Source organism: Rhynchophorus ferrugineus, unplaced genomic scaffold, assembly GCF_030347505.1.
Source record: "Rhynchophorus ferrugineus isolate W39M unplaced genomic scaffold, kcgeb_rfMv2 rfM3, whole genome shotgun sequence".
Classification (NCBI taxonomy): domain Eukaryota; kingdom Metazoa; phylum Arthropoda; class Insecta; order Coleoptera; family Curculionidae; genus Rhynchophorus; species Rhynchophorus ferrugineus.
In genome coordinates this window covers 44,976,804-45,098,699 of record NW_027472582.1, presented here as the reverse complement: position 1 = coordinate 45,098,699, position 121,896 = coordinate 44,976,804, and the positions used below count along the sequence as shown (strand labels likewise).

At 33.8% G+C, this 121,896-nt stretch overlaps 11 protein-coding genes and 2 long non-coding RNA genes across 21 annotated transcripts; 7 read left to right on the top strand and 6 right to left on the bottom strand.

Moving 5' to 3' along the window:
* Positions 1-816: 816 nt before the first annotated feature.
* LOC143193672 (uncharacterized) lies at positions 817-3,214 on the bottom strand. Its single transcript, XM_076399993.1, has 3 exons — positions 2,883-3,214; positions 1,121-1,407; positions 817-1,058 (listed from the first exon to the last, which is right to left on the bottom strand). The coding sequence occupies exons 1-3, from the start codon at positions 3,074-3,076 to the stop codon at positions 817-819; spliced, it is 723 nt and encodes a 240-aa protein (XP_076256108.1). The 5' UTR covers positions 3,077-3,214.
* On the bottom strand, positions 3,195-35,820 carry LOC143193671 (transient receptor potential cation channel subfamily A member 1-like). The gene is made up of 9 exons (XM_076399992.1): positions 35,381-35,820; positions 35,318-35,327; positions 27,630-27,814; positions 27,362-27,501; positions 25,487-25,635; positions 21,985-22,180; positions 19,248-19,485; positions 19,017-19,193; positions 3,195-5,154 (listed from the first exon to the last, which is right to left on the bottom strand). The coding sequence occupies exons 1-9, from the start codon at positions 35,818-35,820 to the stop codon at positions 3,528-3,530; spliced, it is 3,162 nt and encodes a 1,053-aa protein (XP_076256107.1). The 3' UTR covers positions 3,195-3,527.
* A 1,044-nt stretch (positions 35,821-36,864) lies between these two features.
* LOC143193334 (V-type proton ATPase subunit D) lies at positions 36,865-38,364 on the top strand. The gene is made up of 5 exons (XM_076399491.1): positions 36,865-37,024; positions 37,133-37,250; positions 37,317-37,464; positions 37,520-37,735; positions 37,811-38,364. Exons 1-5 carry the CDS (start codon positions 36,984-36,986, stop codon positions 38,029-38,031), a joined length of 744 nt encoding a protein of 247 aa, XP_076255606.1. The 5' UTR covers positions 36,865-36,983; the 3' UTR covers positions 38,032-38,364.
* A 188-nt stretch (positions 38,365-38,552) lies between these two features.
* CCT4 (Chaperonin containing TCP1 subunit 4) lies at positions 38,553-43,046 on the bottom strand. The gene is made up of 10 exons (XM_076399489.1): positions 40,720-43,046; positions 40,612-40,664; positions 40,469-40,558; positions 40,244-40,411; positions 40,022-40,175; positions 39,661-39,968; positions 39,380-39,611; positions 39,023-39,315; positions 38,790-38,969; positions 38,553-38,732 (listed from the first exon to the last, which is right to left on the bottom strand). The coding sequence occupies exons 1-10, from the start codon at positions 40,826-40,828 to the stop codon at positions 38,715-38,717; spliced, it is 1,605 nt and encodes a 534-aa protein (XP_076255604.1). The 5' UTR covers positions 40,829-43,046; the 3' UTR covers positions 38,553-38,714.
* Positions 43,047-43,237: 191 nt separating this feature from the next.
* RpL27A (Ribosomal protein L27A) lies at positions 43,238-44,240 on the top strand. Its single transcript, XM_076399492.1, has 5 exons — positions 43,238-43,328; positions 43,485-43,548; positions 43,722-43,819; positions 43,879-44,031; positions 44,088-44,240. Exons 1-5 carry the CDS (start codon positions 43,326-43,328, stop codon positions 44,214-44,216), a joined length of 447 nt encoding a protein of 148 aa, XP_076255607.1. The 5' UTR covers positions 43,238-43,325; the 3' UTR covers positions 44,217-44,240.
* Positions 44,241-44,521: 281 nt separating this feature from the next.
* On the bottom strand, positions 44,522-47,816 carry TBC1D23 (TBC1 domain family member 23). 2 transcript variants are annotated; one of them, XM_076399488.1, is made up of 9 exons: positions 47,680-47,816; positions 47,465-47,614; positions 47,270-47,378; positions 46,474-47,209; positions 46,313-46,421; positions 45,811-45,980; positions 45,394-45,657; positions 45,155-45,348; positions 44,522-45,099 (listed from the first exon to the last, which is right to left on the bottom strand). In XM_076399488.1, the coding sequence occupies exons 2-9, from the start codon at positions 47,491-47,493 to the stop codon at positions 44,698-44,700; spliced, it is 2,013 nt and encodes a 670-aa protein (XP_076255603.1). In that variant the 5' UTR covers positions 47,494-47,614; positions 47,680-47,816; the 3' UTR covers positions 44,522-44,697. The 2 variants fall into 2 exon arrangements, with proteins under 2 accessions (XP_076255603.1, XP_076255602.1); XM_076399487.1 differs by having other exon boundaries at positions 45,155-45,657.
* A 328-nt stretch (positions 47,817-48,144) lies between these two features.
* Sf3a2 (Splicing factor 3a subunit 2) lies at positions 48,145-49,298 on the top strand. Its single transcript, XM_076399490.1, has 4 exons — positions 48,145-48,492; positions 48,573-48,753; positions 48,813-48,940; positions 48,994-49,298. The coding sequence occupies exons 1-4, from the start codon at positions 48,256-48,258 to the stop codon at positions 49,255-49,257; spliced, it is 810 nt and encodes a 269-aa protein (XP_076255605.1). The 5' UTR covers positions 48,145-48,255; the 3' UTR covers positions 49,258-49,298.
* Positions 49,299-49,374: 76 nt separating this feature from the next.
* mus101 (mutagen-sensitive 101) lies at positions 49,375-55,049 on the bottom strand. 2 transcript variants are annotated; one of them, XM_076399486.1, is made up of 23 exons: positions 54,742-55,049; positions 54,551-54,690; positions 54,252-54,492; positions 53,991-54,198; positions 53,757-53,938; positions 53,546-53,699; positions 53,417-53,490; positions 53,059-53,361; positions 52,879-53,011; positions 52,638-52,810; positions 52,421-52,562; positions 52,236-52,365; positions 52,015-52,181; positions 51,812-51,964; positions 51,551-51,727; positions 51,336-51,497; positions 51,090-51,277; positions 50,453-50,657; positions 50,327-50,400; positions 50,024-50,272; positions 49,866-49,968; positions 49,710-49,812; positions 49,375-49,656 (listed from the first exon to the last, which is right to left on the bottom strand). In XM_076399486.1, the coding sequence occupies exons 1-23, from the start codon at positions 54,826-54,828 to the stop codon at positions 49,449-49,451; spliced, it is 3,756 nt and encodes a 1,251-aa protein (XP_076255601.1). In that variant the 5' UTR covers positions 54,829-55,049; the 3' UTR covers positions 49,375-49,448. The 2 variants fall into 2 exon arrangements, with proteins under 2 accessions (XP_076255601.1, XP_076255600.1); XM_076399485.1 differs by having other exon boundaries at positions 54,252-54,495; positions 54,742-55,048.
* Positions 55,050-55,953: 904 nt separating this feature from the next.
* LOC143194378 (uncharacterized) lies at positions 55,954-62,299 on the bottom strand. 3 transcript variants are annotated; one of them, XR_013005316.1, is made up of 5 exons: positions 61,636-62,299; positions 61,365-61,569; positions 56,985-57,124; positions 56,442-56,933; positions 55,954-56,257 (listed from the first exon to the last, which is right to left on the bottom strand). It is a non-coding gene; the product is annotated as an uncharacterized LOC143194378 (long non-coding RNA). The 3 variants fall into 3 exon arrangements; XR_013005315.1 differs by having other exon boundaries at positions 55,954-56,933; positions 61,636-61,846; positions 61,924-62,299; XR_013005314.1 differs by having other exon boundaries at positions 55,954-56,933.
* Positions 62,300-62,532: 233 nt separating this feature from the next.
* On the top strand, positions 62,533-63,927 carry LOC143194377 (uncharacterized). The gene is made up of 2 exons (XR_013005313.1): positions 62,533-62,672; positions 62,768-63,927. It is a non-coding gene; the product is annotated as an uncharacterized LOC143194377 (long non-coding RNA).
* Positions 63,928-71,596: 7,669 nt separating this feature from the next.
* Positions 71,597-94,909, top strand: LOC143194370 (cholinesterase 1). 5 transcript variants are annotated; one of them, XM_076401092.1, is made up of 12 exons: positions 71,597-71,742; positions 71,797-71,934; positions 79,935-80,066; positions 80,126-80,291; positions 80,344-80,529; positions 83,862-84,067; positions 84,127-84,307; positions 90,618-90,781; positions 92,627-92,759; positions 93,420-93,579; positions 93,664-93,922; positions 94,443-94,909. In XM_076401092.1, the coding sequence occupies exons 1-11, from the start codon at positions 71,704-71,706 to the stop codon at positions 93,839-93,841; spliced, it is 1,683 nt and encodes a 560-aa protein (XP_076257207.1). In that variant the 5' UTR covers positions 71,597-71,703; the 3' UTR covers positions 93,842-93,922; positions 94,443-94,909. The 5 variants fall into 5 exon arrangements, with proteins under 5 accessions (XP_076257207.1, XP_076257206.1, XP_076257204.1 ...); XM_076401091.1 differs by lacking the exons at positions 71,597-71,742; positions 71,797-71,934 and adding an exon at positions 75,277-75,766 and having other exon boundaries at positions 94,443-94,545; positions 94,598-94,909; XM_076401089.1 differs by lacking the exons at positions 71,597-71,742; positions 71,797-71,934 and adding an exon at positions 75,277-75,766.
* An 8,517-nt stretch (positions 94,910-103,426) lies between these two features.
* LOC143193669 (uncharacterized) lies at positions 103,427-117,261 on the top strand. Its single transcript, XM_076399991.1, has 10 exons — positions 103,427-104,027; positions 109,064-109,889; positions 110,036-113,198; positions 113,284-113,440; positions 114,128-114,327; positions 115,970-116,188; positions 116,345-116,447; positions 116,506-116,811; positions 116,867-116,983; positions 117,035-117,261. Exons 1-10 carry the CDS (start codon positions 103,427-103,429, stop codon positions 117,259-117,261), a joined length of 5,919 nt encoding a protein of 1,972 aa, XP_076256106.1.
* Positions 117,262-119,984: 2,723 nt separating this feature from the next.
* On the top strand, positions 119,985-121,685 carry LOC143193668 (uncharacterized). Its single transcript, XM_076399990.1, has 6 exons — positions 119,985-119,989; positions 120,031-120,310; positions 120,372-120,964; positions 121,056-121,279; positions 121,359-121,507; positions 121,563-121,685. Exons 1-6 carry the CDS (start codon positions 119,985-119,987, stop codon positions 121,683-121,685), a joined length of 1,374 nt encoding a protein of 457 aa, XP_076256105.1.
* The last annotated feature ends 211 nt before the right edge of the window (positions 121,686-121,896 follow it).

Here is a 121,896-nt window from a genome sequence, read left to right as displayed (position 1 = left end):
CTTGACGGTAGATTATATTGGAAACATTACGTTAGGCAAAAAGCAAAAACCAACAAAAATTTTGGACCTATGGGGTTCAAATATGGGGTTGCACTGAAAATTTCAAATCAACTAGTCATACAACGCTGTCAAAACAAGGTTCCTTGATTGATTAGCAATACCTATCGCTATGTAACTAACGAAGAACTGCACCTGGAAATCAAATTGACAAAAAGTTATCCAAGAATTCGCCTTGAAACACAAAAGAAGATTACTAAATCATACTAACGTGGAAGCAATACAACTGCTGGACAACGCGCAGGCTGTCAGGAGATTGAAGCGAACAAAACCATACGAACTTATATAAAGTGTTTATGTGTAACCTTTAGTGTAAACTATAGCTGTAAGTTATTATAATTTTATAATTGAGGAATACATACTGATGTATTTTCTCGCACTCGTCTTGCTTGTGAATTAATCCAGGTACAAATGAAAAGTAGTAATAAATTAACTGTAAATTAAGATTGTACTAAGCGTATCTAATAAAGATGTTATAAAAAAATTATTATCCTTGGTGGTTCAACAATCTGCCCAATGGACAATAAGCATTTTTCAATAATAATGCTTTTGAAATAAAATACAAACATAACAGCAGCCTTTTTCAATGCATATTTGTGCGATGAAAAAAAATCATGATGAAGAAAATCTAAAAGTTATTGGGCCCACAAGTCTGATCTCTTAAAATGATTAACTTCAAGCAATTGTAATGGTTCACCAATCATTACAATCGCCAATTATGTTTGATAGTTTACTATCAAACACAACAAAAAACGCTACTTACTTATTATTTCTTATATTTGGGTTTAGTCCGTACTCTAGAAGAATTTGCAGGCAATAAAATTGGTCTGATAATGCTGCCAAATGAAGGGCAGTGTTCCCGTCAAATTGTTTCTTCGCCATTGCAGCTATGTCTCTATTATAGCGTAGAATAATCTTTAAGCACTTCGTGCGTCCTAATTCTATAGCTAAAAATAATGGAGATAAATCAGACAATTTACCTCTTTCGTAAATAATTGCACCTGAAAAGGATTATCAAAATAAACACTTTTTTATTAATAAAAATAATAATTGCTGAGCTTACCCTGTTTTGCAAGTAATTCTACACAATTAAAAGCATTTGACCGTATAGCTAAATGTAATGGAGTTTCATATCCAGGTCCACAATTCAGCGAGTTAATTCTAGCACCATAATTCAACAAAACTTCAGCTACATCAGAATTATTTGTTAATGCAGCTAAATGCAATGGACTGTAATGTTTCTTAATAATATTAACATTCATTTTTTGGCATAAAAAATTAGCTCCATCAACACATCCGTTGAAAGCAACCAAGTGAAGTGCAGTAAATCCATAATTTGGTTCAGAATAGCTAAAATTATACATACAATTTGCAAAAAATCTAAAGAAACTTGTATTATTAGATATGAAATTTTAACTAAAAATTACGAGATTACAGAGCGAGATTATGTATAAAAATAATACAACCTTAATAAAATGTTTATTCCCTCAATTTTATAATCAATTATAATTACAATAGAAATTAACGCAATAGATTCTAATGGTCATTCAGTACCATCCTAGTTGTCAAGAATGAGTAGAAATGCTTAAGGTTTCATTCTCACGCTAGGCTGTTTTGTTGCTAATTCTGACATTTTTTTTACATAAAATAACGGTTTTACATTTAGTGCCATTGAGTTATTTGGAATACACAGATTCTAATCATGGGACATTCAAAATTGTGTTCATCTCAATCATTACTATTGTTGATTGATTTGAAGAAATTTGCTACTGAAGCGCATCAAATGCTTTTGAGAAATGGCGATACTTCTCCTTCATACCATTGTAGATTTTATTTACAGTAATTTAAAAGCGGCGATTTTGATGCCAACGACACAGAACGTTTCGGAGAACTATAAAAGTTTGAAAACAGTGAATTGAAAGGCTCATTGGATTAAAGTCGAGCTCAAACAAGCGAAAGAGCTATCAGATAGCTCAATAGTTGAAGAATCAACTATTCCCTGATGTTATGATTTGATCAAATATGATATGAATGATTGAATGAAAAGAGAATCTACTATAACTATCCCAAGTGCAAAAAATTATGGGTTAATCCAGGACAGGCATCCAAATCGACACTTCATCAAACACTAGTGTATTAGGACAAATACCTATCGATTTCAAGTCTACAAATTGAGCAACATATTCTTGAAAATAAAAAACCAGCAGTGAGTAACAAACGCAAGAGGGTATCCTCTTGCATGATAAATCCCGACCACGCGTTTCAAGAGTTATGAAGGATACATTATTACAGCTCGAATGGGAAGTTCTACCACAACCAGCGTACTGGCCAGACATAACGCCTCTTCATTACCACTTGTTCAGATCGCTACAACATGACTTGGGTAGGTTTACGCTTTCGAAATAACTACAAATATGGAGCAATGCTAAACCCACATCAGTCTTTCGACACGGAATCGCCAATTTACTAAAAATATGGCAGAAGTTGTAGAAAATTAAGGAAATTTTTGTCACCATTTCATTCTAAACTTACAAAACGGTGAAACATATTTTTTAACGCTAAAATAATTATTGCTAATTTTAAAATGTGTTTAAAAAATTGTGGTTAAAACCTCAAGACTCAGTAAATGGCAGCCAAAATTAATAAAAAAATATGGAAGCCCCATCAAAGATTGTGGCGATTTTTAATATGTATTCTAAACTAATTTTAGATATACTATTTTTATACAGCATCTCTTGACGGGCGTACTTTCAATGTTCTGCTTTCCCTTTGTAAGATGATGAAATATTGTATTTTAAGGGCTGTTATTGTTATTATGTACTTACGTTAGATCAGCTCCTTGTTTAATAAGTTCTTCAAACAATTCCCATTTCTTCATGAAAGCTGAGCACAAAAGAATCACGTTCAATTCATCTTCTGTTATATTATTTAAATTAATTTCCGACAAAAATCTCTGATGGTTTACTTCATTACGTAATATTTTATACAAGAGCTTTAAGTTTTTACCGTAATGCCCCATTAAACTTAACAAGTTGAACTTAAGTAAAGAAAAGTCGAAGTGCGAATTTTCACCACCGTATGAAATCGTTTTAAAACCCTTATTTTGATAGATTTGGCCAAACGACTCCAATTCCACATTTTTCAATTCTTTTTGTTTTCTCTTTCGATGGACTTGTTTATTACCAACAAGCAGATTTCGCGAACGACGATTTTTATTAGAGACTTTGAAAGTCGTCTTTGCAGATCTCACTACTTTCATTTCAATAGACCAAACTGAAAAAATATCAAGACGTTGCGTCGGAATTAAATCGGACCAGTTGCACCTGAAATAATAGTGACACATTTAGAGGACGTTTTTAGCTCTTGTATAAATAAAACAGTTTAGTTCTTTATAATTTATTTCGGATATATATAATTTCACTTAAAGTACATTCTTAGCATCCATTCATAAATATATCAATCATAAATATCTAAAAAATATTTGTCAGATTTCCTGAAGAGTTCGACTGTATTAATCTTTTCAAATCCTTCAAGTCGACTCGCATACTGTCAATTTGCGTGAAGTACCCTTCTAATTTATTAAACAATTGATTCATTGGATTTCGATTTTTCAGGTCATATTCAGTTCTTCTGAGCAGCTTTTTCCAATTAAGCGCCGCATCGCTCATTTGATTGGACAATGTTATTGGGGAATGACGCCTCTTTACTAATTTATACGCAGCCTGTAATATATCTTTAGGTAATTTATTTTCCAAAGGATCTAATGGTTTAACTTTTAAAATGCCAATGTAAGGTTTTGGAACAAATTTAAACATCTCCATGGGACATTTAATACACTTATTTTGATTGTAATGAGAAAGTTCAATATATGATGATAATTTAGTTTGGCGTATAAGTCTGTTGAGATCAGCGGTTTTTTGGAGGCCTTGGATATCGTGCACAGCAATTCCCATCAATAAATTCATAAGGACAATAGAAACAAATACCAGGAAAAAGGTATACATTATCTGCGCTCCCGGTTTAGCTAAATACGAAGAGCTTTGTTCGTTATTGTGATCTAATAATATATCAAAATTCATGTCACCAGTCATCATGACGAGGACAGTTAAAAAACCTATAATAGGATTTGCGAAGGCTGCGGTGTTTGGAAAGAAAATGCAAAAGCTGATAGTATATCCTACGAGCAGCGATGAATAAACCAGAAGCAGTTTAAAAAACTCGCTTAAAACCTTGTGAAACATTTCCACGTAGGGACCAAACATAGGTAATTGACCTACGAGGAACATCATGTTGGTCCAAGCAAACATCAATGCAAATGCACCTAAATGTATCTGCCATAATTCAACCTTACCTGTATACAGAAATGATATTAGAAAAACGCTGGCAATACTGATCCATTCAAAAATATTTCCTATATTAGCAAAATACTCTTTAAAGGACAGATATCCACGTAAGCCGTATATTTTTCTATACAACAAGCATACCGCAAAATACAGTAAAATATACCATTGAGTTTCCAAAGCAAGAGGGCTATTGGATAAAATATTGTTTAAGAAAGAGTCTTCATAACAAGGAGCAGTTTGATTTTTTAAGTGAGCGTCAACTGCTCTCCGGGCACAATCTTGTGCTAAAGCTGTTAATAAGTAAAATAGGAAAGAAAGACTGAACATAAATGTTACAAATATCATCCCGTAGTAGCATCTTCGGATTCTGCACCACGTGACGTAAAGAAACGCCATACAGAAAGGATGCAGCAATATATCTTGCTGTCCCTCTTCAATGAAAGTATTCAGCAAGCAGTACTCTTTGGGGTGATGCAATCCTAATTTAAAGTTGAACTGTATTTCGATATCATTCAGCGATTCTGGTTCGTGTACCAAAGTAATAAATTCAGACAACTTATCTTTAATGACTGACAGAGCTGCAGGAGTTTTACGAGCAACCAGACCAAATGCGGTGATGCCCAATTTAGACTTGATCGACATATCAGCACCATGGGATATTAAAATCAAGACGGATTGTGTTAACTCGTTAAGAGCGGCGGTGTGGAGAGGCGTAAAACCGTGTAGATCAGTAGCATTAACATCTGCTCCATATCTGTAAGAAAAAAAAAATGCTTTAAAAAACACCCTATAACAAATATATATCAAGTGTACCAGTAAATTATTACCGGTTTTCCTAATAGATGTCGCCAGGCTTAAGCGTGCAATGTTATGATTTGACACATATGTCATTTTACGCTGATGACATCAAGCTTCAGTGCTGTACACACAGAGAAATTCAAACTTATAAACTAAAACTATATATAATATCTATATATAAAATCTAGATACTATTCTAGCTTATTCTAAAGTCTATTCTAACTTATTCTAGCACTCTATGTGTCTATTAATCAGTTCGTATGGTAGTATACGTTTGAGCCGACGCATTTCACTGTCATCGCATACATTTAACTGTTTGGCCAGTACATTGGGATGCACTAACAGTCTTTCAGAGTACTTTGTACTGACACTTCGAATAACACTCGTTATTATTGGTTCTAAAGGGATATCGCGCTGAATTGGATTGAACATTTAGATATGGCTTTTAGATGGCTACTTTTATCTTATTACTTGTTTTATTCGCTTTTAAGAGCCGCGACGGGATAGAATTGGTTCATTTCATTTCTATGGTGTATTTTTGTTTATTTTTTTCGAGCTTCATTTTCCGTGTGCCTAATGTAAGGAATAGTGCGTTTAGATCTTTATAACGTTTAGAGATTAATTTATTAATTCATTAGTAATATAAATTGACACATTGGTGCAAAGCAATTAAGTCTTAAATAGTGCTTAATTTTTATTTCCCAAATAAGAATAAATTTGTTAAAGTGTCATCAATTAAATATTTAATAAATATCTTGGGGGTCATTTCAGTAATTATCTGAACAAATATATTGGATGTAAGGCTAGTTATCTACGATTGTTTGGATTTTTTTTTGGATCTATTAGAGTGTATAGTCTAATTAATATACATCCTTCGTCTAGTATGTTAGCATGAGAGTATGTTAGTATGTCTAGTATGAGAAATCATTTAAAGCGGTCATCCTAAGTTTTTTTCTGTCATTCACCTTTAGGAAATTGTGAATATGAGAGTCCTTTAGATAATTTACATTCCGTACTAAAGGGGGGTGTATTACCTGGAGTTGAGAAATTGCAACTTGACTCTATACCTTCAATTCCAGATGTTCATATACGAACAAACGAGGCAAGACAATATCTCATACCACAGAAAATTGTTTTATTATACTGCCAGTAGGGTTTTGAGCTATCTCTTTCATTTTATACCGCGATATTGCCACGTCGACAATACAACATATTTTTGTCAAATATTTTTTAAAAATGTAAATTTAAAACCTTTTAACTGTACACTATATAATGGTCTTCCAGATATAATATTAAATATATTAATATATATATATATATATATATATATATATATATATATATATATATATATATATATATATATATATATATATATATATATATTAAATTGTTTTTTATTTAAATTTTATTGGTCAATTAAACATGACGTCAAGGCTGTCAAGAGCTACTTTATTACTTGAAAGGCCGATTATAACGCCATCTGGGGCAAAGCAAAACATTTTCCAGAGACCAATATTGAGTTTTCTTTCTATTCATCTATTGCTATACATGAATATACTATGAAAATGTCAAGTTTCGTACCTGAAATAATACATTTGCGGTAAGCATTACTTTTCTTATTTAATCAAAAGAAGCTACCGAAAGACTTATTTCAAATATGGTTTCAATATCTGAAAAAGAAAACATTTAGGTAAATTGATTAAAAATATTTTACAGACATTCTGTGTTAACCTGTGTTATTAATAGAACTAAAAAATCGACGCTATTTTAATATTTAATCTTTAGTAAGAACATAACCTAAATTTCCTGGTATAACTTAATTTATTAAATTAGTGGTTAATTATTTTTTTAATTTTTAAAACAGAATGGATTTCTGCATTTGCGAAAATTTGAATAAAAACACGTACAAATGATACTTTTGATTTAAAACTGTTTTATGGATAGTTTCATCACTATGAATGAAGCTTCGGCTACCACCATGGTTCTATATGAAAACAAATTATTATTGTCATTATTGTAATTTTTTACTTAAATTTTTCTTAAAAGTGCCCAGTGCAAAAACTTACCAAATATGTGAAATGGGAGATTTTACTTATTTACTTGGAATTAATAATTATTTTAAACCAATCGAAACTATGAGACCATAAATAGACTTGGAGATTTTAAAGGATAACCGTAGTTGCATAAATTAAGTTTGTTTAATTAAAATGCATATTATGTGAATTATTGAACGAATGGTCGACCAATTAAAACCTGAAAAAATGTAAAAGACGGTTAATAAGCTAACCCAACAATTCGATGGTTTTGGTATGTTTATACATAAAATAACAATTTTCTGTCTAATAATATTCAGTTATTCATCATATATAGGCCCCCACCTGGGGGTGTAGAGCGAATCCCACAGGCCGGACGAACCCACCCATCACACCAGTACAGTTTCTCAAGGCGCAGCAAGAGTCCTTGACTTCTTTATTGTTCAAGACGTAAATCGCTCTTCCGACGTTCCAGTCTTTGACGAACTAGACTCTAATCATCGTCCGGTCCTTCTAAATTCGGAAACTGGGCCACCATTCAAGTCGCACTCACACGATTCTGGAAAAAGACCGACTGGAAAAACTACCAAACTCTTCTCCTGGAATCCGATCCAATTCTGAAAAATAACACACCAAAACAGCTCGAGGAAGCTATCTCGTGATATTCAGTTTGCTCATGAATCTGCCGCAGTCGAAATTTCTTTACAACTCCAACCATGGAGAAACAAACTTCCCACTTCTCTTAAACGTGAAATTCGCATCGGTTTATGCAGATTAGCTCGATTCACCCTTGATGCTGCAGACAAATGGGAGGCGAACAGAGCATGCAAGAGGGTAAGGGTGGTCTCGACTTGGCGAGCAATGAAATGGAACTCACTCCTTCTGGCGTGTATCCAAATACCTTGTGGAGAAGACGCACAATGTCATCCCCCCTAAAGTCAGCGGCTACAGGAAATTTCGCAGTCACTAACCAAGAAAAAGTCGAGCTACTCGGAAAGACCTACGAGGCTCAGATGAAATGCCTCTCACCCGCAGACAACACTAAAGCTAAAGACAATAACACTGTCTTCAACGAATCCAACTCCATCAAAAGACCAGTAACCTCAGCCTTTCTTCTCATCCATTTCGTGTCTCCAAAGTCTCTACAGACTATGATCGGCAAACCTCAAACCAAAAAATCTCCAGGTTTCAACGGAATATCGATTACCCAGTTAAAAAATCTGCCGCATAAGCAGCTCTCGGAATTGGCAAACATCATTAACTCTATCATGCCTCATGCATAAGAGGCTGCAACATTCCCTGACGTCTTGGAAACACGCACATATGGCGGTTAGTCCCAAGAAAGGAGCAAAATCATCTCCATCTGACTACAGGCCCATCAATCTTCTCAGTGTCATTTCGAAACTTCGAAACAATTCAAAAATTCAACAACAATTCGGCTTTCGCGCTCACCACTCATCCGTCCATCAGGCTACCCGTCTGGCCGCACACATCCATCACGCTCTTGACCAACGTAAAACGCTTGGATAGCCCTTCTGGACCTAACCAAAACATTCGACAAGGTCTGGCATGACGGATTGATCGCAAAATAAGTGCGGTTAGGCCTCCCAAAAGGTCTAATCGCTCTCATCAAGTCCTATCTCTCGAACAGATATTTCCAGGTCAAGATCAGGAAAACACTTCACAGTCGAAAACAAATCGATGCTGGCGTACCTCAAGGTTCCCCGCTAACCAAAGCCTTATTTAACCTCTTTATTTCAGATCAGCCGAGAAAAAAGCACATTGACGTCGCGTTTTACGCTGACGACACTGTTTTCTTCACGGCCGCCAGGTTCGAAGTTACAATTCATGAAGGTTTACAGAAGCTGCTCGATCATGCGGTCAAGTGGTTCAAATTCTGGAGGTTGCAAATCAACCCCCTCAAAACCCAGGCCATCATTTTCCATAAGAAGTGTTAAGCACTGCGCCTCTCGCAACTTAAGGTCGACATCGCAATAATTCCATGGCTGGAGAACGTCACATACCTATGTCTCCACTTCGACCGACGATTCGTTTGGCATTCCCAAATCCAGAAAGCAACCCAGATAGATTCGGGGATAGCAAATCTGCTATCTTCTCTGATCTGCCCTTCTAGCAGACTTCTCATCTCCATAAAATGCTTATTTTAGAAGATGTTAATTCGGTCTGTACTCCTCTAGGGATCTAATGTCTACTTCAATTTTGTTACACCCAGCCAGGTGAAACGGCTTCAAGTTTTCCAAAATAAGCTCCTCAGGAGAATCTTAAACGCTAAATGGTTTGTCAAAAATAATCAAATTCATAGGCAAACTGACCTCCAGAAATCAAGCACTTCATATCTCAATCATTCTACAAACAACAACTCAGCTCAAGTTCTTTTGAAAACGCGCTTGATCGCGAGCTGGTCGAAATGCTGGGAGCTTATCACCGCGTCATCGCTAAGCTCCCCCCTTTTCCATGCTGAAACGACCTCATCGGTCACTACAGCCATAACTTTTGCCCGCATACGACAGTAAGTAGTCGCGTGCTAACTCAGGTTCGCGAATCAATAAAATCGCCGGGTCCTCGTCCCCAATAACAGCTGCGTGATCAGCGGGTGCCATATCCCCAACATATATAGCCGTTAATGGTGCTCATTAGAATTACTAAGGCACAATCAATAGATATTATAATCCGAAACAAAATGGAGGGCATTTACTTATTCGTCGCCACAAGCGACGATTACCGAAAACTCACTACCCTACTCGAGGAAAGGAATTACCCTTACCATTCCTTCTGTCATCCGGAGGAGAGAGCATTCCGGGTAATAAAAAGAAACATCACAGAATCACTCTGCATTGACGAGGTACGTGAACTTCTCTTTGATCAAGGCTTCATCCCAAATTTGTGCAAAGATGGAAATTAAAATCCGGGATAGAACTACCAATTGTTCAGGTAGTTGTCCCTCGCGAAGAGCGACAGATCATATATATGACCAAACTCGGCGTCATCGCGAAGGTTGAGGTTCAGAGGGGAAACGGCCAGCCAGTGCAGTGCTTCAACTGGCAGCTTTTCGGGCATTCCAGCTCGTATTGCCGAGCTCAACCACGGTGCGTCAAATGTGCCGGGCATCACGACACTAGATCCTGTACCAAATTCCCAAAAGCACCTCCAAAGTGTAGCCATTGCGGTGAAATTCATACCGCAAACTTCACCGGTTGCCGCTGCCGTCCTGCTCCAAGAAAGCCAAATATTCCGACCGAATCCAGGCCTCCACAAGGTTCTGCATGGAGTAACCAAGGTGGCAGGAAGCTAGCCCAAAAATTAGCCAACGCCACCCAGCCTGCTCCAACTCAAACTCCTGCTCCAACCAATACACCGGACCTTAACTCTCCAATGCAGGCGTTTACTGACCCGCAGGCTTTCCTGCAAGTGATCGCCCTGGCTCACCAACTTGCTCGTCTTTTTCCAAATGTCGCCGCCTAAGCGGCAACATTTACCTGTTTCTTTAACTTCCAGCAACCTTTTAATCCTTCGAAATGGCTGTTTCGAAATCTCTTATACTGACGACATGGAATGCAAACAGTTTACGCGGAAAGCAAGACATTCTATGACGTCGATATCGTTCTCATCCAGGAATCTTTCCTGAAACCTTCGCATCGTCTCTCTTTCGAACACTTTTTTGTCTACAGAAATGATAGAACTCCGGGTCGAGACGGTGGAACCGCCATTCTCATCAGAAAATGAGTCAAACACGAGCTCCTTCCATCGTTATCAGTAAACAACTTCGAAACAACCTCCATTAAAATCGATATCCAAGAACGTCCCTTCGTGATTACATCCCTGTACAGGAAATCTTCTGCATTCAACTATGCCGAATATCGATCACTCGTCGAAGGAAAATTTCCAAAAATAATAGGTGACGAATTCAACGCCCACCACCCCACCTGGGGGTGTTCCAGAGCGAATCCCGTAGGTAACGCCTCTAAGTGCAGATCTGGGCTACGTTCCTGCCCTGCCAGATGAAACCACCCATCACCCTAGTACAGTTTCTCAAGGCTCAGCAAGAATCCTTGATTTCTTTATTCTTCAAGAAGTAAATCGCCATTCCGAAGTTCGAGTCCTTGACGAACTAGACTCTGATCATCCTCTGGTTCTTCTCAAACTCGGAAACTGCGCTACTACTCTAGTCCTACTACAAGATTCAGAAAAAAGACCGACTGGAAAAATTACCAATCTTTTCTCCTGAAATCCAATCCAATTCCAAAAATTAACATACCAGAACAGCCCGAGGAAGCCGTACTCAAGCTAACTCGTGATATTCAGTCTGCTCACGAATCTGCCAAAGTCAAAATTTCATCACAACCCCAGCCGTGGAAAAGCAACCTTCCCGCTTCTCTTAAACGTGAAATTCGCATCAAAAACGGTTTATGTAGATTAGCTCGATTCACCCTTGATGCTGCAGACAAAAGGGAGGCGAACAGAGCATGCAAGGGGGTAAGGGCGACAGTCTCGACTTGGCGAGCAATGAAATCGAACTCATTTCTCGCGGGCCAAAGACTGGATGGCCCCCCATCCTTCTGAGACACACGATGTCATCCCCCCCTGAAGCCAGCGGTTACAGGAAATTTCGCAGTCACTAACCAAGAAAAAGTCGAGCTCCTTGCAGAAACCTACGAAGCTCAAATGAAATGCCTCCCACCCGCAGAGAACACTAAAGCTAAAGACAATGACACTGTCATCAACGAATCCAACTCCATCAAAAGACCAGTAACCCCAGCCTTTCTTCTCAACCATTTCGTGTCTCCAAAGTCTCTGCAGATTATGATCGGCAAACTTCAAACCAAAAAATCTCCAGGTTTCGATGGAATATCGATTACCCAGTTAAAAAAACTCCCGCATAAGCAGCTCGGAACAACGCATAAGCAGAACGGATGGGATAGCAAACCTGCTATCTTCTCTGATCTACCCTTCTAGCAGACTTCCCATCTCCATCAAATGCTTATTTTACAAGATGTTAATTCGGTCCGTACTCCTCTACGGATCTAATGTCTACTTCAATTTTGTTACACCCAACCAGGTCAAACGGCTTCAAGTTTTCCAAAATAAGCTCCTCAGGAGAATATTAAACGCTTCATCGTTCGTCAGAAATAATCAAATTCATAGGGAAACTGACACTCCAAAAATCAAGACACTTCATATCTCAATCATTCCACAAACAACAACTCAGCTCAAATTCTTCTGAAAACGCGCTTGTTCGCGAGCTGGTCGACATGCTGGGAGCTTAGCACCGCGTCATCACTAAAGTCCCCCGCTTTTCCAGGCTGAAACGACCTCATCCGTCGCTACAGTCATAACTTTTGCCCCCATACAACAGTATCCAGTTGTGTGTTAACTCATGTTCGCGAATCAATAGAATCGCCGGGTCATCGTGCCCAATAACGGCTGCCCGATCAGCGGGTGCAATATCCCCAAATTTAATGCAGTAGCAGTAGTGATCCACAGGGGTCAACTGTGAGGCGGTTTCGGTTTAGTGTATTGGTAAGCCCAGAGGCAGTCCCACATAATCCGGTCCAATTTGTCACTCCAGGGCAAGTCTCCGCGACCAGGTATGCGTCATACATTCCACCGCCTGGTTTTTAGTCCAGAACAAAAAAAAAAGAAAGACGGAAAAAAGCTGTATCAAATTATGAAAAAAAAACTTTCTCAAAAAAGGTCTTCTTAATGTGAAAAAAAAGTGAGTATAGATTGATCTCTGATTTAAAATTTAGTCCTCATACATATTTACTCATAGTAACTAAACGCAATTATTATTCAGCAAGTGACCCATTGCGTAACGTGCAATAGAAATTTATAATGTTCCAGCCCCAAATGTTCAATGACCTTGGTCAGAATTATAAACGTAGTTTTAATGTATATTTATAGCTAATAAATCTAACTAATGGGGAATACTTAAATATTAGCAACTTTTTAGATTGCACACAAAAGTTACATATTTAGTTCTATATTTATATATAATTGAAATTAGGAAATATCTAGAGATAATGTTTGATTTATTAAAATTATTTAAAATATTCTATATAAGGGCACATAAATTTATATCATATCTTTTGGCATTATCCGTCTCTCAGTGGACGTAAAGTGTAGTGAATACGTGTTTACGTGACCAGACAAAAGGGCTGCATCTCATTTTTATTAGTGTTTTAAAATTATTTCATCTTATTTTACAACAGTCCTTTTGAAATTAATTTATAGTATTTCTGGTCAAAAACTAGTGCTAAAATAATGTAAGTGAAAAATGAAGTGCGTGAAATAAACAATGTATTTAATTTATTTTTTTATCTTCTGGAAGTAAATTAAATAAAGTATTAAAAATTAAAAAATGGCAAACCATAGCGATTCAACAAAATCACCTGCACACTTTGATATAAGATTAGAACAAACAGCAATAACGCAAACTCCACCATCAGAATGGACTACAGTCATTAACAAAAAACGATTGAGAAGTCCAGAAGAAGAAATCGCGAGGAAACAAACAAGAATCAGTGAGTATTGGTTACAGAAACCGATAGAGACAAAAAACAGTTTTAGCAACCTGTCAGAATAAATTGAAGAGAACATACAACCAAGCCCTGAAAAAGTTGTTCCTAGACCACCACCAATAACAGTCTATAAGGTAGGATTAATAAAAAACATCCATGACCTATTGAAAACCATTACTACGAACTACACAATTAAAACAGTGAGCTATGAAACAATTAAAATCCAATTGTTCGAAGCGGATCACTTTAAAGTTCTTCTAAAGAAAGAAACACCCAATACCATACATTCAGGCCAAAATCCGAGAGAACATTTAAATTCGTGTTAAAAGGATTACATCACGGGACGGACTTTAACACCATCAAGGTAGCACTAGCTGAAAAAGGTCACGAGGTCGTAAATATTCACAATATACGACATCACACGACAAAAAAACCTCTGCCTATGTTTTATATAGATATAAAACCTAATGGAAATAATAAGGCGGTGTATGAAATCACCAAATTGGAAAATAATATTATTAAATGTGAACCACCACATATAAAAAGAATTATACCACAATGCACGAGGTGTCAAGCGCACGGGCACACAAAGACTTACTGTCGCAAATCATATAGATGCGTAAAATGTGCAGGAGAACATAAGACAGGAGATTGTACTCGTAAAGTTCGCGATGAAAAAGTGAAATGTGTTAACTGTAACGGAAATCATCCAGCGAACTACAAGGGTTGCGCAGTTCACAAGCAACTACAGCAGAAACTCTATCCTGCCTTAAGGGAAAAAAGGCATCAACAAAAACAATCCACTACTACCAATCTACCACTACCAAACAGAACAAGTCAACCAGACATAACTTATGCCCAAATAGTTGAAAATTGTCCAGCACAAAAACGAGAGACAATATCTCAACCTACTGAAACTAGCAACATCTCAAGATTAGAAAATATGATGGCCAAACTAATGGACCAAATGAGTACGATGCTTGGTCTACTCACAACCGTCGTAAGCAAACTTGCCTAATGCCTCAAACCAATAGCTACAAAATCGCCATCTGGAATGCCAATGGGCTCCAACAACACGCCAGGGAACTAAAAATGTTCGTAATTGAACAAAATATTGACGTTATGATGGTTTCCGAAACACACTTTACGGACAAAAATTATTTGAAAGTTCCTAAATATAAGCTTTATCATACAAATCACCCTGATGATAAAGCACATGGAGGTACAGCGAGGTACAGCCATAATAATTCGAGATGATATAAAGCATTTCGAAAAAGAAAAATTCCGCAAAGACTACCTGCAAGCCACCAGTATAACCATAGAGGAAGCTCATGGACCATTAACAATTTCTGCGATTTATTGCCCACCCAAACATAACAACAAGGCAGAACAATTTCAAGAATTCTTCAGTACGCTAGGTAATAGATTTATAGTAGGAGGAGATTATAATGCAAAACATTTAATGTGGGGTTCAAGAATAATAACCTCAAAAGGTAGAGAACTGCTCAAAGCCATAAAAAAATCTGGTATTATTACAACAATTTTAATACGTTTAAATATTAGTTTTCAACTAGTTTTGATATTGCAGGTAGTAGCGAAATAGGCCTGTAAGATTCGACTTGTTCTGCAGGTTTGTGAGATTTTTTGAGCATAATTATTTGTGCCACCTTAAAGCATTCCGGAACATGCTTCAGTCTTAAACAGACATTAAATATATTTGTCAACATTATGATTGCTTTTCGTAGCAGTTCTTTCAATAATCCATGTGAAACGACATCTATACCAGGTGCCTTTTTAGGATTAAGGTTATCAATTTCAGTGGCAACTTCCAATTGAGAAATTAGATTTAGGTCTACATCGGGTTGATAAACAGGAGATGTATTCATGGTAGATTGTGCGAACAATTCAGCTTTTTCATCGTTGCGTCGAACCCATTAATTTCGATCATTTTTAATTGGCGGTACTCGAATAATTGGTGTTTTAAATCTTTGAGTTGCTTTCCATAGCGAATAATCTTTGTCTGCTTCTGGGCTTAATTCACTTACATGCTTTTGAAAGTAATTCTGTTTATATTCTTTGATCTTTTGATTCGTCTGATTACTAATTCTATTAAAAGTAGTTTTATCTGCAGCATTTCTGGTTCTGTGCCATACTCTTCTAGCTCTTCGCCTTTCTTTTAACATTTCTCTAATTTCGAGGGGTTAAATTACTTCATATTCTGATTTCCTTCTTGCTAATGGGGTAGCATATTTTGCAGCTGACCGAATTTGTTCAATTATATTTTTGGTTTGTGGCTCAATATCATCTAAACTTTTAAGTCTTACTTTTAAACTGATTTGTTCCTGCAGTATTAATCTGAATTTGTACCAGTTAGTATTTTTGTTGGTAAGATTAGGCTTTTTTGCTTTTCTTAGGATTGTCGCGCCCAGTGTTTACAATACTGGAGTGTGATCTGATGTTAAATCGCACAAACTTTCTGTACTAATTTCATTTAATGAGATACCTTTTGAAATACAAAAATCCAGCAGGTTTGAGACTTTATTATTGTCTGTGGACCAGCAAGTGGGTTCGCGCCCTGAATGATATTTACAATTTGTATGTTAATGGCTTTGAGTAATTCGTTTCCTTTTCCAAGTGTTATTATTCGTGAACCCCAAGCTGTATGTTTAACATAGTCTCCACCAATAATAAACTTTGGGTCTAATTTTGAAAATATATCTTTATATTGTTGTTGTGTCATTTTATGTCTTGGTGTACAATATATACCACCAATATTTATTTCAGCCCCGTTTTTTTCAATACTAATTATGGTAGCTTGTATTTCTTAATTTTTAATCTGTTCTTGTTCCAAATGTTGTATATTTTGTTTAATTATTAAAGCTGTTCCACCTCGAGCCCGTTCGCTGGAGTGTAGTGTCCAATAAGCATCATAACCTCGTATTTTAATGTAGTTTTTTTTTAGAAAAATATGTTTCCAATATGAGAGTTATTTAGTTCTATATTATTTGTTTTCAAGAATAATTCTAGTTCCCGGACTCTTTGATTTAGTCCCTTTGCGTTCCAAGTTATAATTCTTAAAAACGAATTACTCATTTTTGTTTTTCTTTAGCTTGTTTTCTACAGTTTTCTTCAATCCGGATTTCTCCAATTTGTCTGCTAACTGATTGAATTCCTGTCTTATTTCAATCTGGAATTCTTTGAGCAATTTCACCATGTCGACGATAGTTGGCTCGTTGGTCGCAGCTTCCTGCGGTTTCGTATCTATTGGTTTTTGCGCTTTTTTATTTTCAACGGTAGATGTTGTTTCAGAGATTTTGGCTTTGTCAATTTGTCTTAAGCGCTGTTCTGCTGTAATTTTCGTCAGGTGGAATCCATTTTTTTTTTTGATATACTGCACATCCTTTATAATTGGCAGGGTATGTTGCTACGCTATTGCGTTGTTTTCTGCACTAAGTTGTGTGATGTTTACCGGCACATTTCACACATCTTGGTTCCCTAGTGCAAACATTTTTAGTGTGTCCAAAATTTTGACAGTTTATGCATTGTGTTATATTATTATTTTTCTTCGGAGATTCCACTTTTATCCTACAGTCTACTAAATAATTTATGTCATATATATTTTTATTATTTTCGTTTTGTTTCATGTCTACGTAAAACAACGGAAAAGTTTTAATTTGTTTTTCACTATTTACATTAGTTGTCTTTTTCGCTATAGGCGTGACGGTCGCCACTTCACACACTTCGTGCCCGCAAGTCCGTAATTCCAATTTAATATCGTCTTGATTTGTTGTGGACGGTAAGCCTCTAATGACGACTCTATACCACTTATCACTTTTAATTGATAAGTGTGATATTCGAGTTTATTGAATGAATTGTTTTTCTTCATCTCAATGAGATGCTTTTTTACATTCCTGTAATCGATTTCATTACTAAAACTTACGTTAATATCATCGTTAGACAAAGTTTTAAACTGCACTCGGTCAGTAGCTAGTCAGTAAATGTTACTGGTTGATGCTAATTTTGGTCTAAAGGCTTCACTGAATCTTACGACTTCAAAAAGGCGACAGCTCGATATATAAACATTATAACCCAGTTCTTCCTGCTTAGTCTAGGATTCCAGAATTTTTCCAGAACTCTTGACTAGTATAAAAAGTTGATTACAATGACTTTGGCAGCAAAAACCATCATAAACAAACTTCATTTTTTAATTAGCTTATTATTATTGCTCTGTTATCCTTTTCAAAAATATGTTGAATAACGAGTACTTTTGGTAATTTCCATAGGAGTCTGATCTTTTCAGCTTTTTGTCTAATGTGATGCAGAGATATTTCGCTAATTCTGTTTACGGAATTGGGCAGTATTGGCGTAAGCATACTGTCCAATATAATGAAATTTAGTCTTTTATCTGTAACTCAAAATTGACATGGATAGATTTCAGCTGTATATTTCAATCGTCATATATTTCTAGGAAGAAATATGCCTTTTTCATATTTATGCAAGTTTATATTTCAATGTAAGTAATGTCTCTTATTGTTGAAATTTGAGCAATTTAGATCAGATACAGGAGTGATCCCAATACATTATCCAGCTAACTCCAGCCGAAATAGGTTTGTGCGTTGAGAATGCCTCTTCATGCAAAATTGGATTCTTCTTCTTTTAAAAAAATCGACTCCATCAAATTGTGCAGTAACAATGTACTCATCTTGTGGATTAGTCCCAAATGGCATACCCGATCAAATGCCTATATTATTGCAGAGCAGTATGTCAGTTTTCAATTTTAATTTTTTTTGAAAGTGTAAAATTGCTATAATAGTATTTTAACTATATATTTTTATACAATATTTATACTATATTTTATAATAGTAATTGTTTGTCAGTTTTTTAAGCTAAATGAAATTAATTAATCAAAAAAATTAATTATGTATGTGAACATGCATGCAATACTTTTAGTGGCAGTTCTCTTAGTAATTCATGTGAATATTTTATAGTGATTTTGCTCATCAAGTAGATGTTGTATCTATTGTAGATTTTATATCGTTTATATAACTAGATAATTAATAGTTTATACCTGTTATTATTATATTACTGTTATGTATTATATTATTCCTATCATATATATATATATATATATATATATATATATATATATATATATATATATATATATATATCTTTTCATCAATCAATACTAACAACACTTATTCTTTTAATAAGGATAAATTAAGCAGGTATCATAAAATTACCTTAATAAGACGTTGAGGATATCTCTCCGACTATCAGATACTAGTTCGACAGCAGCATGTAAGGCAGTTTTGGAATTGCTGTCTTTGAGATTTGGGTCTGCTTTTCCTTTGTGAAGTAACACTTCAACACATCGACTTGAATTGGTTTTGACTGCCAAATGTAGAGGTGTTTGACAACTGAAATATGTTACCTCGTTAAATAATGTTATAGCGCTGGATATTATCTCTTACTTGTTGTTAGTTAAATTTGGGTTTACATCCTCGCATAAAATTGTTTCTATACAATCTGAATTGCCATTTTCTGCCGCGACGTGAAGAACGGTATTGCCGCTGTCGCTTTTGCGAACTTTGGAACATGATATTTTTTTTGTTTTCAACATTACTTCAAGGCAGCGGGAGTGACCTAACTCTGCTGCTCTAAAAAATGGCGAGACATTGGAAAGTTTTCCTTCTTGATGTAATTCTGCTCCTATAAAAAATATACAATTTAAAAACTATTAGCAGTATGACTTAACTTTTCGAGATTTTTAACAAATTTGAATCAAAAAATGCATTACATTTTATTACTGTAAACACTTGAAAATAGCTGTTTGGATAATTGTATAAGTTGAGTAGCAAGAGTTTACTACATTAACTTCGCCATGAACGGTCCAAAGCCCGACTGTAAAAGGAGGGGGGGTGGTCACATTGCCACAGTGATCAAAACTAGAAAACCATGGAAACTAGATAAGATGCAGACAAATGCTACCGCATCCAGGGCAGCCTATGAGCCAATATTAGAGGATCCAGGATGCTGATAAGAAATAGACTATTGACCAATATCCACAAAAAATAATTTACATTAAATTGCCATTAAACTGTTACAGAGAAAACGCTACATTGGAGCATGGAATGTATCAATGGGGTATCATATTGAACAGAATGAGGTCATCACTTTAAAATTGATAAAATGTAAAATCACAGTCGCTGCTCTCTCCAATCTAGGCATGGTTGAATCCAGAGTTATTAGCTTGCCGACCATCTATGAAGTGTTCGCCTTGGTTCATTCTGGTGCTGACCAGCGATGGTCGAAAAGGCTTTAATTCGGTAGATATATAACATATGGAGCTATACATAATAAACCCACATATAAATTCAGCCAATACTGGCTGGGAAGAAATTCTAGAAAAATTTGCCTATGGAGCAGTGAATGACATCATTTTACATTTATTGTGATTTTTCCTCATTAAATAATTTTGTCTGGAGGATATTACTGTATTACACTCTCCAAAAAATTTAAAAACTATTGATTCAGCGATGTTGGGTTATGTTTTGGTTAACTCCCGATTTCATTCGACGCTTAACGTTGTAAGGAAGATGCTATGACCTTATTGTGAATCTGCACTATTTCATCTGTGTAACAATATAATTAAGACTTCATCGAGCAAGTAAAAGTGCAATGTAAAAAATCGCATCAAATCAATCGTGAGTGGAGCTACTTGTGGAGTCCAAAACATAAAGACTTTCAGATCATCTAAACGATACAATTATTGATGTAATAGAATAACAAATATCTGAAACAATTATTGAGTGTGTTACCAGCTCGGAATAAAACACAGATATTCGAGATCGATATTCGAGAAATTGTTCAAATGATATAAGAATGAAAACAAAACTAATCGATTTCGATAAAACAAAAAACCTAAAAAACTAAAAATATAAATCTATAGAAGTAAATCCAACTAGTAGAAGCCTACTGAAATTATGTGGCGGTATATTTGGAAGTTGCTGAATCTAAATCGAAACGTGAATATCGGACGGTCAGGCTAGCTCCTGAGTATCAAAACAAACACTTAGGAGCTAGTCGCCGAAGACAACATTCATGAAACAGATGGAACATTTGTAAAGTAACACTATGAGTGACGAAGGGAGTTTTTCATGCCGCTAGCTCTACGTTTCTGGCCCATCATAAGGTTTAGCAACTTGGCCAACAATTCCACAATTCCTCATGATGATCCAGCAATGAATGAATTGCGAGCATTAATAAAATCATTAAAGTGTGGTAAGATTGCTAAAGTCGGCCAACTGAAGTCAGAAAAAATGAATGCCGGTGAGGTTTTATTTCAACTGCTTCACGTACTGCTCACATAAATTTGGAGATCCAGACGAGTAATGTTAGCATGAAAGAAAGCGATCACTGTTCTTATACTGAATAAAGAAGATGAGAAATATTGAAAAAAATATATAAAATATATCAAGTATAACTCTCCTATCAATTGTCGAGAAAATGAGATTATGAATATTATACAAATGAGACTTCAAAGAGCTCAAAAAGTCAAACCGAAATAGCAGACGAGATTAGAATAAATCGCAGTTATGTAGATATGATTTTTGCACTCGCTCTTTTATGGAGGAATATATTAAATGAGGAAAGCTTGCGATCATCGTTTTTATTGATTTTCGCTTTTCTTCTTCTTTCGACTGTAAACACTGGATCCCGCTTTGGGCAGCTTAGTGTTCTCCTTAAAATTATTATGCTTCTTTAGGTACCTTCCGATGATTTCAATAGTAACGTTGGTTGAGAAGTAGCCACACTCCCCAAGTGCCGACAAGAGATTGATGATTCTTACTACACTTGCTTTGTCTTAGTCGCACAGAGATTGAAAATTTTGTATACTAGTATACCACCTCTAAAACGCTTACATCAATAATTACACATTCCATGAAATACAATGTCGACGCAAAAAAAGAGTGTCTACAAATGTATTCCATTGCTTTATAATTATAGTCGCAAACGTGTTGTGTATCATTTTTCATCGTATACTCTGTTTTGGTTAGATGCTTCCTAAAACTTATTTTATATTTTGAAATCTGAGTATCATTTTTCCAAAATCTCAAAGAGTCAAAATATTCCTATTTTAAATAAAAAATTTCTAAAAATCTCTAAAATCAAGTCAGACGTCTAAGTAGTAATTATTAGACGATCTACCTCTATTCACAAACAGTTGGACACAATCAACGGCATCAGCCTCCACTGCCATATAAAGAGGAGTTTCATAACTGGGTCCATTAGCCATGGAGTTCAATTTAGCTCCGTTGTCCAAGAGTAGCTTAGCAGTTTCAGTTTTTTTCCCAATAGCCGCACAATGCAGAGCACTATACCACTTATTAATAACGTTGACGTTCTTAACACATTTAATCATAAAATGAGTTCCAGGGACACATCCAACAAATGCACATACGTGTAAAGCAGATAGTCCATGAGCCTTCTCGAAGTAACTGAAACAAAATTAGTATCATACCAGTATAACTGTATCACTGAGATAATTTTGATATAAAAAAAATTAAATGAAAATTATCTGACCCGTAATTTATTTTCAAAAAATGAAAAATCACTTGCAGTACAATTACAGTACAATTTTTAACAATACGTGTTATTCTTTCAATAGGTGACAAAAAAAGCAAGAAAACATATTTTAATTTGGCTTGAGTCAGGAGGAAAATAGTTGATATATATCCAAAAGTTCTCCTCGATTATACGGGATTACTTCTAACGTTACCGCACTAAATACTTCCCACAGCGTCTCGGATCACAAAAAATAATATAATTGATGATAATTTATAGATTCTTTCTAGAGATGCTTGTTAACACAATAATAAATCGTGCAAAATTCCCGTTACATTTTAAACATACTTTGTATTAATGACTGTCTGGTTGCAACAATATCATTAACTTTTTTGTTAGGATCCCCGAATTTTTCAATCCCCGAATCATATTTTTACTGGGTGTTTTCAAATAAGTATCAGTTTTAATGCCAAACTAATCAGTCAACCAATGAAGCAATTAGTTATCATGCAAAATGATGATGTTATTTCAAAGAGTTAGAGGATTTACAGGAATAACTGGAAGTCTTTAACATTTAGGGTAAGGTGGAATAAGACTATATAATGTGAAGGGTCTTACAATACGTATCCAACTTTATTATTTATTTTGTGTTAGTTAACAGGAGGTGTTGTACAATAGTCGTGTGTAGCATTTTGAGATCAACTTTGTTATAAAACGGTTTGATTTGCAAGAAACTAACTTAAGCGTCACGGCGAAAGCTAGTTCAGTCAGTGTCAAAAAGTATAATTTTTGGACAGAATTCCATTCTTTTTAGAGGAATAGTGCCAGATGTTAGTTATACCAACAACGTTATACCAACTTTTTTATGGACGGTCTATCTCATACATATAAGATTTTAATTAATTTATTGTCGAGCTATCTACATTCATGCACTTACAATACCACCTAACCATAACTACTAAATTCAGCCAAATTCAAAGCAGTTACTCCGGCATATGCCATAAGAGTTTTTAGGTATAAGGGAATATAACCATTACATCCGAATATTTTTGGAAAATACTTCTTATCCAGTGTATTGGTAGAAAAGAAATTGCCGAAAATTTGTGCTAAACAAAATGACCACCCAGTTCGTGACAACGCATGAAACGCTATAATTACGACGGAAACACTAGATTTGCCGTAACTAGCATGTAGATTAGTGTAGTAGATTGCAGAAAAACTTCAACCTATCAGTTTTGGGTGAAATGCAAAGTTTGCCAATAAACAGAGCAGTTGTAGCTGCTCATGCTGACACGGGAATTTGAGGAATGTTCAGAATCTTGTCGGAATTCGTACTATCGGATCGGCAGAGATACATTGAGGAGAAGCGTTTGATTTAATTTGGGTCAATATATCGCCCGGCTCAGTCAGTGGTAGGGCCCCAAAACGCAATATTTTATGAAACGCAGTAATAACGTCACATTTACTGACCAATAGTTTTCAAATGAAAACCAAATTCAATTCTTAAAATTCATTTATTAAAATAAAATCCTATACAAATACAAATGAAAAATATAGATAAATGAAAATAACATAAGTATATACAACACACAAATATATAAGTACACAAATTTAACAAAAATAAAGAAATATATAAACAAATATTAAATAAAAAATTAAATATATAAGCATAAAATAATATAATACACCAGGCAATATAATCTTCTATAACGCCTTCTCCCTTTTACTTCAAATTTCTTTATATATATATATATATATATACATATATATATATATATATATATATATATATATATACATATATATATATATATATATATATATATATATATATATATATATACATATATATATATATATATATATATATATATATATATATATATATATATATATATATATATATATATATATATATATATATATATATATATATATATTCTTTGTCGGATTTTACACTCTTACCTAGAACAATCACAAATATTAAACAGTCACAAACATAAATTTACGACCATGTCCCAGCAGGATTCGAACCCGGGGCTATCACAACAGCAGGAGGACTGTCCTATCGCCTTTACCACTGCGCCACCAAGCCGGCTTTCATATTTTTTTAGTGCTATCAATTTTATTGGATCTATTAGAGTTCTATCTTCTAGTTTTGCTAATATCTAACAAATGAATAAGGTTTAAAATTGTATTTTGAAAGTCTTTGTAGATTGGATAATTAAAAAGCTAAAAATGTATGTGTTTTTTAAAATATCTTTCAAAATATGTTATTATTATTGCAAAATCCAAGAATGAAATATTTTTTTATCAATTACATTTTACACTCTATATGCTTAGTACTACTTTAATTCACAAATTAATCTGTTGTACTTGCATTAATACACAAAGAAGGCGGATACGGGATTAATGCATCAGTATGAATTTCTTAAATTAAAATAAAACTAATCTGCTTAAGCTAAACTTAAAAATACACTTATACACTAAACTAATTCGTGTGGTTTGTAGTAACCTAGTAACTGTGTCGTCAGCAAATGTCTCAAGTACTGTTTCCTTTGTTGTTAGGATATAAGCACTATAGGCAGATATAGAAATGGTCCCACGAAACTACCTTGTACTCCAGCCAAAATAGGTTTAAGTATTGAGAATTCCCTTTCATGCGAGACTCTAACGTTTCTTTCGAAAAGATATGATTCCAGCAATCGATAATAATTCCGCGGTAGCAATTTACTCATTTTTTAGATTAATCCCAAAAGCTTGTGAGACCCCCAGGAATATTGTAGGGTAATATTTACTTTCTTCGAATGCCTTTTCAACAACTGTTGTTACTCTGTGCACTTAGTCAATTGTGGAATGGTTACTCCGAAATACTAACTGGATATCTGGTATTTCTATAAATGGTTTAATGCGTTTTAACCACAGTTTCTCAAACAATTTTGATATTGCAGGTAGCAGCGAAATAGGCCTGTAAGATTCAACTTGTTCTGCCGGTTTGTCAAATATTTAAGCATAATTAGTCGAGCAATCTTAGGACATTCCATAACATGGTTCAGTCTCAAACAGGCATTGAATATATATGTTAATATAATTATTGGTTTTCGTGGCAGCTCTTTTAATAACCCAGGTGAAATATCATCAATACCAGGAGCCTTTTAGGATTGAGGTTGTTATCAACTTCTGTGGCAACTTCCATTAGATAAATCAGATTTCCAGCTGCATCGGGCTGATAAACAGGATTTATAACTATTCTAAATTCTATATCCTTCGGTTGAAATACGTTAGCTAAATGTTCTGTGAATAATTAAGCTTTTTCATCGTTACGTCGAACCCATTCATTATGATTATTTTTAATAGACAATACTCTAACAATTAGTATTTTATATATCCCAGTTGCTTTCCATAGCGAATAATCTTTGTCTGCTTCCAGGCTTAATTTACTTACTTATTTCTCGAAGCAACTCTGTTAATGTTCTTTAATCGTTCAATTTGTCCGATTACTAATTCTATTAACTATTGTTTTGTCTACAGCATTTATGGTTCTGTGCCATACTCCTCTATCATTTCGCCTTTCTTTTACGAAGTCCTTAATTTCAAGGTAGTAATTTACCTCATATTCTGATTTCTCTCTTGATGTTGGGGTAGTTTCTTTTACAGCAGACCGAATTTGTTCAATTATATTTCGGGTTTGCAGCTCAAGGCCGTCTATAGTTTTGAGTCTTATGTTTAAACTAGATTGTTCCTGCATTATAAGTCTAAACATGTCCCAGTTAGTAAATCTATTGGTAAGATTTGGCTTCTTTGTTTTTTTTTTCAGAATTGTCGTGTCTAGTTTTAACAATACTAGAGTGTGATAAGATAATAGTGCACACAAGCTCTCGGTTTATATTTGATTTGATGAGATGCCTTTCGAAATGTAAAAGTCCAGTAGGTCTGGTACTTTATTAATGTCGGTGGTCCAGTATGTGGGTTCGCGTCCTGAATGATAATTACAATTTATTACAATGAATTTTCCAGGTGTTATTAATCGTGAACCCCAGGCTGTATGTTTAACATTAAAGTCCCATCCAATAATAAACCTTGGGCCTAATTTAAAAAGTAAATATCTGTATGGTTTTTGTTTTATTTTATATCTTGTTGGACAACATATAGCTCCTATGTTTATTTTAGGGCCGTTCTATTCAATACTAACTACCGTAGCTTGTATTTGTTCTTGTCTTATCTCGTCTTAATGGAAATGAGTTTCCGATATGACAGCTATATCTATGTTATTTGTTTTCAGAACTAATTCTAGTTCCCGGATTCGCTGGTTTAGCCCTTTTACGTTCCATGTTATCATTTTTAAGAACGAATTACTCATTTTTATTTTTCTTTAACTTGTTTTGGGACTTTTCTAATTTTTCTACCTTGTTTTCTAACTAATAAATTTGGTCGCATTTCAGTCTGAAATTCACAACAGTTTCTTGCTTTTTTGCATTAATTTGTTTATTAGATTTTTTGTCGCATATATTTTTTGCAGTTGGAATTGCTATTTCCTCAAGTGTTTTGAGTGAGTTCTCTTAATCGTTGTACAGTTGTTTTATTTGGCTGAAATTCTTTTATTTTCTTTCTATACACTACACAGCCTTTATAACTGACAGGGTGTCCTTTTTCGTTACATAATGCACATGTTGCTATGCTATTGCGTTGCTTTCTGCATTGATTTGAGTGATGTTTACCAGCACCCTTCACACAAGTTCCCTACTGAAGGAAATTTTTAGTATGTCCAAGCTGTTGACAGTTTGTACATTGGGGAATACTATTATTTTTCTTCGGTGGTTGTACTTTTATTTTGTAATCTATTAGGCATTTTATGTCATAAAAGATTTTACATTTTTCATTTTGTACCAAATCGACGTAAAACAGCGGAAAGGCTTTAATAAGTTTTTCGCCATTTGAGTTTATTGTTTTTTTCACTATAGGCGTAACGGGCGCGATTTCATACCATGAGCCTCTAGTTCGCATTTAATATCATCCTAACTTGTTGTTGATGCTAGTCCCCTAATAACTACTCCGTACCACTTATCACTGTTTAATTGATTGTTTGACTCTTGTTTACTGAATGGATTGTCCGTCGTCTCTTTATTTTGTTTCATTTGATTCAGATGTTCCTTTATAGCTCTATATTCGATTTCGTTTTTACAAGTAACGTTAATATCGTTATTTGGCAGAGCTTTGAACTGTACTCGGTTAGTGGCCACTCCTTTTATTTGTGTTGTGAATAGAGTAAAATTACCAATATTGCTTACCTTAATCGGGGGAGGCAGGGTTTATCTTCTTGCTTCTTTTTCATATTCTGTGTGATATTTTCTTGCTGCTTTCTTACTAGCGGTGAAGGTGTCATCTCGGACTTCTTCCTCTTTTTAGTCTTCACATCTGTCCATTCGGATTGTTGCCCTACCTCTTGTACTAGTTCGTCCTCGTCGGTGAAATACTCTTAATGTTCTTGGTGCCCCTTAATATTTTGTGACGGACCTTGTATAAGCAATCGCAAAGCTGCAAGCTCGTTACTTAATTTTAACAGTTTTTGGTTTAACTGTTGATTCGTTGCTTTCAACTCATTGTATTCATTTATAAGTGCAGTTGGATCCATTCGTTTGGTATTTGCATGTAATTTTACACGAATTCTTGATTTCACTGTCCTACTATTATAAGGGCGAAACTTGAGCGTCCTTTTTTAGCGGCATGTATTCGGTTCACATTAGATTGACCGTGTGGCCGTAACGCGTGCCTGTGAACTTTTTGAGACCGTTCACTAAAAGTTGATCGTAATAAAATACAGACATTTTTTTTATTACTCCTCGTGATTCCACAATCTGCCCTATTGGGAATAAGTATTCCTTATGTCTATATTATATATACATGGCATGTAGAAAATCACTTCATTAAACAATCTTCTGTATAACATATTATCTTAATTAATTAGTCTTATTCTAAAACTTATTGTTGTTGTTAAACGTTTTAGTCTACGCACTTCACTATCACGTCGCATATTTAGCTGATTAGCGAGTACATTGGGATGCACTGACACTCCTTTGAAGTACTTCACACAAACACGTTGAATTACACACGTTATAGGTTCTAGAGGAATATTGCGTTGTATCACTTTATTTGAAATATAGTACGTAGACCTTATTTTGGAATCGTTGAATGATGGATATATTAGATTTGCTAGCGGTACCCCATAGTTGGATTCCATATGCCGAAATGGGCTTGAGTATAGACTCAAACAGCAATACCTTGTTATCTAATGATAACTTGGATTTGCGCCCAATGAGCCAATACATTTGATATAATTTTAGTCCAGATTGTTTCCGTTTAGAGAGTATGTGCTTCTTCCAGGTTAGGCGTCGATCTAAGTGCATACCAAGATATTTAACATGCTCTGCTTCGGGAAGTTGACGATGATTGATATTCACTGGTGGACATGTTCTTCTACGCCGGGTAAACGTTATATGCGTGGATTTTGTTTCATTGGCTTTAATGCGCCATGTCTTCAACCATAATTGTATTTGCTCCAAGAGGGTTTGTAGGTTTATTGATGCTGTGACTGGATCTTCATGGGATGCTGAGATTGCTGTGTCGTCTGCATATGTTGCCACAGTAGTTATTTTTGCGGTGGGCAGATCAGCCGTATAAAGAAGATACAGTACTGGACCCAGTACTGTATCTTGCGGAACTCCTGAATATATGGGATTTAATTCGGTTCATCGACTTGATTTACAATAAAATGTCTATCAGTGAGATAAGATTTTAGTAACTGATAGTCCGGATGAGGGAGAAGTTTCTTTAGTTTAACCTGCAAGCCCGTATGCCATACTTTGTCAAAAGCCTGAGATATGTCTAGAAAAGCAGCCGAACAATATCTTTTCGCATTTAGGTCAGCGTTTATTTTGTTTACAAGTCTATGCACTTGTTCTATAGTCCCATGCTTATTGCGAAAGCTAAACTGAATAATTTTTTTTTTCTATTAAATAGTTTAGCTGCTTTACGTATAATTTCTCGAAAAAATTTCGAGATTATCGGTAATAAACTTATAGGTCGGTAGGAGGTCACATCTTCTGGTATTTTTCCTGGTTTAAGAATAATTAATATTTTAGATACTTGCTACATTGTTTTAAAATTTTACCAGTAATTAAGTCATAACCAGGAGCTTTTTTAATATTAATCTCTCTCATTATTGTTTGTTTAACTTTTTTGACCGTTAATTTCTCGTGCGGTAAATCCATTTGAAATGGCAAATCTAGAAAGCTAGTGATTTTATTTTCCTCAAATTTATGTAGCTGAGACTGGAAAGGTTTAAAAACATTTTTTAAGTAATTTGAGAAAATGTCGGCCTTCCCTTTATTGCTTCTCGCCGAATTATTTTCGTTTGTTTTAATAGGTGGGTTATGCTGCTGGGATCTCCTAAGCTTTTTTGTTGCTTTCCACAACGAATAGTCTGTAGCCCCAGTTGATGTCAAGTTTTCTAGGTATTCTTGAATGCCTTGGTTTTGATCAATTTGGATTAGTTCTTTCAGCTCTTTTATTACCCTATTAAATTTTCTTTTATTTTCTTCAGTCCTTTGATTTTGCCAATTTCGTCGTAACTTTCTATTTTCTGCTATCTTTTTCTGTATTGTACATGATATATGTGTATTTTTTCTTGGAAAAATTGAAATGCTTTATATCATCTCGAATTATTATGGCTGTACCTCCATGTGCTTTATCATCAGGGTGATTTGTATGATAAAGTTTATATTTAGGAATTTTCAAATAATGTTTGTCCGCAAAATGTGTTTCGGAAACCATCATAACGTCAATATTTTGTTCAGTTACGAACAGTTTTAATTCCCTGACGTGTTGTAGGAGCCCATTGGCATTCCAGACGGCGATTTTGTAGCTATTGGTTTCAGGCATTAGGCAAGTTTGCTGACGACGGTTCTGAGTAGACCAAGCATCGTACTCATTTGATCCATTATCCATGATTTGGCCATCATGTTTTCTAATCTAAAAATGTTGCTAGTTTCAGTAGGTTGAGATGTCGTTTCTCGATTTTGTGCTGAACCATTTTCAACCATTTGGACATAAGTTATGTCTGGTTGACTTAGTCTGGTGGGTAAACTGGTAGGTGTGGATTGTTTTTGTTGCTTTTTTTTCCCTCAAGGCAATATAGAGTTTATGCTGTAGTTGCTTGTGAACTGCGCAACCCTTGTAGTTCGCTGAATGATTTCCGTTAGAGTTAGCACATTTCACTTTTTCATCGCGAACTTTACGAGTACAATCTCCTGTTTTGTGGTCTGCACATTTTACGCATCTATATGATTTGCGACAGTAAGCCTTTGTGTGCCCGTGCACTTAACACCTCGTGCTTTATTATGTTATTATGTTTATTATGTGTTTTAATATGTTTTATTACTCTTACCCTATAGACTGTTATTGGTGGTGGTTTGGGAACAACTTTTTCAGGGCTTGGTTTTATATTCTCTTCAATTTCTTCCGACAGGTTGCTAAAGCTGTTTTTTGTCTCTATTGGTTTCTGTAACCAATAGTCACTGATTCATGTTTGTTTTCTCGCGATTTCTTCTTCTGAGCTTCTCAATAGTTTTTTGTTAATGACTCTAGTCCATTCTGATGGTGGAGTTTGCGTTATTGCTGATTGTTCTAATCTTATATCAAAGTCTGCAGGTGATTTGGTTGAATCCCTGTAGTTTGCCATTTTTAGATTTTTAATATTTTATTTTATTTACTTAAAGAGGATAAAAAAATAAAATAAATACATTGTTTATTTCACGCATTTCTTTTTTCACTTACGTTATTTTTTGCACTAGTTTTTGACCAAAAATACTATAAATGAATTTCAAAAGGACTGTTGTAAAATAAGGGGTAATAATTTTAAAACACTAATAAAAATGAGATGCAGTCCTTTTGTCTGGTTACGTAAGCACGTATTCACTACACTTTAGGTCTGCTCAAAGAGGGATAGCCGCATCTGTTATACGTTTTTAACACTCAGTTAAACAACCGTAATACAATACTGGATTTTTTTAAAGGAAGATATCTTTCTAGAGCTTGGAGTGTATTGAAAATACGTCTTCACCCTACGAAGGTTCAAACCGAACTAAATACAGATATATTTTATGTTATATTTCTAGAGAGCTGTTTTCGAGAAGGGAAAAACACATCTTGACTTTACGAAGTTTGAGACCGAACTATATCAAGTAAATGATAGCTTAAAGATCTACAAAAAGTATAATAAAAGAACAGAAGATGATTGAAAAAAAATGCATCCAAATGCAGCACTTCAAAAGTGAAAATAGATTTGTTTAAGGAAGTTAATCCCCTTAAAGTAACAATTACATTTTCAAATGATGGCACTGCAAGAAATATTTTCTAATTATCTAAATCAATCCTAATTAACTATTAATTTTTACACATTAACTATCACATCTTTTGAAGAACTGGGTAGACTACTCAAATTAATATATTCATTTTTTGCTTATTTCTTAATAAATAGGGTGTTGACTTTCTATAAAAAAAATATAGACATGTAATAAGCATATAATAGATAGATAATTGCATATATACCTGGTAAAAACAATGTTTGATAGGCATTTACTCTAGCACCTGTTCGTGAAGGAAGGGTAACTCTAAATTTCTCACTAAAATAGCTGTGATACACACTGGATGATGATAATATATTTTTATTCTGTTTAATCCAGATAATATAATGTTTACTTTAAACGATGATGATGATCTGTGATAGCTTTAGGTACACAAAATTGACTATCGGGATGCATTGTAATCAATTCAGTAACAATTAATGTAACACAGGAAATATGCACAACGTAAAATGACGATTTCATTCTGTTTTATGGCGTCCAAAATGGCTCCAAACACTTAAAACAACATCACTTCCAACAGCAAGTTTAAAAATTATTGCGATTGCAAAGTTTATGTGAACTAATCAAATGCTTTTATTCTAACAATTTAAAATAGCCAATAAAATGCTGCGATCGCAGCGCTATCAACTCATTAAACTGAACAAAGATTTTTCTATGGCCTGGACTAAACGTCCGCCGAGCAATGTCTCTGTCCCGAAAGGAGATTTGTGTCATTGAGGGAATGTAGAGGGTTTTCAGGATAAGATATTTTTATGGCAGAATATTTTTTGATTTTTGGATATTTAGTATGAGGACGTTTTTAAACTGGGACATTTTTCATGCTAAAACACTATTTATACTGGGGAATTTTGTCATAAAATTCGAATTGCTATCCATGTGCTTCATTCGTTAGCTGCTAAAGGACCGTTTAGAAAAGTGTTTGAATGGTCCTATAACTTTATGAGAGTGTAGCACCGAAGACAGGGAGAGACCGAAAGTTGAATAGTTATTGATTTTATGTTAATATTGATTTTTACTGTCTGTCTATATCTGTCTGATCGGGGATATCGATAGACGAAATCATTTAAAAAATCCACAAAATGATTTTGAATGACCGTAAATTGAAATTGAATGAAATAGCAGACACTCTAAAGATATCAACTGAACGTGTACATCATATCATTTACAAATATTTGGATATGAGAAAGCTCTGTGCAAAGTGGGTGCCGCGCGAGTTCACTTTTGACTAAAAACAACGAGTTGATGATTCGGAGCAGTGTTTGAAGATGATCAAGCGTAATAAACCCGAGTTTTTGCGTCGATATGTGATAATGGATGAAACATGGCTCCAAATTTCATTCCGAAGTCCAATCGACAGTCATCCGAGTGGACTGTACACGATTAACCCGCTCCAAAGCGTAGGAAAAAGCAACAGTCGACTGGTAACTTATAATGTAACCTTATTATGGCGTCTGTATTTTGAGATGCGCATGTAATAGTTTTCATTGACTACCTTGAAAAAGGAAAGACCATCAACAGCGACTATTACATAGCGTTATTGGACCGTTTAAAAGATAAAATCGCCAAAAAATGGTCCCATTTGAAGAAAAAGAAAATGCTGCTTCACCAAGAGTGAAGTGCAAGCTTCACAATGCACTGTGTCACAAGTCAGTGAAAACGATGGCAAAAATCCATGAATTGGGCTTCGAATTGCTTCCTTATTCACCGTATTCTAAACATCTGGCCGCCAGCGACTATTTCCTGTTCTCAGATCTCAAAATAATACTTGCTGGGAAGAAATTTTCCTCGAACGAAGAAGTTATCGCTGAAACTGAGGCCTATTTTGAAGTCGAGGACAAATCGTACTACAAAAATTTTATCGAAAAGTTGGAGGGTCGCTATATATCAGTGTATCACCGTTGAAGGGAATTATATTAAATAAAAAAAATATTCCAAAAAAATGTGTTTTACTATGATAGGCCGGGAATATTTCAATTGACCTGTTACGATGCGCACTGTTATGACCTGTTACGCCGCCAGCCAGATGATCGAGAGAGTGAAAGAGATGATATGTTAAAAGATCAGTTTGCCTCAAATTATTTCTCAAAAACGTTGCTAGCTCTTATACTATAAGTTTTTCAATTAATTTTCTTCGAATGTCTTTAATCCTCCAGGCCGTTCTTTGCTAATGTCATCAAAATCACCACTTTTGAATCTTTGAAACCAAAACCGATAATTCGGATATAACGAAGCAGACTCCCCACACGCTTCTAAACATTTTTATATAGAATCTATATCAAATAATCTATATATTGAGCATCTATATTTGATTAATCTGTATAATTAAATTTTCTATATCTTAGCAAAAATTTTGCCTTTCTTTTTGAACAAATCGGGGCAACTAGAAGCGTGAAATTTACGGCTCTAGTCTAGTACGGTTGAAGCTTATATCGAGTAAGAATTAGGCCTAATATTTTTGTGTAATATGCGCTATAAAATATATATACCAATAAACCAAAACACTTAAAACCAAGAAACGGTTGTTAGCTGTGTGGGTTAAACACATATATCGGCGATAATAACATATTAGGATTAAATCTCGGTAGTGTTATGACTTTTTTTTAAGTTTGTAAAATAAAATGGAAGACGGTGTTCGTTAAAATTAAAGGATTGTCTGTTTTTTACATTCGAAACGAAATTAAAACCGAAAGTGAGAGATTAAAGCATTATTAAACGAAGTTATTTTATTTTAATCGGTGTTTTGTGTTATTCCTGTATTGTTATAATTATTAAAGAGTTATGGCAAGTTTGTAAAAAAAAAGATTAAGAATAATAATGGTCACGTAAAGTTATATTATACATTTTCTCGCGGAGAAAACTAATTAATATGCCCACATTATCGGAAGGTATATATGTTTCTTTGCTTACAAGATATTTAGATTTTCGAAATTACAATATTAATTTAATTTGATATCAGGCAAGAAAAAGAAAAAAGAAAATTTGTTCTTGCTTAACGACTGTTATTAATTAATATGGTTCTGGAGACATAATATTAACGATAATTCATTCTAAAGGTTGTTTTCCATTTAAATCCATTTTTCATTAGTAAATTTATTTCGTAAACAAGCACTAACCCAATATTGCAGGTAAAGAATACGTTAATTTGTGCATCAAGAATTAAAATGAATATTGCATAAAATATTAACAGTTATAAAATATTTTCATAGAATTTTAATTGGTTTACACGGGACATAAGACAAAGTAGGAAGCAATAGATACATTAGTCTTTTTACTCTATTATGACAGAAACATGATTAATTTAATATATCGTGGTCGAAATTGGGCCACAGGGCGATCACTAGTAGTAATAAATGTCAAAATGTAAATGCTAATCGTTCTATGCTTAGCGTCTGTCTATGTGCCCTGAATAAGTCAGTAATAGTAAATGGAAAACTGTTATTTTAGGTAGAGAACTGTCAAAACAATCAATACAACAGAGTTAGATACGGTTTGCTTAGCAGTTCTTTATATTGATATGTCCTGTTTTGCCTAATATATATCGTTGATCAAAATACATGCAAGCACCTAATATTATCACAATTGAATCGCATACATAAAGAAATATAAATTAAACTTACCAAGGATCTGAACCCAATGCAATTAATTGTTCAAACAAATACCATCCTTTATGCAAAGCGCACCATAACAATATAATGTTCTTTTCCGTCTGACTTGCTTCATTACATTTTGATTTGACATTATCTTTAGTGATATTTTTATCACCTAAAAGATTGGTTCTTCCTCCGCATAATCTCATTTCATTCCAGATACTTTTTTCAACAGAAATGTATGTAAGTGGATTGTCCCCTTCAATAGTTGACTTCTTTTTGAAACATTTGTTTTCATACGTTTTACCAGATAAATCACACTCGACCGATTCCAACTCATCGCCAGACTCACTTTCCCCTAGAGAATTCTTAAAATTCAATATTTTCGGTACATTGATTAAACTCGACATAAACCCTGTACGACGTGCACTCTTTTTTTTAACAACACCTGATGGTTTTGTTTTATTCATTATCGTATATATTTTTTAAAATTAGTATTCCTTTTGAATCGTTCAAGCGCTGAGTATCGACTGCATATTTTTAGGTAAATTATTATCACCATTGGACTGAGCTATTTTAACCTAATTTTAAATTTCTGAGAATATTCTATTTCAATTAAAATTTTATAATTAAATTTAAATCTGTTTTATGCTAATTAATCTAAAAAGAAAAGCAAAAATATTTCCATATATTTTTAATCGAACTTATTTTAAATCTTTCTACAATATTTATAATTTGTCAAGCTTTATAATTCAACTAACAGTAGAAATAACTATATAATTTTCATGCATAACATATTTTTTCCGCCATAAACATTATGCCTCAAAATACCGTTAATCACAAAAGTATATAGGCTGATTTATTTCCAAAATTGTGTTATTTAAAATAGATATATTCTTATATAAGGTTTGTTTTTGTAAGTTTAGTAAGTATGCTGAATATAAAGACAAATTTATTATCAGTTCTAGTCGCTCCATGAAAATGAACGAACCGGAATCAATGCTTAGTGAAAGTTCAAGCCAATCAAATTTTGGAAGAAATGTGATTCAGAGAACTCCAATATCTCACAATCTGTATTATCCAAGTGAAAATTTTATAAGGTATCAATAAAATACTTGATGTATATTATTCTGTATAGTAAAAATTATTCTTATTTTTTAGGTATCACAACCGTGGAAATAGTCAAAAAATTTACAAGAAAAAAAGCATATCCTTAACAGCTCTAACACTATTATCCTTTCTTTTTTTTCTCCATATATTGCAAAATTGTATCCAAGAAGATGACATGATTAGTCCAATGAACGTAATGCAATCACCTACGACATAAAGAAAAACTTTAATGATAGGTTGTGAATCTGTAAGATCAATTATTTTAAAAAGGATTATACAAAAATTTCCAACTGTAGATTAAAATTTTAACTAACTATGAAATAAAACATTAAAATTTAAATGTTTTTTTTTCCATATTTCTTTCTCTTTTAATGAAATGTTTATATTGAACATACTATAGATATATATGGTTTCTCATTGCGGAACGTACTGTACTGTACTTGATTATCTGACGTTTATCACGGGACAGCTGACTAGTCTCGTGAAAATTGGGAGAGTAGTTTTGTGAATTAAATAATTAAGTATGTCTTCAAGGGATAGGCTTCCAATTTTCCCTTCTAGAGGGTAAGTATATGTATTTTTTTGAATTATTAAATACATATTAATAGGTTATCAGAATAACCATTTATTTATACAGAATTGGGAGTGACCAAAATACATCTTTTATTTCAGAGCTCAGATGTTAATGAAAGGTCGTTTGAAGGGGGCACAGAAAGGACATAGTTTACTGAAAAAGAAGGCCGATGCTTTACAAATGCGTTTTCGCATGATCCTGAGCAAAATTATCGAGGTTTACTCTCAACATTTCTTGGTATATATATATATAGATATATAAATGCTATTTCTGTTATTTTAGACAAAAACTTTGATGGGTGATGTGATGAAAGAAGCGGCCTTTTCTCTGGCAGAAGCTAAGTTTACTACTGGCGATATTAACCAAGTTATTTTACAGAATGTCACCAAAGCACAATTAAAAATTCGTACAAAGAAAGACAATGTTGCTGGTATATTTTTTATACAAACATATTTATGTAAAATTAACCTATCTACTAATTATAGGTGTTACATTACCTGTATTTGAATGGTATCAAGATGGTACTGATAATTATGAATTAGCAGGTTTAGCAAAAGGTGGCCAACAATTGGCAAAGTTAAAAAAAAATTACCAAAGTGCTATTAAACTGTTGGTAGAATTAGCTTCACTTCAGACATCTTTTGTTACTTTGGATGATGTTATTAAGATTACCAATAGGAGAGTAAATGCTATTGAACATGGTATGTTTTTTCTTAAGTATTAAACTCGCCAATACTATATATTTAAACATATATATTGATTTTATTATTTTTTAGTAATCATACCCAAAATTGAGAATACACTTGCTTACATCATCTCAGAACTGGATGAAATTGAAAGAGAAGAGTTTTACCGCTTAAAGAAGATTCAAGATAAGAAAAAGATCAATAAGGCAAAGGCTGAAAAAGCTAAAGCTGAGTTAAAGGCAGCGGGTCTAATAACAGATTCCCAACCGGCTAACATCTTGGATGAAGGGGATGAAGATATCATGTTTTAACTTTTTTAAAAGTAACATGTATCAATCCCTCAATATAACTGAAATATTCAGATATTTAGCAAAGGTTTTATTCTACCAATTTTCAGTATTTACAAACATTAAACAAACTTTGTTTTAAAATTCATGTAAATTTTTTGATTGATGTAGTCATATTATGTATCTATGAATGAAATTTATGTACATATTGTATTGTTCAAATAATATATACTTATATATTATAAATGTTATACATTCCACTTGGGGATAAAAATGTTGCTTTAGAATATTTAATTCACATATAACTTTTTGTTTGAAATGTGTTAAATATATGCTTAAATGTTTAATTTCTTTCAATTAATTGTATTACAATTTCTTTTCATATTTTATTAACCTAAAACGTAGGCCCATAAATGGCTATTTTATATATAAGGTCTGTTAAAATCTATAGGATCTTAAAAAAAATAATTATCATTTTGTGGATTATTTCTTAGTTTAGTGAAATTTTAAATAACAAAGGTGTGAAAAGATAGAAATACCAGTTATTTTATTTTTACCATTTTATTTATACTTTTGTTAAAAATGTGAGACTACTGATCTGCATATTCAGTGTAAAACGAAAATTAGAATAGTTAAAAAGCTATGTTATTAGAAATAAGGCAAACTTAGGATCTGTAAACCTAGATACAGATTAAACCAACTTCCAGTTAAGTCATGGTGTTAACCTGTAAAAGTAATTTTTATATCAACTGTCTTCCTCATTAAAGTCATCTTATACTTACAATATCATCAATTTTCAAAATAGATCTTACAGTTTCAGTTGAGAAAGATAATGCTGAAGTAGTAACTAAAAGTGGTTGAATAACATTCTCTTCTAGAATGTCAGAAATGCAACCTTTTCTTACATTTATGCCTGCAGATATTTCACCCTTTGCATGTCTATTTCTCAACTCTGTAACGGTCTTAAAATCATAAAACATTATTAACGTTTTCACTAAAAAGTCATGGTATTTACCTGGATGGGGTTTAGACCAGCATTTTCTGCAAGAGTAAATGGAATAACTTCAAGCGCAGAAGCATATGCTCTTAGACATATGGCATCTACACCCTCAATTTTGTCTGCCAAAGCTGCCAATCGCAAAGCCAATTCTGTTTCAGGTGCACCTCCACCAGCTATAATAGCTCTTTTTCGAACAAGGCATCGAACAACACAAAGTGCGTCATGTAAAGACCTTTCAGCTTCTTCCAAAACTAATTTATTTGAACCACGTACCAGTAAAGTGACAGTGTGACCAGGATTCTGAATACCTAAAAATAGGAATTTACTATATTTAATCTGCATCTTACATAATCCCAATATAATGACACAAACCTGTTATTTTCACCATTCGATTTCCTCCAAATCCAACTTCTTCAGCTACCTCAGCAGTTACTAAATTTTCTGTTACAAAGTGGTCCAAAGAAGCAATAGGTCTACATCCTAAGGTTTTACAGACAAATTCAACATCATCTCTTTCAATATCCTTTACCACCATACATTTAATTTTATCCAAAAAATGTAATGCTAAGTCTGAGATTGCATCACGTAATATAGATTTTTGCACCTACAAAATGGTTATTTAGAGAAGTGTAATCAACAATAGACTAACTCACAAGTAGGACGTTACATCCTGATTTCTTTATCTGTTTAACTATGTTAAGTATATAAGCCCTTTCTTCCTTTAATACTCTATCCATAGCAGCATAATCAGAAACTATAACATTATGATCCATATCAGTTTTAGGTGGTGATATACAAAACTGAATTAATCCAATCTTAACATTTTCTAGCCTTTTAGGTCCAGCTACATTAGCTAATGTTCTTGGAAACACTAGCCCATTAATTAACTCTGTATCTTCTACAGTACCACCTAGTTGCCTCAGAACTTTAATGTCTGATAAATTGCAAGCACTTTCTCTACCTAAAATATAAATGCTGATATATGCTCATGCTCAATAAAAATATCTTTCTAACCTGGTTCCAATACTTTTAATACAGCATCAACAGCTAAGGGTGCTAACTGTGTAGACTGTTGAGATACTACTTTTGAATTCAATGATGTGGATGCACTTTTTATCAGTTGCTCTCTATTAATTAATTGTACTGGGGTGGAAATATTATTCAATATCTATAACAAAAAAATGCCATTCAATATCTATAACAGAAAAGTGTGAAATATTCTAATAATATAAATACCTCCAACGCATAAACTGCAGCCTTTTGAAATGAATCAGAAATAGCTGTTGGATGAATCCCACGATTCAAGAGCTTCTCTGCAGCATCTAAAAGAGCTCCTGCTATAACTACTACTGATGTAGTTCCATCGCCAGCTTCAACATCTTGTGCTCTCGATAACTCTACCAACTATAAATAAATGATTATTCCTCTTATGTACTTCTATAATATATCTCAGTAACAAACCATTTTAGCAGCAGGATGAATTACATTCATTTGTTTTAAGATAGTCGCACCATCATTGGTAATTGTGACTTCTCCATTGCCTGCTTGTATCTAAAATAAACATATATAACCAACATAATTGTAAGTTTAAATGAATTAATTACCATTTTATCCATACCCCTGGGTCCCAGACTTGTTCGGATCGCATCACAAACAGCTAAAAAAAGTATTGAATATCTGGTATATATATCTAAATACATCAATTAATTTACCTTTTGCGGCATTAATATTACTAGTTCTTACATCAGCCGGTTTGCTTTTATCCTTATAAGCAACATTCCTGTTGCGATTTGCATCTCCAGAGGCTTTGGGAGCCGTCATTTTTGAATTTTTATAATTTGTTTTAAGAATGTAGGCTGTATTCTTAAGATGATTATGGATTAACCCAAACGAATAATTCCCACCTAGCTAGTTAAACAACCCGTTCCGACAAAACCTAACAACTGACAGATAATACTGATATAACACTTAAATTACGTTTCGGATGACATATATTTGTCAACTAACAGGTTTTGATTATTGAAAATTATCTGAAACCCTAAACTTATTAAGACTATTATATATTTTCTTCAGATAATTTTATATTTTTAATTTTTTTACTCTATGTGTATTGACAATAATGACACTACAACATATATATATGCAACTATATATATTAACGTTGGGAACTATCGACTGAAAACAGTCGAAATAGTCGATAGTCAAAAAAATAGCTTTGAAAATAGTAAATACTATCAAAACACGATTTGAATGTTTAATCCCATTCGTAATGACAGACGAAGATCTACGAATTCTTGTCTGTATAAAATGTGAGATAGGAAAGGACGGAGTTAAATGTTTGGAGCAGTTAATTTTAAATGTCTTTATATTCTCCATTGGTAGTATAAGCGAGACAGAGATGTATATATATTCTTTTACTTGATAACTTTAAAAAAGGAAAGAAAAAGCAACTAATATCTATTATCAATAATAAATAATATAATTTTAAAGGAAGTAGGTTTACTTTTATACTGAATGTTCTGTGGATATGTTAAAAGGAATGGAATAATAACACCACAAATGTTTTATCGTGTTTTAACATATTAATTGCTATTTTTAAATAACATAGCATAATAAATATAAATAGTACTATATAACTTAAATAAAACCTAAGAAGTTATGTAAACGTATACCTAATCATTGAAAAGTCTAATCCATGATGAACCTAAAAATGATCACACAATAACTACCAGACCCTTTTTAAATAAAAGTTTTAATTATTTTTAACAGAAATATTTTTAAATTACTGTGAATATTATCATGTTCAAGTTTTCTCTCTTCTTCAATCGTTAATTATTTGCCCAGATGTTGAAAAAACTCGTTCCCAGGGGACAGATGTTGCCAGTATAGAGGAATATTTTACGTGTAACTGATATAATTCAGGTAGTTTCATTTTATGTGTTTGCTAAAAATCCAATGGGTTTTCAAAACGTCCAATAAAATGGAATTTCCAAATAATGCTAAATCTGTAAAGTTGCTGCAGTACTTGGAGTAATTACTTCTTTCATTCTAGCCGTTTTTTTTATCAAAATATCTCCAGATGTCAATACATCCTTGGTCAGTAGTTTTGTCTTGAATTTCGAATTGTGGAGCTATATTTGTATTTTTTGAAGTTAGAATGGAAGATACCTCTTTTGTGATAACTTTTTGTATCGCCTCAGCATTATTTGCAATACCAAATCCTGCTTTTTAGATTTAAAAAAGCAGGATCTAAAAAATGTGGATTTCCCGCATATTGTATTCATTTCTAAAATTGCCAGTCTTTTATTGAGGATATCTAATAGACAATTTTGTCAATTTTTCCCCATTCACTTGTTAAAATCCTGGATTTGATGGAATGTTGTAATCCTCTTATTAACCACATAATTAAAGACATCGTTGGGATATCTTTCATCAGATAACTCGGTGGTCATTATTTAAATGGGCTTTAAAAGCTGAACACATTCTGTTAAGATAGTCCATTCGTTAACAAATAAAAACTGTGGTGCTCTTCTTAACAGCCAACAAAATATCAAAGTAGAGTTTTCCTAACAGAAAATGTATTTATTACAAATATTTAATTTACTTTATTCACCTCTTTATCGTTAATATTTTTAAAAGAAATTTAACAACTGCTGTTGTAAAAAAATTTCAAATCTTTTGGATCTATGCATATTTTTGAAACCCTTGAAGTCTAATTTTAGTTTTCGATATTTTAGGAACAAAATTTCGACAAACAAGAGGCTTGGACAAAAATCGTGAATTTTTATCAAAGAAGTATTACCTATTATCCCAGTCCAAAGTATTACCTATTATGCCAATCAAAAGTATTTTACTATTTAACACTTACAATTTAATTTTTTTGCCCTCGAAAACTAGCGTTCCAAAATGCTGCTATATTAATTTACAATATATAGTTATTCACAAGCAAACTACAAAGAAAAAACAATACCACATATATTACATATAAGTCTATATAAGCATAAATTCAACGCATTACTTTTAAGGTCGCGACTAGGACAGAGGCCAGAACTTTAAAAATCAGTCGTATGAGCTAGTAGAACCGAAAATGTTAACTAAAAGTAAACGACAGAAACAGTCGATAGTTGATATCGGTCGATTGTTCCCAATACTAATAGCACATAATTTAAAATGCATTATATGTTGCCTATATCTTAAAAATTTCTTAAAGCTTGAAAATGAGTTTTATTGTAAGCGCCATCTATACAGCTTTAACTATTAGGGTTCTGTCAGTAACTCCATTCTGTCAAACACCTTCTTTTAGTATCACATATTTAACATGGTAGGTTGTTTAAACGAGTTTTATAAAATTCTGATATTTCCTAAGTCATCAGGTTATAAATATTATTCAAAATCTAAGATATTGTTTACTTATATATTATTTTTTATTATGTAAGTAGAATTTTTTCCATTATTTATATATTTTCAACTTTTTTAGTCTACCCATAGAAAGAAGACTAGGAAGCTTAGAGGTCATGTTTCCCATGGACATGGTCGTATAGGTATGTATTTTATTTATTCTTATTATACTCATAGTATTTTAAAGTGATGAATTAAGAACGGGCGGTATGAAAAATCGTGATTCATGTTCTTTTCTGATTTTTTAATGAACTTTTGATGTCAACATATTTCCTTTATTTAATATGTATTATATACTGCATTATTTTTTTTATAGGAAAGCACCGCAAGCATCCTGGAGGTAGAGGTAATGCTGGTGGCATGCATCACCATAGAATTAATTTTGATAAATACCATCCTGGATACTTCGGTAAGGTAAGGATTTTTCAACTTTAGAACTTTCAATAAAATTTACTAATTATAATTGTCTATAGTTGGGTATGAGAAATTACCATTTAAGAAAGAACAGTAAATGGGCACCAGCGATTAACTTAGACAAATTATGGACCTTGGTCAGTGAGCAGACGAGAGTCAAATACAAGGATCATCCTGAGGGCAAGGCTCCTGTGATTGATATTGTTAAAGCTGTATGTATTTGAACTAATTGTTCTGTACTTTAAACTACGTTTTTCTTGTATTGCAGGGTTATTACAAACTTTTAGGCAAAGGAAGGTTACCCCAACAGCCAGTAATTGTTAAGGCCAAATTCTTTTCAAAATCGGCTGAAGATAAAATTAAAGCTGTGGGTGGAGCTTGTGTATTGTCAGCTTAGTTTGTAATAAATTTTTAAACCTAATTTAGCTGTTTTAATGTTATGTGGTTAGATATTTCATATTCAATCTTTATACCTAATATTAAAAATATATTCTTCTAATTTCTTATTCTTCAGTGTGAGTTGAGGAAGAATGCGAGCCATCCATTATAGTCGTTTGCTTTGTTTGAAAAGTAGATCAGTGAGCTAATAGCATCTGAAACTTGTTTAGTCTGATTCAAGTTCAAAAAGTATTTGTAGTTGCTATTTTCAATTTATACAAAGTGAATCAGAACTTTTGGTGGTGAATTAGTAAAAGGGTGTAATGATAGTAAATATGTTTTGTTTTTATTACAAATAAATAAAAATAATATTAACAATATATACTGATTCTAAGTTACAGAAATTATATAATATTTTACTTTGCTTCTGTACAATTTCCATTTTAGTAAATCGGTGCTTGTAAAATGGTGCCTAATTAGATTTATATAAAGTTAGTTTCTTATGATGTTTCTTTTGTCTTCAATTGCCTCAAAATTTGATCAGATATTGCTTTGGTAGCTAACTCTGCATTGGGAATTAAGAACCGGTCCATATCTGATATCTTCAGCTGCTCGCCATCTGGTACACCATATTTAAAGGTAATAAGTTCAGGGTGTCTTTTTCTAGCTGTTATTTTTACAATTGCCGATAGCGGTCGCCTCACAATTACTTCTGCTGTTCCCTTTCCACCGCCACCAATCTCCCGTAAAACGATCAACTGGCTCTCTGTAAGTACTAAGTTACTTTTATACATAAATCCATTCAAATTCACCTCTTGGCATGAGAAATGCTGAAGTACATCAGGTCTATTTATATAAGAATTAATTTGCACAATCTCATGCTGTTCCTGATCTTCAATTTGCTAAAAACAGTGTAAGTAATTTTTTAAAGAAATGTTCTAAATGTGTAACTCATACCTGAAGTGTGGCTATATTATCATGATCATCATCTATACTAAATACCGGAGCAACATCTCTATACCTTTTTCCAATTTTATCACTGCTTGAAACATGCCTTTCTTGAATTGGGCTGTTGTTGGGATTTACAATATAATCAATTAATTTTCCAGTTACCTCTGCCGATTTTGATTTCATAGCAGCTGAAATTTTGCCTAAATTTTGGTTGATATATAGTCTCATATTATTTTTTTTCTTACCTAATAAATCTGTGGAATGACCAGACTTTAAATTAATTTGTCCTTGAGATTTTATGTAGTTTGGTGCACACACAATACAGTTTTTAGGATTGTGTTCTTGTAAAAAGTTTAGATTATCAGAAAAATAATCATGTAATGCCAAGTAACCTCCTGTTAATAAAGAGACATATTGTGTATGTTTCTGTAAAAATGAAGCAACAACCATATGTGTATATTGGTCTTCCTCATTGCGACCAGAACCCAAAAAACACAAGTGCTCTCCACCTTAAAATAATTAAATCTACATGAAAAATAACTATGTAACATGTTATTTAACATAATTAGTTTTTCAAATGAGCTTAAATAATGAATTATAAAAACGGCATGGTTCACCAATAATAACACTATCTAGTTGCTCAGAGTAATTTTGTAGAGTACCTGCATTAGAGTTGTGTGCTAGTGCTTGTTTTTGAGCACTCAACAGTCCTTGAACTGCAGTGGCAAATGATGTTGGTTCTTGTAACATAAGGTTACAATCTAAATGAAAAGCTGTTGGTAAATGGCCTGCATTATAGTGTTCAACAGGTCTGCAGTCGACTAAGAAGAATCTGAAAATTAACAATGGAAAGAAAAATAATGACGTATTTAGACTTCTACAGCACTTATAGTATTTTTGCATATATAAGTCAAAAACCCAAAGACCTTACAATGGTAAGTAAAATTTTGGCAAAATTTCATAAAAGCCATAATAAAGATATATGGATAGTTACCGATTTTTTCAATATATATCAATTTATGCATTTCCCCTTAATTAATTGAGAAGGCCTTTAATTTCTTGACAATATTAGGACAGAATCTCATCTAACATCTTCAGGTCTACTTATATGGAGGGATGATTTAACACTAAGGGTTTGAATGTTGTTGCTGGTAATTACCTTACCTTACTGCATCTATATTGCTGGTATCTTTGGCTATATTTTCAACTAACTCCTGAACTGAAACTGGTAGACATAATGCTTGGGAAACCAAAATTGATGATTCAATTTGACCTGCAAATAGAATAATATTAGTTGCATCATTTATAGAAAATGGTTATTTTACCATTATAAATTGTTTGCATTAGCTCATTTTTGAAAGAACTTGGTGTCTTCAAAGCATAATACTGTGCAAGTGAACAAAAATCTGGTACATCATTAGCTTCTAACCCAAGAGGCATATTGGAAAGACATTGAGTAATTTTCTCATTGTTTTCATTCTTCATAGAGATTATTTGATCTCTAGCATTTATAATCATTATAAGTGACAAAAAGAAAATAAAGAATGGATCAGATTGCTGAAAGTAGTAATCCCACATGTTTATTACTACTTCTAAATTACAAGTGGATGCGAAAAGTGATTGAAACCATTTTAAGCAATATGCTCCAGGTACAATTTTTTTGGTATCCAAAAATGAACATAATTCTGGATCATGATACAATAATAATAACCTTAAAATGTGAAATGCGTTATCATCTTTTCCACTGCTTTGAGGAATAAAGGTATCATGAATAGCTTCAAAGATGTTATAAGTTGTAGCCTTTGGCATTTTTAATGTCAAGATTGGCAAAAGCATTTCTATCCAACCATTATTTCTTGAATATGACTTGTTTCTGCTTTTACAGTAAAAAGTTACTATTGATTCTAGGTCAGATATTACTTGTATTTTATCCTCGTCATCATTTCCAAGCTTTGATACAAAATTAGTGCAATCTTCTCTCAAAATTGTTTGATTAGGTAAATCAAAAATTTCATTAAAGTGATCCAACTGGCTGCCTTTATCTCTTACATCTAAGCAGATCTACAATATATGATATACTTTTGGTTATTGCAATATCAGGTATTCAGAAACAATTATTACCTGCCAAACATCTGCCCGTAAATAATCGGGTAAAGGTTTTCCTTTACAAATACAATAAATATCTGTTGCTGAACATTCATCCAACAGTGCATTCTTTAAATCTGCAACCCTGTAAAACATTACCATATATATTGATACTGCACAAAACTACAAAAGGAAGTAAAAAATTACTTTCTATATTTAATAAATACATACCATAGATTATCCTCTTCCAAACCAGCCATTTTTGCATAATTTCTTATGAATGTTTGACCTGATTGTCAAATTTTGCAAAACTTTGACACTATTCAGATGATATCAACATATGTTTGGGGAATTATTATTTTATATTAAGCATGGAAAAAACTAAAAAAAAAGGTGTTGTTAAATCTACGTTTGCTTTATTCAAGAATAATTATTTTATATCTTACTCTCCTTTCATTTAACAATATATACGGTAGTTGGCTGATATATATGGCTGCAGGAAAGTGAACAAGACCCTCTATGTGATTGGCTTCTTCTGCGCATACACATTTCGATAATACATAACAAGTGTTTATTATTAGTTAATTCAATTATCTATTGCTACAAATTTGATTTTATCTCACACTAATCATTAGTGAATTAGATATTAATAATTGTAATTAATTGTTTTTCAAAGAGAAACAATATTAAATATTTGTCTCTATAAAATACAGACATGTAAACAATAATAACGTCAAACATAACCACAAAATTTTCAATGTTTTGTGAAGCTTACTTTTATCTAAGAACATAACCAAATTAAATTTGATTTGTTATTCATTTTTTTAATTGTCTTGCGTCGAACTAGCCAATCATATATCACATCATGTACAGTTTCCTATTGTCTGATATAGATTGGCAGCACTGAATAAATGTCAGTTTAAAAATTGTCGAATGGCTGTTAAGCCTATGTTTGGCTGATTCTCGTTTAAAATATATGTTACATACAATTTTATTTGAAATTGTGTTATATATAAAACCAAATGGATTTTCAAAATAGACCTGGTGGTAAAACCGGTGGTGGAGGTGTAGCATCATGGTCAGAATCAAACAGAGACAGAAGGGAAAGATTGAGGCAGCTTGCCTTAGAAACCATAGATTTACAAAAAGATCCTTATTTTATGAAAAATCATTTAGGTTCTTATGAATGTAAACTTTGTTTAACTCTGCATAATAATGAAGGAAGTTATTTAGCACATACACAAGGCAAAAAACATCAGGTAAATCATCTTTATACTATTTACATTTTGGTTTTTAAAAATTAGCAAAACATAAAATACATTTAAATATTAATTTGTAGGCTAATTTAGCCCGAAGAGCTGCAAAAGAAGCTAAGGATGCACCTAGCTTACTCCAACCAGAAAAACCAAGAGTAGAGCCAAAAAAGTTTGTGAAAATTGGTCGTCCCGGATATAGGGTAACTAAACAGCGTGATCCTGAGACAGGACAACAGAGTTTATTATTTCAGATTGATTATCCAGGTAGCATTAATACTGTAAATGTAATACACATGTATATACTTACATATATTTAATTCTAGAAATCAGTGATCATGTATTGCCAAGGCATAGATTTATGTCTGCATATGAGCAAAAGATTGAGCCCCCAGATCGCAAATGGCAATATCTCCTATTTGCAGCTGAACCATATGAAACAATAGCATTTAAAGTATGTTTTAAACTGATAAATAAATAATAAGTTAATTAATTTTGTTTAAACAGGTTCCAAGTAGGGAAGTTGAGAAAACTGATAATAAGTTTTGGACTCATTGGAATCGAGATACTAAGCAATTTTTTTTGCAATTTGCATTTAAAACTGAAAACAAGAAACAACCCACTATTGTGACAAGATCACCTATGATTACAGGAGTGCCACCACCACCAATGTTACCAGTACCACCTCCACCTAGACCCCCTATATTTAATCCAATTCCCCCTCCACCACCGATGATGAGAGCAGTAATGCCGGTGCCTCCCCCACATTAAGAGCTGTATTAAAGTTATTAAAAAATAAAAATTTTTGGATATCCAATTTTTTTAATATCATTTGATATGAATGTTACTTTTCCCAAATTTTTAATATATTTACAAAAAAAAACAGTCTGCAAGAAAAATTATTTTAATTTACATTACATAATTGCTACAGTTTTAATTATTTGATTATGTCTTATGTCAGTCTATTTTTCTTTTGAGTAGTAGGAACTGAAATAGGGTAGTACATAGCTAGTAACTTCCTTTCCACAATTTCGAAGAAATTCATTTATGTAAATCGTATTTACGCATTTAATTCCTTGTAAGGCTAATGGTGTATACTGTGATAAATCCTTAACGACTTTGGCTTCTAGCAAACAATGTGTAGCATGTACCGAATCTTCAAATGGTGGCCTAGAATAATTTGCATATTATATATTTCAAATATACATATATATTAATCGTACGATATATTTAAAATAACACCTTCTCCAGCTTCTATAACTTTAACAAGAGGATCCCTTCTTTCAGCTATTACTATAGCTCTCATACCATTAAAGGCACCATATCCTGAAAATAAAATTAATTTAACAGTATAAATATCCTTAGAGACTAATATTTACCCCTTTTTTTAATTTCTTTTCTCCAATAATTAATACAACAATCTTTCTCTTCATAATTAATATTTGATCGCGATAGAGGATTACCGAATTCAAAATGTTCTTCCTAAAATTTCTTAATTTAGAAATAAAAATAATATAGTAAAGTATATATTAATTACAAAGAGGAACCTGCCAGCTTCTTGAGATTTTTCAATATAGGATACGTGTAATATCCATTTCCCTGCGGCCATACAGGCTAATGTTTTTTCATTTCTTAAAGGCTTTGGGCAAATTAAATGAGTACATGAATCGTCGTAACTTGCTGATTCAGATACGATACCTCCCAATGTTTTTATAGTTTTGGAAAGACGCTCCCGTTGATTTAATTCAATACCCGATAAAAGAAATACTTTTGGTGCTTGACTTTCCTACAAAAAATAAATTATTGATTATTTAAGTACTCGGCATTATGCAGGTTTTACAGTTTCGCGCTGTCCATAATCCCAATCTACAGTATATACTTGAGAATTTGTTTCGGTATTTCTCGGAATTGTAGCTACAATATTACCAATATAAATATATTAAATCATATTACTGGTATATACTACCTTCAGCAGATGGGCTTTCACAATTTTGAACTATTTCAGATAAACGACTAGGACGTCTGCATCCGCTTCCACTGCCACTGGCCATTACCATATCTTGCAACTGTTGCAATTTTTGGCCCACTTTTAATTTCTCGCTTGTACTAATTTGATCTTCAGGTAGTAAACCAATACCATCTTCATGACTATCGTTAATCCCTCTGGAGACCTGTATATTTATATTCATATATGTATTCATTAAAAACATTTTAAAAATTTTTAATTTTGTAAGCAACATTAAAATACTGATAGTTGAAACCAAATTCAACAGACACGATAACGTAGACAGTTTTTCAATAAGGGCGGCCATGCTGTTTCCGTGTATTCCTTTATTATTCAATTATTTATCAAATCACCATGGATTACGATATAACGACAAAATTTTATCAACCAATTTTGACCGAAAAATCATATTAAGTATATTAATCCGCAACAGCAGGCAATGCATCTACAAAATGTTACTGTTTGGCGTGGAAAAAATGAATTCATTAATAGTTTAAATAAAGCTTGATTTGTTTCATTTCAACATCAATCTTATTGAAAAAACATATAGTCAAGAACCCATTCAGTGAAACAGTCACTTACTAATTGAAACACTTACATTTTGTTCATCTTGAGAATTCACATTGCATTCACCACCATACAGTACTTTATTTCTTAGTCTTTTCCGTAATTCGGATAGAGGTGTGCTTAATCTTCGTTTAGGTGGTACATATTCTGGAAAAGAATCAACATATTTTTGCATTTCCTTCCGCAATGCGGGAGAAGGATTGTCGCGAATGAACGCACCTAAAAAGTTAGAGTATTACTAGATGACTTAAAAAGGCGATATAATTTTTCACCATACCAATTGGGGTATCTGGAGTTTTTGGATCCCATGGGTAATATGTTTTTGGGCTGGGAGTTGGCAAAATTTTATTTGCTATAGCGTCTTGAAGTATTTTATTTAAAGGTGTTACTTGACTGTAGGTCTCTGGCGTTTGATAAATTTGATTCAAAGGTGTCTTCACTAAAAGTAATTTTTTATACAGATTATTACTACTATTAGTAAAATTATTATACCATTCTTATTATCTAATTGCTTAGTAGGTGTAGAAACATTATCAGTTATTTCTATATTTTTGAGAGGTGTTTCTTCAAATGTATTTTTCTGATTAGACTGATCCGCCTTAGATGAAGAACTGCTACCTTCACCACTACAGTTCTTGAATGTTGAATCTTTACCTTGATCATTTTTATCTATAGTGAAATTAAAAAACAAATTTTTATTTCTTTAACGTATTTTTCGCATTGAAATTAATCTTTGAAATGTAAATTACTAACCGACTAAAAAGTCATCAATGTGAACTTTACTTCCAGAACTAACACACTGCAGAAGCCATTCTTTATTAACAACGGGCAATTTCCACTTGATAGCGGCTTCGTATTTTTTTCCTTCAGCAGTTGGTAAAACAAGATGGGTTGAAGCTAATACATCTACAAAGGAATGCAAATAAAAAAATAAACTACACCATAAAATCTCTTACTCTTTGACGGAATGTTTCTTCGAGAGAATTGCTCTTGAAATACCCCTCCTAAACCTTCGATAACTGTTTTAAGAAAATGTCGCTCTTGTCCGGTGTAGGCGCTTATAGTTACCACGCAATCTTTTAATGGATTGTTACTTGGAATATCTATAGGTCTATGGTAATATCTACAATTAGTGTTAAGTAATAAAAATGTTATGACAATGAAGGTGTGACTTAACGATAAATTTACTAAATTTTCTTCTTCTATGCTTTCAATAATAAATAATTCATTAACTATTTCTCTGGCACAAATTTTATGTGGTGATTTGTTTTTTTTCAGAATTGGCACTACTAAATAATCAACAATACCTATAATTTAAGTAAAGATTAATATACAAATTATATAAAGATTTATTCAAATTACTGCCAGATATATTTTTAATTACAGTTCCGCCAGAAACTTCTATATGCTCCTCAATAACTTCAGTTGTTTCTTCATCAAAATTAGCAACAACAAACGTGTATGAACAAAAAATAGATACATTTGCAGAAACACCTGTAGTAACCTAAAATTAAGTATAATATTATAGTAGCTATACAGTTTGTTACAATTACCAACGTAAATGGAAAATCATGATTACCTGACTGGAGCTTTCATCGGCTTCAAAACGCACGGAAGATTCATTATTAGATTGCATAGATACTGGAGCAGTTTTTAATGTTCTTGTCTTTAATGTAAATTCTGGCTCAGCTAAAGTTTTATTTTCTGGGAAAACAACACCTTCCAATAACTTATTTAATGTGTCTTGTTTTTCTAAAATGAAGTAATAGGTTTTCAGATACCAATCAAAGAAAACAAAACCAAAAGAACATAATATTTACCTTGTTTTGAAATATTACCCAAATATTGTTGAGTTAAGGTATCATCCCCTAAGATCTCCTTATCAGTATCAGATGTACCCTGTTTTTCAACATTTTCAACAGCTAACTTACTTTTCCGTAGTATATTTAAGGCCTAAAATACCACAAATAAGCTTAATTTATAAATGATTAATTAATTACCTTTTTATTCACTGGTGAACTAATATTATGTTCATTCGACTGTTTCTCTATAATGTTATAAATTGCATAATCCTCTTCTTTTGCAGGTCGCTGCTGTTCTATAGAATCCAAAAGCCATTGAACAGATACAAAAGTACACACCAATTTCTTATTCAATGCTGTTTGTACTTCAGCACAACATGGATCACCAACTATTACATGAGTTACTCTATCTGACAAACTGTCATATCTAGTAGCTCCACTGAGATTAATTGCCTTATTGAGTTTATCACGCTGTTCAAAATTAAAACCGGCAACAAAAATCTACAAGACAATATAATATTTAAATGTTACATATAATACAAAAAGTTATACTAACTGAGCATCCATCTAAAAAACTTCCTGCTCCTTTGACACGTTTCATATCTATTTTATCTATTAAATCTTCAGAAGCTAAAAAATAAGATGTAATATACCACATAAAATTTTAATTCAATGTATAAATTACCCTTTCTTTTTTTTTCATTTGATATTGAACACCTCATAGTTTCATCTATCTGAGACTTCTGCATTCCTGATAAAATACCTATAGAACTTATACAAGAAAAATTCGGATTCACATTTTCACTATCTTTAGTTGGTGTTGATGTAGCAGCTTTGACCTCAAATATAATTTTTCAAGTTAAAGTATTTAAACTTTTAATGAATAAAGAACACACTTGATAATTTTTGTAGGGTAAAGAGTATCCTTTTTCAACACTATTGAATAACCAATCTGTTGTTACACACGGTATAGACCTAGATTTTGCAGCTTTGAACTTCTCACTGGTAGTTCCTTCTGTACCATGACAAATTAAAACATGAGTTTGATGCAAATTTAGTTTCCCAACCATTTCACCACCTTTAAATTAAGCAATTAAACTAATATCATGATATCCATTAAATTTAATTACCATTTGCAGTAATTAATTCTTGTAATTTAACTTTTTCTGAACGACTTGATATTCCTGTAGTACAAATTATTTGCTTATGAAAAATAGGACATTTAAATTTCTCTAAAAAATCTGAATCATTTGTACTAATGACTTTTTGTTGACTTTCTTGCCACAAGTAATCAATCCAATTAGGTAACATTAGTTTTATTCCTTTCTCAGCAGCAAACTATTAAATCATTGTTTTTATAGTTTTATTAGAGTAGTGTCTCATAGTCTTACCAAATACTTTTCTGATGTAGAGCCATCACATATCAAATGTGTTACATTACCCAAAAAATCACCTGTGTAGAAACCTCCCATAAGTTGTACCTTATTTTTAATTGACTCCTTTTGTATTTTTGATAAATGTGAACATGTAACAACACAATCATACATAGTAACATTTAAAATAGGCCACTGAAAACTGGGAATTGGCTTACTCTCTGATAAACATACACTAATAGCTTTTGGGCCAACAACTCTGCTTCAAAATAAAATATACGTTAAAAAAATATTTACTAAAATACTATTAAACCTACGCTGATTTTGTTTTTATTATATCACTGAAATCGCGTGTACCGAAATCTTCAAATACAATATAACTTAGTTTAGTTAAGTTTTGTAAATCAAGTTCAGATTCCTTCTGCCAACTAATATCATTTACTAATTCCATACATAACTAAAATAAATATGTTAATATTTGGCTAAATATAATTATACATAAACTTACATTAAATGCTTCTTTCATTATAGGAGATGCTTCAGATTCATCTTTACATTCTTCTGGTAATATGAATACTATATGAATATCTGACATGATTTGTTTTGGCTGTAATTCCAATATACAAAATTGATTTCTTAAAGTTAGGTTATAATTCGATTAATATTTCTGGTACTGTTATAATTTATTATATTATCCAATTCTAATATAACGGAAATTATGATAATATTCAGAAAACTATTTGACTGGCCATCACAACAATAATAGCAGTTGATACCAGTTGAATTTTAAACTTGACAGAATCTTGACAAAGTGTAATGTAGGAACGGAGACAGAAATCGATAGAAAATCAAAAAATATATCGATATTCTTGCGTTAATGTGTTATACTGATATTTCTTTAATAAATTTATATATTCTTCAAACTAATGATCTTTTTAATTTTTTGCTAGTCAGAATAATTAGTATAGAAAATAAATCAATATTTTTTAATTTGATACTTTCCGGACATATATATATATATATATATATAGATAGATTAAGGGTAGTATATATTTTTAGTTCTGAAAATTAGTGTTTTATTATAAATCCCATTATTGAAACATAGATTGATGGTAAAATATATTAATCACCATAATATATTGATTATATGACTGATATTTTTTGTGATATATCTTAAATTATTAAACCATAAATATTATTAGATATTAAACCAATAATTCTTGTATATGTTTATATGTTATTAATAAATTATGTGTCGAAAGTGTCGATTTTTATTTTCGAGATTAGGGATAGCGACCGTGTGGGAAAATAATAATCCATAATGTAGGTTTCGATATTTAAAAAAAATCGATTTATCGAATATCGGAATATACACTATTTTTTCGGCATTCTTATTATTGAAGTCATTTTACCGCTACAATTATCAATATTTTTCAGCTGGATTCTGTCTGAGGAATCGGGCAGCCGTCAAGTGATATAGTCCTAGAATAATAGAGAACGCAATAGGAGGCTCTGGAGAAAATTTTGCATTACCCAACATCCAGATGGCGTTAAATCGGCTATTAAAGTCATTTGATTGGTCATTTCAAATCTCCATTATAGGCACCTGTAAGGAAAACAATTTGTTGGGAAGCCATTTGATTGTATCTTTGATAAATTTTGGCACATTACTAACCTGACGTCACGTTTAATTGACCAATAAAATTTAAATAAAAAACAATTTAATTTCTCAAATAAATTTATTAAATAAAATTTAATTAATGGAATAAATATAACCTGTAAAACTACAAATTATGTGTAAAAATAAATATATTTATAAAATATAAATATTATCATAAACAAAAAACTTTAGAACAAACCAAATTATCTCTTCTGTTTTTCCCTTTTTCATATTTGGTTAGGGCCATCAATTTAATAGGAGCTATTAGAGTTCTGGCTTTTTGTTTTCTTATACTGATCTATTTCTCATACTGAAAGCTAACTTTGAGTCTCTCTCTGTTAAAATTCTGTTTATCTGTTTCTATCTGAAAGACCATTAAATAGTATACAACTAAAAGGTTTTAAACTTATATTTTTTAAAGATGTTTGACCAAAACATATGTTATTACAGCGGCGTGGCAATCTAGTGAGATAAAATATGTAAGATAGCTCAACTGCTGGAACTACTGACAGTATAATAAAATAATTTTCTGGGACATGTGACATTACCTTGCCCTATTTGTTCATGTAGGAACATCTGCAGTTGAAGGTATAAAGTGAAGTTGCAAATTCTCAACTCCTGATAATACATCCGTCGTTAGAATTGAATTAATGATCTTCACAATTTCCTAAAGGCAAATGAGATGAAAAAATTAACTTATTCCAAAAAAAATTCCAAATTATCTTGATTAAGTGGCCTTAAGCCAATATATTTATTCGGATAATTACACATTTTTTTCATTAATGAAATGAATCACCTCAAGGTGTTTATCAATTTTTTATTACTAATATGTTGTTACTTGGGCAATAAAAGTTAACCATTCTTTAATTCCTGAATCGCTTTGTACCAAAATTCCTAATATATTAAAGTTTGGCTAATTTCTCTTACAAGGTTTGGATTCAGGAGCTATTATTTTAGTGGAATTTCAACTATCAAATAATTGACCCAAGAATAAAAGTATATGGCCATTTGTGTAGCTTCTTTCGGAATGGGATTAATTTCTAAAATTAAAAAATTAATATTTGATATATCATATAATTACTTCAACTTACAGCAACACGACACGCTGTAATGATTATAAATTTCTTTGATGGTAAATCCAGTCAGTTTGGGATTTGTAACATTATCAACCATTTTTTAAAGACGGTCTAATACTTCTTCAAAGTAAAATGATTCTGCATTTCTTTACTATCTGTAAAATATAAACTTAATAACTTAATCTTTTAATCTTACAAAAGTCTAAATCATAGGTCTAAATGCATTGCTCCTTAGGTTAGGTAATATTTGTCTAATATATATTTTTTGTTATTTAATTAATACATTGTTACTAGTCGTTTCCGTCTAACCTACAATTTGTCTTTGTGCTAACTTAAATCTAGGTTTATAACTAGGAGGACCCATCGGCCCTATCTCAGTCTTTGGTATAATGTTTATACATGTCACTGCTGAATTTTTTAATATATGCACCTCACAACACAACACTACATAAGATCAGATGGTTTGTTTCTTTTGAGTCCGTGTCCTGTTCTGGTGGTATCCAAAAGTTGCAATATTTCAATATTAGTATGAGAATGGAGTCTTTCCTCGTGCCCCCTTGCAATTCTCTTGATTTTTTGACTGACTGTGGGTATCTGAAGATCTCGATGTAGGTAATCAGTCCTATAGTATTTGGGTGCACCCGTAATACCTCTCAGGACTTTGTTGTTCTGAAAAATTTATATTTTATTAATGTTACTCTTTGCAGAACATCCCCATAATTGAACTCCGTATGTCCATATAGGTTTCAATATTTGCTTATATAATAGCAATTTATTATGTACCTATAATTGTGATTTTCTTCCAATTAGCCAGTACATTTTCCTATATTTCAATTCCAGTTCTTTTCTTTTTTTCTTTATATGTTCCTTCCAGCGAAGTTTTGCATCGAGATTCATTCCGAGATATTTAGCGTTGTTGCTATATGGAATAATAGTATCTGTTTATGGTTGTTGTGTTAATACGGTCTGTTTATAGGTGAACTCCATATGTACAGATTTACTTTCATTAATTCTTATTTTCCAAGCTTGTGTCCAATTATTTATATTGTCATTTGCGTGTTGTAATTTTCGTGAGGCTTCTTCACTATTGTCTCCGACAGCTATAATCGCAGTATCATCAGCAAATGTAGTCATCGTGATATTTTCCATTTGTGGTATATCACAAGTGTAAAGTAGATAAAGCGTCCCAGTACACTTCCTTATGGTACACCTGCTTTAGCTTCTTTTATTGTAGAGTAAGCTTCTTCTTGCTTGACTCTAAAGATTCTGGTTGTAATGTATGATTTTAATAGTTTTAATAGTATTGTTTTGGTAGCATTTTCTGTAGTTTATGAACAAGGCCTTCATGCCAAATCTTATCGAAGGCTTGTGCTACATCTAAGAATATAGCTGAGCATACTTTTTGACTTCCGTAGGCTTTTTCAATAATATCTGTTATTCTGTGGACCTGGTTAATTGTTGAGTGTTTGTTAATAAAGCCAAACTGGTGTGTTGGTATTAGGTTTTTTCTCTCTATTGTTTAATATGATGTTTCCAATTTAACCTACATGTGATATACCACAAATAGAAAATATCATGATGGCTACATTTGCCGATCATACTACGATTCTTGCTTTAAGAGACAATAGCGAAAAAGCCACACGGAATAGGCAAGCGACAACATAAATAATTGAACCCAAAACTGGAAAATAAAAATTAAAAATAAAGCGAAAGCAAATCTGCGCTTGTGGCACAGACACCAATTATAATAAATAATACTATCATTCGATATTGTGTTAATACTAAATATGGGTATGGGTCTAATAGAAAACTTCACTTGAAGGAACATGTAAAAAGAAAGGAAGGAATTGGACTCGAACTATAGGAAAATGTATTGGTTAATTGGAAGAGTCACAATAATCGGAATATAATAAACTGCTATTATACAAGTAAGTTTTGAAACTTATATGTTCATACGGAATTCAATTATGGAGATGTCCCGCGGGAAGTAACATAAATACAATACAGATTTTCCAAAACAAAGTTCTGAGACGTATTGTAGGTACATCTAGACACTACAGGACTGATTACTTACACCAAGACCTTCAGATGATGATTGTTACTCAGGAACTGAAGAGAATCGCAAGGGGACATGAGGAGACATTTCATTCTCATGTCAATATTCAAGCATTGTAGCTCTTAGGCAGCACCGGAACAGCACACAAACTCAAATAAATCAAACCTGTTGATTTTGGCTAGTATAGTGAGGTGTAATTAATAGAAACATAAATATTATTATACCAAAGACTAAAATAGAGTCGATGCGTCTTTCTAGATATTTATATAGATTTAAATTATTGTAAAGAAAAATTGAAGGTTAGTCGACAACAACGCAATAAATAAATAATAAAAAAGGGTTGTATCCCTAATAATTTATTATATAATCAAAACGAATTATCGTTAAGATCTTCATTCTTATTTGCTGTAATGTAATCTAGATGTTTTAGTAAAGTTGATGGTGTTTTGTGTATTATATCATATTTCTGTCACAATCCGCAGATTTATCTCTGTACCTACGAATGTGTGTTACGAATGCCGTTTTAATTGCTTTCCTTGTTTTGAAGTTTTGGTAACTAATTTTATCGTTATAGTTATGTTTAAAAGTATTATTAATACTATTAATTGTTATTTATTTGTGGTCTTTTGCGACATGATATACTAGAAAGTATCTTTTGGGTCGAATAACGTAAGTTTCCTCCGATCAGTTTGTCGATCGAATTTTCCTTAACACGTTCGCTGCCAATAACAAGTTTTCATTGGACGCCAATTACGCTCCAGCATGTTATGTGTGCGGTGGTCTTTCTAAGCCTTGTATTTACTTCCGCACTAGCACTGTGCCCATACAGTTGTATCGGCATTATCTGCAGACTATATGTTAGGTGAGTGCATTTAGGTTCTTGGTTTCGATTTTTCCTTTTTGATTAGTGTGTATTACAGAATTGTATATGGCGGGAAAAAATATCGATATGTCAGGGCCCTCTCGTCCTAAAAGTGGAAAATAGATATGAAAGGTGCCCTAACATTACAATAAATATTTAGGCAATCGTATTCCAATTTATGACTTTCGTTTGTCTGCCATAAAAAGGTAACTAAGGGCTCCGTTTAAACCTACTTCCAGAGCGGTTATCCGCGAACATGTTTTGAAAATACGAGAGGAGAAGAAAGCAGGAAAGGTAATGAGAAAGCAAAAAACGACACTATATATGTATGTAGTCATTTTGTGAGTTTTAGTGAAAATTTGTATTAGCTTATGGTCGTTCATTTATTTCTATTGACTTCTCAATTTACTTGAATAGATATTTTGTTTGTTTGTAGTAACAATTAGTTAGTTATTTTTTTCTCGTTTTTCTGATTAATATTTTTTTTATTTTAATAGTTGATTCATTCCCATTTTATAGTTTTGTTATGGTATATTAAATTATATCTTCTAATCAGCAATGCATTTTTCTATTCTGCCCATTTTAATTCGCTCGCGCGTTGTGCGGCCATCGGCAATAAATTTTGACTTCAGTGCTTACACAAACAAAAAATTTGTAAAAAACATTAAAATCTAGACTGGACACACGTTAAAAAACGTTATTTGGAATATTTTAGAGTTGTAATCAGGAAAAACATAGTGGGCTTCTAGGGTAAGTATTTGATCCCAGATCGGCAGCGAACGTGTTAAGCACTTGATATTCGTCCATGCTTTACTCCAAGCCCCACATCATTTAACTATGTTTATGAGTTTTATTTTATTGACTGGATATATTTCTCTCCAATCGACTATTGGGAATACTCGGAATAATTTGTTGATATATCAGTGGTATAACCACTGATGTATCAACTTATGGATTATGTTATTATGGATTAATGGTTTACCCAAGTCGGTAAAAATCGAATATAGTCTATTCAAAGTTTTTTTAGTAATGCGTCATTTGTGACGTCGAAACATTGAAATGTTGCTGCATCAACTCTAGTGTGCGAGTTTTAGTTCAGTTTGGCTTTGACATATAAGAAAATTCTAATCTTAATAAAATAATTGAATAAAAATATTGTCAAATAATTTATTTTAATTTAGTTTAATTCTTGTTTCCTTCGATGGAGTGTTTACTTGTCAAGTCATCTTGATATCACGGGATATTTTATTTCTTCTGCTACTATCTCTGCATACCATTCTTCATAAAATTAATCACTGGATTCTGTCTAACACATTTACCATATCTACAAAACAGTTAGAATTCATTCTCTCCTCATACGTTCTAACCTAATGCTCATGTTTAATTTTGAACAGTTATAGTCACATCTGTGCACACAAATTTTTCACGCACTATAATACCATTTTCTACAGTTATATTGAATTAATTATGTGCATACCTTTAGTTGTTTCTACTCTCATCACTCTGTATCAGGAATTTCCAGCATTGCACAGCATTATCACATTTCCTTCATTCATTTTCACTTTCCAACTCACTGTCCAATTCATTCACTAAACTGTTAATTTATAATCTGTCTAAAACATGATCACGATTCCACCATTTCTCAATTACCGATGGAATATCCTTCTCGAGCAGCAATATATCTGCAATTAATTATTAATAAATGTAATGATAAACAAAAATTAATCGAATGCTCTTGTAACTATTACCTTTTTCCATCAATTTTTGTTGTCTTTACACTTTTTTTGTTACTGTCTTGACAAAAGTTGAACAATGAACCATTTTCAAATATTCAAGTTTCATCAACATACACAAATTCAAATAGTTTATCTTCCTTTTTCTTATTTTATTCCTTTAAAAATATTATTCATTTTGTAAGCGATTTTATTCATAGTACCCACACTAACATTTAGCAACCCGCTAAAAACATTTTCAATAAAATTGTAGGATTGTAGAATTTATATGTTAGAATATTATTTAATAACATCAATAATTACCTCTCTAACGGAATTTACCGGTAAAAGAGGGCTTCCATTATCTCGTTACTCTTCGAAATAACCTATTAAAGCTGCAATTAATTTGTGACCCTGAATATATATTGTTTTCGGCATTTTCAAAAAGTGATATGATATATTACGGAGCGACTTAAAATTTACGTATCAAAATAATCAAAGGACTAAAATAATGTTTGCCGGTTTATAACCTGTAGTAATTATAACCATAGAAAAAATAGAAATTTCACGGTATAGGCGACCTTGGGGAAATGTTTTGTTTAGTTCAATCAACTGTAGCCCTGCGATCGCAAATTGTGATTGGCTAGTTTAAATTCCTGGTGCCCTCACTAACATGAAACGTGATTGATCGATCAAATTGTGTGAAGTCAGCATTTTCTATGGGCGTCCATTTTTATGTTTGTTGTTTGTAGGTTTTGGTTTTTGTTTAGATCACGAAATTTTCGTTTTACGTTATGCATATTTTCTGTTTTACATTAATTATTATGGAGTAATAATATAAAAATTGATGACAATGCGTCAGTGTAGTAAAAGATGTAGTGTACCGGGGTAAAAATCTACTACGGAAATTAGACATCGTTTCCCAAGGAATCTCGCTCCTTTCCAAAAATGGGTTGATCAAGTAAATAGTAGTAAGTTACCTGGATAAACCACAATGCAAATATATCAACGTCATGGTGTCTGTTACGGACATTTTACTGAAAAATTTAGAATTACCCCTCCTTCACGAACAGGTATTAGGGTAAATGCATATCCAACATTGTTTTTATCAGATACATATAAAATTATCTATTTACTACATGTCTGTTTACATATTGTTTGTTTACAGAAAATCAAAACCTACTTATGAAGGTGTTAGTAGAAATAAAATTCAATTAAACTACCAAGTTGTTCGTAGGCAGTCAGTGTGATGTCTCTACATAAGGAAGTCTTACAAGAAGGTAATAATTAATATAACTGGATAATTAGTAGTAATAAATACTACTTTTAATTGTAAAATATCCCTCAAATATTTGTAATACTTTAACTTTTTAGAACAATCAGTGTTTAATCATTTTATAGTAGAGGAATTACATATTTAAATTTGATTGCCTTGTTAAGAAAATATTTGTTACGGTGCCATCAATTAAAAATTTAATTGCTACTTTTAGGGGATTTGTTACCTTAAAGAAATCTATTTTGTCTAAATTTACAAATAACTACATTTGATTAACAAATCTTAACCAAGATTGCTTAAAGAATTTTGTTCGATCTATTAGAGGTCATGGAGGTAGAAACAGCATCCTTCACCTAGTACGTTCCAGAATTCTTTAAAAGGGCTCATCACTTCAATTTTTTCACATCATTCTCCCAGGGAAAATTGTAAAGAACATGAACATATTAGATAACTTATATTCTTTTTTAACGGGATATCTAGTACCACTTGAGGTTGTTAAATCACCAGTTGAGTCTATATTTTCAGTTCCAGAGAATTTTGCTCTGAGGAAAACAAGAGCCTAATATTGTATTTTGTCATATTTCAACGTATTTAACAAAACTTCTGAAAATGAGACAACATGCAATATTTGTCTACATTCTATATTAAGTAGCTCCACATATTAAATACTCCAAAATCTAAATATCTTTAAAAAACACATTTTTAGTGTTTCAACTGTCCAATCCATAATGATTTTCAAGACCAAATTTTAAGTTATTATGAGGTGTGATTGTATTTTTGGGTTAATGAAGTTAATGCAATATCAACAAGGAAGGATTTAAAGTTTACCTTCAATATATCAAGATAAGTTAGAACTCTAATAGATCCCATAAAATTGATGGCACTAAACATATATGGAAAGGCGTTATTGAAGAATTATAGATATTTTAATTTTGCCTAGAATAGAGTTCATAATTGTTTTTTTTGCTTTTTGTTTATATATACTTATATTATTTACACTTATGTACATTTGTATAGGATTTTATTTTAATAAATTAAGTTTAAAAATTAAATTTGATTTTCGTTTAAATACTATTGGCCAATAAATGTGACATCACAAAATAATGAGGCGAAATGGCAGACCAATCAAAGCAAAGTATTTTCCTTACAGGTTTCTACATAAGTATTTTAAACTAACCAATCAAATTCATATTGTCAGCGCCGCTAATGATTGAACTAAGCAAAATTTTGCCCCACTACTTACCATTGCAGTTGCACACCCCTGATTATAACTAATATTTTGAATAATTTAGCGTTCATCTGACAACCGGAAGGCGACTAGCTGTCAGATGTATGCAAAATTCTTGAAAGCAATATGAAAAGAGGTTTTAACGCTTACCTATAATTTATTGTGGCTGTATAATTAACTGTAGTTTTTAGATAAACTATAATGTTAAAATAAATTATATTTGATAACATTTTTGTTTAATTATTTCTGTACTATGTATGATTATACTATGTATATCGCAGACTGCTTTGTAAAGTATTGCATTGAAATAAATTGCATTATAAAAATAAACAGCTTAAATGTTAATCTTTCTGAGATGCACAAAAGACCTTATTTATGCACAAGCATTACAAGTTTTTACCCTAACTTCAATACGCTTTGGCGCCATTACATCCTGAAGCATTGCAGATTCGTGCCATCGCCTAAATATGTCTTTCAAATGAAATTTTCATGAAAGTTTCAGTGTGAATATTTCCTAATTCTAATAATTCATTTTATTTATCCGCCACGAGGTTGTTGTTAATTAAAAATTCTAGGCCTAGGGATATTTTCACATACATTTTCATGAAAGTTTATTCTAATAATTCACTGTACTTATACGCCATGAAGTGGTTGTTGATTACAAATCTGTCTATTTTAGTTGCACAAAACAATTTTTTAAGGTGTGAAAAAAGTCAGAAATTGTCAACAGAATGGTGAAAGAACTCACTGATTTTAGCAGAGGTATTTTAAACCATTTGAATAGGTGTGTTAATCTTTTACATGAATCAGATTTCTTCGGAATGAATGATTTTTTCTTTTTTTGAACCCGATCTTTAATAATAATCGCATATAATTATTGTTTATTGATCTTGCGGAATAAAATTTCCAAGTTAAGAGTTATGAGAAAAACATTTGGATATCTAGCCGATAGAAAGATTATGTTTGTTATTTGTGGAGTTGCACCAGTGAGATTCAAGGGTATTCTTACTACTGTATCTAGTATAGGGACTACATTATAAATGATTTATTGATTTTTGTATGAAGAACTGGAAATATTCCTATAGAAAAGGTTTCACACTGGAGATACTTTAAAGTTCGATAAAGACGCAGAAAATTTTGTGATCTACCAGTGACATTAAAGGGTGTCCTTACTATTGTATCTGCCATTTGGTTTAAAATCGGAATGATTTATTGATTTATTTAGATGCAAATTGAAAGGTGGTTAAATACTAAAACATATGAACGTCTCACTTTGAGAAAACACTAGAGACACTTTGAAATTCGCGTTTGTTGAAGTTCGTAGAGTAAATAATATATTGAGTTAAATGATGAGTCGATTAAGATTAGGTATTGGGTTCGAACAAAGCTCCATCAACATTGAAGCTACAAATTCCTGGAAGCGGACTCCTACTTTATATCTAGGGGGACCTCAACTACTTATCGAAAGGCGAGTTAACGGCTAATTGAAATAAATGAAACATTTATAATTGATTCCCATAGAACTTGGTCTTCACCGAATACGACGGGTGACAATACTGGGGTGTTCCTGCTGCAATATCGTATCCACGCCCATTATCTTTTTAAATTTTCCCCTCCCCTAAAGTAACATTCAACTCAATCGTGCTGGCTGGCGTTCTATTTATGTGTGTGTTACCCTTCTTGTGTTCTTTTCACATAATAAATTATCCTAATTTAATAACAATTTAATTTAATCCCCCTTATATCCAGCATGACAGTATATAATTTTTGACTGATTTCCTGATGGAATTGTTTTTACTTCAGAGTGGTTAAGCTAACGAAGCTGTGTACTTTCTCACTTAAGAGCCTGGCCTTCACTTTGCAAATTCATTGCTTTTAAACAAAATGCGGCAGAATCTCTAATCTCTAAAATATAAGGCAAGCAAGCGTTCCCCTTAGGCAAGATTTGTTCAGAATCTCAAATACAGTTCCTCCTCATTACATCTTTGGAATCGAGTCAAGAGTAGTGACATTGTAAAACTCAATAGACTCAAGATGTTGGCAATCGGAGAATGAGAAATTGCAGAAACACTAGCCAACCACTTTGATAATATGTACTGCATACCAAAATCACTTCACTAAATTCAGTCCTTTTTCTTAAATGAGCAGGCTGAGGTTTTAAATTGTCACCGCCCTTTTATCTTCCGGACCTGACGGTATTCGTTTCCCTTTAATAAAGTACCTGCCATTTCCTGTTCTTGCTGAAAATCTAGTTTATAGTGTCATATGTGATGTAGTGATAGAGGATAGTGTTATCTACCCCTCTGATCTCATTCTGTGCCCACACTAATTTATAAAAGAAATAAACCTATAGGATTCATTATAGACCCATATTTCTATCGCCCCCCTATGCAATATCTTTGAAATATTAAATAGACTTAACTTATAAAATAACTCTTTGAATAAAATCTAACTCGCTCCTCATTCCAGATGGTTCCATTTACAAAAAACTTTTTGTATTAGGACATCATATTCGCTCTGTTTTCTCCAGCTGAGAACACGAAATTGTTTTGTTACAAGGTCTCAGAATGCCTTGGATCAAGTTGACACTTGAACGTTTTAGGATCATATTTTCCTATATAACTTTTTCCACAATACAACAGACCTTCCCCTTCAAATCCACAGTTACTTATATTTGCAAGAAACGCAACTACATGAGCTTTCATTATAATTTTAACGACCATGTTATTAATCCTGCAGATTATGTCAAATTTTTTGAAATCATATTTGATAGCAGGTTTCTTTCAGAGTCAAATGCAACAAACTCGTCACCAATCATCCTGACAGCCTTATATTTACAGATGACTTCAAATCTACAAATGATATTAGCTATGCTTTTTAGAGTATCAGAAGTAGTTTATATTCCTAATGACGTGCACAAATTGCTTCAATTCTCTATGCTATTTATATGCCATATTTATGTCACACATAACTTAACATAAACGGCGGTTAATCGTAAGTGAATCATTCAATACAATATAGTGTTCCCTTAAATGATCCTTTGTCTTCCAATCTCTAACCATAGTTCATTCTGTGTCATAAAAATAAAGATAATAAAAATGTCCTTCATGGATATATGTGGCAACGAGCACGATAAACTAGCTAAATGTCAACATTTCTTACATAACTCTTAATTACTTCCCAGTCCATAGAAATGTCGGTTATGAGACATGTACTAGTATTCCGGGCTTCCACTCGAGTTTGGCTTTTACGTTCTCTTTTTTGACGCCGTTTCAGCAGAATCTCATCTACCCTTTAGGTTTTGCTTCTTTGTCTTCTACTTTTCGTTACATGAACTGAGCTCGTAGCGGACACAGTATCAGAAATTTGATAGCCGATAAGATTCAATCGATCGACAAATCACCGATCGACAACGTCCTGCTTAAGCTCGATGCTGAACATGGAAACAGGATGAGAAGTTCCCTGCACGTGACATATTCACCAGATCCCCCAGGGGGCTGTGACTGCGAGGTGACAACCAAGGTTGACGCGTCGCGGCCATAGTACGGGTGTGACGATCCCGGCGATAGCGTCCCCTATGTGTTCTATGTCTTTCTCATAAACTATGGATTTACATAATTTGGAGAACAAAATTACGGTACAGGGATTCGCAACCCCAGTACCGGTCGAGGCCGTGGGTAGTCGCGCAGGCCCCGCTCGACCGATTGCGCAGCACTTCCGGTAGGGGACCAGGCCGGGATGCAGGTAACAACTACTGGCACTCAAAATAATGGTCTAAAGAGGCCCAGGAAAGAGAATGAATTACAGAATAGGCATACGCAAGAAAAATACGACAAATATTTTATCATATCATCCGAGGGTGATCTACTGGCATGTTTATCGCCATTTATTATACATAGAGAATTATTGTCAGCGGTGGGAGAAGTACAGTCAGTTAAAAAACTTAGAAATGGAACAATACTAGTTGCAGTGTCAAATTTTAGACAGTCAGAGAGAATGCTGAAACTAAAGAAATTTCACAGTATAGAGGTAACAGTTGCCCACATAATATACTAAATTTCTGCAAAGGAGTTATATCGAGCAGGGAGCTATCTGTGTGTACAGATGAGGAGATACTGGAGAATTTAGCATCACAGAGAGTAACATCGGTAAAGCGTATCGTCTCGAAGAAAAATGGAGAGATGGTTGCAACCAATAGTTACATCCTAACATTTAGAAAGGATCACATCCCTGAAAAAATCAAGGCAGGTTACCTAAGTCTGAAAGTTACAATTAGTGACAATATATTCCAAACCCCATGAGGTGTTATCAATGCCAGAGATTCGGTCACATGTCCATGAACTGTACATATGCTCCTACCTGTCCCTCTTGTGGGAAAAACACACATGGAGAAGTAGAATGCTTCCGCCCCACTGTGTTAACTGTGGACAGGAGCACTCCCCAAGATACAGGGGATGCCCTGTATTCAAAGAGGAACTTTTAATACAGAAAGTAAAAATTCATGAAAAGCTGTCATACTTCGTGGCTAGGAATTTAGCTAGACAGCAGTTGGGCAATACTCAAATGAATTTTACCAATGCTGTTAAAAAAACTTGTGTCACCACCGCGCAACATAGATAAACAAGAAATGAAGGAAACATCCAGATCGACAACATCCACTTCCACACGGGAGGATTCTTCAATTACGAAGAAAACCTCCACTGAAAACACCTCGGTTTCAACAAGAGGGTTACAGGCCCCTCCACATTCACACCGAAAACCCTCCCCGGCCCGGGTTGCTTTGGGTGGGAGGGATCGATTCCTATCCCGCCATCCTCCTATCCTCCATCCGCATTCATCCGGATCTCAGTCCCAGAGAAGGGGAGAAGCTCCTTCAAGTCTGCCCAATAAGAGTAAAGAGAGGCAGGCCGTTTCCGAAAATTATCGGAATTAAACGCCTGGCTCCTCGCGTAGCTCATCACCACCAAGCAAGAGGAACAACAGTGGTCACTCTAAAGACCGTAACAAATTAAGCTCAAAGCATAGATCAGGTAGTGATATGGAAGTAGAAACCTTTACACAATAATTAAAATGACCATCATAGTGCAATGTAATATTAATGGCATCAAAAGAAAACAGGAATAGCTTCGTCTTGTCATTGGGACTTTATAAGACATCGATTATGCTCCTACAGGAAACTTATCACATACAGACTCTTTTCAATTGCGAGGCTATAAGATAATAAGAAAAGACAGGACAAATAGTGCACGTTCATCTGGAGGCGTACCTATTTTAATCTGCACAGAAATACACGAAGAAAAGATTGACATAATAACAGAGCTTGAAGCAGTAGCTGTCAGAGCATATTTATCTGGCAGAAATGTCTTACTGTGTAGTTTGTATCTGTCTCCCTCTTTGAGCATTGAAAAAACTAGAAGCTCTCAATTGCCAAATCCCAAACTCATCATGGGGGATCTCAATGCTCATGTCCCTGAGTGTGGCTCATCTAAATATAATCAAAGGGGTCGGATTGTTGAGGTCATTAATGACAATAATCTTATGAATGACGGATCACCTACATTCGTATCTGTTTTATCGGGCACATTCTCACCATTATACTGAAGCCTGTGCTCTTCCTCATTGGCTGGACAGGCGAGATGGACAACTGTGGCTGATGTGCATGACAGCGACCACTTTCCCACTTCGGTTGATATTCACCAGATCCCCCAGGGGGCTGTGACTGCGAGGTGACAACCAAGGTTGACGCGACTGAACTTAATATTAGAGGTATTGATTGGGACCAATATAGATCGGTGATTGAAACCACCCCAGTCACAAAAAATATAGACACAATCGTAAAAGAATTCACCGATTCTATTGTCAATGCAGCTCGTATTAACTCGTATTAACACCACAAAAATAAACAAATTACCGGTACCATGGTGGAATAAAGACTGTGCTAGGGTAATAAAGGATAGGAAAAGGGCTTTAACAGATTCAAATTAAACCCAACATCCGAACTCCTTCAAAATTACAACAGATTAAAGGCAATTGCGAGAAGAATTATTCGGCAAGCAAAATTAAGCTCTTGGAGAAAATTTACAAGTAGTCTTACTCCGCAAACATCATCACATACTATATGGAGGAAAGTATGCATACTAAAAGGCACCCCACAATCTAAAATACCAGTAATGGTTGATGGAAGTCGACGTATGACGACGACTGAAATATTTGCAGCACACTATCATTCCATAATAAACCAACATAAGGAGGAAAAGATGAACAGCAATTATGGGGTAAGCAAAAATACACACAATTTTTTGAATATTCCATTCACAATTGAAGAGCTTAATAAGGCCATGAGTAAGGGTAGAAACACATCTTCCGGACTAAATAACGTTTGCTTCCCATTAATCAAAAACCTAACTCAACCGCAACACTTCCATTTGCTTAATATCTACAATGAAGTTTGGATGAGGGGACATTTGCCTTTGTCGTGGAAGCAGTCGCTATTAGTCCCTATATACAAGCCAGGTAAACCACGGCATTCAGTATCCAGCTACAGGCCTATCGCGTTAACCAGTCACCTATGTAAAGTACTTGAGCGCATGGTCTGTCATAGGTTGATATATGTGATTGAAATGCAGATAATACTAAATAATCACTAGAAAGGCTTCATTAGAGGATACTCTACAATTGACAAGAGATAAATGAGTAAAATTATTAATTATGTTTGTAAAATTCTAAAGTCATTTCCCAAAGTACCGCTTTAGAATATTACATTTGCATTTGTATAGCTTTATGGCGGTATTTGGGTCTCTTCGGCATATTCTCTCTCAGTCAATATTTGATTACAACTACCTGGCGTCTAGTTTATTTGGAATATGGAAAGACCTTTATAATTTACCATTGAATAGCACAGGAGGTAATCGGCAAATATAGTATACTTTCGGTGTACGCATGACATACATGCCACCTTAAATAGGTTGAACCTAGGTGTTCTAGTACTCTTTCACTTAAATTCGCTAAACTCACAATTAGTGAGGTCGGGGTCAAGAAGTCTAGATAGAAGGACCCTATTTAAAGATCGCCTTGGTTCACTTAAATTGTAATTAATATAAATAAATTATGTAGTGTAAAGTAAAGTGTTTCATTAATTCGCAAGAAAGTTTAGCTGCAATCGTCAGCTGTGAGTAATCAGGCCAAAATAAATTAGTAACAATAAATAAATAAAAGGACTCTAATGGCAGTGCGCTCCAACGATGAATAGACAACTAATTATTTTTTTAACAACCATTTCCAACATTAAGTTTGTTCAGATTTATTACATTATATTAAATACATTTTCTGAAAATCTGTAAAAATATTAATCGAACACCCAATATATTAGATACTTATATTGTTTACAAAATGTATTCAACATATTAATTTTGTTAGTACTTAATATTTCAAACTAGTTTACTGATAATACTGTATTAATTATAAACAAGGAAAACACCTCAAATGAAAACTTTTATCTTTTTTTATCTGTGGAGTATATTAGCAAGAACACATTTAAAAGCAGGGTGCCGTTTGAAATAGTTACTGATTTCATTTGACGATACCAAAATATAAATTCATTATGATTATTTTTGTGGCATTAAATATTTTAATTCTCCAAGTAGCAAATTCAAATACAACCACATAAAATAACATTAATTAAATTCAATTGCAGGGAGTAAATGGTATTATAATAGACATCCCAGATGGAAAAATAGAGGGCATAACGAATAAAACCAGAGCAGGAACAACATACCACTCATTTTTGGCAATAAGATATGCGCAACCACCAGTAGGGCTATTAAGGTTTCAGGTAAACAATATTATATAAAAAATCCTTAAAATGTGTTATTTTTATTAAATATATACTTTGTTTAAAGGATACTTGCTCATATTTTTAAAAACAGGCGTCCTTGTTATTTACGGTTTGTTTTATGATTTTGCGTAGAATTAGATTTGTTTTTGACGAAGATAAGACGACACGTGTTGGACATCCTCCAATTTGTTCTGATAAGGGTCGTTTTCCAGATAATTGTCGTTTAAAAACTTGAGAAATTTATCTTAAAATAAATTGTAGTCACTTTAGATTTATCCATAGTGAAGTAACACGATATATTTTGAGCCTAGTAATGAAAAGATAACAATTCGTTACTGAGAGTGGCTTTATTGTAGCTTTATCCATTCCATGATGATCTTGATGATTCCTTGTTTGGGCTTGAACTAATTTTGATAACGCCTTTTCCACCGCAATTAACAAACTTTTGTCAAATTATGCGGGATCCAATGTGAATAAATCTTTTTCATGGCTAAATGTTCAATATCTTATTGAAGTTCGTCATACTAATTGCCAACGATGATTCAATCTCACGGTAGGTCACATGAAAATCTTGTAATATCATTTTGCGCAGAGTTTCTACATTTTCTGGTGCAACAACTTTCTTTTTCCTAAGTCGCTAAGCGAACTGCGGTACGATTAAAATCATTTAAGGTTTCGCAATGACCAAGATTGGTGATGTATCCCCAAAAGACGAAGTAAGTTGATCGATGTACTTTCATCTTAATAATTTACGTCGAAATTGGTTAAAAAATGTTGTAGGAAACTTTTAATGATGTTCCTGTGGCGAACTTGTCTATGCACTCCTGACGTGGTTATACCTTCTTGAAGGATCTGAACAGATAAATATATTATTGTGATAATTTTTTTTACTCGAATATATCGCTTATCTGAGTATTTCTTTTTAAGCCTTCTTATCGATATATAACATCTTATTTTAGAATAAATGCGTCCAGGTTTATAGCTTTATATTTGTATTGAATGTTAAGGGAAAGTGAGCCGAAAGATGGTGGCTAATATTCTGAAACATATGATTCCCTGTGTTTATCTCCTGAGAGGTTGCGATCGTGTGTAACCAGGAAGAAGATCAAATACTGATTTAAACACTTTTTAAACGTTGACGAGACTGCCTAATTCATTAAAAGTAACTCTAGTCTAGCGGAAAGGGAATACGGATAGGCCTAGCATAATGTAAGGTTTTGCTGGGATTTATGTGAAGCAATTGATTCATGTGAAAGTAGTGAAACAATGTAATCCTGAGAGAGTTTAAAACTTAGAGCCTTCCAATATCAGTCAGGCTATTTCTGATGTACTTTATTTACTATAGTCAGAGTAAGTTAGAGTCATATTGGAATTGATTGTGCTAATCCGATTGCATGTGCTCTTTTCTCAGAAAATTTCAAAAGTTTGATGGATGAAAATAAACCATGGGAGGTTAAAAAAATATTTCATCAGAATCATTATCTTAAAAATATCAGCAAATACAAGCCTAGTATACTCCCAAGATATGCTGCATATTAAAGGGTGAATTACTAGTTTTGTGGACTGTGTGAATCAAACTTACTGTCAAACATGTCATTACAGAATGCACTGCTCTGGTAGTCTTCCGATTGCAGATACAGCTTTATGGAAGCCATGACATCGACTACTTAATTAAGACAACAAAAAGTTTTATATTATGGAGTATTTATATGTCAAGCTTTTATTATTTCTTATGCTAGTTTGTTGACATTTCATATACACTTACTGTATTGATTTACATTAGTATATTTATTCTAGATATTAATTTATTAATAATTCGTGATGTCCCTATTGAATGAATAATATCTAATAATATATAATAACAGATGTAATGACTAATGAGCTATGTAGTAACCCAAAAGTTCCATCATGGAATATCGCTAGCGATTGCAATTAATTTCTATAGGATAAGCATTAAAAGAATAATGATGTGATAGTTATGTCACTATACACTTTTAAAATCTGTGAAAACATGTAAGTATAAAGTTCTAAATACCGAATTTATCAAATATTCAATATTTTTATCAGTAATTTTCTTTATAGTGATAGAAAAATTCCAAAGCTTATTTTACACATAAGGTAATAATTTCACTGATTGAGTTCCTCCTTAATTTACCCCCTAATTTAATTCTGCAATTTTGAAAATATCCCATTACGCATATTTCCCATGGTTTTTGAGTTAAAGGTGGTCGACGTTGAAGTAAAATAAAAGGAGTGTATGTGAGATATTATGAATATTTTTTATTTATTTTAAAATCACATATGTCATTAAATATGGAATACAACATCGTTCAAATACTTACTCTGACATCTTGGTATTCGGGTTTAAGTAGCCCAGATTAATTTGAGTGGTACTATGAGTTAAATATTGATTAATTGATCGACTGGATTCCGCATAATTTGACAGAAGCCTAAAAAGATGTTCTTGTCAATTGGTGCAAAAAAAAACAATCGCGGTGCATCAAAAGCTGTGTATAACATCTACGCTAGTGCAGAACCTTGCATATATGCGTATGACCGGCAGACAAATAAAACAATCCATTCCATAGGTCTTCCAAGACGAGCTAAATCCAATAAAAATTATTCAGACGCGAAGACCTTCAAAGCTAATGATCGCCCGTTTAACTAGGAACAACTAGACATGTGGCGTTAGAGCAATGTGGAATGGTGAGTTCTAAATGGCACACAATTATTTGTTTACTAGAAGTGTGTCGAGGAATCCGAAAAAAACAAGCGACAACGAACAATAATGTTTCATCATAACTAGGCAAGTTATTACGCATTGGCTGGAAAATCCATCTATTTGACTGGCCAAAATGTGGAATTGATGGATCACCCTTCCGTATAGCCCTGAATTTGCACTAAATGATTCTTTTCTTCTCGCATATTACGAATAAATTACATGGCCAAAGTAACTGAGGAAGCCGTTTATGTATACAAAAGCCATGTTTTGGAGGCACCTCAATCAGAGTGGAAAAAGTGTTATAAGCATTGGTTGAAGCAAATGCAAATAGTTCCGTGCTAGCTCTCGAAGAGAACGGCTGTGTCCGGTCCGCCGAACCTACCTGTGCTTCTGAGAATTACCCCAAACTTTCTCTGAAACGGTCGATCCGTTGTTTCCACCAGTGTCTACGCTAAAAAAGCGCCTGTAAGCGCCGAAATCGCGCATTTACAGACAAGGCAATGGCGTCATGTACGTCAGAGCCGACGTCGCCTCGTGACCATTATCCCAGCTTTCCTAATTCTAATGGACCATCTTCCGAAGACAGCCGAGAATTGCTCATAGAAGATTTAAGAAAACAGAATGAAGACCTGCGAAAGCAGATAGCCGAAGTGAAAATGTTTGCTCAAGCAGAGACAGACGCCCTGAACAGGCAGACGGAACAGTTGGAAAAGAGCGAAAACAGAATCAGAATCATGAAATCAGACTTCATGAAGTATCAAAAAGATGCCACAGAAGCCCAGATACAGATACCAGCTAAACCGGTACAACGGTCAGACCAAACTGAAGACCCAGACGACGGTTTCACCTTGGTGGGAAAAAGGAAGAGAGAGCCCAACACTCCACCTCAGAAAAGCCAGCTTCCGAAGGCCGGTAACAAGGGGAAAATCACAACCCAATCCGGTAGCCAAGTCGGCCATTCAATATACCCAATCGAAAGCTAAGGTTAACGTACAGCCTTCGATTACAAAATTTGCCACCAGAGCAGTGCAAAACAAGCTGATCACCAGGACGGCCCGACAGCCACTACCGAAACAAGTTACCACAAGACTAACCCAGCCTACGCAGGTAAGTAACCAGGCCACTAAACAAACCTTAACCGCCACAGCAAAAACAGTGCCAATCCTTTAGGCGACTGTTTCTCAAACTCCCCCAAAGGAAAAAATTCAGCCTATAGTGCTCCGTGACAAGAGGAGGTTCATGGAGCTCATTAGAATTACTAAGGCACAATCAATTGATATTATAACCCGAAACAAAAAGGAGGGTATTTTCCTATTTGTCGCCACAAGCGACGATTACCGAAAACTCACTACCCTGCTCGAGGAAAGAAATTACCCTTACCAATCCTTCTGTCATCCGGGGGAGAGAGCATTCCGGGCAATAATAATAAGAGCAATAATAAGAAACATCCCAGAATCACTCTGCATTGACGAGGTACGTGAACTTCTCTTTGATCGAGGCTTCCATTCCACATTTGTGCAAAGATGGAAATTAAAATCCGCGATAGAACTACCAATTGTTTAGGTAGTTGTCCCTCGCGAAGAGCGACAGATTATATATATGACCAAACTCGGCGTCATCACAGTGAAGGTCGAGGTCCAGAAGGGAAACCGCCAGCCAGTGCAGTGTTTCAACTGCCAGCTCCCCCACGGTGCGTTAAATGTGCCGGGCATCACGACACTGGATCCTGTAACAAAATTCCAGAAGCACCTCTAAAGTGCAGCAATTGCGGTGAATTTCACACCGCAAACTTCACCGGTTACAGCTGCCGTCCTGCTCCAAGAAAACCAAAATTCCAGGCCTCCACAAGGTTCTGCATGGAGTAACCAAGGTGGCAGGAAGCTAGCCCAAAAACTAGCCAGCGCCACCCAGCCTGCTCCAACTCAAACTTCTGCTCCAACCAATACACTGGACCTTAACTTCCCAATGCAGGCGTTTACTGACCCGCACGCTTTCCTGCAAGTGATCGCCCTAGCTCACCAACTTGCTCGTCTTTTCCCAAATGTCGACGCCTAAGCAACAACATTTACCTGTTTCTTTAACTTCTAGCAGCCTTTTAAATATTCGAAATGGCTGTTCCGAAATCTCTTATACTGATGATATGGAATGCAAACAGCTTACGCGGAAAGCAAGCAGAATTGGAAGACGTCATGACGTTCTATGACGTCGACATTGTTCTCATTCAGGAAACTTTCCTGAAACCTTCGCATCGTCTCTCTTTTGAAAACTTTATTGTCTACATAAACGATAGAACTCCGGGTCAAGGCGGTGGAGCCGCCATTCTCATCAGAAAAGGAGTCAAACACGAGCTCCTACCCTCGTTATCAGTAAACAACTTCGAAACAACCTCCATTAAAATCGATATTCAAGAACGTCCCTTCGTGATTGCATCCCTGTATAGGAAATCTTCTGCATTCAACTATGCCGAATACCGATCACTCGTAAAAGGAAAATTTCCAAAAATAATAGGTGGCGATTTCAACGCCCACCACTCCATCTGGTGGTGTTGCAGAGCGAATCCCTCAGGTAACGCCATCGTAGCTCTAAGTGCAGATCTGGGTTACGGTCTTACCCTGCCTAATGAACCCACTCATCACCCCAGTATAGTTTCTCAAGGCGCAGCAAGAGTCCTTGATTTCTTTATTCTTCAAGATGTAAATCGCCCTTCCGAAGTTCGAGTCCTTGACGAACCAGACCCTGATCATCGCCCGGTCCTTCTCATGCTCGGAAACTGCACCACCACTCAAGTCCCACTAACAAGATTCAAGAAACAGACCGACTGGAAAAATTACCAATCTCTTCTCCTGAAATACGATCCAATTCCGAAAATTAACACACCAGAACAGCTCGACGAAGCTACGGCTTGAAGCTTCAAGCTAACTCATGATATTCAGTCTGCTCCCGAATCTGCCACAGTCAAAATTTGATCACAACCCCAGCCGTGGAAAAACAACCTTCCCGCTTCTCTTAAGCGTGAAATTCGCATCAAAAACGGTTTATGCAGATTAGCTCGATTCACCCTTGATGCTACAGACAAAAGCATAAGCAGCTCGCAGAACTGGCAAGCATCATTAACTCCATCATGAAGCTGCAACATTTCCCGGCGTCTTGGAAACACGCACATATAGCGGTTATCCCCAAGAAAGGAGCAAAATCATCTCCATCCGATTACGGGCCTATCAGCCTTCTCAACGCCATTTCGAAGCTTGCCGAGAGGGCAATACTCTATGCTCTCAACTCTTTCACAAAGGAAAACAACATCATTCCTGATGAACAATTTATCTTTCGCGCTCACCACTCTTTCGTTCATCAGGTTGCCCGTCTGGCCGCACACATCCATCACGCTCCTGACCAACGTAAAAAGCTTGGAGCAGTCCTCCTGGACCTAACCAAAGCCTTCGACAAGGTCTGGCAAGACGGATTGATCGCAAAGTGCGTGCCGTTAGCCTCCGAGAAGACCTAACCGCTCTCATCAAGTCACATCTCTCGGACAGATCTTTCCAGGTCAATATTAGGGAATCATTATCCAGTAGTAAACAAATCGATGCTGGCGTATCTCAAGGTTCCCCGCTGGCCCTAGCGTTATTAAACCTCTTTATTTCATATCTGCCGAGAAAAGAGCACATTGACGTCGCGTTTTACGCTAACGACACTGCTTTCTTGACGGCCGCCAGGTTCGAAGTTACAATTCATGAACGTTTACAGAAGTAGCTCGATCATGCGGTCAAGTGGTTCAAATTCTGGTTGCAAATCAACCCCCTGAAAACCCAGGCCATCATTTTTAATAAGAACCGTCTCGCAACTTAAGATCGACACCGCAATAATTCCATGGCTGGATAACTTCACGTACCTTGGTCTCCTCGTCGACCGGCGGTTCGGCTGGCATTCCCAAATCCAGAAAGCAATCTAGAAAGGTTCGGGGATAGCAAACCTGCTATCTTATCTGATCTGCTCTTCTAGCAGATTTCCCATCTCCATCAAATGCTTATTTTACAAGATGTTAATTCGGTCCGTATTCTGTTACACCCAATCATGTCAAACGGATTCAAGTTTTCCAAAATAAGCTCCTCAGGAGAATATTAAACGCTCCATGGTTTTTCAGAAATAATCAAATTCATAGGGAAACTAACACTTTAGAAATCAAGCACTTCATATTTCAATCATTCCACAAATAACAACTCAAGTTCTTCTGAAAACGCGCTTGTTCACGAGCTGGTCGAAATGCTGAGAGCTTAGCACCGCGTCACCGCTAAGCTCCCCCCCTATTCCAGGCTGAAACGGCCTCATCCATCACTACAGTCATAACTTTTGCCCACATATAACAGTATCCAGTTGTGTGTTAACTCAGGTTCGCGAATCAATAGAATCGCCGAGCCTTCGTGCCCAATAACGGCTGTCCGATCAGCGGGTGCCATATCCCCAAATTTAATGCAGTAGCAGTAGTAATCCACAGGGGTCAACTGTGAGGCGGATTCGGTTTAGTGTATTGGTAAGCCCAGAGGCAGTCCCACATAACCCGGTCTAACTTGTCACTCCAGGGCAAGTCTCCGCGACCAGGTATGAGTCATGCATTCTATAGCCTGGTTTTAGGCCAGAACAAAAGAAAAGTAAATGCAAAAGTGTATTGATTATCATAGAGAATGTATTGAAAAACAATAAAGCCATATTCGTTAATAAATTAGTCTTCATTATTGTGTTTAAAATATATATAGCAACCTAATATAAATATCTACGTTCATATCGTGCAGTTTGGGTCAAAAAAATATGTTCCGTAGCTCCCACTGTCGACGAGTTTAAAAAGTACGCTATTAACATCAATAACGGCGTTAGCTCAAACCAAAATGTATTTTTTGGGCCTATTTCTACCTACTAAACCTCGTCTGAATTGATTGATCGTATATTAAAGATAGTTTGTTGGTCAAAACATTCGTGTTTTAATTTATGGTATCATTCCGACATGTGGCTTTATCGAATAACATATCATGGCTATTGGGCTTCATTAACTGCATAATAAACTACAAGTTAACTAACATAACGCTGCGAAAGAAACAACAGCGCAACAGGGTTCCAACCTCAATATAGTCGTTTCATTTCAAAAACTTTATATACCTTCTTATATTCCTAATATTTATATATTCATTTATTTTAATATTCTAATATTTCTTATACATTTAACGGTTCGATTAAGTATTTGAATTATTCAAATATAATAAAACGGAAATCTTTGTTAATATAGCCTCCACATTTGGTTACGCCATGGAACGATACCTACGACGCAACTATAGAAAAGCATATCTGTTACCAAGTTAATGCGGACAGTTTAAAAGAAAATGAAGATTGTCTGTTTGTTAATGTATTTACTCCCAAAGTATGTATCCATATATATCACAATTTATATTTATTTATCAACAAAATTTCGTCAAACAGAATTTAACCAAATATCCAATAGATAGCAACTTAACCGTAATGGTGTGGATTCATGGAGGTGGTTTTATACAAGGCACCGGTTATACGATAGGAGGGGTTGGACCAAAATTCTTTATGGATGAAAATGTAATTTTGGTTGCTTTCAATTATAGACTTGGTCCGTTTGGTAAGAATAGATGAATCTTTTTTAGTAATAAATATAACATATGTTATTTCAGGATTTCTTTCTACCGGCGATGATGTAATTACAGGAAATTTGGGATTAAAAGATCAAATGTTTGCTTTAAAATGGGTACAAAAAAACATTCAATATTTTGGTGGAGATTCGGAAAAAGTTACCATTTTTGGACAAAGTGCTGGTTCGGCATCAGTAGCTTATCAACTATTGAGTCCACAATCTAAAGGTATTTTTATAAAATCATGAATAATCAACATATTAATGTGGTAATGAAATAATATTAACATAGAGAAGATTTATTGATTAGTGGACTAAAAGTCATTGAATTTTATTATAAAAATAGTAATTCCCACATTAACATGTTCTGTAATTAGGTTAATAAGTTCAGCTAATTTAAGTACAGCAGACGCTTGTTAAAGTAAACTAATTGAGATCAAGTTTAAGTTCATATCATTGGAAAATTAATAAACGTGATTTAAATAATAAACGTTTTATTAAGAGGAAAGAGTATTACATCTAGATATATTTATAAAAAACTAAACAAATATTTTAAAGCGATAGTTATCTTTTTAGATAGAAGAATAATTTAAGTGGCGTTAAAAATTATCTCTCAATGCTTGCCCCTGTAATTTACGAAAATTTCAATAATTTATGTAGACTATCCAAAGTAGATGTAAATATACATCATCAAAATTTATGATGTCAAAACGTCGCAATGTTCCCGTATAAATTCTGATTTTTAGTTGAGTTTGGCTTTGACATATATCATAACAAAATTCTAGTTTAAATAAAATAATGAAACAAAAATGTTATAAAACATATATAATTTATTTTAACATTATAGTAGATCTAATACATATATTATTGAATAACTAAAAGTACAGTTAATTATACAGCCACAATAATTTATAGGTCAGAGTTGTTTCATTATATTTACATTTAACTCTTTTCTACACAGCCTATAGTGGTATCCCTCTGGAGGCTTAATCCACCTAATTAACGATTGTATATCTAAGTAATGTATTTTCCTCTCATTATAGAGCATATTTGCCTTTTTACGTTTTGTTTTTGTTTCCTCCTTGTCAAGTCATTTTGATATCAGTGTATTTTTTATTTCCTCTGCATCTATGTATGTACACCATTCTTGATAAAATTAATCACTCCTATATTCGAATTCCCCCTAATTGCTTTTACCATATCTGAAAAACAGTTAGTATTCATCCCCTCCTCATACATTATAACTTAATGCTCATGAATGACTCTGAACAATTACATATCTATGCACAAAAATCTTTTACACCCTGCAATACCATTTTCTACAATTATGCTCTATCAATTATGTACAAACTTTTAGTTGTTTCCACACTCCTCACCCTGCCTTGGGAATTTTCAGCATTGCATCATCCTGAACTTTTCATTTAGTCATTGTCACTTTCTAAGTCACTGTTCAGGGTAATCACTAAGCTGTTAATTTCCAATCTCTATAAAACTTTTTCACCATTCCGCCTTTTATCAATTGCTTCCTCTTTGTGTATGATCGAGTTCATCCAAACCGAAGGTGTTGTGGTAGACAATGCTATTTTCCACTTATCCAAACAGTTCTTGAATGTATTGTAATCCACCAGCGTGTCTATTTTAATAATACTTACTAATACCTCCCATATCAACTCGACTGGATTGAACATACAGTGATAGAGAGGAAGTCAAAATACTTTGAGACCATATTGTTAAACCATTTGATTTACCGTGTATCTTTTTTCGGCCATAGTTCTAAAAAAACTAAATTGCAAAAAACACAATTAAACATTTCATTTATATTTGCCGAGCAACAATTTCAAATAGTTCAGTTTTTAACATAGTCTCTTTTAAACATAATTCATGTTTTGAAAACCATTCCTTCATTACAGCGTTTGTTGATTCTATTGTTGGGATTTTTTCCACCAGTGTGTTATGATATGGTGCATTGTCCATAACAATAATTGACGGTTTCTCCAGGTTCTTTAACAATTGATTTGAAAACTAGAACAGAAACATGTTATGGTTCATTTCTCCATGGCAGTCGCCCTTGGACTTGGGGGAAAACACTAATTCTACTCCGGGAATAACACCATTCTTATTTCTTGCATGAATAACAATATACGGAATTTACTGGTAACAGGGGCCTCTTACTACTATTATTATCGTTCCTGATCCGTTTGTGACCCTGACTGTCTATTGATGCCGACATTTTCATTCAAAGTAATAAGATATATTAAGAAACGATTTAAAATTTATGAAAACAAGCAAAGCGCTAAAACAACGTTTGTCGGTTTATAACCTGTAGTAGTTATAACTAATATTTTGAAGAATTTTGCAGATATTTGACAACCGAACGACTTTTGCAGGTTGTAACTGTATTGAACAGTTAGTCAGTTATTCGAATTAGAATAAAATTAGATGGAAAATATTGTCCAGTTCTAAAACGAATTGACAAATTGTGGCAGGTGTTATATTAATTATATTGATGACGTATGTTCACAGCAACTTTGGATAGACTATATATATGAGTGAAAAACTTATGTAGCTTGCTCTTCATTCTTCGGTTCGTCTACTTTTCTACGTCCTCAAAGGCCTCACTCCATTATTCCTCCTTATTATCATTCGTCTGATTCCTTTTTCCCATAAAATATTAATAGAGTAGAAGCAATGCTGGGATTCACAATTTTCAACAAGTTAACAAAATCCAAGAACGCAGTGACAAGGATATTCGCATTTGTCCTCTACTTGCATTTAAGGGAGATTTTTTATCAACATTTTTGAAAAGTGTGTTGATTCCAGGCCATATGAATACTTAAAACAGTTTCTCATAATCACCAGTTTCAAAGAATTAGTATATCTATCATGACTCTTCGATTGGACAGATGAAAATAGAAACTTTCGGTAGTATGGTTTTACGTTCGGTGGCTGATTACATACATGACTCATTCTTTATCTTCAGTTTCTGTTCTGGAGTATTCAGTATAGTTCAATATAGTTACTCAGTTTCAGTATAATCTAGAAACGTTTTTCATTCATCGTTGTTTCTCTACCCGGAGAAGATTTTTCAAATGATGTAGCATTTGTTTTTTTTTTCTGGTAACATTTTCCAATAAAGATCATTTTCACTGGCCTTATACATTTGTTCAATTTCTAAGCATAACTTGTTAATCGTTTTTATTAATTTTTCTTTGAATGATTGTATTAACTCTCGTTGTGTTGATAATTTCTAGTTTTGCAGCGGCATTCTAATTCCATTTCTTGTTTTAAATCGCTGTAGCCAGTTCTCACTAGTTACATAATTTTCAGTGCATTTCAGAATTTTATTTAACTGTTTACCAGACCTCAAAAACTTTTAGGTCTTTTTTGAAAAAAATGTGTAAATCGAATCTTCGATATTTTTAAGAAAGAGTAAAAATATTGATATATCGGCCCAAAAAACTATTAATAAAAAATTTCGTACCAAAATTCCTATAACCTACTCTATTCTATTACAATTTTTATAATGCCTGAAATAATAAATCTCACTAAACGGTTTTCCAGGTTTGTATAGAGCCGCAATATTAGAAAGCGGATCTGCTTTGTCACCATGGGCCTACCAAAGATATGCGAAAAACATATCATATCTGACGGCTAAATATATTGATGCTGACTTTAATGGAAGTAATTCTGAAGAGCTTCTCGATTTTTTGATGGCAGTACCGGCATCATCTATAGATAAAGCATCAGCTACTCTTAACTCTGAATACGTAAGATCTAATGAAATATCATTTTATATGAAAACTGTTATATGTTGTATATTTTTTAGGAAACTCCTTATAACTTTCAAATATCCAAAGGTTTCTTTTATGCCCCCGTAATTGAACATGAACACGAAGGAGCCTTTTTATCGGAGCCCATGTATGAATTGTTTGAATTTGGAAGATATAATAATGTGCCAGTTATAATTGGCATGAATGCCGAAGAGTCATTGGGACTTTTGGAACAAAGTACGAGTAATTGCAGTATTTTTATAATTATTTTTAGTCAAATATGTAAATATATATACTATCGGCTATTGCTCCGATGCCATACAAAATTGTCTCCAACTCATCCAACCAATCCAGTCAAAAGCGGTACAAGTTTTATCTGTTGTATATTGACCCAAACAAGTCTCAGGCCATTCTGTTCCTTTGCTGGTGTGAGTTCCGCGTATACCGCCTCTAAAAGAAAATCGCTAAATCTCCTGGCTCCAGAGAGATACCTCGGTCTGCAATTTGTTCGCAGGTTCGAAATAACCAGCACAAATTCATCGCGCTATTTGCAAAACAATGGTGTATATAGTAAGGCATTTCAGCTACTCTGCAGAGACATAAAATACAGGTTAGATCAGTTTGTCTGTACGGGGTCCAAGTACAGTACAAGTAGATTTTCGTAAGACAACTTGCTCAAGTTTCCGAACTCCAAGTTCAAGACTCCTTGACTTATAAATAACGACAATATACATCTAATTAAGTACTCCGTTTGTGAACAGTTTCATAAATATGTGAGGGCCAACTTCTCCGGGCTTGTGGTTGGCACATCACACCACAATAATCATTTGATAAACTACTCACTTATACTACGCGGTAGGTAGTACGACTGGGTCTGTGGAAGTAAATCAAGGACATTTCAGGGTCTTAAACTATCTAACCCAAAGAACAATCTAAAATAACATCAGCCAGATACCATCTAGTTATAACAGGTCGTCCTAGTTACCGAAAAAACATAACGTTATTAAATACTTAATTAAACATTAACTAAACTAACTAAATGTAACTTAATACTCTACAAGATGTTTAAATAATCTGATCTAATCATCTTGAAAGCCGTTTCTATATCAGGATTCGAGGACTAGTTACCGTGCAAAATTATCAACAATTCCATTCTATAGTAGATGTTATTATTACAATAAGCTTTTTATTAATTGTTGGAAAATTATTAGACCTTCAAATTGGTTTTAAAGGATTTCCTTTAATTTGAAGTTTTATTGTAAAAAACCGGTACAATGTATTTTATAGGAAGTATTATCAATTGACAGTGTCTACTTTTTCCATCTTTCAGGCTATTTGCGAATTCCATTTCGAACGAATAAATCTATCTTCTGGTGTCTTCATAAGAAGTGAAGCGCTGCTCAAACAGGTCACGACTCAAGAGCCAGAACAAGGTCAAATGAACGGAATGAAGACAAAGGCCTGGAGAAAACGGCAGGTGGGATAGTACTTCCCATCGTACAGTTTTAAAATATTTTTTCATCGGTTTTGCCGTTGTATGAGTTATATTGGTATGTCTTTGCGCATACGGTTTTTCGCGCAGTGTTCAGTTCAAACGCATCAATTGTAGTCGACAGCGATGCCGATTTCATCGAGTAATTATTTCAAATCCTCGTTTTCAATTTTTGTTTGGTCCAGAACATCCTTTTCTTCAGTATTAAAGTTATTAATTTTTGAAACACCGAAATCAATATTAACATATTGAAATCAATGGAGCATGATTGCCGCGAGTTTCACACAGCATTTGATGAGCTTTAGGCGCCTTTTTCTTTAAAACTGATACAAAACTTATGAGGTTTGGATTGCATTTGTGCCGTGTTATGTATTATAGGTACAAAGTTTGCGATTGTCATTTTTATTGGTTTATAACTGTATCACTACTCTTCGGTTTGAATAGCTGAACATATTTCCCTAAACATTATTAAACTCGGACCTCTTACAATGATTCTATAGTTGTATTCTAGTACAACGATTTGATGAATTTATTTGAGATTTGAATCCATATTCATGAAGGAACCGTTTCGCTGTCTCCATTGCTTTTTAGCATATTAATGAATGTATTTATGCGAAACGTATTTAAAAAGAGATGTACAGCATGATGCTACAAACTTTTTCATTGATCTGATGTTTTATAAATAATAGGCTACATTATGTTTCATTCATTGGAATAGGATTCTATCTCATTCATATGAAGAAAAAATGAAAGTTACAACTGACCCATCACATGCTATTGTAAATTTCAATATCAATGCCACCTCGGGTTAATCTTCTTCAAGAACATTCTTCTTCCTTCTCTTTTATCCAATCTTTCATGCCTAATGCATCTTAAGATTAGTAAAACTTAGTTACCATAAAACACACTTAAAGACTTGGTAAAATAAATATTGGTTCAGTTGTTAATAACAATTTTTCAATGTCTAACATGTGAATTGATGTTATTGAATGTTAAATACGCCATGGCTTTTCGCGATAACATAGATTCGAACGCTCCACTTCTCTGGCTGCCTTTGAACGATCGGCCTGATTATATTAATTTGTAACGTGTAAGCTTATTAGGATGGCTAACCATATTTTATTTTTATAGACGAAAATTAATAAGAGCATGCAATAAAGTTACAAAATACACAATAATTTCAAGTTTTCTTTCAATTTAATAAGATAAATTATAATTTAATGATCGGTTTATTGCTCTACATAATAGTTCCAGTAGCTAATCTATTGAACAATATCTAAATATATACTACTTCATATTTACTGTAAACATTATTACACCGAAAAAACGATATTTATTGTTCAAGAGTTCGGTCCCGACCTTCATAGAGTCAAGACATGTTTTTTCATTCCCGAAAACGAGTCTCTTTAAATGATTATTTTAATAACATTATTATTTTAATCAGATAAAAATACAACTATATATTTTTTACGGTCAACTTCGGTTAACGGTTTCAAAGAACTTCCAGGTACGGGATACGGTGAAACGGCCAACCCAAAGTGAAGGAAATACATGCTCTCAAACAAAAGACGTTCCACGTTTTCCAAAAAGGGGAAAAAGTGAAAGTTAGTGAAAAAAACATTTAATTATAACAGTACAACATGATGGACAACATGGGTTTGAATATATTATTGAAAGAAGAATTAAAAAAGAATAACGGGCGTCTGAACCAACAACTGTTGCAATTATCTAAGGATATGGCTGCTATCAGTTTGAAACTGCAAGGTCACACGCAAGATACACCAAAAAGGCATACTAATTATGCAGAAGACTACTACACCGATGAAGACGAACTAGCAGTCTGACTGGACTGAAGTAACAAACAAGAAGGATAAAAAAAGGAAGAAGGCAGAGTGACGCCTTCGCCAATCGCAAAAAGTGCTATAAATATTAAAAAAAAAGAAGCAAGAAGACAAAATCCCTCTGCCCCCTCCGATCAAGGTAAGCAATGTTGGCAATTTTAAATTATTTAGATCACAAATAAAGGGAGTAGCCTCTGACCAGGTGCAGTTTGAAGCTTTGTCGATGATATTAACGTAACCCTTAGTAATGAAACGGTCTACAGGAATGTAAAAAAGCATCTCATTGAGATGAAGAAAAACAATTCATTCAATAAACTCGAATATCACACTTATCGGTTAAAAAGTGATAAGTGGTATACAGTAGTCATTAGAGGATTACTGTCCACAACAAATCAGGACGATATTAAAATGGAATTACGGGCACGAAGTAGTGACCGTCAACACCTATAACGAAAAAGACAACTAATGTAAATGGTGAAAAACAAATTAAAACTTTTCCGTTGTTCTACGTAGACATGAAACAAAACGAAAATAATAAAAATATATATGACATAAATTATTTACTAGACTGTAGGATAAAAGTGGAACCTCCGAAGAAAAATAATAATATACCACAATGCACAAACTGTCAAAATCTTGGACACACTAAAATTTTTTGCAGTAGGGAACCAAGATGTGTGAAATGTGCCAGTAAACATCACACAACTCAACAGAAAACAACGCAATAGTGTAGCGACATGCGTGTTGTGCAATGAAAAAGGTCGCCGTGCTAATTATAAAGGATGTGCAGTATATAAAAAAAAAGAACTCCAGCCAAAGAAAATTACAGCAGAACAACGCTTAAGACAAATTGACAAACCTAAAAACTCTGAGACAATATCTACCGTTGAAAATAAAAAAACCCAAGAAACCGTAAGACCATCGGTCAAAAATATAAACGCCACCAAAATATCAAATGATAGGCAAGTAGATACGAAACCGCAGAAAGCTGCGGCCAACGAGCCAACTATCGTCGTAGAAAAGGAAACGAATTACTCAAAGTCATTAACCTTACAAATTGTAATTATCATTCAGGGCGCGAACCCACTTACTGTCCTACAGACAGTAATAAAGTCCAAGACCTGCTGGATTTCTATAATACAAAAGGCATCTCACTAAATAAAATTAGTACAGAAAGCTTTTGCGATCTAGCATCTGATCACACTCCAGTATTGTTAACACTGGGCACGACAATCCTAAGAAAAGCAAAAAGCCTAATCTTACCAACAAACATACTGACTGGGACAAATTCAGATTAATAGTAGTATTATAGTAGTTGTATTATAGTAGTTCCTGTAGGGAACAAATCACTTTAAAAGTAAGACTTAAAACTATAGATGATCTTGAACAAAAAACCAAACATATAACTGAACAAATTCGGTCAGCTGCAAAAGATGATACCCCATTAGCAAGAGAGAAATCAGAATATGAAGTACTTTACCCCCTCGAAATTAGAGAAATGATAAAAGAAAGGCGAAAAACTAGAAGAGTATGGTACAGAACCAGAAATGCTGCAGACAAAACTACTTTTAATAGAATTAGTAATCAGACGAATCAAAAGATCAAAGAATATGAACAGAATTGCTTCCAAAAGTATATAAGTGAAATAAGACCACAAGCAGACAAAGATTATTCGATATGGAAAGCAACTCGAAGATTTAAAAGACCAATTATTCGAATACCGCCAATTAAAAATGATCGAAATGAATGGGTTCGACGCGACAATGAAAAAGCTGAATTGTTCGCACAATACTTAGCTAACATATTTCGACCTAATGATATAGAATCTACCATGGATACATTTCCCGTTTATCAACCCGATGTAGATCTAAATCTAATTTCTCCACTGGAAGTTGCCACTGAAATTGATAAACTCAATCCTAAAAAGGCACCTGGTATAGATGACATTTCACCTGGATTAGTGAAAGAACTGCCACGAAAAGCAATCATCATGTTGACATATATATTAAATGCCTGTTTAAGGCTGAAGTATGTCCCGGAATGCTTTAAAGTTGCACAAATAATTATGCTCAAAAAACCTGACAAACCTGCAGAACAAGACGAATCTTACAGACATATTTCGCTACTACCTGTAATTTCAAAGCTATTTGAGAAACTGATATTTAAACGGGTTAAACATTTGGTAACAATACTAGATTTCCTGTTCGATTTGTGAAATCACCATTCAACAATAGATTAAGTGCACAGAGTAACTACGGCTATTAAAAGAGTGTTCGAGGAAAAGAAATACAGCCCTGCAATATTCCTGGATGTCTCACAAGCTTTTGATCGGGTTAGGTATTTGGGATTAATCTGTAAGATGAGCAAATTGTTACCGCATAACTATTGTTAGCATCACGTTAGATAAAAAGCAAAACACATTAGAACCAAAATAAAACAACTAAACTGGTTAGTCGGAAGATACTTTCAACTTGATCTAAGATCAAAGAGGTTGATCTATAATACAATTATAAAGCCAATTTGGACCTATGGGGTTACACCATATGCAAATATGGGGTTACACCATATGCAAATATGGGGTTGCACTAAAAATTCAAATCAACTAGGCATACAACGCTGTTAAAACAAGGTTCTTCGATTGATTACCAACGCCTATCGCTATGTAACTAATGAAGAACTGCACGATGACCTGGAAATCAAATGGATTTGCGAAGTTATCCAAGATTTCGCCTTGAAACACGAAAGAAGATTACTAAATCATACTAACGTGGAAGCAATACAACTGCTGGACAGCGCGCAGGATGTCAGGAGATTGAAACGAACAAAACCCTACGAATTTATATAAAGTGTATACATTTAGTGTAAACTATAGCTATAAGTTAATAATTAATAAATAATTATAATTTTATAATTGAGGAATACATAATGATGTATTTTCTCGCACACCTCTTGCTTGTTAATTAATCCAAGTACATAGGAAAAGTAGTAATAAATTAATTGTAACTTAAGATTGTACTAAGCGTATCTAATAAAGATGTTATAAAAAAATTGTTCAAGAACTGTAATTTTAAAGAAATGCATTATTAATTTTAGCAAGATATTGTTGCTTTTAATGGTGATTAAATTGTCGAATAAGAGCTTTAGTTTAGTTTAAGGTTACAAAGGTTTCATTTTAGAGTTTTCATTGTATTATAACTATTTATTCTAACTCTAGATTTAACGAATTTATGGAAAGCCTACGACGATCACCCGGAAGTACTAGTTCCATTTGATATGCATGTTAATGATGAAAAACTGACGCAAGTCTTGGGACAGAAAATATACGAGTTCTTTTCTGAGGGCAGCAGCTTTGAGAGCAGTTTAGCAAACAGTATTAAGGTAAATATATTAATAAAGAAAATTTTCTATTTCTATTTCAGGTATTTCTATTAATAAAGAAAATATTTTCATTCACTTTGCAGGAAAATCCACTAAATTATGTTTATATAATTAAACTAAAGCTAGGTTTCTTTCATCATCTGTGCAAAGATATATAATAATTTGTCTGACGTAAAATTCCGTTATTTGTCTAAAAAATCTCAAAATATGACACTGCTCTTAAGATTTGTGGTTGGTAAATGTAATTTACACATGTAGACTATCAACTACCGATATATGAAGATGGACGAAATCATTAGTTTTTCAGTGTTAGGTATATTCCCATAATTTAAAACTTTATCTCACAAATGAGCGTAAATTGTTCAGGATGATATGTTATCGCATAAAAAAGCAAATATTACACTGTCTGATATGTTTTGTTACAAATATACCTGCAATATATCATTGAAATCATTTACAGTGTTTCGAAATCATTTTCTATACTCTCCCGAATTATTAATGGATATGGATAATTATTTACATAATAAATTACATTTTTTATAATTAATGTAACACATTAAATTTCAAACAAACCTTATATGCTTCAATTATACAATGTGCAGAGCTGAGTAAAACATATGCTTTACGATTAAATTACAATTTACAAAATAATATTGAATGAATATAATATCGAATCGTACTATAGAATGTACTTAAAATATGATACACAAAATATTTTTGTCGTGTACTTGAAATATTAAATGCAAGTACAGTATTTTAACTATATTTATTTAAAACACAAATTAAAAATTCAGTTTATTAATGAGTAAAAGTAAAAGAAGAATTTCGTTTCACGCACCCTAAATTATTTTTAAAAGTATTATTATAGTATTTTGTTGGGGGACGAATAAAATTTACTACAGTAAACAATCCTTGTACAGGTTTTGATGAACACAATCTTGTATAGTTAAATTGTATGAACATATTATTTAGGTTTAGATAGCGTTTAAGGATGATACAATTTTATCGTTTTAACTATCCCTGTAAGCAAAAAATATAAAATCATCTTTGCTAGTACTACTCTCTTTGTAATTATTCAAGACATGCATTTTAAAATTTTCTATTATCCGTTTCTCATCTATGGTGATTCTTTTTGGCAACCAATGCAAATGCGATGCAATGCAAAAAGAAGTATGGTTGCATTTGTTTCAGGTGACAGCTTAAAAACTTATTAATTTTTAAAAAATTACCTAGTGGGTTTACATAAGTTGACTTTGTCATGAATGTTATCAATCACTGTGAAATACTTTCCTACTGCTAAAATTAGTGGATTCGTAATAGAATTCGACATCCTACACATACATGTGATTTGAATTTGACCATCCATCGTAATATTCGTACTAATAAACTTAATTAATACACACAAGTTCCGTGAAGATAACCGTTGAAGAATGAAAACAATAGACAAGCTACTTGACAACTCGAAGTGCAGTGGTGTTTAAAATATCAATTGCTAATTACATTTCTAAGAAATAATTAAATTACAAATAGCAAATATATATTGGTATTTCAATTACAAGCAATCAATATACTGCTCAACTCTGTCGATGAGAATATGCTGGATTAAAATTGGAAAGTTTTGTGCCCAAATAGTTCCTATTTTTTTGATGCTCTTGGAAGCCGCCATTAATATTGGAATTGTGTTATATCTCATGTATTATGGCATCTTTCCAATAAAAATATATTATAGTCTACTTACACTTTTATTCTATTTATATACCGATCCGTCCTTATTGGAATATGCTGTAGTATGTATTTTTGTGGAACATAATAATTATCACTATTATAGTTTTATTTTTGTTGTAGTACCATAGTGTTCAAGACTTCGATAAAGCTCAACTGAAACAAGCTGAATTAATGGCAAAGCACACCACAGTATTTTTTTACGAATTTGTCTATAGCGGCTTGATGGGAAATAACTTAAAGGATCGATTAAAAGGTAACAATATAGTTTTTAAAATTAAAACAGGACAAAATGTGAATAGTTTATTTAACAAATGGTTATCATAGTTTTATTAATCTGAAAATCATTATTAAATAATAAGATCTCAAATAATCTCAATGATGATAAGGCCTCATCATTCAGTATACATTTCCTCACGTCAAAAGACCTGAATGTGTGTACGAGCCAAAATATATGTTCACTAATAATTTCTTGAACCGTGAACAGCAACAATTAATTCTATTCTGAAACCATTAACAGGCCAAGCAATAAGCGTTAATTCAAATGAGCATATGGCTTTTCTATCCAATTACCTTAAATCCAATTGTAATGTACTAAATATCAAAAATAACAGAAACATTATTCAGCAATATTAATCATATTGAATTTTGGGTAATCATTGTCAATTATTCTATTTTCACTATCACCACATTCACTGGCAGAGTTCTTCACAGCATTTAAAATGTTTCCTCCCATGAACAAGCATCAAAGGAGTTACTACTGATTTCTGTAATTGAAATAAAAAATATTATATTTCGGTTTATTAAGACATAGATAGTTTTCTAATTAACTAACGACTAATAATTGACTTATATATATAATATGTGTAATTGGAATTATTAAATGAAAAGAAATATTAATTCTAAATATTATTAGGGACAGGCAATGTAACGCATGCCGAGGAGTTGAATTACATGTTTAGCAATTGGTATAGCGACGACATACCGGACAATACAAATTTGTCTTATTTTCCGGACTCTGATATAAAAGTACACAATAACATGATGTCGTTATGGACTAGTTTTGCAAAGGATTTGTAAGTAATAAATTACTATTTTTTTACTGTTCTAAATCATTTTAAAAATATTTAGGTTTCAAATGAACAGAATTTTTTTTGTAGAATTCCACGATCAGCGGATAATGATACTGTGTGGGAACCTGTTAATATGATGGAGTTTAAATACCTACACATCGATGAACAACTTTCTATGTTTTATGGTCATCCAAAATCAGCTAAATATTATTTCTGGAATAAATTTTATGAACAATATTCCTTACCACCATTAGATACCTTTTAATAATTTAAAATAGCTAGTAATTGCTCAATGGTTTATATTCGATCGCAATTTACAGTTAATCAAAATTAACATTTGACACAGGTAATCATGTTTCTCTCATAATAGACTAAAGAGAATAATTTAAAAATTGCATATTATTAAAACTTGTTTTGACAATATTTTTAATATAAGTTGAGCTATGTACATGATATATAATGTAAATTAAAGTAATATATGTTTGTATGCTAAAATATATAAACATTAATTTATCCAAAAAATAGGCTATTTTTTCAACTGTTTAAAAAGTTATATTATCGGAAGGAATTTATAACCATTGAATGATCTATTAACTTATTGATTGACGAAAAATTGAGAGAAGGTTAAAATAGTAAAATAGCATATATATAATGCCATTATATCTCATTGTATTAATTAATAGAAAAACTAAAATTCTGTAAATTAGCATCGTATGTAAGTAAATGTTACCATTATATTACGTGAATAAAACAATTTTTAAATTAATCTCTTACTTTAGCATGTATATTCAAATAATAATTAACACAATTAGGCATTTTATTTTTTACAATTTACAAATATATATTAATTGAATGTAATTATAAAGGAAATAATTAAAACAATTTCATGCCGGCTTGGTGGCGCAATGGTAAAGGCGATGAGGCGGTCCTCCTACTGTTGCGATAGCCGTGGGTTCGAATTCTCCTGGGGCATGTTCGTAAATTTATGTTTATGATTGTTTAAAATTTGTGAATGTTCTAGGCTAGAGTGTAAAATTCAACAAGGAAAATAATCCCAGTCACGCCAGTAACCAGGCTGGGTAAAACCGAATGTCTTCTGGGATGATTTGTAAAGTTGGTCACTAGCCAGTCGGTAGGCTTAATTCTGAAGACCGTGGTTCGGAGCCCACGTTAAACTTTAGGCCCAGTCCAGATTAACCGATAGTTGGTAAAAGGAGATTTTTCACCAAAAATATGAGCTGAAAAACAATACCAGGTGTACCAGGCTTATTTGATATAATTGATAAAAAGTATTTTTTACGTAAATATTTAAATAAAATTGCGTTGTTCATTACTTATTTATTTTCTCTTTATTTATACATATTTTGACCGTTAAAATAGGAGCTGTCATATTTTATTACTATACTTTTTTTCTATCAGTGCATTTAATTATTTCAAGCCATATATTTATACAATATTCTGAAACCGCTATTGCAAGTAATTGATTTATTTGTCTTCAACGTCTTGTGTCACACAGGGAAATTAACAATTGTTAGAACCGATTGTGTAGAATCGATTTGGTGAAGGTGTTTGGGCAATTAAAACACTGGATTCAACTGAGCCACTCTCTATTTATTTCGACAAACATCTCGGTCATAGCCCCAACACAGAATGAATCAAGATCGCGGGTAGCGCTCATTACAATTTACAGGAAACTATTTAATATCTGCTTATGCAACCATATATACATCGTCAGAGGACGTCAGATGTAGGCGCATCCACCCAATTATTTATATATCCAACATTCGGCCATCCTGACTTCGCAGCGCCCTCGCAAGACTTGACTCCGGCTGCTTATGGAACATTGTAGTTGGTGGTTTTGGTCTTTCTATAATGGAAATATAGTCTTTACTACATGATCTATTAAAATATCTTACCTTGATGATTTCTTCCTTCATTGCTTCATTTTATACCTTCCACGCAGTTTGTTTTATAACTTCAGTGAAGTCAATTTTATACCTTTTGGCTTAACTGCAGTCAATGCCTTCGGCGAGGTTCAACTGCTAGACTCCATTTTAACTTCTCTGAATGACCTGGTGCATTATGTGCTTCTTCTGCTATTTTTCTAACGAACCTTATAATTTATATCCTTTTGCATTTGATATTTAGAATTTTACATCCAACAAAAGTCTTAATTATTAACTTGAAATAATTACTTTGCCAATTTCCACATTATTTAATAGCTTTGCACCTGTATATTCTCAAGTTCTACTTCGATCCGTAAAATATATTTCCTGTTTTGTTTTTTGTTTTCCAGCTAAATTTTATTTTAATTACATTTACTGCAATATTTTATAACATTTTGAAACTTTATAACCAATAAACTATCCAACAACTACAATATTATCCTTTTCAATGTTCACCTCAACTGAACAATCAAACTCATGTTTGCTGTATACTTATAATTTACTTTACCCAACTATAAACTGTTTATACTTATTGTTGTTCTGCAAACCTTTGTTGTATTTTACTTTCACACTATTCTTATTCATGTATTTCATCACTTGATTTCTATTTTGATCATTTATTGCCTTAATTGTATATATATGCTAAATAGGCACTGGTCTGATTTCATATGACTATTGTTCTTCATCACTATGTTCTTAATAGACTTACTTTATATTCCATGTATTCATTAAAACATATACATTCTTGTATTTGCGTTTAAAAGTTAATTTATTCTCTGATGCTGCCTTTTAACAAAAGTTTTGTAAGTTATTGTTATGCTGCCGTCATTTCGATCAGAATTATATTGAATGTATGTATATACAACAATTTTTAAATTTATAATTCCAATTTTACCTTATGTCCCTAGGGTAAGCGTTTACCTATGATTATATCCATGCCTAGAGAATTATTGACGCAAGTAGGTGATTTCTCGAACAGGAAGTTATTAATTCAGGTTAAAATCATGCATAAGATCTTTCAAAGATACAACCTCTCAATTGATAATAATCTCAAGCCATATCTAAATACAAAATTCATGCAACTACAATTGGCACATTCATTAGATTTAAAAAGGTTGTTCTGTTATCTTTTTTATGTTAATTATATAATATTCCACTTCAGGAAATCCACAAAATTAAAAGAATTTGGATTAGCTTACATTAGATAAATTCAAGTTATAAAACTTTTTGTTTCTTCTTAATTATTTAACTACTTAATTATTGTTAATTCTTAATTATTTAACTTATTTAATTAACTTATAGATAATTTGACAAATGAAATGTGAGTATATTCCTTTAAGGAATTTTTTTTTAATCATTTGCTATTTTATATATTTGTACCAAAATATAAACTATACAATTTCTATATTTTTAATATCAATACTCCTATTCAAGATTATTATAAAATTAGACTACCATTTTGATTTTATTCCCAAAATATTTTAAATTTTCTGAACTAAACTATCCATTTGAAGCCTTTATTTGTATTCATTTATTCAAACTATTCACACATTGATATGATCTGTTGTCAACCCTAACTTTGAATTAAAATTAATCAACTTCAAAATTTCTTTCGTTTGAGGGTTAAAAATCTGTTCTTTGAACGTTTGTTTTAAAATTCTCAGAATGTATTATACTAATTAAAATGTATTGATATTACCCAAAAATACATAGTGTTTATAAGAAATATTATCATTATGCTACAATTGAGCTTCTATTAATTAAATTTAAACAAAATGAAATTTACATTTAACTTGAAATATAGCAACATTATTATTTAACATAATTTATCCTATAACTTGATTACCTAATTTTGCTGAAATTATTTAGCGACTAATCAGATTATCCCATTAATTAAGTATTTTAATGAATTATGTTTGTTGCTTGCAAATTATTTAAATCTTGTTTGAAATTTTTAAAGTCTATTCTTTCTAATTTTGACATGGAATTTAAAATAGTAATCTTGGATGTTAAAGATATCTCGATTCCTAATTTTTGCGTTATTGTATATTAATTTTGGCTGATTTAATAACAATGGTTACCCATATGTGCATTTTAAAAAAGTTTACTATGGAATAATTTGCTGTTTTCCGTGAGATCTTCAAAAATATTCTTCCAATAGGTCTGCTTCTATGTGAATGCTGTTGGTTCCTTCATTCCTTTTACACAACAGCCAATATGTTATTTCCTAATCTCTATCTGCTTTTCTGTAATAATGTACTCAGAAGAAAATGCTAATTAGCTTTAATCCAAACTCATGTGGATTTACTACTTATACTACCAAACCAATGTTTTCTAGTATTTTCTCACCTTACTAATTTTGTGTACATTAATATGATGTCTATCTTACTTGCATCAATTTTGTGTACTGATAATACTTAATGCTTGTGCTTGCTACTGACTTGCTTCTATAACTTGGCCATTGTTGACATATTATACTGACTACCTGATTGACTTTGTAACTACTTGATTTTGTTTATGAACAGCCTGTTTGGTTATGTTCACATTGTGGTGGCCTGTTTGTTGAATTTTTGCTTATTGATAGCCTGTGTGTTGACATTCGCCATATTGGCAACATGTGTAATTCTAGAGGTTTTGTTTACTATTTTTGATACTGTTTGATTACTACTTTTATTGTGCTTGGCTGTTTGATGACATCCACCATATTGGCAGCATGTGTATTTATTGAGGTTTTGTTTACTAATTTTGATACCGCTTAATTACTACTTTCATCACTACTTTGTTATAAATCTTATTGGCTGTCTACTTGCTTATTGCTGAAATTTTGTTAATAGTTCTTTCTCTTGATGGCTCGTTTGTTAACAACCACCTTGCTAGCGGCTTGTCTACTATTCATCATAATCTTTATAGCTGGTTTGTTGACCTTTACCTTATTACCACCCGGTTGTTACCATACATTTGGTGTACCCCTTTTAGACGCTTATTTGTCAACATGGCAACCTGTTTGTGGCCAGTTGTCTAGTTGGCGACAGCTACTTGTTTCCCCGTTATGATGGCAGTCTGATTGCAGACGCTCATTAGGTTGGCATGTTGGCAACTATCTTGTCGGCCTGGAAGCTAATACTCACTCTAATTATGACCTGATTTCAAATGTCTATCTGACTGTCGTGCGTGCAGTTGGCCCCGCGTTGGTAGCCTGACTGCAGACATTCATCTGGTTGTAATGAATGATGCTGCCCCCATGTTGGTGGTCTGAATGCATATATTCAACTGGTTCGCTTGGCTGTGCGTGTTCGCGCTGGAGTGTCTGCTTGGCGGTTCTGCAGATGATCGTCTTGTCAACCTATGTTAATACTAACTGTAATCGTGGACTGATAGACTGTCTGTATTGGTTGCGGATGCCTCTGTGATGCTGGTCTGACTGTAAACCTCAATCTGATTATTCTAACTGCTGCTATCGGCCATGATGAAGGCCTGATGGTGGATAAAGTTCTTGTTTGTCTAACTGCATGTATCATCTGTGATGGAGGACTGGCTGCCGACATTAATGTGAATGTCGTGACTGCTATTGTCGTCCGTAGTGGAGACCTGGCTTTAGACCTTCAACGTCTCTCGTGGTGACCACCGGTTGGTTGGCCCCCGTCTGTTGATTGCCGAGTTGTAGACGTTTATAGAAAGGTCGCGCATGATGACCACCGGTTGGTTGGCCCCATTTTGCTAGCAATCTGGTTGTAAACGTTCATGAAACGTCACTCGTAGTGGCAACAGGTTGATTGACCCCCCTCTTGCAGGCAGCCTTGTTGTAGACGTTCATAGAAACGTCTCTGATGATGGTGGCCGATTGGCTGGCCCCTGTTTGGTTAGTACTCTTCATATTGGCGGCTAATTTCTTGTCGCTTGCACTGGTGACTCTAGTTGTTGACCCCCCAGGTTGGTGGGCAGCTCGTTGTGGACCTTCCAGGTTGAAGGAACGCTCGTTGTGGCCCTTAGGTTGGTGGGCGTCTCGTTGTGGATTTCTCGGGTTTACGTCACACCTGCTGTGCGACTGTCAGGTAGGCGGCAAGCAGGTTAAAGGGTCCTTGAATAGTCTGCACGGCGATTGCGGACTCCAGGTAGACGGCACGCTGGTTGCACGCCCGTCAGGTAGGAGGCATGCATGTTGGGGGCCTCTCGAAGAGGCTGCGCGTTGATTGTAGACTCCTAGGTAGGCGGAACGCTCGTCTGGTAGGCGTCATGTATGTCGTGGACCCTTGGATTGGTGGTACGCCTATAGCGAACTCCCCAAATTGGTTGGACTCTTTCATGGATTCCCCAAGCGGGCGGCAGATTTGTTGTGAGCCCCCAGGTTGGCAGGACGGGACCCTTCAAATAGGCGGCTCGATGTTGCGGCCGCTAGGTTGGCGAAGCTCATGTCGTGGAACACCCAGGTTGGCGGATCGATTGTCGTGGCTCCCCAGATTGACGCCGATCTTGTTTACATACTTGATACTAAGTCTGCGAACTCGTGGTGAACTTCCAGTGGCACCCCTCTCGTTGGTGTACCTCGTACTGTCTCTCATGATGCAGGCCTAGTTGGCGCCCGTACTGTTGATGTAACTCTTCCTGTATCTCATCGTGCAGGACTGCTAGGTGGCGTCAATCTTGTTGATATACCTGGTGTTGTCTTTCACTATAGCGAACTTGTGTAGTTCCCCATGTCTGTGGCCTGCTAGTTGCGAGTTGTTGTATCACAGGTTATTGCTCTCTATGCAGACAGCTAATTCGCTGTTCCACATCATGCCGACTTGCTGGTGTACCTCATTGTCATGTCTATCGACTTGCAACACAACCCTTGTTGATAAAACAAAACAAAAAACAGATATATATATATATATATATATATATATATATATATATATATATATATATATATATATATATATATATATACTATTTTTTAACAATTATCGTAAAAAGGAAATCCAAGGACTACTTATTCAGTAAAGTTGTATCCCATTGGTACAATCCATATATATTACAATTTCATACTATTTACCTATATATTTATATACTATTTTTTATAACAAACATTAGTAAAAGGAAATCCAAGGATAACTTATTAAGTTAAGTATATCCTATTGGTACATTCCACATATATATTATAATTTTATATTATATAAAATATAATTATCAATCAATTAATTATTAAAAAACAAATTCATATAAACAATTTATAAATTAGTTTGCATGAAAAGATTTACGAAAAATGAGAGGGAATAACATATCCGAATATTAGAAACAGAAACAGGGAAATCTCCGACGAAAGTTTAGAAAGCATTTATTCAAACCTAATTAATTTTGTTCGAACCCGATATGGCAGAATCACTAAGATCAACAGTTCAATTATTGAAAACAGTTCAATTATTGAAAACATTCGACGGAACTTGATCTAAACTGGATAGTTATATTAATCAAATAGACATATTTTATGCTCGATATTATACAAATGATTAATCCCAACAGGAATATGTGCTGTTAGCAATTAAATCAAAAATTATTGGCGAAGCTGAATATTTCATACTTACACGTCCCGATCTAATTTCTTGGGATCAAATTAAAATAGCTCTTCAACAAAAATTCAGTGACCCAATCACTAGATGTAACTTACAACAACAGCTTATCTTCTTGGTGAGAAACAAAAATGAACCATGCCTAGATTATATTCAAAGATTAAAATCCATCAACACCCAAATAAATACTAAGATTTGTAAAGAAGTACAAAACTTAGAAGCGCGAAACATTTTAATCAGACAAAATGAATTGACAGCCACACAAAACTTACTTGCTAATATACCGAACGAGTTAAGAACTTTACTGATCGTACAAAATCCACAAAACTTAGATTCCGCTATTGATATTATCACTAATTATGAAATATTGTCAAGTCAAGATAGATTTAAAAATAATTTTACACAAAATTTTGAGCCAAAATGTCAAAACGTTAATATAAGACAGAACTTGTTCCTTCATTCAAACATCAAAAAATCGATTCCCTAGTCAATCAATACTCATTAGACCACAACCGGTTAAAACATACTTTCCCTCAGCTCATGCAACATTCGGCAGAAATTTCCAAAAAACTCAAACTCCTCACGTTAAAACTCAATATCCAAAACCCATGTCAGGCGTTAGTATAACTCCACGACAACCCCAACAATCAAACGTTCGATATCAATATCGAAACCAACCACAACATTTCAATACCAATCATAATCATTTCAAAAATCAATACCCTCCAGGTCAACAAAGATTTAGGATAGAAGAATTAACGCATATTTAGTTACTCGATAACAGACCATCCCCGAATGAGTCCATTTAATGAAGATAACTTTGACATTTATAACTCTAATATTGGAACTAATGATAAGTACTATAAATCAAACATAATTAGCGACAAATTAAATCTAAAAGAACTAATTAGACATTCCCATTTAAACCACGAAGAACAACACGGTTTATTCAAATTATTACAAAGTTACCGTCAGGTTTTACATAAAACTGGAGATAAACTGACATTCACGAATGAAGTAAAACATACGATCAAAACCACTGATGAAATTCCAGTACAGCTACAGACTGACATACAGATATCTCTATGTCCATAAAAACGAAATCGAAAAACAAATCGCATAAATGCTTGATAATAAAATTATACAACCATTCACTTCTCCTTGGAGTTCTCCCGTATGGATAGTGCCCAAAAAACTAGATGCATCAGGACACAGAAAATGGCGCTTGGTAATCGATTACAGAAAAATTTATGAAAAAACCATAGACGATCGAAACCCCATCCCGAACATTTCCGACATTCTCGATAAACTCGGAAGAGCACAATATTTTACATTAGATCTTGCTAGCGGTTTTCATCAGATTGAAATGGATCCAGAATCAGTCTTTCATCATCAATCAGATCCAGAAAAAAACTGCTTTTAACGTAGAACACGGTCACTACGAATATTTACGAATGCCATTTGGTTTAAAAAACGCACCTGCTACTTTCCACCCTACAATGGACAACGTACTACGTGGGCTGCAAGGAAAGATATGTTTAGTCTACATGGACGACATAATAATTTTCTCTACTTCCCTACAAGAACATTTGGAATCCTTAAGAAAAGTCTTCGATCGCTTAATTTCCTACAATCTAAAAATACAGTTAGATAAATCTGAATTTTTAAAGAAATCAGTAGAATTTCTTGGACATGTAATCACTCCTTAAGGAATTAAACCAAATCCTAAAAAGATATCCGCTATAAAAAAATTTGAAATCCCTAAAACTCCTAAAGAAATAAAATTCTTCCTCGGATTAGTATGATACTATCGTAAATTTATTAAGAATTTTGCGAAAATTACAAAACCCCTCACACAATGTCTAAAGAAAAACTCCAAAGTCAATCATGATAGAGCCTTTATAGAAGCATTCGAAACATGTAAGAATATCCTTATGAATGATCCTATACTTCAACACCCAGACTTTCAAAAACCCTTCATCCTGACAACAGATGCTTCGAACTTTGCTATTGGTGCTGTATTATCTCAAGGCACAATTGGAAGCGATTTACCCATTGCATACGCTAGTCGAACTTTAAGCACAACGGAATGCAATTATTCAACCATAGAGAAAGAACTACTAGCCATAGTTTGGGCAACCAAGTACTTCCGCCCTTATCTTTTCGGTAGAAAATTTTCAATAGTAACTGATCATAAACCTCTTCAATGGCTCTTTTCCATAAAAGAACCCAACTCAAAACTAGTACGATGGAGATTAAAACTCCAAGAATTCGACTTTACCACAGACTACAAAAAAGGAAAACAAAATTTAAACCCTGACGCTCTTTCCCGTCCTCCTTAAACATTCTATTGAAATGCACCCTGTAGAAATACCTAAACCCCTTTTAACTCATATCTCAGAAATAAGTGATAGACCAGACGTAAATACTGAAGATCAATACTTATGGCTTGACCGAGTAAAGCACTTTTTCGAAACGCAAGAACAAATACCAGTCTTTGAGAAACTAAAAAAGATAAACAACAATAATAGAGAATATGAAATTTGGAACAAAACACGGATGAATATAGAATACTCAGAAAAAATTCGAGAAATTAAAGGAAACCTTTTCGAACAATCAACGGATTACTCATTAGCGCACTGTGTTGCAACTGACCTTCGAATGAATAAAGGAATAGCGTGCATATTTAACCACAAATATAAAAATAAGAATGAACTATTAAAGAAAAAGGCCAAAGAAGGAGAAATACTTATATGGCCAGACCAAAAAGAATTCCGTAACATATATTATTTAATCACAAAACAAAAATCAGAAGATAAACCAACATACCAACTTCTATGGAATATATTAGTACTTATGAGCAATCATATAAAAGAAAATCATATTCGAAAATTAGCCATCCCAAGATTAGGATGTGGCCTTGACCATCTAGATTGGAAAAAAGTAAAATCAATGATATAATACATATTCAAATATATAATAGTTGATATACTTGTATGTACCTACAGTAATTCAAATATTCAAGAGAAATCACAAAACTCCAATAAATCAAATATCCCTGAAAACATTCAAGATAATATTTCAGAATCGGATACGATCCACACATCTTTGAAAAATCCTATCCTAGGTGCTCCGTATGTGAATAAGAGCATCAACACCTTCAAAAACCAAATAGTTTTTAAATGGACAAATAATATTAAACCATACGTAATAAAAAAAATTTGTCCAACGAGAAGAAGAGAATATTTATATTCGTAAATGAAAATCCCACTACAGAAGAAATTCAAAACTTAATCATCAGTTATTTACCTCCAGATATATATTGTTTACACTTTCCATTCAAGGAAATAGAACCACTCATTCTTCGAGTATTTGCAGAAACCTTCAAGAACAATACTTACAAATTAACAATATCAAACATTCTACTATAAGATGTAACCAACACTGATATTCTGTTTATCAGTTTATCAGGAAATTATTGTAAAATATCACACGACAAAGACATCTCAAAGAGGTATCACAGAAGACATAAAAAATATAAAGCAAAGATATTATTGGCCAAGCCTAGAACGAGATGTAATAGATTATATAAAAACATGTGAAACATGCCAAAAGAGTAAATACGAAAGACACACGTATAAAGTAATTTACAAACCTACACCTATAGGATCCAAACCCTTTGAACACATATACATGGACATATATACTATATTATCCCAAAAATTCTTGAAGATTATAGATAATTTTTCTAAATTTGCCTCTGCCTCTCCTCTAAATGAGAAATCGATAGAGATATGTCAAAATGTAATTAAATTCTTTTCTCAACATGGCACTCCAAATATTATTACCACTGACAATGGCTCTTCCTTCAAAAATAACCTCCTGCAAGAATTGTGCAAATTCTACCAAATAGAAATACACTTTACTACTCCCTATAACCCAAATTCAAATTCACCAATCGAACGATTTCATTCCACATTAAAAGAAAGTTTAATTGCATTAAAAGACGAGCATCGCTCTAAAACAATCCAAGAATTAGTAGACATCGCCCTCTTAAACTATAACAATAGTATACATTCATCGCATGTCTACACACCCTTTCAAATAATTAAAGGAAATCTAAATTACCAATTAAATTTTAACAGAAGTCTAAATCAAATGCAAACAGATTATATATTTGATTTATTCAATATTTTCAAAGAACTAAATGAACATATACATTCTAAATTAAATGCAAGAAAAGCAGTCACTTTAGCGAAATTAAATAAAAACCGAGAATACGATCCTGAAATACCAGAAGGCACAGAACAATTACTTCAAACTCCCCATAGGCTACCCATGAAAAATCTTAATCCAAAATTTGTCAAAACTACGTTCACTAATCAACGAAATCCGAAAGACGTTAAAAGAGTTAATTAATCAATCATTTCCAGATGAAATCCCTATGGACAATCCTCCTCTTTATAACTTATACGTATGGACAATACAACATAGAAACCTTAACAAACCCAATATTACCGATTGTTCAAGGAAGCAGCTTTATAGTAACTGGAAATCACCATGCATACTACCATGTCAATCTAACAAAAATAAAAATCTGTGTAAGAGAAATTAAAACAACATTACTTAACATTAACCGTACTATAACAACGCCATTTAAGGAACTTCTGTTAACCAGAACTAAAAATCTTTTAAATCAAGTCCTTGTCCGAGAACAATTTCTGGAACATTATACTTTAACAAAAAGACATAAACGAGGACTTATCAATGTAGTTGGAACTTTTGACAAATATTTATTCGGAACACTAGATGCTAGCGATGGTGAAAGATACGATAATTACATTAAAATATTACAAACAAATCAAGAAATACTTTAACACGACACCATGGCAACGCAAACGGTTCTTAAAAACATTTCTAAATCTTTCGATAAAACCATAACAAAAATTAAGACAAATCAAAATAATATACTATGATGGGTAATCTTTCTGTAACGATGTCAATGACGACGCTTACGACACGCTTTATCCTAACAATGGACAATGTGGAGAGCAATTTGCATATCGTATCAGATTTATGCAACAATATACAAACTGCAATCAACATTGCTGAGACCGGTACCCTACATCACAGCATAATAAAAATCACAGACCTAAATAGAATTATCATGCAGATAAATCCCAAGGCGCGAATCCCATTTGATAATGTAATCAAATATTATGAAACAGCACATACTGACGTTTTAATAAAAAATAGTCTAATCATATTCCATGTCGCGATTCCTCTAATCTTGAACACACCATATACATTATTTCATTTTCGCTATACCGATTCAAAATCATATTATGTTTATTAAAAATCCTTTCCTTTTATTAAATAAGAATGATTATTTCAACACCTGAGAAAATTGTATTAAAATCGAAGAAATAATATTATGCTCAAAAATAATTTAAATAAAGATGAAAAATGTATAGTCCAGACTATCAATGCTGAATTTGATCATTGTCCTATGATACCTATATTCTATAATCAAACCAGCGTAAGCCAACTACAAGATAATTCCATCATAATTATCCCAGCATCTGAAGAAAGAATATCATTATTTGTCCAAAACAAAATTCTATCGAAATAATCAAAAAACCTTCAATAATTTTCCCAGAAAAATGTAAGGTTAATGTTAAAAACGAACATTATGAATCTCAAAAGATCGATGTAATTAATCTACGGCTCAAATTGCCATCTGTAAAAATTAATACTGACTTATTCCAACAAAACAAACCCGTAAAATTAGAATCAGTAAATTTAGAAACTCTTCACAATGACATAAAAGCAGTTGATTCCCTATCAATTCATCCTCTCCACTCTTTCCATGTAGGAGAAGGAATCTCAATTTTAAATATAACAGTTATTTGTATTGTATTTATAGTTTTAGGAATATATATGTATTTTAAATATATAAAAAAGGACGCTGTAAAAATGAGCATAAAACTAGACCCACTCGAGAATGCTACCCCATTCTCTCATACTTAAGGAGTGAGGAGTTATATGGTCATTTATGTCCATTGAAATGCTTTACTAACCTTTAGACCTAAGAAAAGCTAACACATCATATTTATACTATAAATGTAAACGCAGAATGCCTAGATTTTAGTCTCGTTTAATCCTTGTATTGTAACGTAACAATTGTTGTTAAAGTGTAAAGCTCTTCATTATTATTTTTGAAATAAAGTTTGTTTTTTTTAAAGACATTACGAGTTTCAAACTTAATTGTACCCGTACGAACATAAACACGAGTTAAGTTTCATTAATAAGTCATAAGTTATGTTTCAATTAATAACAAATTATATACTATTGGTATGGTTGTTAAATTTCCAAATGTTAAAATGATCCAAATTCTAAGTTATCGAGATGGCGTTTAAAACTAAGCGAATAAAATTATGATATAAATCATATTCCCGGTAAATCAAATAAAGTCACTGATGCTTTATTGCGGATACAAATAAATCAAATCGAGGTTAAAGCTTATACAGATTTTCTTAGAACAAAGACAGATATTGTGTTAATGAATTGCGAGTATTCAAATGTACGTATATTAGATAACCCTAACAAAAATATTGTGGTATCAGGCCTCTTCTTCTTATCGCGAATTGGCAACAGAATAAGATCGACCAAACGATCAAGGGCACACGTATAAACAGTCAGCAGATTCATACATCTTTCCTTTAAATGCTTATCCTCTAAATGACAACTCAATAAAAGTATGAGAAAATTTAATAAAATTATTTTCTCAACACGGAACTCAATGGAACAAATATTATTGCCATCGATAACGCTTCTTCATTCAAAAACAACCTCTTGCAAAAAATGTGTAAACAGTTATATGGTCATTTATGTCCACCCAAACAACTTACTAACCTTTAGACTTAAGAATAGCTAACACATCATAATTTTACTATAAATGTAAAGGCAGAATGCCTAGATTTCAGTCCCGCCTATTCCTCTGTATTGTGCATATCAGTGTAGTTAAGTCTCGCTTATTGTAGTCTTAATCATTGTATTGTATTGTAACAATTGTTGTAAACCTCTTCATTATTATTTTTGAAATAAAGTTTGTTTTTTTTAAAGACATTCTGAGTTTCAAACTTAATTGGCGCAGTCGGTAGGATACTTCCGGAATATCATATAGTTCGCTGTGAATTGTGATCACCGTTTGTATCTACAATTAAGAAGAACTTTGGAACTGGACAAAGAATCCCAACCATTAGCAGTTAGCATAAGGAACCAGGACAACTTGGCGTAGCTAGTGTCCAAGGCGTATAGCAGACCAGTCGAGAAGTGAATTCTCCTCGCAGACGGCTTCTACTATTACGACATCAGGAGCAATCCAGAGACGAATACATTACTGTAAGTCACTTATTGGTATAATCCTGATTAATTAAGAAACAAGAAGAATAATAATTATTGAATTGAAAATCTTGATATTTATATACGATTTATATAACAATTATTGTAAAAAAGGAAATCCAAGGACAACTTATTCAATAAAAGTTGTATCCCATTGGTGCATTCCATATAATTTCATTGATATTTATATACTATTTTTATATAACAAATATTGTAAAAGGAAATCCAAGGATAACTTATCAAGCTAAGTTATATCCTATTGGTACATTCCATATATGTATATTGTTATTTCATTATTTTTATAAACTAGTTGTATGAAAAGATTTACGAAAAAATTAGAGGGAATAACATACACAACTATTAGAAACAGAAACAGAGAAAGCTCCGACGAAAGTTTAGAAAATATTTATTCACACCTAATTAACTTTTTCGATACCGATATGGCAGAATCATTAAGATCAACAGTTCAGTTATTGAAAACATTCGACGGAACTTCATCTAAATTAGATAGCTTTATTAACCAAATAGACACATTTTATGCTCGATATTATACGAATGATCAATCCCAACAATAATATGTGCTGTTAGCAATCAAATCAAAAATAATTGGTGAAGCTGAAGATTTCATACTTACACGTCCCGATCTAATTTCTTGGGATCAAATTAAAATAGCTCTTCAACAAAAATTCAGTGACCCAATCACTAGATGTAACTTACAACAACAGCTCATCTTCTTGGTGAGAAACAAAAACGAACCATGCTTAGATTATATTCAAAGATTGAAATCCATTAATACCCAAATTAATACTAAGATTTGTACAGAAGTACAAAACTTAGAAGCACGAAACATCTTAATCAAACAAAACGAATTAACAGCTACACAAAATTTACTTGCTAATATATCGAACGAGTTAAGAACTTTATTGATCGTACAAAATCCGCAAAATTTAGATTCCGCGATTGATATTATTACTAATTATGAAATATTATCAAGTCAAGACAGATTTAAGAATAATTTTACACAGAATTTTGAGTCAAAAAGTCAAAACATTAATTTAAAACATAACTTGTTCCTTAAACAAAATATGACAACATATCCAAAAAATCAATTCCCTAGTCAACCAATACCCATTAGACCACAACCGGTTAAAACATATTTTCCCCCAGCCTATGCAACATTTGGCAAAAACTTCCAAAAAACTCAAACTCCTCACGTTAAAAGTCAATATCCAAAACCCATGTCAGGCGTTAGTATAACTCCACGACAACCCCAACAATCAAACATTCAACATCAATATCGAAACAAACCACAACATTTCAATACCAATCAAAATCATTTCAAAAATCAATACCCTCCAGGTCAACAAAGATTTAAGATAGAAGAATTAACTCACGTCGAAAGAAACTTACCAGAGTCATCCTCAGAATCAAACGACTCTGAAATGAATGATCAACCTAATGATTATCCTTTCCCTTATGATGACCAAAATCCAGAATTTTTATATCCAAATGAAGAAGAACAAAATTATTACGTAAACTTTCTCCCAGAATTAGAAGATAACGAAAATTTTTGTTCACAAGCTTCGGAAAATCATGTCTCCAATTAAATACCTTTCAAGTCAACCAACTTCCTTATATCTATATCCCAAATTTAGATTTAAAATTATTAATTGACACAGGTTCTCATGCCTCTCTGCTTAGACCTTCTATAGCCGAACATTATTTCCCAGAAACAATCAAACCTCATATAACAACATTCCACACTTGTACAGGCAGTCAAAAAGCATTTTCAAAAGCTAGAATTCCTCTATTTCTTAGTTTTGGAATATCCCAATCAGTAAATTTCGTATTATATTCTTTCCATGATTACTTTGATGGAATATTAGGAATCAAAGACCTCAAAAGATTAAATCTAAACATTAATCTAGAAGAAAACCTATTATATAATGACTATCTCAGAATACCATTCTATTTTCGCGAAGACTTCAGTACATTCATTGTAGAAATTCCTCCTAATACAATAAAAAACACAAGATTGTTCACCGATCTTCCTGAAGAATCTTCTTGGTATATCCATGAATATAAAACTGACCAACTAACCATTCAACCCACTATCGTAACAATTAAAAATAACTCTTTCTGCGTAGATATTAAAAATTCAACTAATAAACATCAAATGATTAGTTACTCGATAACAGAACATCCCCAAATGAGTCCATTTAATGTAAACAACTTTGAAATTTATAACTTTGATATTGGAACTAATAATAATTATTATAAATCAAACGAAATTAGCGACAAATTAAATTTAAAGGAACTAATTAGACATTCCCATTTAAACCACGAAGAACAAAACAGTCTATTCAAATTATTACAAAAGTACCGTCACGTTTTACATAAAACTGGAGATAAACTGACATTCACGAACGAAGTAAAACATAAGATCAAAACCACTGACGAAATTCCAGTGCATGCTAAGACATATAGATATCCCTATGTCCATAAGAACGAAATAGAAAAACAAATCGCAGAAATGCTTGATAATAAAATTATACAACCATCGAGCTCACCTTGGAGTTCTCCCGTATGGATAGTGCCCAAAAAACTAGACGCATCAGGACAAAGAAAATGGCGCTTGGTAATTGATTACAGAAAACTTAACGAAAAGACCATAGACGATCGATACCCCATCCCGAACATTTCCGACATTCTCGATAAGTTAGGACGAGCACAATATTTTACAACTTTAGATCTTGCTAGCGGTTTTCACCAGATCGAAATGGACCCAGAATCAATTCAAAAAACTGCTTTTAACGTAGAACATGGTCATTACGAATATTTACGAATGCCATTTGGTCTAAAAAACGCACCCGCTACTTTCCAACGTACAATGGATAACGTATTACGTGGTCTACAAGGAAAAATATGTTTAGTATACATGGATGACATAATTATCTTCTCAACCTCCCTACAAGAACATTTGGAATCTTTAAGAAAAGTCTTCGATCGCTTAACCTCCTATAATCTAAAAATACAGTTAGACAAATCTGAATTTTTAAAGAAATCAGTAGAATTTCTTGGACATGTAATTACTCCAGAAGGAATTAAACCAAATCCTAAAAAGGTATCCGCAATAAAAAATTTTGAAATCCCGAAAACTCCTAAAGAAATAAAATCTTTCCTCGGATTAATAGGATACTATCGAAAATTTATTAAGAACTTTGCAAAAATCACAAAACCTCTCACACAATGTTTAAAGAAAAACTCCAAAGTTAATCACGATAGAGCTTTTATAGAAGCATTCGAAACATGTAAGAATATCCTTATGAATGATCCTATTCTTCAACACCCAGATTTTCAAAAACCCTTTATCTTAACAACAGATGCTTCGAACTTTGCTATCGGTGCTGTATTATCTCAAGGCACAATTGGAAACGATTTACCTATTGCATACGCTAGTCGAACCTTAAGCACTACGGAATGCAATTACTCCACTATAGAGAAAGAACTATTAGCCATAGTTTGGGCAACCAAATACTTCCGCCCTTATCTTTTCGGTAGAAAATTCTCAATAGTAACTGATCACAAACCTCTTCAATGGCTATTTTCTATTAAAGAACCTAACTCAAAATTAGTACGATGGAGATTGAAACTCCAAGAATTCGACTTTACCATACATTATAAAAAAGGAAAGCAAAATCTAAACGCTGACGCTCTTTCCCGTCCTCCTCTTAAACATTCAATTGAAATACATCCTGTAGAAATACGCAAACCTCCTTTAACTCATATCTCAGAAATAAGTGATAGACCAGATGTAAATACTGAAGATCAATACCTATGGCTTGATCGAGTAAAACACTTTTTCGAAACACAAGAACAAATACCAGTCTTTGAGAAACCAAAAAAGATAAACAATAATAATAGTGAATATGAAATTTGGAACAAAAACTGGATGAATATAGAATACTCAGAAAAAATTCGAGAAATCAAAGGAAACCTCTTCGAACAATCAACAGATTACTCATTAGCGCACTGTGTTGCAGCTGACCTTCGAATGAATAAAGGAATAGCGTGCATATTTAAGCACAAATATAAAAATCAGAAGGAACTATTAGAGAAAAAGGCCAAAGAAGGAGAAATACTTATATGGCCAGATCAAAAAGAATCCCGTAACATATATTATCTAATCACAAAACGAAAATCGGAAAACAAACCAACATACGAACTTCTATGGAAAACATTAGTCCTTATGAGCGAACATATAAAAGAAAATCACATTCGAAAATTAGCCATCCCAAGATTAGGATGTGGCCTTGACCATCTAGATTGGAAAAAAGTAAAATCCATGATAGAATACATATTTAAAAATATAAGCATTGACATAATTGTATGTAATTTGGAAGAACCAATGATATCGATAAAAGAAAAGCCTAAGATCAAAATCATTTCAGACATACAAATTAGACCACCCTACAGTAATTCAAATATTCAAGAGAAATCGCAAAACTCCAATGAATCAAATATCCCTGAAAACGCTCAAGATAATATTTCAGAATCCGATACGATACACACCTCTTTGGAAAATCCTATCCTTGGTGCTCCGTATGTGAATAAAAGCATCAACACTTTCAAAAACCAAATCGTTTTTAAATGGACAAATAAAATTAAACCTTACGTGGTAAAACAAAACTTGTTTAACGAAAAGAAAAGAACATTTATATTTGTAAATGAAAATCCCACTACGGAAGAAATTCAAAATTTTCAGTTATCTACCTCCAGATACATATTGTTTACACTTCCCATTTAAGGAATTGGAACCACTCATTCTTCGAGTATTCGCAGAAACTTTCAAAAACAATGCTTACAAATTAACTATATCAAACACTCTATTAGAAGATGTAACCAACCCTGATAAACAGAAGGAAATTATCGAAAAATACCACACGACAAAGACATCTCACAGAGGTATTACAGAAAATATAAAAAATATAAAGCAAACATATTATTGGCCAAGCTTAGAACGAGATGTGATAGACTATATAAAAACATGTGAAACATGCCAGAAGAGTAAATACGAAAGACATCCGTACAAAGTAATTTACAAACCTACACCTATCGGTTCTAAACCCTTTGAACATATATACATGGATATATATACCATATCATCTCAAAAATTCCTAACGATTATAGATAACTTTTCCAAATTTGCCTCTGCTTTTCCTCTAAACGACAACTCAATAGAGATATGTCAAAATCTAATCAAATTCTTTTCTCAACATGGCACTCCAAATATTATTACCACCGACAATGGCACTTCTTTCAAAAATAACCTCCTACAAGAATTATGTAAACTTTACCAGATAGAAATTCACTTTACTACTCCCTATAACCCAAATTCAAACTCACCAATTGAACGATTTCATTCCACATTAAAAGAAAGCTTAGTTGCATTAAAGGACGAGCATCGTTCTAAAACGATCCAAGAATTAGTAGACATTGCCCTCTTAAACTATAACAATAGTATACATTCATCGCATGACTACACACCGTTTCAAATAATTAAAGGAAATTTGAATTACCAATTAAATTTCAATAGAAGTCTAAATCAAATGCAGACAGATTACATATTTGATTTATCAAATATTTTCAAAGAACTGAACGAACATATACACTCTAAATTAAATGCAAGAAAAGCAACCACTTTAGCAAAATTAAATAAAAATCGAGAAAACGACCCCGAAATACCAGAAGGCACAGAACAATTAATTCAAACTCCCCATAGGCTACCCACGAAAAATCTCAATCCAAAATTTATCAAAACTAAGTTTACTAATCAACGACATCCAAAAGACGTTAAAAGATTTAATTAACCAATCACTTCCAGATAAAATCCCTATAAACAATCCTCTTCTTTATAACCTACATGTATGAACAATACAACATAGAAACCTAAGACAAATCAAAAATAATTCACAAACTATGATGGGTAATCTTTCTGTAACGATGTCAATGACAACGCTTACTACACGCTTTATCCTAACAATGGACAATATAGAAAGTAATTTGCGTATCATATCAGATTTATGTAACAATATACAAACCGCAATCAACTTTGCTGAGACCGATACCCTACATCACAGCATAATAAAAATCACAGACCTAAATAAAATTATCATACAGATAAATCCCAAGGCGCGAATCCCATTCGATAACATAATCAAATATTATGAAACAGCACACGCTGACGTTCTAATAAAAAAATAGTTTAATCATATTCCATGTTGCGATCCCGCTAATCTCGGACATACCATATACATTATACCACCTTTTTGCTATACCGATTCAAAATCATATTGTATCTATTAAAAATCCTTTCCTTTTATTAAATAAGAATGATTATTTTAATACCCGAGAAAATTGCATTAAAATCGAAGAAATAATATTATGCTCAAAATTTAACTTGAATAAAGATGAAAAATGTATAGTCCAAACTATTAATGCTGAATTCGATCATTGTCCCATGATACCCATATTATATAATCAAACTAGTGTAAGACAACTGCAAGATAACTCCATCATAATTATACCAGCACTTGAAGAAAGAATATCATTATTTTGTCCGAAACAAAATTCTATTGAAATAGTCAAAGAACCTTCAATTATTTTCCCAAAAACATGTAAGGTTAATGTTAAAAATGAACATTACGAATCCCAAAAAATCAATGTAATTAATCTACGGCTTAAATTGCCATCCATAAAAATTAATACTGGTTTATTCCAACAAAATAAACCTGTAAAATTAAAATCAATAAATTTAGAAACTTTGCATAATGATATAAAAGCTGTTGATTCCCTATCAATTCATCCTCTCCATTCTTTTAATGTAGGAGAAGGAATTTCAATTTTAACTATAATTATTATATGTATTGTATTTGTAGCCTTAGGAATATATATGTACTTTAAATATATAAAAAAGGACGATGTAAAAATGAGCATAAAACTAGACCCACTCGAGAATGCCACCCCATTCTCTCATACTTAAGGAGGGAGGAGTTATATGGTCATTTATGTCCACCCAAACAACTTACTAACCTTTAGACTTAAGAATAGCTAACACATCATAATTTTACTATAAATGTAAAGGCAGAATGCCTAGATTTCAGTCCCGCCTATTCCTCTGTATTGTGCATATCAGTGTAGTTAAGTCTCGCTTATTGTAGTCTTAATCATTGTATTGTATTGTAACAATTGTTGTAAACCTCTTCATTATTATTTTTGAAATAAAGTTTGTTTTTTTTAAAGACATTCTGAGTTTCAAACTTAATTAAACTCTACCAAACAGATATACATTATGCTACTGCCTATTTTTTTATAGTATTTTTGGTCAAAAATTAGTGCGAAAAATAATACGTGAGTGAAAAATGAAGTGCGAGTTATGTGGCTAGCCAGTGTACACATTAGTAAAGTCAAATAGACATTGCAACATATGAATAGGAATATGTGATGTTAGCTATAAAATCAAAGATTATATCAACAGTGGAAGACTTTCCGTTGACAAGGCCTGACTTAAGATCATGGGATGAAATTAAAGAAGGCTTAAGAATGAAGTTCAGTGACCCGATCACAAGGACTAATCTACAACAACAATTGATACTTACAACTAATACAAAGAACGAATCAAACTTAGATTACATACATAAACTAAAAGCCCTAGTTAATAAAATAAATACTAAAATAAGGGTTAAAATTCAGAACGCAGAAGTCAAACAGATTTTAATAGGACAAAATGAATTAACAGCGACACAAAATCTATTATCCCACCTGTCAGATGAGTTAAAAACATTATTAATAGTCCAGAATCCACTGTAGATAGCGCCCTGCAAATTATTACAAACTACGAAATTCTCGCCAACCAGAACAATATACAGACAAAGCAACTTGGAAAAATTACAAACATCAAATCAAGCAAACCGTATACCGCAGCAGCAGAATTATAGAGCCTTTCAACAAAATCAAAGGTTCAATTTTAGACCAGAAACCACTATCAAATGTAAAAAAGACAAGACAGTACCCCCAACCAATGTGCGGAGAAAGCATCATATCATTGAGAAGAGACACACAGAATCATAACATTCTGAGTCAAGAAACATCAGATTTAAATTACGATGAAGATTCAGATGTGGCAGAAAATTTCGATTATTATGACGAATATCTGCAACAAAACCTCGTAGAAGAAAATGACGAATGTGACTACGCTCAGAATCAACAGAGAATAAATATTCAAGAAGAAGCCTCGCAAAAATTAAATATACCCACTTATCAACTAAACACTAGAAGTAAACAAGCTACCATTCATTGAAATATCTAAATATAAATTAAAACTGTTAATAGACGCAGGATCCCATTCTTCAATTTTGAGACCGTCGGTAGCTGAAAAATATTTTCCAGATCTCATCGAACGAAAAGTTACAAAACTAAAAACATGCGCTGGAACTAGGAAAGCAACAAGCAGACTTACAGTACCACTACTAAAACATTATAATATTAAATAACCTCTAGAATTCACCCTATATGCATTCCATGAGTACTTCGATGGTATAATAGGCATGAAGGACTTGGAGAAATTAAAATTAAATATAAAAATCAGGAACTACACCTTAGTCAACGAGAATATGTACATACAATTCTATTTCAGGGAAAATTTTGAAGACTACAGGATAGAAATACCACCGAGAACGATAAGAAGAATAGAGTTTAATACAACTCTTCCTGAGGAATCAACGTGAATTGCCCTCGCATATATTGATGAAAACATTGAGTACCCGACAACTTTAGATAAGGTTAAGGAAGGACTATACTCAATCGATATCGCCAATCGCACCACGCGTACGTTCACCACCACGTACAACAAAAGAGCAATGCTACCTGGTATGAAAAGTTTCGATAAAACCTGCTACGAAACATACAGCATAGAAATGGAAAACAATACAAAAAATCACATTAAAAGGCTGAGTGTGGAATTAAAAATAACAATAAGAGACGACCATTTGAATCCAGAAGAAGGAGGCAACTCCAAAAACCCCTAAAGAAATTCAGATAATGTTTAAAAGAATGTCGTTTGGGCTAAAAAACGCGCCTGCCACATTCCAAAGGACGCAAAAATTGCATGGTATACATGGACGATATTGCCGTTTATTTGATAATCATTAGACTCCATTACCCGAGCTGGTATCGCGGCGCAGCAAAGGAGCAGCAAGCTGGAAGACCTGGCGGAAATAGCGGACAACATTAAAGACTCTATAGGCCCGTGGCGGCCAGCAGGCGGTATGGTATCGACAAATAATTCAGAGAGCCAATTGGCGGATGAGTTCGCGCGGTTGAGGCTGCAGATTCACGGGCTACAAGACAAAGTTCAGGGTAGCAGAGGTAGCAGAGCACCAACGCGCGTCTTTCCGTAACCGGTCATAGTTGCGCTCGTCGAGTCGTGGCCGATCGTCATCGCGCTCTTCAAGTCGCGACCGATCACGTACTTGCGGTTTCGAGCTCTACGATGATTTGTGCTGGTATAATTACAATTAGAGAGCACGGAGGTGCAGACCGAGGTGCCGTTACGATAGAAGCCCAAGCACGAATGCGAGAAACCAGCCGGGCGGTCACTAATGGCGGCAAGTGACGGCTATCAAATCACACGCCGCCTGTCCGCCAAAGACCGTAACAGCAACCAGGAATTCCTGGTGATTACAGGAGCGGATTTGTGCATGTTTCCTCGGCGATTGGTGAACGGACATCGAAAAAAAAAGAACTACGATCCGACTGCGGCGAACGGCAGTATCATAGCGATGTATGGCTTTAAGACAATGACTTTAAACCTCGGTTTACGGTGCGATTTTCCATGGAATTTCGTTATTGCGGATGTGTCGCGGCCTGTTATCGCGGTTGATTTTATGGTTCATTACGACCTCTTAGTTGATCTGCGAAACAGGAAATTGGTGGATACGCGCATGAGTGTCAACGGGAGACAACCGCAGTACGAAAATATCACGAGTATAAAACTCAAACAACAGTTCGTGATATCACGACACCCTGCAGAAGTTCCCGGAAATCACTAGACCCGATGGAGAATGTAAAACGGCTCCCGTAAAACACGCGACGGTACACCATATAAATACGACACCCGGACCTTCAGTAGCTGCAAAACCACGACGCCTTGGCTCCAGACCAACTAAGAGACGCCAAGAGGGAATTCGAGACCATGTTGAATCTAGGATTGTGCCGCCCGCCTCAAAGTAGCTGGTTTTCTCCGTACACATGGTCCCCAAAAAGACCGACGAATAGCGTCCTTGCGGAGATTACAGAGCTGTCAACCCACGCACCATTCCAGACCGATACCCTGAACATTGAAGACTTTACAGAGACACTCCACGGGAAGAAGGTATTTTCAACCATCGACCTAGTCAGAGTATACCATCAAATACCGGTGGCATCCGAAGATGTCCCGAAAACCGCTATTACAACTCCTTTCGGGTTGTATGAATTCACAGTCATGGGTTTCGGTCTGCGAAATGCAGCACAGACTTTTCAACGGTTCATCGACGAGGTACTTTTGGGACTTGATTTTTCCCATGCCTACATCGACGACATCCTGGTGGCATCAACAACAGAGGAGGAAAATCGTTAATATCTTCAAGCTATGTTCGAGCGTGTGCAGAAATATGGCATGGTGGTCAATCCTAGTAAATGCTGTTTTGGACTAACCGAAGTTCACTTTCTCGGATATCGGGTCTCAGAAAAAGGAACTGAGCCGCTCCCAGACAAGGTGGTTGCTATTTGGGAGTTTGGGCGGCCAGAAACGGCGAGAGGGCTAAGACAATTTCTGGGGATGATTCATTTTTATCGAAGATTTATACCCAGAGCAGCCAGAACCCAAGCACCGCTCAACGAACTACTGAAGAACAACATAAAACGGAAGACGCCGATCAAGTGGGATGAAGTAACAGAAAAAGCCTTCGCGGAATGCAAAGGTCCCCAAAACATGGTCCCAAAAAAAGGCGACGAATGGCGTCCTTGCAGCCATCACAGAGCGCTCAACGCACGCACCATCCTAGATCGATACCATGTAAAGCAACACAATACAATACCCTGTACACCATTACAATTCCTTTCGGATTGAATGAAATTACTGTCATGGGTTTCAGTCTGCGAAATATAGCACAGACTTTTCAACGGTTCATCGACGAGGTACTTTTGGGACTTGATTTTTGCTATGCCTACATCGACGACATCCTCGTGGCATCAACAACAGAGGAGGACATCGTCAACCTTAGTAAAAATTGAAATAGAAAAGCTGGTTGCTACTCGGGAGTTCGGACGGCCAGAAAAATCGGGAGGATTAAGACAATTTCTGGGGATGATTAATTTTTATCGAAGATTTATACCCAGCGCCTCCAGAATCCAAGCGCCGCTCAACTCCTGAAAAACAACATAAAAAAGAAGATACCGATTAAGTGGGATGAAGTAACAGAACAGTAACAGCCTTCGAGGGATGCAAATATCAGCTTAACCGAGCAACCTTACTGGCACATCCGGAACCAGAGGCAGAATTATCACTGGTATGCGACGCTTCTGACTACTGCATTGGAGCCGCCCTACAACAACGAGCAGGAGACCATTGGAAACCGCTTGGTTTGTTTTCAAGGAAACTTAACAAACTTAATCTACAGTGCTGTGCAGAGATTCCGTCATATGATAGAGGAACGCAACTTCACGATTCTAACAGACTACAAACCGCTGACATTCGCATTCCGTCAGAAGACCGACAAAATGTTCTCCACGCCAGTTTCGTCATCTCGATTTCATTAGTCAGTTCACCACAGACATTCGACATATCTCCGGGCAGGACAATATTGTAGCTGACACACTTTCCCGCATCGATGAGATTACATCATCAGCAGTCAATTTCGAGGCCTTAGCAGCATCCCAGGAACGAGACAAGGAGTTACGGAGTTACTTGGAAAACGGCAACACGGGCTTGGACATGCGAATAATTCTCACCCCTGGTTCAACGACAGCGGTATACTGCGATGTCAAGACACCAACCGCTAAACCATTTCTCACAAAAGCCTTCCGCAGGGCTGCCTTCAGCGCTATTCATGGACTGCCACATCCTGGAGTCAGATCACCAGTACGGTTAATGAAGGAACGGTACGTGTGGCCATTCATCGATAATGACTGGCGCACCTGGGCTTGTTCTTGTGTCCAGTGCCAGCAAGCTAAGATCACCAGATACGTCTCTTCTGCGATCGGCCACTTTCAAGCACCACCTCGGCGACTCGAACATATTCACGTAGATTTAGATGTAATGGCGTATTCCCAAGGTTTCAGGTATTGCCTGACGTGCGTCGACCGTTTCTCGTGGTGGACGGAGGCGATTCCCCTACCAGACCAGGAAGCAGAGACCGTACGGGGCACGGGCCTTCTACAGCCAATTGGGTCGCGCGGTTCGGCGTCCCCCTTCGGATTACTACAGATCAGGGCAGACAATTCGAATCTCGACTCTTTCGTTGCCTCAATCATCTTATAGGAACCATGCACCTGCGGACAACGGTCTACCACCCAGCTCCCAACGGCATGGTCGAATGCCTACACCAATTAAAAACCGCGATCAAGTGCCTCCAACCTGCCCGCTGGACAGAAATCGTCTCAACCGCCTTGCTGGGCATTCGTTCTGCGTGGAAGGAAGATCTAAAATCCATTACAGCAGAGATGGTTTAAGGCGAACCATTACGACTGCCAGGCGAATTCCTGGCAACCAACGCTAAGGAGGTAGACAACTCCGTCGAGTTCGTACGCAATTCATGAAGGCAATTCGAGTTGTTACGACCAGTTGAAGGAACAAGACACAGCGACAGCAAGATTTTCGACTTCAAAGACGTTGCCACAGCCACGCACGTCTTCGTACGTCACGACAGCCCCAAAACGCCACTGCAGATGCCCTACGATGGACTGTACGAGGTGGTTTCTCGCAGTGAAAAGGTCTTCATACTTTTAATGCGAGGAAAACGCTGAAAGTCCCGCTGTCGATCGATAGATTGAAAACAGCATAGCGTATCAACGACAACCTCAGGGACACGAGAAAGCGATGTTAGATGATGACGGAATCGTGGTCGTGGGGACGCGACAAAATCCAGACCCCAATTCCCCGCACAACTGAGACGATCAGCTAGACGGGTTCGATTTCTCGATCGGTACCAGACGGGATTTCCATAAACAATCCAGGTAGAAATGACGATAAACCGCGCATTGTACAGTAAATGGGGGTAGGAAACTTCCTTGTAGATAATAGTTTTTTTTAAATCACAAATTAACATTACGCACTTAGAATTATCGCTAGGATGTCATTCTTGTAATATTCCTTTTGTATT

Bases quoted from the DNA above. Each gene is read 5' to 3' on its own strand.
- TBC1D23 (XM_076399487.1), bottom strand. From the start codon at position 47,493: ATGGCTGGTTTGGAAGAGGATAATCTATG. The intron at 47,210-47,269 runs GTAATAATTGTT...CATATATTGTAG, and splicing joins TACGGGCAGATGTTTGGCAG to ATCTGCTTAGATGTAAGAGA. The intron at 45,100-45,154 runs GTATGAGTTACA...CACTGTTTTTAG, and splicing joins ATAATATAGCCACACTTCAG to CAAATTGAAGATCAGGAACA.
- LOC143193668 (XM_076399990.1), top strand. The intron at 120,311-120,371 runs GTTTCGTCATCT...ATCTCCGGGCAG, and splicing joins ACAAAATGTTCTCCACGCCA to GACAATATTGTAGCTGACAC. The intron at 121,280-121,358 runs GCAACCAACGCT...TGTTACGACCAG, and splicing joins GACTGCCAGGCGAATTCCTG to TTGAAGGAACAAGACACAGC.
- RpL27A (XM_076399492.1), top strand. The intron at 43,549-43,721 runs GTATGTATTTTA...TTTTTTTTATAG, and splicing joins CCATGGACATGGTCGTATAG to GAAAGCACCGCAAGCATCCT. The intron at 43,820-43,878 runs GTAAGGATTTTT...AATTGTCTATAG, and splicing joins ATCCTGGATACTTCGGTAAG to TTGGGTATGAGAAATTACCA.
- CCT4 (XM_076399489.1), bottom strand. From the start codon at position 40,828: ATGACGGCTCCCAAAGCCTCTGGAGATGCAAATCGCAACAGGAATGTT. The intron at 40,176-40,243 runs GTATTTATATTA...TTTTTGTTATAG, and splicing joins CTGCAGTTTATGCGTTGGAG to ATATTGAATAATATTTCCAC. The intron at 39,316-39,379 runs GTTTGTGTCATT...TCCTATTTTTAG, and splicing joins TCGAATGGTGAAAATAACAG to GTATTCAGAATCCTGGTCAC.
- LOC143193672 (XM_076399993.1), bottom strand. From the start codon at position 3,076: ATGGGGCATTACGGTAAAAACTTAAAGCTCTTGTATAAAATATTACGT. The intron at 1,408-2,882 runs GTAAGTACATAA...GTATAATTTTAG, and splicing joins AAACAAGGAGCTGATCTAAC to CTATTCTGAACCAAATTATG. The intron at 1,059-1,120 runs GTAAGCTCAGCA...AATCCTTTTCAG, and splicing joins AGAATTACTTGCAAAACAGG to GTGCAATTATTTACGAAAGA.
- LOC143193669 (XM_076399991.1), top strand. From the start codon at position 103,427: ATGCACCCTGTAGAAATACCTAAACCCCTTTTAACTCATATCTCAGAA. The intron at 113,199-113,283 runs GTAAATGAAAAT...TTCCCATTTAAG, and splicing joins AGAAAAGAACATTTATATTT to GAATTGGAACCACTCATTCT. The intron at 113,441-114,127 runs GTATTACAGAAA...ATATTTTCAAAG, and splicing joins GACAAAGACATCTCACAGAG to AACTGAACGAACATATACAC.
- mus101 (XM_076399485.1), bottom strand. From the start codon at position 54,828: ATGTCAGATATTCATATAGTATTCATATTACCAGAAGAATGTAAAGAT. The intron at 53,700-53,756 runs GTGTGTTCTTTA...ATTATATTTGAG, and splicing joins TACCCTACAAAAATTATCAA to GTCAAAGCTGCTACATCAAC. The intron at 49,657-49,709 runs GTACGATTAATA...AAATTATTCTAG, and splicing joins GGTGTTATTTTAAATATATC to GCCACCATTTGAAGATTCGG.
- Sf3a2 (XM_076399490.1), top strand. From the start codon at position 48,256: ATGGATTTTCAAAATAGACCTGGTGGTAAAACCGGTGGTGGAGGTGTA. The intron at 48,493-48,572 runs GTAAATCATCTT...ATTAATTTGTAG, and splicing joins CACAAGGCAAAAAACATCAG to GCTAATTTAGCCCGAAGAGC. The intron at 48,754-48,812 runs GTAGCATTAATA...ATTTAATTCTAG, and splicing joins ATTTCAGATTGATTATCCAG to AAATCAGTGATCATGTATTG.
- LOC143193671 (XM_076399992.1), bottom strand. From the start codon at position 35,820: ATGAATAAAACAAAACCATCAGGTGTTGTTAAAAAAAAGAGTGCACGT. The intron at 25,636-27,361 runs GTTAGGATGATA...AATTATTCACAG, and splicing joins GGGACTAGCATCAACAACAA to AACATTTAGCTAACGTATTT. The intron at 19,194-19,247 runs GTAAGAGATAAT...AACATATTTCAG, and splicing joins CCAAATTTAACTAACAACAA to TTGTCAAACACCTCTACATT.
- LOC143194370 (XM_076401091.1), top strand. From the start codon at position 75,425: ATGCCACAGAAGCCCAGATACAGATACCAGCTAAACCGGTACAACGGT. The intron at 75,767-79,934 runs GTAAGTAACCAG...TTGTTAATATAG, and splicing joins GACTAACCCAGCCTACGCAG to CCTCCACATTTGGTTACGCC. The intron at 92,760-93,419 runs GTAACAATATAG...AAATATTATTAG, and splicing joins CTTAAAGGATCGATTAAAAG to GGACAGGCAATGTAACGCAT.
- LOC143193334 (XM_076399491.1), top strand. From the start codon at position 36,984: ATGTCTTCAAGGGATAGGCTTCCAATTTTCCCTTCTAGAGG. The intron at 37,251-37,316 runs GTTTACTCTCAA...CTGTTATTTTAG, and splicing joins TCCTGAGCAAAATTATCGAG to ACAAAAACTTTGATGGGTGA. The intron at 37,465-37,519 runs GTATATTTTTTA...TACTAATTATAG, and splicing joins AAAGAAAGACAATGTTGCTG to GTGTTACATTACCTGTATTT.